At 32.5% G+C, this 128,436-nt stretch overlaps 4 protein-coding genes across 7 annotated transcripts in view; 3 read left to right on the top strand and 1 right to left on the bottom strand.

Annotated features, from left to right (window-relative positions):
• The first annotated feature begins 8,344 nt into the window (after positions 1-8,344).
• LOC148602037 (globin-1-like) lies at positions 8,345-18,629 on the top strand. 2 transcript variants are annotated; one of them, XM_088554922.1, is made up of 4 exons: positions 8,345-8,471; positions 11,175-11,312; positions 12,944-13,169; positions 15,102-18,629. In XM_088554922.1, the coding sequence occupies exons 1-4, from the start codon at positions 8,353-8,355 to the stop codon at positions 15,252-15,254; spliced, it is 636 nt and encodes a 211-aa protein (XP_088411048.1). In that variant the 5' UTR covers positions 8,345-8,352; the 3' UTR covers positions 15,255-18,629. The 2 variants fall into 2 exon arrangements, with proteins under 2 accessions (XP_088411048.1, XP_088411049.1); XM_088554923.1 differs by lacking the exon at positions 8,345-8,471 and having other exon boundaries at positions 8,502-11,312.
• A 13,897-nt stretch (positions 18,630-32,526) lies between these two features.
• On the top strand, positions 32,527-107,954 carry LOC148602036 (uncharacterized). 3 transcript variants are annotated; one of them, XM_088554470.1, is made up of 38 exons: positions 32,527-32,914; positions 35,680-35,780; positions 59,163-60,811; positions 62,013-62,145; positions 62,776-62,912; positions 63,922-64,147; positions 64,635-64,720; positions 68,563-68,595; positions 70,351-70,464; positions 71,829-71,915; positions 75,832-75,921; positions 76,446-76,637; positions 77,660-77,890; positions 79,600-79,620; positions 81,706-81,840; positions 82,878-82,975; positions 83,708-83,894; positions 84,646-84,750; positions 85,372-85,588; positions 86,014-86,189; positions 86,751-86,899; positions 88,003-88,102; positions 90,883-91,009; positions 91,412-91,618; positions 93,082-93,225; positions 94,001-94,203; positions 95,121-95,211; positions 96,917-97,034; positions 97,451-97,595; positions 98,322-98,412; positions 99,411-99,581; positions 100,420-100,633; positions 101,928-102,072; positions 102,502-102,664; positions 103,015-103,229; positions 103,812-103,947; positions 104,728-104,838; positions 105,845-107,954. In XM_088554470.1, exons 3-38 carry the CDS (start codon positions 59,253-59,255, stop codon positions 106,022-106,024), a joined length of 6,537 nt encoding a protein of 2,178 aa, XP_088410596.1. In that variant the 5' UTR covers positions 32,527-32,914; positions 35,680-35,780; positions 59,163-59,252; the 3' UTR covers positions 106,025-107,954. The 3 variants fall into 3 exon arrangements, with proteins under 3 accessions (XP_088410596.1, XP_088410598.1, XP_088410597.1); XM_088554472.1 differs by lacking the exons at positions 32,527-32,914; positions 35,680-35,780; positions 68,563-68,595 and adding an exon at positions 53,235-53,661; XM_088554471.1 differs by lacking the exons at positions 32,527-32,914; positions 35,680-35,780; positions 79,600-79,620 and adding an exon at positions 53,235-53,661.
• A 3,672-nt stretch (positions 107,955-111,626) lies between these two features.
• On the bottom strand, positions 111,627-121,774 carry LOC148602035 (uncharacterized). Its single transcript, XM_088556045.1, has 3 exons — positions 121,702-121,774; positions 118,687-118,802; positions 111,627-116,132 (listed from the first exon to the last, which is right to left on the bottom strand). The coding sequence occupies exons 2-3, from the start codon at positions 118,795-118,797 to the stop codon at positions 114,006-114,008; spliced, it is 2,238 nt and encodes a 745-aa protein (XP_088412171.1). The 5' UTR covers positions 118,798-118,802; positions 121,702-121,774; the 3' UTR covers positions 111,627-114,005.
• A 2,197-nt stretch (positions 121,775-123,971) lies between these two features.
• The window catches only part of LOC148602034 (uncharacterized), a 10,935-nt gene continuing 6,470 nt past the window's right edge, over positions 123,972-128,436 (top strand). The window contains exons 1-2 of the mRNA XM_088555279.1: positions 123,972-124,317; positions 126,066-126,253. Of these exons, the coding sequence (XP_088411405.1) occupies positions 124,155-124,317; positions 126,066-126,253 (351 nt within the window). The 5' untranslated portion in view covers positions 123,972-124,154. The remainder of the gene's footprint in view (positions 124,318-126,065; positions 126,254-128,436) is intronic.

Genomic DNA, 128,436 nt, shown 5'->3' with positions numbered 1-128,436 from the left:
GTTACCTTGATTAACAGAATTCAGTTCTGTTTAGACAGGCTTCACTATATCATAAAAGATACATTTAAAGTACCAGTCTTTATAAGAATCCTGCAAGATCTGCAATGTGTGCCAAACCCCCAAAAAGGTTATGCGGTTTCATTTTTTATTGTTTTTTTATTGATATGTATAATGCAGTTGTTTAATCATTCATTCCAATTTGTCTGTTGTTAGGAAATGATTCACTTAAAAAATCATAGTTTTATTTCAGTCTCATTTGCATATATATCCCTCCAAATATTGAATTTTAAAGTACATTCTTTATAATTGATATCTCCTTAGAACGAGGGATATATATACGAGAATCTTTTAATTTCGGTTTGCTTTAACCTTATAAACAAAATATCAAATATATATATATATATATAGGCAAATTCATAATATATCAACTTTAATATTTCCATTATACTGATTATCGAACAGTTAAAATGACTTGATATAACATCACTATCTTTCTTGTTTTAATACTTATGTACATTAAACATTTTGTTTAGTTCTTCTAAAGTTAGCACGAAGCAAGGCCTTTCAAATGCGATGAAAGGGAAATCAAAGGAACCAGGATTCGAACAAAAATCAACAGTAACTGAATAATTTAATAAAAGGATAACAAAAAAGACAAAGAAACTAAGATTAAACTGAGATTAAAGGATCTAGCCAAACGATATTCTTTCTTTCGGATCAGATCAGCTATAAAGTCAGCCTCACGAGAGTGAAGTAATAGGTCAGCAAGTAAAGGAGCGCAGTTTGTTCCCATTGGAATGCCGACCGTTTGTTGAAAAACACGTCCATCACACTGGACAAATATGTTGTCGATTAAAAATTCCAGCATTTTGCAAACATCTTCTGTATATTTGGAAGATGATTTGGAATTATTTCTTACACAGTATGAGGAATCTCTACCAAGAACTATATATTTGTATCTAGGTGTACCATCCTTTTTCGAAAAACAACGATGTATAATGTTTTTAAATCGGGATTTTAACTGAGTATGGGGAATAAAAGTATACAGTGTTGAAAAATCATAGGTTTTAATGCTATTATATTCAGATAATAGTCTTGAACTGATTGTCTCCAAAAGATCTTTCGAATCTTTTAGGATCCACATTGAATTATTACCACTACGGGATCAACAAGTGTTGTGGTAGGACTGCAGACGCTCTTTGATAGTTGTGAGTATAGAAGTTAAAAGTTTTGAAAGAGGTTTGGTGATACATTTTGCAGATCTAGCTATGAAACTTTGTTTGTATGGATTCTTGTGGAGTTTAGGAATCCAGTACATAGACGGTAAATCATAATCATCGTTCTTGGTAAAGAGACCAAAAGAGGATAGTACAGATTTATGGTTTTCCACAATCTCTTTTTGGAGAGTGTGGTAGCAGTATAGGTCTTATCACTGCTATTGTTTTTTACGTCTACCTCTGATAATAAACACTGGATTTAAAACGTTTTGCAGACAAAAACAGACAAAAAATGTTGTTTTGGGCTTTGTCTGCTGGTACGACAACATACTTGTCATGTATAGTAGACAATGTTTTTGCTACATCGGGGTCTTTGAAAATCGATGTAGCCTTGGCACTCATCGAACTACTTAAAACTTTCATTCGTTTCAAAATTAAAGACCTCATGGCCTTTAACCACTCTGACAGAGAATCAATGTCTTCTTGTTCTCGTTTTATCCATTTTCTTTCATAGTCCTTGACGGCATCTATAAGAACTTTAAAGTTATAATTCCAATTTATGGAGTGTGGTTCACGGTACTTGGGACCTTTAGAAAGGATATTACGCAGAGATTAGCTTTCGATGATGGTTAAATCTCCCGTAACGACGTGACCAGAAGGACCATATTTGAATGGAGAGTTTTTGCAAGAACAGTCAGGTGGTTTAGCCTTGAAGTCCTCAATCTCGAGGTTCTGTAATAACCTTTATAATTGAAAATTTTGGATGCAATGGGTGAAGTATAGAAATATGAAATAATTGGTATGGATTTGTCTTTGAAATATGGAGAAATTTTGTTGGTAACGTTTTTGTGATGGAGGATGCAAATTATTTGCATCTATACCTTTGTTGACAAACAGTAGTGGAAGAAATGATCGTTTTACTTCATCTTGACTTTTCGCACAAACTGGTTTAAAGAGTCTGTGGAAACCAACATCCAAAATGATGGCAACAAGTGTGTAATGATGAGGTGGGTCAGAAACAGGAGTGTCAAGACTTGTTTTGTAAAGGGAGTGTAGTAGAGTGAGAGGTATAGAATAAAGTTTGGTTCTAATGTGATGAAGTCCAAGAGGTTTTTGTATAAAAAGGAAGGAGACCATCTATAGAGACATCATGTAACTTAAGTGACTTATAGTGGCGATGGCCATGACTCCTTTCCCGATTTTTGTCAAATAAATTCATCACATGTTATATTGGCTTGAGCGTGGGCTCTCAGACTTAAAGTTAATAAAAAAAAATAATAAGTTATTAACATTTGTAACAAAATACTATCCAACATTACACACAATCTCGAAAGCACTGGTCTTATATACTTAACGACCCTGAATGCTCTCAACTATTAGAACCACCACTAAAGCAGACTCTGGTCAAACCTTTATAATGCACGATTTCCATGAACAATTAAACCATAAATATTACTCCATAATACTTTTTATCTGTTGAAGATAAAATCATCACATGTATATATCGTTATTTATATATGCATCTTTTACATAATACATTTAATTACGAAACTAATTAATATTTTCACTATAAGATCTGAAGCCAATGCAACATTCCTGAAATATACTTGTGATATGTGTATAGGTATTACAAAATACATCCGATTTCACTTAACTATAATTTTTCATCCGCCGATGAAACTTTTCTCCCTTAAGACTGCCTCAATGATTGCAAGCTGGAGCGCGGAGACATGATACGAAACCGGAAAAGCTACACAGGCTGCAATAGAAATGGGGCTCTACAACCTTGATATTTTAGGACGACGTTAGATGGACATCATTTGGAGCGGATTTTTGCTTCCATAACGAGATGGTCATAGGAGGTACGACATTCCAACTCCCTGACAAGGATATACACTAAACAACCCGGGTGTTGCCAGAGATAAAAACTAGAAATCAGATAGACCACATTACAGTCGTCAGGAGATGGAGAAAGAATACGACAGCCGTTAGAGCTAAATTGAAGATGAAGATAGCCGTGGCAACCAGACAAGATAAGATTAGAAGGCCAAAGAATAAAATAAGGAAGAGGCGCAGTAGACAAATAAGTGGAAAGAGTAAAATCCACATATAACACCACATGCCAAGAAGAACTTGGATTCTCAAAGGAACACAAGCCATGGTTATCTGAAGATACATCGAGCCAACTGAGAAGAGTTTGTTAAGATAAAACTTGACCAGGTCGAAACAAGATTGCTGAAAGAATGGTTGACGAGCGAACATATAAGCATTAGGAAAGGAGTAAAGATAAAGGAAAAGATAGGATAAAAGAACCTCATCAACGAGCTCGCTTCAAAAGCAAAGAATGCAATGGGCAGAAATGACACAAAAATTGAGTACAACATCACACGCCAACTGACAGGTAGAACTACCAACACATCTAAACCAGTGAAAGACATAGATGGCAATGTCATAAAAAACCTAGATCGACCACTTTTAAATGGAGAAGATACATCAGATGCTCCTGATCTGCCTTTTGGAGAAGACCTTGACGTTGATACTGGCCCAATTTCGAAGGATAAAATCATAAAAGTCCTTCGAATAAGGACTGGAAAAGCCCCAAGACCGAACCAAATTTCCACCTGATGTCTTGAAGATCAACCCGGAAAAAAGCTACATCTCGATTGATTGATTGATCGATCGATTGATTGATTGATTGATTGATTGATTGATTGATTGATTGATGGGGTTTAACGCCCGAACAGCAATATTTTACCTATTCTGTTGACACTCGGACCTGCATGGGGCCCTACATTACCTTGCATGACTTGTTTGAAAACATCTGGGAAACAGTCGAAATCTCTGAAGAGTGGAGTTTAAGCTACATCATTATGCTTCAAAAGAAGGGCGACCTGAACAACTGCCAAAAACTGGAGAGAAATGCAGCTACTCTCCAGAATCCGAAGCAGTCCATCACGTATTGATCAAACTGCCACCTTACTTGTCATCATCAAGGCGTAAATAGAATAGCAATCAGCCCTCTACTTAATTTTCGTGGACTTCAAGAAGGTCTTAGCATAGTTAACAGAAATGCACTTTGGAAGGTACTAAATAGTAAGGATTATCCAAGGACTCTACAAAAACACCAAATGCCAAGTCATCCACAATTCAACACTCTCACCATCCTTCATCCTGGATTACATTCTTTTGATTACCGTTATAACCTTGGTTCCCTTGATTACTCTATCAATGAAAATACAAGAAATACTTCAAGGTTGTCTCCAGTCACCCCTTATTTTTTATATAAGTGTGCAAGAATTTTAATTAGATATGATATACAATCATGAGTTTACTCGTAGATTGTTTCTTGCCTAATTGATATAATTTTATTTAACAAGAATAAAATTATCTGAGTATTTACTTTCATATGTCCTCCCTTGACATTTATATACGATTTTCTATTTATTGCTTATGGTAAATTTGACTGGTAAAAAATCTACCATATTTCTGGAAAAAAAATTCAATTGCTCTTGAAAAAAAAAAAATTATTTTAAGAAGAGCCGGAAAAAAAATTATTTGGCAACATTGAAAATCCCAGCCCCCCCCCCTCTCGTTGTAAAAATGGTCGAAGTCTAACAAGAAAAAAATTACAAAAGCTATGTTTAATGTTAATCAATAACAATCACTTAATACGAACACTATAAATACTCCACTTATGTACGGGAAATATTGTGAAGACTGGTATCCTTCAACATAATGGCCATGGTCTAGGTGATTTCATTGACTGTCTAAGTAAACCGTTAATCAATGTCATTTCAAGGATCTATTTCAAGGCGATGCAGCGGAACACATTAAAAAGAAACAGGAAAGGTTTCTATGAGTTAAGGAGGTTTTGAAAGGTACTCAAATAACGCTTCATATGACGCAAATCAATTTATGATGTCTGACGTTACCAAAACCCGGTAACAATTTTGGAAAGTAATAGATTGAATTTATTGAATATTTATTGAAATTGCTTTATCCTAAACCAGTAATAAATTTCATCGATTTTTGTCTTTCTCGGGATATTGAAAGAATAATGCAGGTATGTCAAACAAGGCGAAACAACAACAGAAGTCGGACAAGTCAAATACATGAAAAGTGAAAATAGAAACTAGCAAGACGTATCCACATATAACAAATGTGCTCCAAAAAATAATTGTATTTAAAAATAGTACATGTATTAACCGTGCTTTGTAAGGCACAAATATAAGAGGACTTAACTAATCATCCAAATGCAAATAAACCGCTCTTATCAATAAGATTAATCCCTATCAGTGCAGTACTCTCCATTCTATGTTTTAAGGATGAAATAGGAAAGGAGAAGATCTGGATGGTATATGGGGGAATGGGGAACGTTGATGGGGACAATGGGGAAGGTGGATGGGGACAATAGGGAATGGGGATGGCGGCAGTGGGGGATGGGGATACGGATAATAGGGAATGAGAATGGAGACAATAGGGAATGGGGATAGGGACAGTTGGGAATGGGGATGGGATATTTGGGAATGTGGATGGGGAAAATGGGGAATGGGGACGGAGAAAATGGGGAATGGGGTGGGGACAGTGGGGGTGGGGATGGGGATAATTGGGAATGAGGATATAGACAATGGGAAATGGGGATGGGGATAGGGACAATAGGGAATGGGGATGATGATGGGGACGTTGGGAAATAGGGATGGAGAAAATAGGGAATAGGGATGGGGACAATGGGGAATGGGGGGTGATATATGTTGTAACAAAAATTTACTGAAGACTAACCTCCTACACCCCGAAATAAGACGTTAAAATATAAACATCGTGTTCAGAGTATTTTTTTTTAATTTTCATTTTTGTTACTCGTTAAATTTTTAATTCCAACTAAAAAGATGAAGTTAGATACATTACAAGAAAATTTGTTGTAAGGAAGACAACCCGTCAAAACCTATGACAGCAAATTTCCTCTTTAAACCTAACAATATTGAACATTTTTCTGTATGTCTGCAAACTTTTCTTTGTGTTCTGTTTTGTGTGTGTGTGTGTTTTTTTTTTTTTTTTTTTTTTTTGGATTTTTTTTTGCTATTTCAAGTCCGTATATGTTTGTCTTTTAAGTTATCGTTTAATTAACTTGCTTCGGTGGGCATTAAGTATGATTAAATCAATCATTTAGCCTCGGAGTTTTCATCTCTTAGCGTTCTTCGACGCTCGTGATTATATGTCTATCATTAATTTTCACTAGCAGTGCCTTCCTTTTAACCAAATCTCAAAAGCAAATGAGATTCCCTACTATTGTTAAACTTATCATACTCTTTTCAGTACAAATTCACTGATTCATTTTAGCTTACATACCCTTTCATTGTAACTTCGAAGTAGTTAACGAAAATAACTAAGATACACTTCCGCAAGGATAATTTGCATGCTTTTCCAAAGCCCCGACTAGCAAAAGTACATGTTATGCATGCCCATCTACTTCGCCGCAGTAATCTCAAAAAGGGTTTATTGAATATAAGGTATGTAAACGTTATCGTTACATTTGAATTTAAATAGTAACGATAATTTTTATTGCAAGGTATTCCGTAGAAGGAGGACTTTTTAAGACTTGGAATATAATTAGAATAAAAATATGATTCAGCCAATTCTAAATAGAAATGGATACATTTTCATTTGCATGCACTTTCAAACTATAATATATTCATAGTTAATAGTGATATAACAAAGACCCCCTGTAGTCGCAGCAGGGGAAAACAGTTACAAGTTCATCAACCGACAAATAGTTGATAGATATACAAAGATGTGTATCGTCACGTTTGTTGAAAACAAAAAAATATGCATACAAAGCATTACATCATATATATATAGGTAAAAATCCGTTTTAGAATCAGGCAGTGCAACTGAAACAGGAAAATATTGGCAAATTGTTTGGAAGACTCCAATGCACATAATTATTTTTGTTATGTTTCGAGCGCTGATTGACACGAAAAAAACTTAAATCAATACACCAACATTTAAGAATAATTTTACAATATGTAAATATATAGTAGTCATAATAACAATTGCGAAAAGTAAGTTACCCGCGAAAAAATATCAATACGGTGTTTATGAACTATTTTGTTTTGTATTACGTTTGTTTGTTTGTTTGTTGGTATGTTTGTTTGTTTGTTTGTTTGTTTGTAGGTTGGTTTGTTTGTTTTTCTTTTATTATGATTTTTTTTCGTTTCGTTTCAATTTCTTTTAATATGATTGAAACGCACTGAAAACTGTTCTCACAGTTTTTTTTTCTGTTGGCAGCACACTGTAATGTATTGTTTATCTACAAACGGTTGTTTCATTGTCTTTTTTATTCAAGTTTTAATTACCGCGACAAATTGCTATGTATTGACGTTCATGATGTAAATTGCCGTTATAGAATGAATGATAATTTTGGAAATTTGATATAGCAATAGAAAAATGAAGAATATAAATGATAGAAATGATAGATCTATTCCATTGTCTTTTTCTGACTAAGAGAAAGATGATAGAAATGATATCTATTCCATTGTCTTTTTCTGACTAAGAAAAAGATGGTTATATTATGCTATTCTTAAATTTCAATAGTAAAAAACCTTTTTTTACATCATCGGTAAAACAATACACGAGTTTTCTGCCAAAAAATACCATCTGTATATATGTTGACAGTTATTTAGTTCCTTTGTACCTGATTAGCTAGGCATACTTAATATTTCTGTTGTAACCTGACACTAGTCCTTTTTGAAATTATATTGTGGAAATATTTCTAACCCTTACAAAAATGGTATTCTATTCCTTTTGATATGCTGGTGATTTGATAAAGATTATCATTGAAAAGTCATTTTGTTTCGTATAATTCGATTTGATCACTATCTGGAATTTTGTTTGCTTGCCAAATAAAAAGAAAATATGTTCCATGTAATATAAACTGTTATGTATTTAATTAAATGCATAAACAGTTTTAACTGTTATGTAACTTATGGAAAAATGTTTCACCTCAACTTTTATATCTTTTGCTAGAAAGCATGCATGTCACATTTTACATTTAAATGCTCTCTTAAACGTGTCTAAACTTCAATGCCACTCTAAAGGGAGAACAAAGTTTAGGAAAATATACGGTCTTGTATTTTGAATGAGTAACATTGTGCATAATTTTCTCTTTAAGATCTGTTTAATCAATTCAACGCTGTCAAAAGTAGCCATTTTCAAAACAGGAGTTGACTTGACGGATACATTTTATAATATCCATAAGTATGTATTTAAAATACTATATTAGTTTCTGAAACCTATTATACTGACCTCACAGTTCGAGAATAGAAACAGAGTGTTTGCAAGTACTGCAAACCTGGATTTTTTTTGCAGATATCATCTATTGCTATTTTCGTCTTTACACCTGTATCACGAAATTCATTGTCTCTTACATATTTTCAAAGAATATAATTTGATAAACTAGTGCAACTTTTTAACTGCGAAAGAATAACGAATGGATGTAGAAATTAGACAAAAGGATATATTTCATGTATTTAATATATGGCAAGATCTGTAAGATGTATTACCAAGCAGCTTTCGAAACAATTGCAAACTTGCAAAAAATGGTCTAGATCTTCAGTCTTACGAATACACTTGTTACTCCTGTAGTGAGATTCAACGTGGAACTTGAAAAATTCGAATGATTTGCTTGAAACCCTCAATTGTAGATTATTATTGCAATATAACAGTATCAAGACCTAGATGGGTCAACCCTTGATATTAATATATTTCCCATACTCAGTACAAATCCCGATCCAAAACCAATATGCATCGTTGTTAGTCCAAAGAAGATGAAATACCTTAATACAAATACCTAGCACTTTGTCGAGATTTTTATTACTTCCAGACAGTTTTATAAAATATACCGAAGGCGATGTTTATAAAATATGCCGAAAACGATGTTGACAAAATGCTGGAATTTTCTTGCGACAACGTATTTGCCCAGTGTTGTGGACGTGTTTCAACAGACTATTGGTATCCAATAGGAACAAAGTGTGCTCCGCTACTCGCTGATCTATTCATTCACTCCTAAAGGACAGTATAGAGGCTATCAACTTAGCCTAATTATTCTTCCACTCTAAACGACCGATGGAGAAGGATAAATTTTTACCAAATCATACAAGGAACGCGATGTCTTCTTATTCCGTATTATCAACATTCCTTTCATATGTGTTAACATCCCTTAAGCGTCTGCGTATATTTTTATTTTCATACAAAACTCATGTTTTTAGCAAGAGCTTGACGATACTTAGCGGACTTTTTGTACCGTGCTAAACTTTTTACAATTAGGCATCTAGGACAGATGTATGTTGCCTCAAAGAGTAAACAAGGGAACCAAGATTCTAGTGGAAATTAAAAGAATGTAATCAATGGACACAGACTAGACATGGAAAACAGACAAACGCAACAAAAATATAAATTAACTAAAATAATACATACAAATTAACGACAGTAAACGACAGAGCAACTCGGACTCAACTAAAAACTTGGAACATGAACCGGGTGCACCGGTAGGGTAAATGTACTCTGCTTTTCCAGAAAAAAAACCCGCCGAGTTGCTCATTAAATTCAAGTCCGGGGTAGACAAAAGAGGAAAGGTAAACTATGACACGTTGAACAAATCAATTTTCATGGTGTTAGAGTAATCATTCTAAATTGTATATGGTCGTTTTTCGTTATCCATCTGGAGCATGACCGACTTGGTCATTGTATCAGTGTTTTTACCCACTTGTTTACCCCGGGCGTGATATTTTATGACATTTACCCTACCGATGAACCTGGTCCATGCTCCAGATTTTTAGTTGTTTCCAGTTTGCTCATTTACGTCGGTTTCTTTGTATGTGTCATTTTTTATTCTTTTGCTTTGTTTTGTTTTCATATGGCTATTTTCCTTGTCTCCTCGATTTTTTTGCTACATTCTATTGATTACCACTTGATCCTTGGTTCTCTTGAATACTCTTGTACAAGGGCAGAAGATAGATCTGTATAACATGTGCTTAGCTAGCTATGTACTCGTTGGTGCCAATTTGTTCTTCTATAAAATTCATGCAAGGGATTAATGTATCAGCATGAAAATGTAATCTATGAAACTAAGATTATATGGAAAACCAAAAGAAAGTTATCCAGGGACAAAGACCAGATATGGAATACAGGCACACACGTGCAAATCAACAAAAGTAAAAGGAGCAACTCGGACTCCACTAAATTCTGGGAGCATGGCCATGGTGCTCCGCTAAGCTTTCTCCTCTTTTCTAGAAACATCCGCCGCGTTGCTGAAGTCGAAAAAGGAACGGAAAACTATGACACGTTGAACAAATCGGTTTTCATGGTGCAGATGGATACGAACCACGACTTCATGATGACGACCATAAAACTTCTGTAGTGATGACTTCAAATCTTAAAACAACATATACCTATTCCAGAAGCCTAATTGTAAAAAGTCTTCCGCGATACAAAAAGTCTGACATAACATATGAGTTGTGATATGGAAACTCCGTACACACGTGTTTAAAAGATGTTGCCACAAATTAAACGACTGTTGACAATATGAAATGAAGAGTCATCGCTTTTGTCGTATAGTTACGTCAGTCTTTAGAGTAAATGTTGTAAACTGTTACAAAACAATGCCAGAACCTCCATTTTGTTCTGCTTTCAATAATTAAGGATGCGATGCCTTGTATATATTAGCATGAAATGGTTGCATATGTACAGTTGATTTTAAAAAAAAGAAGGAATCTTATATTTTTAAAATTGGTTGATTTTATTTAATTTACGTACTTCTTGTCCCTTTTTTTTTTTTTGTTTTGTTTTGTTTCGTTGTTTTCTGTTCTTTTTTTAAATTTTAGCTACTCTTTGAAACGATTAAATTTGCAGATCGTGAAAATTGACATGTTAATTTTACATTTGTATGTAATGTTTGAGAAGTATTTCGGATATGGCAGAAAACGGATCGTGTGTAGGAAGTAGCTCGCCCCTTTCGGAACAAGATGTCGACGTCATTAGGACCACATGGAAATACATATGGCTTGATAAAAAAAATAGTGGCAGAGAATTCTTTATAAAGTATGTTTAACTTTAAGAAGGTAGACCTAGTGTAAGGGACACAACTCTTACAAATCATTAAAACGTTTGTTTTCAGTATTTTACATCAATCTCATGTAAGTATCAAGTAACTTGGATTGATTTCATTCTGTTTCAGATGAAAGTTTGAAAGGCTTTGGTGAAATTGAATATGATTCAAACACTGACTTCAATAGTTATGTCCCTTACCCTAGGTCTATCTCCTTAATGGATTGTAGAGTAAAGCAATGTGTTTTCCAATGACTCGCTTTTAGTATGCTACAACATAAATATGTTTTTCAAAGTGTAATCATTGGAATCAAGATTCTAGCAGAAATCAAAAGAATATAATCTCTAACGACAAAGACCAGACACGGAAAAAGACACACATAACAAAAATCATAAGATACAAAGTAACAAAATCAAATGAGAAACTCGGACTACTCCTATAAAAACTGGGAGCATAGACCAGATGCACTGATAGGGTAAGCGTCCTCTGTTTTTCTTGAAACTTACGGCTTATAAAAGAATATTCAAGGGAACCAAGGTTATAGCGGTAATCAAAAGAATGTAATCAAGTGACAAACACCAGACATGGAAAACAGACATACACAACAAAGAACATAAAGTAACTAAAATCATACATACAAAATAACAAAAGTAAATGAGCAACTCGGACTCCACTAAAAACTGGGAGCATGGACCAGGTGCACCGGTAGGGTAAGCGTCCTCTGCTTTTTTAGAAACACCCGCCGAGTTGCTCATAAAAAGTCAAAAATCAAATCCTGGGTAGAAGAAAGAGGAAATGAAAACTATGCCAAATTGAACATAGGTTAGCAGATGTTCAGATGAACAATAAAGAATGTACACAGATGAACAATAAAGAATGTACACCAAATATGTTCATTGATTGATAATTTTTCGTCCTTAGTAGGATGTGTAAAGACAACAAGGTTGAATCGGTCTAACTCAACCTGTTTTGTATAATGTGAACAGACCGAATTGATTTGTTTATGTGCTAACACAAAATAACAACTAATAGGAATGTCACACCTAAATAAGACATATTACTCTGACTCCCATCCAACCACTCGTCACTTTATCATGTTTATGCTGCGCACTTTGTGAAGACGAAATAAAAAAAATACTGTTATTATAGTCTGAGTCGGCCGGGGAAAAACCAAGACCTCCTACATGTAGCCGAGCATGATATCACAAGACCAAATAATTAATTTGTTTGAAGGTAAAAATACTGTTTCTTGTCCATATTAATGTTCAAGTGCGATGAAAATTCAAATCAGACACAAAAAATGACAATGAATAGGTTTTTAATCCGATGGATACAAACATATCAATTATATTGGTATTGCTAAGTTCAATATACGTGTTTCGAGGGCATACCACTAATCGCCAGCATTAGATCAAAATACAAAATTCTCAATAAAACTGTGTACAAGAAAAAAAATTCTATTATGTGCAATAAAGAAATGAAGCCATAAATACTTTTTTTTAATTTTGTGAAACTGCAAATTTATGTTAATTGTGTATAAAGACAAGTATCAAAAACAGGTCTAATATATATAGAAATTGACAAGTTTATTTGAACACCAATTCAAATTGATCATTCTTTAAAGGTTCTTCCAACACAATCCAACGTCAATAGAAACATTTAGGGATTTTAAAGGAATGACCATTGGAGAAGTTGCTGTACAGAAGAAACTCACAGCCCATGGTATTTCTGTCTTGTATGCAATCAAATCCCTTGTTGATAATTTAGAAGATTTGGACACTCTCACACACCTTATTAGGAAAAATGCCAGAAATCATGCGGAAAGAGGCATCTCTGGAGCTGATTACAAGGTTTGTAATTTGAAGGATAATAACAAAATTATTGCAATGACAAATGGAATTGTCCGTAAAATAAATGCAAAAATCAACGCAATGGTCCTGAATTGTAACAGGAATTGTGATGGAAATGTGGGTTATCCAGGTTTAAGAGCGCGCTAAATAACTCGCTTTCATTTCAGTTAAACTTAAACGTTCTAAAAACGTCCTAAATTTCAATGTCAGTACTTGTAATAATTACTTGCTGCTGTAGGTATCAGTCTCTGTAAGAATAAGGTAAAAGATGAAACATGGTTTTAAATAACTTTCCACTTCGACACTGTAATTTGACAATATGTTCAATACAATCATAATCATGGAACACAACATTTTCCATATTACTTGGGTACTTTATATGCACTAAAAAGGAAAATTCAAGGGCTGAAAACTATCTGATTTTCTACCATGTCAACATTCCAAACCTATCCGTTCACACAAGGCAATGCTCCCTTTATATTGATAAGTAATACATTGATACTACTTCTATTAGCTTTTACACGCATTTGTCTTTAGATGACGTGTTATCTTTAAACAATCCTAATTTCGGGGATTTGATACATCGCATCTACCCAAAAGAACTTAAGATAAAGGATACTACAGACACTGTGAAGTCAGCCTCATATCTTGACCTGCACTTAGAAATCGATGGTAAAGGAAAACTATTGACCAAACTTTACGACAAACGTGATGACTTTTCATTCAGAATTGTCAACTTTCCTTTCATCTGTGGCAACATCCCTTCGGCTCCTGCGTATGGAGTGTTCATATCATAACTCATACGTTATGCCAGAGCTTGTCGAAACTACGCAGACTTTTTGTATCGCGCTAGAACTCTAACAAATAGGCTTCTGGAACAGGGTTATGTTGCTACAAGTCATCATTTGTTGATTGAAGTCATCACTACAGAAGTTTTAAGGTCGTCATCATGAACTCGTGGATCGTTATGGTGTATCCATCAGCACCATGAAAACTGGTTTATTCAACGGGTCATAGTTTTCCTTTCCTCGTTTGTCTACCTAGGACTTGACTTTTTATGAGCAACTCGGCGGGTGTTTCTAGAAAAGCAGAAGACGCTTACCCTACCGGTGCACCTGGTCCATGCTCCCAGTTTTTAGTGGAGTCCGAGTTGCTCATTTACTTTTGTTACTTTGTATGTATGATTTTGGTTACTTTATGTTCTTTGTTGTGTATGTCTGTTTTCCATGTCTGGTCTTTGTCCCTGGATTACATTCTTTTGATTACCGCTATAACCTTGGTTCCCTTGATTACTCTTTCTTTTGTTTTTCTCCAATTTTCTTGGTCCTAACAAATATTTGTATTTAACGTTTTAAGATACATTTTAGATTCTGTGATTGTAGATCTACTGTCCTGTGGCAGTTAATTCATGCATTTCAGGACAAGGACAGTCGATCCTTCGAACAGATCTGATTTGTGTTTTTTACGTGCTTCCTCACAAAAGCGAGTAGGACTGTCACTCTTGACACATTACAACTCCTACCCAATAAATCACTTGTTCTCTTATTTGTCGCGTGCTTGAAGAGACGTAGTGACCCAATTTTATTTATGTAGTATGACTCAGTCGGGGATCAAACACACGACTTCCCGCAGTCGAGTCGATCACGGTACTCCGAAAACATCATGATGGTAATACTAAAAAAGGCAAATACATTCTATATGTATAATTGATTATGTGTTGTTTTGATTTTCTCATAATGCGCACATTTCACAAAATTGATGCCGTCTCTTTAATCCTTTTTAAAGAATTAGTAGTGTTCCAATGCTTATAGGATCCAAACAAACGTATAAAAGTGATAGAAACGAACGAATTTTTTTCAGCATAAAAATCTTCTTCATTCAATTGAAGACAGGATACTTGATTAATAATTTTGTTTCGTCATTATGTTGCAGTGGTTAATGCCAGCATTTTCTGACCTTCTGGCCGATAAAATGCATGGGAATGTTACAAGTGAGCAGAAAAATGCCTGGACAAAGGTGTTTGATGTAATGACTGCAATACAGGAAGAAGAATGTTCAAAAATACAAGGGAACATTGTAGACTAATTCAAAATAATTAGAACAAATATTTTTGAATACACCTACTATATATACGTTATAAACCTCAGGCGGATTGAATAGTATATGTATCCTCGTATAAAGGTATCTAAGTTAAATAGTTATTTAGTGGAATATACAGCCAAATGTGCAACATATGATTACCAAATGGTGTTCGTTTCTTATGACAGTATGGTAATCACATGACAATCATATGATAATGTGATGATTATCATTAGATACACGTATGTTAATTTTGGCTCGGAATCATATGATCGTCATATCATTCTCGGTTCGTACAGTAATCATATATTGCAAACCGTATGATCCCAATGTGTGATATATTTGTTTGTGTACACGTATAAGATTTTTTTTTTTACATTTTTGGCCTGCTTGCTAAGCAAATAATATTCGGTTACTCATCTTGAAAGATATAGGACAATTGGGAGATTAATAGCACATATATATGTATTTTTAGTTTCTATTGGTCGAGTGATTTCTGTGTCAGTTTCTTGTTTATGTAATTAATTTCTTACATCTTGCGCTTTTGTATTTATACGTTGATATTTAAGGTTTTAATTTTAATTTAACTATTGCTGACAGTTGGAAACCCATCAGTTTAATAGATGAAATATCGAAAGTTATAGATATTTTTATTGTTCTGTATGGTGAATTAATCTAAACGCAATCACGACTAAAATATTGGCAATAATGTACAGGTATAATTGTTAACACCAATTTTAAATAAAATCCGTTTTCATTTACATATCTACTCACCTTTTTTTTACCTTTACTTTGAGTGGGAAGTGGGTTGAACAGTATTTCAAGTTTCGAATGTTCGTGTTTATTAGTTTCCGGTTCTGATTCATTGTATTTGCATGGGTCGATAATTGGAAACTTTTCCTTTTTCGTAAGGGACGTAGTTATGATATTGTTGTCAAATCGCTAAAAATAGCATTTTGTGGTATTAACATTGATTAACTCATAGGTTTATTACATAAAAAATAAAACACTATATTTAAAAGCAGTTCTTGGCATGACATGGGTTGTGTCCTTATTGTATAAATTATGGTGAATGTACCGCGATTTACAACCTCGCATGGGAAGAATAGGGATTGATTTTACATCAATGGGGACATACCTTTTTGTAGGTTTAAACTAGTCTGGAGCTAGCGTGTCAGTTAACTGCTAGTAGTCTTCGGTTCATACATTTGAGTAATTTATATTCAGTTTCTTTATTTTCGTTTTAACAAGGAGTCAGACATTTTTAACTGACTTTTAGAAGTGCCTAATTGTGTAATATTTTTCCATAGCGGCCAGATTTTAAAGGCGGATAATTGTGATGACGCCAAAATACTTTAACCCCGCTGAATTGTGTGTGCCTGTCCCAAGCTAGGCATTTCTGGTTTTTGTATGTCGCGTTTTGTTTCACCTTTAGTTTATGTTTTATGTTACTTGAGTATATAGGGGAACTCTTTTGCTGTATTATGATGTTTTGGGGCAGCTGCAGCCTATCCTGTGGTATGAGAGGATTTCTTCTACGTTCAATGAAGGCCTTGGGCTGACATTTTCATCCCAGTGGGTAGTCTCTTTGACATATACACCATACCTATTCTCTTTATAATATTTACTATGCGGGCCTTTGCAATCCGTTATTTGGTTAAGGGGAACTTTTTTGCTGTGAATTTTCTTATTTGTATTAGACTACTTAGTTCGTAGATCCTACGGATATGTTTTTCACATGTGTATACTAGTACTTGACAATCATGTGCAACCGCTCAAATACGAATATGGATCAAAAAACATATTTTTTAAGTCTCACATTTTGATTTTTTTTTAAATAGGCTAGGCTTGAAATACCTATCATTATCATGACAAATAGGTATTCAGTACATCTACTAGTTTACTACAACACAAAAATGTGACGAGTAACATTGAATAAAAATTGCAGGTATTTGTATACATGTCAAAAGTTTATCTTATTGTGAGTGCATACTTAGCATTTTATCTGCATAAAAATAAATACTGTATATTTAACTTTAAAGATTACTACTCTTTATCTTGTGTTTATGAACCTAAGAAGAAGTATGCTAATAAACAGAAAGTTTTATTTGCTTAATATCTTTTGTTTTTATTTGAGAAATATGTTTCGTTTTGTTTTGTTTTTATGCTGTTGTTATTATTATTTACTATATATGTCGATAAATGAACGAAGGATAATTAAAGATCTAGGCAACAGTCATATGAATTAGACAAGGGAAAATACAGACATTTCTGATGGAAAAACTCTGTTTAAACAGGTTTTATAGCGCGTTTAAATGTGCTCTTTACAGTTATATGAAGGTGAACTGTTTTGTACACCAAGTTGACCCGGTGCAATTTTGTAATACTTGAAATTAAAAGCTGACATTTTGAGGATATATTGTTTACCTGTATTAAGTATTTATACATAGACAGATGTAATATACGTCTTTTTGGATGGATTTTTGATAAATAAATGTTTGGTTTAGAAAAGATACACGGAATGTATAAGGGCAAATTGATACGTTTAAAAGCACCCCAAGCAATGAAACCTTAATGATTAAAATCTTCAAAATAGGAAAACTCCAAATGTAATCCGTTAATTAATATCAAGGCTCCATCTAACGCACACAATATTAGAAACTTTTCAAAACGCAATGAATAAGAATAATAATTAAACATTTAATCTAAAATATCAACGATGAATGTTATGTAGTTTTATTGCCAAAGAAAGTCCTATAAAATTTATAAAAATCAGTATTTCATTGAATACATACACAAATTGATAGCCACTTTCAAAAAATTATAATCAGCAACAGGAACCATGTATGAACCCTACGGATTTTGTTTAATTGTATTTATACGGGTGAACGTCCTGTTAAAAATAGAGACCTCCTGTGAAAGTTTAGTAGAGACATTCCGGAAAGTTCATCGGCATTTCATTTGAATTATAACGCATACAACGATGATGTTCAGGTGACAGAGTTAATATTTCCTTTGTTAAATATCAATCACTGGGTAGTTAACTACACAAGTGACAGAGTTATACATTCTATCAGACACATATTCAATAATTTGTCTTTTTGAATATCAGGGAAGAGATATTCGTTAGTGCTAAAATCCACAAAATTTTCTCTTTCAGACCACATAACCAGTCTTAGTCTATCAATCGGTTGTTGCACTTCTGAGATGAACAAATTCAGCTAGTAAATTTATTTAACACCTTTGAAGATTTGTTATTCTTGATTTGGTTGATATCAGAGAAAATACAGTAGTCATGTATAAATATTGCAGTAATATAGATAACATGATGTGAATCAGATTGATAAATTAACTCATTTGGAGAATTAAAACTAAAAATAAATGGGAAATGTATTTAATGAAATAAATCAATATTATTCAGAAAACATTGACTTTACGTTTTTTTTTTCATTTAACATACAGCTATTATTATTGAAAGAGTAAGAAAGGGACCCAAGATTCTAGTGGGAATCAACAGAATGTAATCCGGGGACAAAGACCAGACATGGAAAACAGACAAACACAGCAAAGAACATAAAGATATTAAAATAACACATAAAAAGTAACAAAAGTATATTAGCAACTAGGACTCGACTTTCATTTAAAGCATGAATTTTTAAAAAGCTAAACTCAACACGGAAAAGCGTGAAAAATGACATAAACAAAATACAGTAAAACGACAGTATTCCCAATATTTCCGGATGTTCAAGGTTATTAATGCAGTTATTTAGAATCAAGACAACAATGTTGTTATAAAGAGTAATCAAGGGAACCAAGGTTATAGCGGTAATCAAAAGAATGTAATCCAGGGACAACGACCAGACATGGAAAACAGACATACACAAGAAAGAACATAAGAATCATTTATTTTGATTTTGGTTTTCTGTTTTTGTTTTTGTTTGTTTTTGTTTTTGTTTTTGTTTTAGTTTTGTTTGTTTGTTTATTTTTTTTTCCATTCATAGTAAAAATGCATGCATTCGAATTGAAATGCACTTTAAACGTATTAGTTTATGCGTTGTTCTATCTGAATACTTGTTTTTTTTTCACATTTGAGCGATGGAGATAAATGCAAAAAAATCTAATAGATTTTTAACACTTTTAACCTGTTTTTTAAATAGTAAAAAATTGATGTTTACTCCACAGCTTTTGCGAAAACAATATGTCATTTGCTTGCAGTACAAATAGTAGTAAGCAGATGGTAAGAAGGACAACTCTATGTAATTTGGCACTGAAAAATGTTTCAGAAGCTTTTATCATGAATGTATGATATTTTAAAATGGGTTGACATGATTACTTTAATATCGCCAGACACATCCCCGAGCGGTGGAAGGTAGGATGTGCTTCCGGTTTCTGCGATTGCGGTTTTTAACCGCTTGAAACTCTGTCCTGTCTAGGTCTATTGACTTTATTTCTTGATCTGAGCTTATTTTCATCATAAAACATATTGGACAGAACACTTACATCACTTTGCTAACTTGCCTTTTCTCAGTTTAGAAAATACTATTGTTCGTGGGCTGCCAATTTTCATGGTTTTTGTGGTTGAGGAAACCACGAAATTTGGTTCCCAACGAAACGGATATTCTAAATCAAGTGTTTACTGAAAACCTCAAAATCAAGAATTGAAGAATCCACGAACTTGTGTATCTTCCCTAATCCACGAAAATTAGAATCCACGCTATCACTAAACACCCGCAATCAACATAAATGACCATTCTATTTGAGATAAAGAAACTACTTTTCAATATTTATTTCAAAAATACTAAATACAACACGATTAGCGTGACTACATTTGAAAAATTATAAAATCAAAACACTAAAAAAACCCAGAATGTAAAACGACAGTATTTCCAATTTTTCAACGTATATTTTTTGGAATGTTTCAAGGTTATTAATATAGTAATTTCAAATTTAGAACACAATGCAGCAAAATTAATCGAATAGGAATGCATTCATTCAAATAGGGATGCACTGTAAACTTATTAGTTTTTGCACTATACATTTTTTTCTCGACATTTTAAAGATTGAGAAATAAACGCGAAAAATAGTAACGGCGAAATAGTTTTATATACTTTTAACACCTTGTTTAAATTGTAAAAAATGATGTTTACCTCACATTATTTGGCAGTGACTGGTAATTTATATTTAGTACATGCAAATTGTATTAAACGTAAAGCAAGAAAGACACTTTTATGTCAAATGGAAACAGAAATGTCGTGAAAGAAATAAGCTCTCATATTTATATCGTGTAACTTTTAAAACGTCAACACGAAGACTCTGGGTGGCGGTTCAGGGGTGCTTCCGTTTTTTTTTTGTTTTTTTTTTTAGGTCAATTGGTTTTACTTTATAAATACCTGACACAATCATTTCATTTTAGACGATACGCTGTAGTTTTCCTAAATATTCGTGATTCACTTGAATAACCGTGCTATTTGTTTAAATTCTCAAAATAAAGAAAAAACTTATTTTATCATAAAACAAAGATTTATTTGTAAAAATAGCTGTATTGTAAAACAAAAGATAATTCTTGCCTCTTGAATACACATAACTAACGAATGCTATATCAACATAATTTGTTTTTTAATTTTTCATAATATTATTACATGATATTGACCAGGAAGACTTATTTTCACATAAAACGAACATATATAAAAAAGTAAGTAGTTGTTAACCTAATAAAAGTCGGATTTAAAATACTTTGAAATTAAAGCAATGTATTGATTGTGTATTTTTATGGATTTTTCGAATTCTCCAAATGAAATTTCAAACAAAATCTTACTAACTATATCCACACACAGTAAAACTTATCGGTTTGAGAATAAGCAATGCATAAAAAGATTACAAATTTCGTTACGTTGTACACGTGTTTCAAAAAGGGATTTTGCCAAAGATGAAAGGTAAGTTGACAATATGAAATGAGAGGTCATCGCATTTGTCGTATCGCTAAATCACAAGTTTTCCCTTTCCATTTCCATCGATTGCCAAGTGCGGGTGAAGAAATGAGGCCAACTTTATAGTGCATGTAATGTCATTAATTTCTTTAGAGTAGATGCGATGGATAAAATCTTAAAATCTTAAAAGGTTCTTAAAAGACAATACGTCTTTTAAAAATAACAACGATGTATAATGCTTTTGACTCAACTGATTATTGGACAAAGTAGTTGAAAAATGTTAGGTCTTGGAACTATTATTCAACAATAAAAATCTAGCAAGTAATATTTACATTGAATTCTTTTTTTGTTTTCGTTTTGCATTTTCTATATATAGACAAATGTTGATGTGGCTTAAAATTCAACATGGGTTATAGAAACTCAATCAACAGCGTAACAAAAAGCACTTGCTTTAACTTCAACATGGGTTATAACAATTCGATCAGGGGTGCTTCCGTTTTTTTTGTTTTTTTTTAGGTCAATTGGTTTTACTTTATAAATACCTGACACAATCATTTCATTTTAGACGATACGCTGTAGTTTTCCTAAATATTCGTGATTCACTTGAATAACCGTGCTATTTGTTTAAATTCTCAAAATAAAGAAAAAACTTATTTTATCATAAAACAAAGATTTATTTGTAAAAATAGCTGTATTGTAAAACAAAAGATAATTCTTGCCTCTTGAATACACATAACTAACGAATGCTACATCAACATAATTTGTTTTTTTAATTTTTCATAATATTATTACATGATATTGACCAGGAAGACTTATTTTCACATAAAACGAACATATATAAAAAAGTAAGTAGTTGTTAACCTAATAAAAGTCGGATTTAAAATACTTTGAAATTAAAGCAAAGTATTGATTGTGTATTTTTATGGATTTTTCGAATTCTCCAAATGAAATTTCAAACAAAATCTTACTAACTATATCCACACACAGTAAAACTTATCGGTTTGAGAATAAGCAATGCATAAAAAGATTACAAATTTCGTTACGTTGTACACGTGTTTCAAAAAGGGATTTTGCCAAAGATGAAAGGTAAGTTGACAATATGAAATGAGAGGTCATCGCATTTGTCGTATCGCTTAATCATAAGTTTTCCCTTTCCATTTCCATCGATTGCCAAGTGCGGGTGAAGAAATGAGGCTAACCTTATAGTGCATGTAATGTCATTAATTTCTTTAGAGGAGATGCGATGGATAAAATCTTAAAATCTTAAAAGGTTCTTAAAAGACAATACGTCTTTTAAAAATAACAACGATGTATAATGCTTTTGACTCAACTGATTATTGGACAAAGTAGTTGAAAAATGTTAGGTCTTGGAACTATTATTCAACAATAAAAATCTAGCAAGTAATATTTACATTGAATTCTTTTTTTTTTTTTTGTTTTCGTTTTGCATTTTCTATATATAGACAAATTTTGATGTGGCTTAAAATTCAACATGGGTTATAGCAACTCAATCAACAGCGTAACAAAAAGCACTTGCTTTAACTTCAACATGGGTTATAACAATTCGATCAATAAACAGCGTAAAAACACTGGTTTCAAAGTCAATATGGGTTATAACAACTCGATCAACACCGTCAAAAAAGTTCAAGGTATTTAAGTACTGCAATATCAAGACTGTTTTCAGCGGTGATTGTGTTCGTTTTAAAACATAAATAATGAATTTCCGCAGCTTGCAGTATCAAAATACCTTTTAATTTTCTGTTACACTTGGTATGATGCCATGATATTAAAAGACCGGTTTCTATTATAAATACACATATGATAAAACACTTTATTACTGAAAAAGATACTATCATTTATATTAGATTTTTGTGAATAAAAATGATCCAGTTAATTTATTTTCACTTTTCTAATTTTATTTTTTATTAAGTTAGTACTACACGCTTTGTTTGATCGTGCGATTCCAGGATTTGTAACTTTATTCAATGATGTATTTGTTTTGTTTTGAGGGGGGTGGGTGGGGGCTGGCAGATGAAAATCCACTCTTTTTAAATCAATATTAATATATTGTCAAACTAGATAATCCATATCAGATACTTATATCAAATCTCTGTTCCCTTTTATGCAGATTTGCAAACTGCATTGAATTTTTTCAAAGTGTTTTTATGGACTCCTTCATTCAAAAAATACCCTTTCAATAAACAATAGTTGATCAGGTAAATTATTTCTGAAAATTATATGAAGCAATTTCTCATATAATATAACTTTAATTATGATCAACTAACAAATAGTAATACAATTTCATTTTATGTTTTAAAAATTCGAACAAAATGTCTGGAAATTATGTTAACACAAGTTTTTTGCCTTCAATCCACATTCTAAATAATCATTTCGAGGTACAAAGTCGTATATTTTGTTCTCAATATTATATTGCTGAAATGCGGTAAAATCGTATAATCGTATGTGCAGTACAGTTCTTCATATAATTAGAAGGTAATGAATGCTACATATTGTTTATATTGGTTTTTTTCAGAATGGCGGAAACAATATTAGTCAGAAAAGATGAAATTATTGATGAATATTTTCTATCACAATTATATTGCAATTGAAAAAAAAATTGTAGAATAAAGTTTGGATTTTCTCGTTAAAGGTAGCAGTCCGAGTTGCTTTTGTAACTGTGTATGTATTATTGTAGTTACTTCATGTTCTTTGTTGTGTATGTCTGTTTTCCATGTTTGGTCTTTGTCCCTGGATTACTTTCTTTTGATTACCGCTATAACCTTGGTTCCCTTGATTACTCTTTCAAATGTCTGATAATATAATTAACACTTCAACTTTTCGTATAGCTTGTTGTTTTTTGTTTTTGTTTTTGTTTTTTGTTTGTTTTTTTTCTTCCTAAAAATGCATAACGAAACATAACAACAAAAATCTGACCCAAGGATACCAGAATGATAGTTTCATAACTAACGATAAATAATGAACCGTGGTCGACAATAGCGCATGCTCGGTCTTTGATTACTCGAACTAACATAACTTTCAAATTATAGAGACAGTGATATCAGGGAAATTTTATAAATAAACTGTTAAAGAAAGTTAGCGTCATTTTTTTTCTGCATTACAATTGTGTTAGCTGTCATGCATCTAGACATTGAAACTAGTCATGTGTCGTGTCAATTTGTCACTTAAACGTCTACATGTATTGTATCGTCAAGAAGCGTTTTTGTTTGTTTTTGTTTTTTCTGAAGAGGTTTGTAAGCAAAAATATTTAAAAGACGCGGTGCCATATAACGGGTCAAAGGGAAGCCTACTGTCATGTGTAAAGCACAAAACACGTTGTTGTATTCAGATTGTTTAGTCATAAATTCCTCGAAGTCAAAAAAATTATATTTGCAGACGGAAATCGGTTCCCCCCAAATTGTGTTAATAACTTGTCTCTTTTCATACTGAATATTTATTTATATTGCTTCCTTTTTTTTTCTTCAGAACGTAAAAAGAGAAATGTCGATACGTTTCATCATTGACCTCACTTCATTGAACTAGTTAAGGCTTCACAATGTTTAGATTTGCATTTCTTATTGTTACAGAAAATTCATTCTGGGTGAAAAAAAAAGGGTGGACTACCTTCTCCAAATAAAGTTAAAACAGAAAACGCGACACTACTTGTGACCTATACACCATTTAAAAGAGATAAAACAATAACATTGCTTTAAAAGAGAATATCAAATCATTGCTAAAGGGGGCAGATGTTTTTTTTAACAACTACAGTAACCATTAAACCATATGTTGAACTTATTGCTTTGAGTTATGATTTCAATATCAAGATCATAACCCTACTACACATTTTTAAAACAATTTAATACTGTTTATAAATCTACAAAAATGAACGGACATTTTAATTGAGTATCTTATGATAATAAGTTAGTTCGATAACATTGTCAATTTTTTTTTAAAGTGACTTGTCAAGTAAGACAAAATATTGAAAAAAAAGATACAAAACATTGAGACGCGTGATAAAACATAGCGCTTGGTACTGATATGAGAAAAAAAAGTTATTAAATTCGTCAGGTGAAAAATAAATTGACTGATGAATTTATATTCCAAGTAATAATATAAATGATCTTTTACAGTAATAAGATGTTCCATCATATGTGTATATATAATAGAAACCAATCTTTTTTTAAAATAGCATTTATACTAGAATTTTTATTTTATCTGTGTAGCATTAATGTACATTTTTTATCATATGGTATCTTTTGAATCTTTTAAGGCACTTTACTTACTTTTTATCTGTAAAAACGTTTAATTTAAGCAAAAATATGATACATATATAGCACAGACTTTCAAAAAGATTTTCAGTGCGCCAAGAGCTTTTAATGCATGAATGCATTAAATATATTACTGACTAAATTGCATTTAAAGTCTATCGAGAATCATATACCGTCGAAGAAAGCATGTTGTTGTGTATTTAGCTTGTTATTTAAGGCATTTTAGGTTCATTAGCTCTGTACCACAATAGAGTTAAATAATACGTCTGTTCACCAAGACTACATTTACTAAAACTTACAAAGTGACATTGCATACTGAAGTAAGTAGGGTAGATAATTAATCTTCATTGCTTGTCTAGAGATATCTTATGAACTTTTATTACTTTACAATCTAAAACTAACGGTCAGTTTTCATGATAGGTTAACGCCATCTTGCAGATAAACTAATTAATCAAGTTAATGTCTTTCTTTGAACTTTCCAAACGACTTAAATGATTTATTTATAGTGCCAATACACTATACATGTACTACCAGATTTTTATAAGGGACGAACAAGAAAATTTTGGCCCTCTCTCTGATCTCAGAAGAGGACATCAACAACGTAGCACTGTCCCGATTTTGCCGAGAAATAGAGGATGATACTTCACTTTCGCAGATTGAGAAAAATGTAGAGGATTGTGCTTTTTTACCAGGTAAGAACAAGAAATGAACCCTGAATGTTTTGGGTATTTTGAAATTTGTATTACTGACTTTGTAAAAAAAACATTTGCGTTCCGTATTACAATATTCCTGAAAAATTGTTTACATGTATGATCCTTTGTGCAGCCCTGCCCCACTCATGAATGAGTAAATAAAAAGAGTCATTTAGTTCTTGTGTATGCCGCCTGTGTGAAAGAAAGTTGGTGCTTGATAGAACTACTATCATGTATTGCAATATTTTTTTAAATATAACTAGCGAGTTATGTTCAATGATTTTACAAAAATATAGCGCACTTAATAAAATGAACAAGACGCTGTTCATAGATATGGTAAAAGATACACAAAAACATCAGTATCGGGCCTTACTCACGAGATTTTATTGGAAAAAAAATTAAGAAAAAGAAATACAAGCAGCTGGTAGTTTCACCTTTTTTAAACATATAAAACTTAATGAAATACCCTTTATGTGAATAAAACATTTCCAGCAGACCTTGTATTTCTTAATCAAAATGTTGATACTAATTGTTATCTTCTTTGGAGCATTAACATAACCGTTTATAAATTTAAACGTATCACAGACCGACGCTGAACATATTAACAGTGGCTTATTAATGTGGTTCTTTTTGAAGTGAAGTTTCAAAAGGTAAGAGTTGCCTAAAAGAAAATCTCGTTCAATTTTCGTGTACTATTTGTGGATGTCAATAATCTATTTCATAAAATAAAATTAAAAATATACTCAACTATAATTAGTACATTTACGGTGACATTTAACAATGATTTATAATATACCAGAAAAAAATCATAATACATGTATTACATGTATGTTTATCCATCGTAAAAAGGTATTTTTACGCGATTTGTATACATTCTCCGTACTTATATATGAACAATTTAGACAATGTCGTATAAGAACCGAACAAAGATGAATGTCAAATTTCACGTAATCACCACTAATAAAAGTCTATGGAGATAGGGAATGTAAATAAATAAGCACATTTGTGTTGTTTCAATTTGTGTTGCTTCAGTCGTTATACATTTGTGCTCTTAGCGCAAGAAAAAAGTAGAGAAATTAATAAAACATGTTAGAAAGTAGGACTTTAGTCGTCATAATACCACATTTTCTATTGATGGCGGCGGGTGAAAATTGTCTTAAAAAATAACTTCGAGAAAACGAGAGTGAACACAAATACTATTTTGTTTCAGAATGGCAACATCATACTTAGAAGAAAAATGAAAAAAATATTTTTTGAATATTTTGACATTAACAAGGACAATTTGATTTCTAAAGAAGACGTTCGCTGTTTTGCGTAAGTAGAGTATAAAATGTTTTCAATTTTGAACAATATATTCAAGTTAAATTTCGAATTACTTACAGATGCAAATTATAATATCAAATCGTATAATCAATAATGGAAACATTTCTGTATCAATGAAAATCATTTCATGAACTTCTAGTCATTAAGCAGTGATTGTAGAAACTAGAGGTAAATGATTTACTTTCCATATTATTGATTGTTTCAATCTTAATAGGGTGCCATATTTGTCCTTGACTTGTTTAACTTTTTGACACGTATTTCTTGTAATAGGTTTAACGCCGTAAAGATTCTTTAAACTTTAAAACTGAGTTTAAGAAGGTAGACCTAGGGTAAGGGGGATAACTTTTAAAGTCAGTGATATCTTTGCGTTGTAATTTATTTCATAAAAGCCTATTAAACATTCAATTGATACAGAATAAAATAAAGTCAAGTTTTTCAGATGTTATATTAAATGGTTTATACAAACGTACAATTGATTTGTTCCTATGCTTACTTCTACCTCCTTAAACTCAGTTTAAAGTCGGTATCATTATTTGCTTAGTGCCTGAATACCAATGTATTTATCAATGTAAAATTCATCGACTATTGCTACATATATTTCATTATATGTAATGTACTTGCATTGAACAATGAACGTTAGACAGGTTTGTATCAGAGAGATACTACAGTCGTTAATTTTTGTCCATTGATATTTTGCTTACCCGCTTGATAATGACGGTCGTATAATGAACATAGATCTGTTTGGTGGTTTATATGAGTATTATTGCAACGGAGACAAGAACAATGTTGATCCATTAAAAAAAGGCAAGCCATTTTAGCAAAGGGACATAACCCACAAACACATGACAACCTGGTTGGTGGTCTCATTTGGGACTGAAAGAACAATTAGCATTTTCCTATGAAATTTAAACTATTTTCACTTCAGTAAGTACATGTAGCTTAACGATTTGAAATAAGTAAATTTAAAGTATCTAATTACTAACCACAGCTCCAATAAGTCGAAATATCCCATTTTGAAGTATACTGCTGTCCTTTGCTCCGGATAGTAAACCAGTCTGTCCGGTTGGGAAGTTACATCCCTTTGCTCAAAATTAAAAAGAAGTCAAAGTTATGATTTGCCTTTAAAATTTGGTCCAGCAAAAATAATATATTTAGGAACATATGATTTTTTATTGGGGGAGGGTGGGGGTTACCTAAGACCATTTAAAGTAAAAAAATATGTATCTCACATCTAAAACTGATACCCCCTCTAGTCCTTCTACAAAATTAATTTTGTTGTAAATATTCTTTACATGAAATATACCTGTCTTGTTTAAATACCATTTATTTACTGCAATATTCTTACATAACACATTTCCAAGTTCCTGCTTTCCTCCCTAAATGAGTTGTCACATAAGGCCTTAAAAAATCTTTGTTTCCAGTAACTGATCAACCCTATTTTTTTCCAGTCAACCCAAATTTTTTATGGTGTCAAAATAACAAAATGGTTCAGTATTCAGCAGTGTCATAATAGATGCAGCAAAACCTGTAGGTTTCGAAGTCCGGTAAATCTTTCCCAAAAATATATATATATATATATATATATATATATATATATATATATATATATATATATATATATGAAACCCTACCTTTTGAAGGAGATGTTAGCAGGAACACAGAATTTTTTTTTTCAGGACTGAGTTTCTTCGTCTTCATCATCATCATCATCATCATCATCATGATGGTCATATGCAAAGTTTTTGTTTTAGTGATACGTTTTAACAAGATCTGAAGTAATTTATATCATTTTACTAAAAATTTAAGTAAACAGGGAAATTTTTCACACATTTGGCTGTATCTCCAGTTTTGACATGAGCACATAAGTGCAAATCTATTTCATTTTTCAAGAAATATGGGGAGGCTCACCCAAAAATGGGAAACTTAACGCTTATGAATCAATTTCTTCTCATCTTTTTTATAATGTCTCTGATTTTCCTCATCATTTTCATCTATGATTTCTGTTTTTCCATCATGTTTTGTACTAAAAATCCTACACCAAGTATACCTGCCCTTCAGCTAAATCTTCTAACTACATACCAAAAAAAAAAAGCCCCTTCTTATTGTAATTTGTTTTCATATAAAAACTGATTCACCTTTTTTTCATTTTCTACAGTCAAAATTGACCCCCACCCCTTAAGTACATTTTGTAGCTACATGAAAAAAAAAAAACCCTCCGTCAGTAATGAGGAGTCATCCTAATCCCTTTTGGGAGTTGGTTCCATAGATATTTTTTTGACAGTCAAAACAAATAAATATCTCTAGCACTGAACACCGAAAGAAGATTTGAGTCCCCCTGCCAGTCCCTTGGCTTATGTCATGTACACATTTTTTAGATGGTGGACATTGAGTTCGGCAAGTTTTTTTTAAACTTTCGGAAAGACGGAACTACATGTGAGTCAAGGCCAGAAAATTGTCAGAAATGACAATAGTTGTTTTTCATATTTATGGAATGCAAGCCATTTTAGCAAGTTTTTCAAAGGGAGGTAACCCACCAACACCCCACAACCTGGTTGGCAATCACATTGGGAAAAGGAAGAAAGTAAACATTTTTCTTTGAAAGTTATACTATTTATATGTACACTTCGGTAAGTGGCTAAATCATGTAAATGATTAATTAATTAATTAATGAAAAGTAACCAAGTACTTACCACAGCTATAACAAATCATATATTTCAATTTAAAGTCTACTGCTGTCCATTACTCCAATCGGACAGTAAACCAGTTTGTCGGGTTGGAAGGTTACTTCCCTTTGCTCAAAATTTTAAAAGACGAAGTACAGGTGGATAATATGAAAAAGGTCTACTAAACGGGAAAAGCATCACTTTCAAAGAATCAGAAAAGACTTCAGTGGAAAATGTTCTGCAGTTCTGACTGTAACTGTGTAAATGTTTATACACCTGTACACATATATAGTATATCTATGTTTTGTTGTTTATTTTATATTTCTGTCACTTTTCTGAATGTCGTCATTTTGCAGTGAAATTGCTACATATACCATCAAGAAATCTTGTGTAAACATGTAAGTTTCACTTTAATTTTGTTTTCTGCGCTAAACTTCAAAAACATACCTCAAGCTATGAAGATGGGTGAAAGGGAGTTAACTCAATTTCCCGCAAATATTAAAACGTAGTACTAATACGGACAAATTTAACGTGAAATAATTAATAATTATTGGATAAGGAAATATCGAGCTAAAAAGAGAAAAAAGACCTTCTTGCAAATGGTCTGGGATAATATAAACAGTCACTCATGATGAATGCAGAATCCACATTTGTTTGTACATTGATGTTGTATTGTGATTGCTGAATAATAAAAGTACCAGTCGTACGTCTGCTTATTGATCACGGCCTTGGAAGGTAACAGGAACAGATTATTACCCTGTTATTTTTTTTTGAAACCAAATAATAATGGCAGTGCATCTGGGTATACTTTATACAGCTGCAAAACAAGTAAACAGTTTTTGTCCAAGGAAACATTTTTCAGGCTACAAATGTATGTCACTATTTAGAATTAGATAAAATTTAGCCTTGAAGTCTTTTATATACCGGTATTGTGTTTTTGTTTCATAAGAATTTCGAATGTTTTTCCTGGAGTGCATGACTGTAAGTGGGAATTTTTTTCATTATGCAGTTTTATTCTCCTTTGCTAGAGAACTGTTTAACTAGGACTAATGTAAAAACAAAGAGATTATAAATGTAAATTTATTAGCAAATCATACACTACGAATTTGGTCTTAATGTTGAAAAATGTTGCTGACAGCAGCGTCCGTGTCGTCGTCGTCGATATTTCGTGTGATGTCTTTATGGTTATGGTTGATCAATTGTTCTGAAATTTTGATATGATTTTACTAACTACTAATAAATGATTGCAACTATTTATTTTTTTAGTTTATGACCCCTACCATTTTAAAATTATTAACATAACGTAGCAGTTTCAACAAATCCATGCAAGTACACCTTCAATAAAGAATATGTATGTGACATGTCTTATGGTTGTGGCAAGTCATTTGGGGAATTTGTTCCCATTTATTGATATCAATAGATATTTAGTAACATATGTTAATATATATTTATGAACACGTGCATAATTCAATTATTGATTTCAGCAAATGGAGGAGTTTTCTGGACAATGCAAACACGTTCACCCTACCGGAGCACCTGGGCCATGCTTCCAATTTTAAGTGGAGTCCGAGTTTCTCATTTACTTTTGTTACATTATATATATTATTTTAGTTAATATATGTTCATTGTTGTGTTTGTCTGTTTTCCATGTCTGGTCTTTGTCCCTGGATTACATTCCTTTGATTTCCACTAGAATCTTTGTTCATAAAATATCACGTCCAGGGTAGACGAAAGAGGAAAACTATTACACAAATAAATCGCTCCTCTGACATGGTGCAGCGGAAACATTATATAGGTATCAGTCTTGTATTAGCTGTATAGTGTGAATTTTAAAGGTCGTATTTTTCGGGTGGAGCATCCCAATGCGCATGCGCATGCGCATGAGAAAACATCCGGTGGTCATGGACCGGAAGTGTAACATTGGGTGTGACCGGACGTGACCACTAACCATTCTAGCCAATGACCATTCTGATCATTCTGACCCCTTTTGACCCCTGACCCTTACCACCCGCACGCTATAATGTATCAGTCCGACGCGGGTGATTTCAAGATGGGACCCGCCTCCTCATTAGCGTAAAGAAGATATCGGCAATAATCATTTTCAGCTCGGGGAAGTTGAGCTCGGGTTCGGCCGGGATATCCGAAATATCGACTCCCGATTTGCAGAACTTCTTTTTGGATTCTGCATTCATCATGAGTGACTGTTTATATTAACCCAGACCATTTGCAAGGATGTCTTTTTTCTCTTTTTAGCTCGATATTTCCTTATCCAATAATTATTAATTATTTCACGTTAAATTTGTCCGCATTAGTTCTACGTTTTAATATTTGCGGGAAATTGAGTTTACTCCCTTTCATCCATCTTCATAGCTTGAGGTATGTTTTTGAAGTTTGGCGCAGAAAACAAAATGAAAGTGAAACTTGCATGTTTACACAAGTTTTCTTGATGGTATATGTAGCAATTTCACTGCAAAATGACGACATTCAGAAAAGTGACAGAAATATAAAATAAACAACAAAACATAGATATACTATATATGTGTACAGGTGTATAAACATTTACACAGTTACATTTACAGTCAGAACTGCAGAATATTAACATTTTCCACTGAAGTCTTTCCTGATTCTTTGAAAGTGATGCTTTTCCCGTTTAGTTGACCTTTTTCATATTATCGTCTTTTAAAATTTTGAGCAAAGGGAAGTAACCTTCCAACCCGACAAACTGGTTTACTGTCCGATTGAAGCAATGGACAGCTGTAGACTTTAAATTGAAATATATGATTTGTTATAGCTGTGGTAAGTACTTGTTTACTTTTAATTAATTAAATAATTAATCATTTACATGATTTAGCCACTTACCGAAGTGTACATATAAATAGTGTAACTTTCAAAGAAAAATGTTTACTTTCTTCCTTTCCCCAATGTGACTGCCAACCACGTTGTTGGGTCTCACTAACCACTTCTAACGTTTCCATTACTTTACATGTTAAAAAAGTAATTTTCAAAGTCTCACTGTGAATTCCCAGGACAAATGACATCTTAAAAATGCATACCGTTGTGAAGCTTGGAAAATAAGGCTTCCAAAATCATTATGTTAATGGTCTGATGATTGTAGAAATTCTTCACAAAATTTACTTGAATAAATAATACTGAAAATCCACATTTTTACCTGTTCTGCTAACTGACAGCATGGAGGCAAATTACTCGCACATGTAAACAATATTCATACACTTTTGTAGTCAATTACATATATGATTTTAAAGTACACATTCTCAGCTTTATTTTGACTACTTTTAATCATAATACACACAAATAATGCACTTACAATGCATATGTCTAGGTTCAGTGTGTTTTTGGTACTACATGGGGGGGGGTGGCCATTTGACCCAGAAGTGGTTAGTGAGACCTTAAAAACATTTTATGAGTTTTTATGTTTTTCTGTTTTTACATTTTTTGAAAGCTTGTGGTATTGTGAGTCTAATAAGACCAAAACTATCAAAATCAGACATAGGACTACAAAGAAATTGTCATTTTTATATCATGCATCTCAGTGATATTTTACCTAAATTACTAAAAAATTACAATTTTAACTAACATGTCACACCAAATTGATACCTATAGTAATTCAAGAAGTTGTAATAGTAAATATCATTTATTATTATGAAAAAAGAACAGATTTCAGCAATTTATATCATTCCTGTTTTATTACTGTGTGATTCTAAGTCTGTGCTGTGTGACTATTTGAGTACTTTGAATATCCCAAGCAGTGACGTTATGTATTTCATGGATGACGTCAAGTTATGAGTAACTGTTACTGATAAAAATCTTGTTGCTATGTTGTTTTTTAAAATACCTTGCACAATGCACCTCTTAAAATATAGCCAGATTACCAGTATCACTATACTGATTTTATGGGAAAATGGAAATAATGACCAGGAAAGGCAATTTTCCTCAAATTATGCATTTCTCTGAAAATGCCATACCCGGTAATTTAATTTATGGTCTCACTAACCACTTCTAACGTTTCCATTACTTTACATGTTAAAAAAGTAATTTTCAAAGTCTCACTGTGAATTCCCAGGACAAATGACATCTTAAAAATGCATACCGTTGTGAAGCTTGGAAAATAAGGCTTCCAAAATCATTATGTTAATGGTCTGATGATTGTAGAAATTCTTCACAAAATTTACTTGAATAAATAATACTGAAAATCCACATTTTTACCTGTTCTGCTAACTGACAGCATGGAGGCAAATTACTCACACGTGTAAACAATATTCATACACTTTTGTAGTTAATTACATATATGATTTTAAAGTACACATTCTCAGCTTTATTTTGACTACTTTTAATCATAATACACACAAATAATGCACTTACAATGCATATGTCTAGGTTCAGTGTGTTTTTGGTACTACATAGGGGGGTGGCCATTTGACCCAGAAGTGGTTAGTGAGACCTTGGGTGTTGGTGGGTTACTTCCCTTTGAAAAACTTGCTAAAATGGCTTGCATTCCATAAATATGAAAAAACAACTATTGTCATTTCTGACAATTTTCTGGCCTTGACTTACATGTAGTTCCGTCTTCCCGAAAGTTTAAAAAAACTTGCCGAACTAAAAAAATGTGTACATGACCTAAGCCAAGGGACTTATAATTTTTTACTGGCAGGGGGACTCAAATCTTCTTTCGGTGTTCAGTGCTAGAGATATTTATTTGTTTTGACTGTCAAAAAAATATCTCTGGCACCAACTCCCAAAAGGGATTAGGATGACTCCTCATTACTGATGGAGGGTCATTTTTTTCATGTAGCTACAAAATGTATTTAAAGGGGGTGGGGGTCATTTTTGACTGTAGAAAATGAAAAAAGGTGAATCAGTTTTTATATGAAAAAATTACAAAGAAGGGGCTTTTTTTTGGTATGAAGTTACAGTTAGAAGGTTTAGCTGAAGGGCAAGTATACTTGGTGTAGGATTTTTAGTACAAAACATGATGGAAAAAGATTTACAGGACTTCGAAACCTACTGGTTTTGCTGCCTCTATTATGACTGCTGAATACTGAACTTGTAGCCATGGCCAGGTTGTTTTATTCTTTATGAAACAAGGTGTTTTGAGTAAAAAATCAATGATGGAAATTCTGAAAACCAGTATTTTTTTTTTATTTTTTTTTTTTGACACCATAAAAAATTAGGGTCGGTTGGGAAAAAATAGGGTTGATCAGTTACTGGAAACAAACAATTTTTTTAAGGCCTTATGTGACAAATGATTTAGGGAGGAAAGCAGGAACTTGGAAATGTGTTATTTAAGAATATTGCAGTAAATAAATGGTATTTAAACAAGACAGGTATATTTCATGTAAAGAATATTTACAACAAAATTAATTTTGTAGAAGGACTAGAGGGGGTATCAGTTTTAGATGTGAGATACATATTTTTTTACTTTAAATGGTCGTAGGTAACCCCCACCCTCCCCCAATAAAAAGTCATATGTTCCTAAATATATTATTTTTGCTGGACCAAATTTTAAAGGCAAATCATAACTTTGACTTCTTTTTAATTTTGAGCAAAGGGATGTAACTTCCCAACCGGACAGACTGGTTTACTATCCGGAGCAAAGGACAGCAGTATACTTCAAAATGGGATATTTCGACTTATTGGAGCTGTGGTTAGTAATTAGATACTTTAAATTTACTTATTTCAAATCGTTAAGCTACATGTACTTACTGAAGTGAAAATAGTTTAAATTTCATAGGAAAATGCTAATTGTTCTTTCTTTCCCAAATGAGACCATCAACCAGGTTGTCATGTGTTTGTGGGTTATGTCCCTTTGCTAAAATGGCTTGCATTCTGTTGATTTAAAAAAGGACTATTATCAAATTATCATTATGCAAATGTTTTAAGTCGATGCAAGAAGTTGAATTTAGTTTTTTATATGATGTAAAAGTTTATTATAAATGTGTCAAATAGAAAAATGTACATTGTTTTGCTGAACCAATGAACAAGAAAGACTTTTATAAGTTACAGATTAATCATTCTAGGGCACAGAGGGGGTGGGGGTTTACATTGTATGTCAAGTTCTTTTTTTAACATCAGTCTGAGTTAATTTTTTTGTTTTTTTGAAATGTACATTGTTTGGATATTGGGCAGTTCAGATAATAATGGCGTTCACAGAGGCATTTTTAAGCTGAAACTTATGCCACACTAATGAAGGGAGACGACTTGATAAAATAAGAATTAGGCTCCCAAGTCAGCATAATTATTTGGACAAGAAAATGGATGAAATATTGAATCGAATATTTTTTCATGGACATAGCCATAGGTGTTGATGTTTTTTGCAAAAATTTGAAAATTTGGGATTTTTATTATTTTTTTTTATCCCAGCCCCCTGTTGATTAAATGGTTAGTGCTTATCATTAATAAAATTTATTTCTATTTATGTCTTCTTTCTTGGTTTTGAATTTCATTGAGAAACAAGATTCCTTCATGCTACTGAACAATTAGGGCAAAATGGTTGTTCTGGCATTGTTCACTTTGCCCACAGTTGACACCAAAAGGAACTATGTGTACAAGTCACCCTGTCATTTTCAGACATCATCCAAGATAGGGACTGTACTCTGTCTTTTTTCAGTATTTTTACCAAAGTTACCATTCCTCCAATATCACAAAAAATGGTGCCCTTTTGAAAAAAAATGTCAAAATTTTCTAAATCTGTGTCGACTAATCAGTTACAAATTTTAAGGATTTACATGTAAATCAGCTTTTTGTAACAAACCTTTGAAACAGAATTAGGAAATAAACAAATCTTCAATCCAGCTTGCACTAGTGATTACACATACATGTAGAAAGGAAAACATGTCAGTAGTACATGTATGAAATTGATAAAGAAAATTGTTCCCAAAAATACACTGCCAGTAACTTTTAGAAGGTAATTTCTCTGCAATCAAATATATCTGATTATTTTGGTTAATGCTAGATAAGGCACCCTCAAAATGACCACAGCTCTGAGTTGACACAAATTAATTCACCAGTGACAGTCGTTTGGGTCAGATGTAAATACAAAACTACTGGTCACATGTAAATTTGAACGGACGTGTCCGGCATATTTCGGGAAGACTGGTAGTTTTGAAGGCTTCATGGAAATTACCCTGTCCATCTGTCTGTCCTTTTTATCCATGAACTATACTGGTATGTATTACTACTTTAATCCTAATATTGGATTATTTAAGAAATAAATCACGGAAACTCCATTTGGTGCTAATATGGGTTTATTTAAGAAGCAAATCACAGAAATTCCATTTGGTGCTAATGTGTTTTTTTTTAAGAAATAAATCACGGAAACTCCATTTGGTTCTAATAGGAGTTTATTTCAGAAATAAATCATGGAAACTCTATTTTATCATTGTTTTACCACGGGCTGGTCATTTATGTTGCATTTGTTATACTCTGAGTGATAGCGAGGGGTTAAATAATGACACAAAAGGCCAGCCCATGGTTCATGGTAAAACAATGATAAAATGGAGTTTCTGTGACTTATTTTGATACTAATAGTTTTTCATATTTTTTGAAAATATGCAGACTATGTGTTGCACCAAGTGTTGGTCATTTGTTTATCACTTTTTTACCATGACTGTGGTCTAAAGAGCTTTGAGGTACGTCATATTAGAACAAGGCTTTTCCTATGAGGGACAGAGCTATTAGTTCTCAAATGAATTTGACCTTGTTGATAATGCACTGCTTTGTTGATATATTGGCAACAGATTGACATTTTTATTAAACAAGAGCCCTTATAAAATACTAAGATTGACTTCCTCTTTCATCTCAAATTGTTTGAGCATCTGAAATAATATATTACCAATGAAAATGTTAACTGTATCATCATAACCATGTTTCAAATAAGCATTTTCATGCATGTTCTTATGATGTTCTGTATGATGGGTCTTGACCATTTAATGTGGACGATTTTGTGTCAATAAAATATTTTAAAAATATTGAATATTGGATTGGTAATACATTTGTACCTCGACCAAGGGAAATATGTGAAACTTCCTGTAACACATAGTTCAGTAGCAAGTACAACTGTTCTTAAGGAGGTAGACCTAGGGTAAGGGACACACAACTCTTGAAATCAGTGATATTTTGTATTATATTCAATTTCACCTAAGTCTATCAAGCTTTCCTTTGAATCAGATTGAAATCAGTTCAAGTTTCTTTGATGCTTAAATAAGATTGATGTAAAATGCTGAATATAAACATTTTAATGACTTGTAAGAGTTGTGTCCTTTGCCCTAGGTTTACCTCCTTAAATCTTTGAATTAATTTTAAGTGAATATTAATAGAAGAACTTGCATAAAACAGTAGGTACATGTAGATGTAAAGTATGCTTGGCATAGAAAAATGTTTAAATCATATGAAATAAAAGCAGATCTATATTGTAACATTTGTATAAAACATATATGTTTATTAACTGCACCAACCAAACTTTAATTATTTAGAATTACCAGTGTCATACTGTATTTTGATTCCTTAAAAATTTCAACACTGTGGTAACATTTCATATGATATTTAAATTTTTAACCCTGGTATGATGTTACAAATCTGAAATCTAGAAAGTGCTTAATGCCATTTTTACTGTTTGATCTGAATTGATAAAAATAGATTATTAAGAGAGTAATTTGAGGAATTTTCTGCTGAAAAAAAATCACTATCCTCTGTAGAAAAGAGATTTACAAATCTCATATCTGTAAGGTATACGAGGGTATGACGTTAACATTTACATGTACGAACTTTGTCCTATTTGGCAAATTGATGAAAATTCTACTTGTCCAAATTGAAATTTAAGTAAATGCATGTTAAGAAATGAAGACAATTTGGTTGACCTCCTGGTAAGTATAATTTTACCTTAAATAGTTTCACTTGTCCCAGGCAATAGGACAACCTTTAATGTCATACCCTGTTATAATGAAGAACACAATATAACTTAAATAACGTGTAGAAACAAAGGCAAATGAACAATCTGAACTCCACTGGAAGCATTGACCAGGTGCACTAGTAGGAAAAGCATCATCTGCTTTTCTAAAAACACCCATTGAATTGTTCAGAAAATGTCATGTCTTGGGTAGAGGAAAGGAAAACTATGACATGGTGCTGATGGATATATCACAACAATTCATGACATAAAACTTTGTAGTGATGATTTTAATCTTGTAGTAACATAAGCTTGTTTAAAGGGTTGAGAATGGTTGAAAAAGTCTACATAGTTTTGTCAAGCTCTGGCATAATGTATGAACTGTGAGATAAAAATTTCCAGGCTACATGTTCATTTGTGCACGTATATCAACTCTGTTTCACAATCTCTATCTACAAACACAGATTTGTAACGAGGTTTGTATCACCATGCATGCCCTCATATTAACACTTAACTTGTTGCTAACAAAGTATGCTCAATATAATATTCATGTACATAGTTTTAACTAAAATTTGGCTATTTTTGTTTTTTGTTTTCCATCAGAATTCATTTAACTCCATTGTGACTTTAAAATGTTGTGGCAGGTTGCTTTATAATATTAGCAAATAGGATTGTGAGAAAAGGTAGCTGTAATATAGAAAAAAAACTCTTGCTTTTAATCTGAAGATGATGTCATACACTTTAAGCAAAATATTAATTATGAGTTAATTATTTTTCTGCATGTTTTATGTTGTGATTAAAATCATAATAACCAGGTCATTAAAGAATTAGGTCAAATTGAGAACAATGCATATTTTGTAATTAATCCTTAGATTGGTAGTTACATCATCAATTTTCAGATTAAATTTGATAACTGCAGGTAAAAATCTTCTTAAGGTTTTTAATCTTTTATTAAAAGAGGTCATGTCTACAATATTTCTGTTGGTATATTGGGGTAATGAATTCTATAATTTGAATTGAATTGTGCAATATAAGCAGTCTTTGTCATCTAAATTTCAGACAACAAGCCCCTACCTTAAGTCCAAAGAGAATTTTATATAGGATACACTGGCTTGGAAGCAAAATTTATGCAAGCCCACTACAACTTTTACCATCATTTGATGGTGGGCTGGTTCCATAGATTGTGTTAGAAGTTTGTATTAATGAACCAAGAGTTCATTTACATCACATGAAGTCTAGATTTACCTACCGGTCACCCTACCCGTGCACCTGGTTCATGCTGCTAGTTTTAAGTGGAGTCTGAGTTGCTCATTTGATATTGTTTAGCCGCAGTAGGTATTGATTTCGCTTTGACACTACATTACACTCATGATGCTTAACCATGGCACTGTAACCAATGGAGCTTGCAACCTTGCATTTCATTGGACTGAAGTTATAGCAACTGTGAAATTCAAGGCTCCATTAGGGTATTGGTGTCTGGTATATATTCAATCACAATTATATATTGAATTATGAATAATCTTTTATATATTTCAAATAATTGAAATACAAAACTTAGCACAATGATCATACAGAATGTTCACCGAAAAAAATCTTATTTTGGTTTTGGAATGAACAATGTGAGAAAATGTATCAGCTAGACTATTTATGAAAGATGGTACTGGATAACTTGTTTTAGTAGCCAAATTAATTAACGTTCGTAAAGTTTACCCGTACTTTATTGACAGCAAATAGATAAAGAGAATGAGGAAGAATGGTGGCTAAAATTTTAGTTATCTCCCCTGAGGATTAATTTCTTTGTGAAAGTTTAAGGCACATTATTAGGCCAAGAAAAAAAATACCTGTGGTTCTGTTAACATCGATGCTCTAAAAAAATAGGATTGGTAGATAGACAAAACTTTTCTTTTTTTCAAAGTTTTGAATGGTTTGTATTGTAGACGCATTCAGAATGTAAAAGTGCTTGTCAAAAAAAATGGCAAAAAAAACTTAAGATTCTGCACAAACAATTCCTGGTGGCATGGTTAGCAGAAATACGGATAATGTTTTTAAGCCTTATGGACTGACTTTATTCATCTATAAGCTTCAGATGATTTATTTTGTAGGTCCTTAACTTCGGGCTTATTGTGTTAAAATGTTACTCTTTTGCACTTGATCACCCATACAACACACATGTATTGAAAAAACCAATAGTGTTAACGAAATTACTGGAATCTTATAGGGGACTCTACTGCAGTGATTAGTGTCAGAGTGGTTTACAGTGCACCTTTGATATATGGCCACATTTGGGACCAGGCCAGAGTTTGGTGATTTGTGAGAGTGGTGATATCGAGGAAATATTTATATGGAAACTATATAATTTTCGGAAAAGGGGACTTTGGAAAGCTGTGGCAATAAGTGAGGACCACCATTAAAGAGGGGCAGTATAAAGAGGATGCACTGTATATTATTTCTCCACTCAAGATGGTAAAATTTCGATTTTCAACGTGCTAGCCTAAGCAAGCTTGTCATGTCAAAATTTTACAATAGAGAACGAGAATGGCGATATAGTTTAAATTAAAAACAGGGTGAAGCTAGGTAAAATGGTTTCTCTCATGAAAAATGTAGAAAATTTGAAAGTAAAATGATGGGAAATATCTTTAAAAATCTAATAAAAAAGTCAGATCATCTTTTAATCACTGGCTTTGAATGCGAGAAAATATGTTCGGCTCTTTTGAAGTTAGGTTATCTAGATTTATATTGACATTGGTTGTATCATAGTCAATATATAATTTTCTAGTTCTTGGCAACAAACTTCTTTTATACATATTGTGTGCCATATATTTAAGAACTTCCTATGGAAACAGTATTACATTTCAAAATCGAAAACTAATCTATGTAATATTAATTTAGACTATGTATTAAGTGTGAGTAGTTCTCTGTGCTGAAGGATATATAGTGCCCTCTTCTGAATATACCCTACCGCTAACATATAATTGCTTCCCTATATTTGACCATATGGTTTCATTGGGGGGGGTTTGAGAACATGGGAATATTCTTAAATTAACTTATTATCATCTAGTCTTATCATCAAGACGGCTACTTGCTCATCTTTTTTAGGCTACTCTTTCATAAATGGATGAACTCTTTCATCAGTTTACCTGCTACTTTTTTTTTTTTTTCTTAAAATAAAACAGACATCCCTGCCTGTCACATGCAGATTGTTCCCCAAGAATTTGCTTTTCCATGTTTGACAATGGTACACTTAGCTACTGATACATTCTGTATTTATAAGCCAACAATTGATTATCGAAACCCCACCTTCGGGTTGTATATCAAGTAAGGTTATCAGTCATGTCAGTATAATGTACAAGGAAGATTTAAAATTAAATCCTTTTAAATGTCATCAGTAGCATAACAATTCAAATTTATATGGGGTATGCAGTTTCAAATTCCTTTTCCACCCACAAGATGTACCTTTGTAAATGTGGTGTTAAAAAGCAGGGATCTCTAAATGTATATTGATGAATCATACATTTTTAGCTCCTTTGGATTTATTCAGATGTCCATGTGAGCTGTTGATGTCACATTTGGTATTTAACTTTGTCATACATGTAAAAACTCCTCTGAAATGACTCTGTGGATTGTTACCAACTTTGGTCACAAGCATCAGCATCCTTTGGATGACTACTGTAAAAATTGTGTTGACTTTGCTTGTTAAAACATGGCATTACTGCCAGTGGAGAAGAAAACATGGCACCAGTGCCACTGGAGAAGAAAACATGGCACCACTGCCACTAGAGAAGAAAACATGGCACAGCTGCCACTGCAGAAAAAAACATGGCACCACTGCCACTAGAAAAGAAAACATGGCACCACTGCCACTTGAGAAGAAAACATGGCACCACTGACATTGGAGAAGAAAACATGGCACCACTGCCACTGGAGTAGAAAACATGGCACTGCTGCCACTAGTGAAGAAAACATGGCACCACTGCCAGTGGAGAAGAAAGCATGGCACCACTGCCACTGCAGAAGAAAATATGGTGCCACTGCCACTGGAGAAGAAAACATGGCACCATTGCCACTGGAGAAGAAAACATGGCACCACTTCCACTGGAGAAGAAAACATGGCACCACTGTTGCTGGGTATTTTTGGAAATAAGGATGAGTTGCCAGATTTTGCATATATTTTTCAAACTTATAGAGGTAGTGAAACAAATGTGTGACGTTCCTGTGTTTTTGCTTAAAGAACTCTCTTTACCACTCTCCATTGTATGGAAGTTGTGTTACAACTCCTTATTAGAGTTATTGCCTTTGAAATGCCAAAAATGTTAGTTTCTATGCATTTGGTTTTATTTTGAAAACCCTGATAGATGATAAAAACTTCATAAATTGATTCTTAAATTTAAAATGAGTCTTACGACATTTTCCTTTGACCTGATCATAGTTCTGTGAAGACTTCTAAATGGTTGTCTTAGTGGCCATTAATTAGCTTAATCCCAACTTACAAATAATAACAGATATCAAGAAAACTTTTAATTAATAAAGAACTTTGCAGGAATGAGGTTAGAATAACCTAAATAAATGATCTAGATTTAGTTCTGGGTGATCAAATAATATGGCCACCAAATTTTCAATTTCTCTGGTCAGATCCTGTGATTGTAGATGTCATTCAGATTATTTTAATGAGATGATAACCAGAAATAAAGACATCTTGGTGTCCATTTTCACAATTGCCCTAACACCTTATGTCAACAAGGAAACACTTCATTTTTTTTCTAAATTTCAACATATTTTTAACAAAGTTGTTGACAGTTTTAGATGAATTTTGAATGCTGTTTTTTCTCAATTAAGTTGTTGAACTTTTAAGTTGAATTTTGAATACTGTTTTTTCCCAATTTAAAGTTTAGTAGTTAAGAACCTTTCTGTAAATATCTTGGCTGTAGTATTATGACATTGAGAGATTCTTTGTTTTTAGATACATTTTATTTTTTGTACCCCTCATTCAATGAGTGGATGGTTACGTATATAATATTTATATTGGAATCTCTTTCTCTGTCCATCTGTTATTCGGTCCTTACAAATTTATGTCACAATTATCTATGCTCTAAATTTATAGGTCGCTTTGAAATTTTGTGTGTGGGTTTATATGGATGGGGTATATGTGGTAGACAATTTTTGTTGTTTTCTTGTAAATATCAACTTCCTGTTTTGAATGACCGCAATTTTTCTGTAAATGGAATGTCAGCAAAAATGTTCTTTAAAAAAATCTCAGCTGCCACTTCTGATTGAAGTGGTACATGGCTTTTTATAGATAGGACATATGATGTAAGCCATTTTGATTGTTCTATGATATCAACTTCTTGTACGAGTGGGGGTATTTAACAGTAGCCTAGCACAACACATTACACTTCATGGTTTGCTTTAGAATAGAATACCACTGACATTGCACATCTAATATTTATTACACTCCTGACTGCTTAAATGCTTCAGATATCGATTACACAAATTCAAAATTGAAAACTTAATGGTTTTATTGGGAAACGATCCATTTCACACTCTTTATCTGTCAGCTATGGAAGGAAAAATTGAAAATATGAATGTTTTTATAGTTAAAATGATGATTATAATCACTTGATTTGTTCTGGTCCATTTCAAACTCAGATCGGCTTCTTTTGTAGCTAACAATCATTTAAAAGTTCAGTAAGTTTTTTAAGCAGTTCTGAATTCTTAAGAGAATACAGAACAATTATAAGTGAAGATATTTTCAATTTTAATTAAAATTTGATATTTAAGGTAGATTGTATTGAAACTAATTATTGTATTTGTTTAATATGTATGAATAAGTGTACAAGCCTGAAGTCGAACATTATGTCATATTATCACATGATTCAGTAGTTTTTAGCTGAGTGCTAAAACTACTATTGGTATGGCAGTTTTTTCAAGAAACGTTAAAAGTTTTCAATTGGTTCACAGGTTAAAAACAGGATAATTTTTTGTCTGTGTTTGTCTATTAATGAGAGAAAGAGCTTGAACTTTAACCTTAACAATTACAGTGACTGATCCAAGGAAGGGTTTTGCTGGTTGAAACCCCCTTTTGTGGGAAGAATTTAATATTGTGCAAATTAGAAATAAATGAACCCATCTTTCTAATTTTCTGAATCAAAACTCTTCTTCCTTTTTATATATATTTCTGGATCTGCCTCTGTATTAAAGGATATCTGCCTGGTATAGATTTGACAGAAACCCCCTAGACAAACAATAATGGAAGATCCAAATTTCCTATTTTAAACCAACCCTGTTTCATTTCAATATAAAGGGTCAAATTATAGGACCAGTTGTTTAAATGTTCTTTTGCCTTCCCAATCTTTTAACTTTACATTTTGTATTTTGTTCAGTATGTACTACTTTTATATCATCTGTACCTTTGTACAATCTGTACAGTCTATCACATTGTTTAAAATGTATAGCATCTGTACTTTTGTACAATCTGTACAGTTTATCACATATTTTTAATCATTTGTACTTTTGTACAATCTGTAGTCTGTCAATCTCTTTAGTCATCTGTACTTTTGTACGATCTGTACTGACTTTGCCATCTATTACAGCCACTTTAAGTTCATATTGCACCTGACCTACAATCCAGTACTTTTTATGAGGTTTATTTATTAAATTAAATTTGAAATTTGTGAATAAATTACCAGTATGGGTCTGTATTTCATAATATACAGCCCCATAAAATATAGGGAGTAATATCCATAATGTGAAATGGTATATTGATTCTGTATTGGACCATTTAATCTTCAATAGACTGTCGATTGATATATATTAAGTGGGGGTTATATACATAAATTTCCTACCACTTTGATAGGGATAACATTTACTACCTGTAGATTGTAAAGAGAAGCGGTACTTCAGAACATGCTCTGTAGTTACAGTAACAGTGATCAAAATTCAAGGTTATAATAAGGAAAAAACATGATTTTTGATACAGTGAAACCTGTCTAAACCAAACACTTGCCATTTGAAAAGTGAAATTGTACTTTAGAATATGCTTTGTATCGGCATGTAGTCCCCACAATAGAAATTTGATTTGAAGGCCATGGGAAAAAAAAATAAATTATGGATCATTAGATTTCTGATACAGTAAAATCTGTCAAAAGCAAACACTTGCCATTTGAAAAGTGAAACTGTACTTTAGAATATGCTTTGTATCGGCATGTAGTCTCCACAATACAAATTTGATTTGAAGGATATGGGGAAAAAATAAATTATGGATCATTAGATTTCTGATACAGTAAAATCTGTCTGAAGCAAACACTTGCCCTTTGAAAAGTGAAATTGTACTTTAAATAGAATATGCTTTGTATCAGCATGCAGTCTCCACAATAGAAATGATTAAAGGTCGTGAGGGAAAACAAAATAAATTGTGGATCATTAGATTTCTGATACAATAAAATCTGTCTAAAGCAAACACTTGCCATTTGAGAAGTGAAACTGTACTTTAGAATATGCTTTGTATCGGCATGTAGTCTTCACAGTAGAAATTTGATTGGAAGGCTGTGGGGGAAAAAAAATAAATTGTGGATCATTAGATTTCTGATACAGTAAAATCTGCCATTTGAAACTGTCTTCTAGAAAATATGATATGTAGAAACTGTAACAGAGACAGAATTTCATGAACCAATAAAATAAAATTTGGATACTTAGGTTTTTTATCCAATGAAACTTGTTTAAACCAAGCACCATTCAAATTGGAAACCTTTTGGTCTCTAAACTAGGGATCTTCTGAAGTCTAGTTATGGCAGTTTCAATGAATATTGAGACTGTGTAAATGGAACATCTTCTGATTGCTAAAACAATAACCCTTTAGTCTGAAAGGGTTGTAGTTAAGACAGGTTTTATTTAATATGTTGTCGTTTCTGGTTTAATTTGCATGTGTTTAAACACTGCTAATTAGGAAGTATATTGTTGTGGACGTGTACCTTGTACATGTATTTACAGGCCATTATAATGAATTTTTTTTATATTGTATGATATTGGTACACAGTGATATTACATGTATGAATTGTATAAAAGGGGTTTTTCTATTCATAGTCATCATTCAGTCATGCCGTTAAATATTAAGTACCAGTCGTTATTAAATTCAGTCAATGCCTAGGGTACAGGTGATTCATGGTGTAGAAAACCCTATGGAGCAAACAGTGTTTTGTTTTTTATCTTTTTATCTTGCTATATTTTTAGGGAACACACGTCTGTTTGTTATCATATGTGTACTTTTGAAAAAAATCGTACATTTATCTCCCACTAAAACCAACCGAATCAACAAAGATTACAAAGTGCTAATTTTTATGTATAATCTGTATGAATTTTGTCTCAAAAGCACAACACCCATATAAAAAAATCAAGACTGGTTATGTGGTCTGTATCTTATTCTGAATAAAAATAAAAGTAAATTTGGTGGGTTTTTGACTTGCATAAATCACCTCCTTCCTGATTTTTGTAAAGACTATTACTTAAATAATCACCTGTGTTTGTCTGTGTTTATGTCAAGTTGAAGGTTTGTCAGGACAAATACATGTACATGCATTCTGCAATTTAACAATTGCAAAAACTTTAAGAAATAGATAAAGTAATGTGAATTAGTCACTGCTAATTAGTTCTAACATTAGTTCATCTTTACTTTTTCCCGTCAGGAAAAATTGACTGGTGACAAGCCTTGCTTTAATGTCTTTACTAATGTGACAAATATTCTACATGTTAGTAGGGATAAAAATTAGCAGTCACCCAGTAGTCCATGGCTACTAGATTTTGAGCTGGGCTACCAAAATTTTCGTTAAAATTCAGTTGAACTATAGAAAATATTAAACAAAAATATGGTCTGGTCTACCAGCTTGTATTTTCTAATTTTTACCCCTGTGTTAGATTTTGTAATGTCCTTTACTACCCTTTGGTCTGGCACAAACTTCCTTAGATTTGCAACTGGGTTTAAAACTCTAATTTATATTCTCAATTAATGTAAATTTTATATTTATATACATGTTTGTAAGTATCAATCTTCATACATTATTCTGTGTAAGCACTGATTATTTTCGTATCTATAGACATTTATTTTAGGGCATCATTGTTCTAAATCTGGCCCAAGTTCTCGTTGATGATACATCCTTGAGAAATTGTATATTAATGAATCGATGATTCTAGTAACTTACATCTAAAGCGCTCCTTGTCAAGCTTTGAATAACATGTAAATAGTCTGCTTTGTTTATTACTGTCATCTTTTTTGTCCTTTTCAATAGGCACCTGCTAGGAAACTTCAAACCTTTCTAGCCTGATGCATTCTTAAATATTTTAGGCATTTAAATTATTTCTGTTTACTCATTTTATGAAATAAAATTCACTGTTGTAAAAAAAGATTTGCATTGAATTTTAGCTATGAATATATTTATATTAGGGTAATATACATGGAAATGGTGTTCTTGAATTGATGAGAATTACAGAATTTGATACATAATGAAATCAAGGATTTTATAGCAGTCTGCTATAAAAATCCTTGATGAAATTTGAGTTTTCATTGAAGAGTTTATGTTATCATTTATTGGTTAAAACCATGAATTTTTAATCTTACGGAACAAAAAATGATGTCCTTCAATCTAGAAATTTGTACTGTTGAATAATAATTTGCATTCATTTTAGAGGATATAGATATCAGACTTTTCTGAAAGCGGGAAATTTGGATTCATTTTGACCATAAAAAATACATTTGTTTACTTTGGTTGGAGATAGTGTATTTAAAGCTGTTGAATATAATTTGTTAAATTGATTTTGGCAATTGACTTGTTATAAGTCCGTCTTTTGATAGACACATTAAGGTATCCATTTGTTTTTCATTCCAAGCGACTTTTTTACTCCTTGGTGATGATTAAATTTCTTTAAGATTTTTCTCACCATTTCACATTTTCAAAGGTTTCTACAGAATGATTCTCCTTAAGCTTCATATTCCTAATTTGAATTATTTCTCCACTTATATTTTGTACTTTGGTAAAATTAAGATTTGTACATATTTGCTAAAATTTTAATTTTACCACCTGGTGTGGAGAAGTAACTTAAACCACTCAGTATCATTGGAGAATCCATATGTCTCTGTCTTTCCACATGGGCTTCTTTAACTCTGTCTAAGAAAGCCTTTCTGAAGGATTCTCATAACTTTTTATGCAATGTTCCAGGGTTAGAAGTAGTAGTCTGTCCGCCCGTCCGAGATTTTTTGGCAGGGCTGGCTAAATTTGGCAAAAATCTATATAGCCATATAGCCAGCACTCCACAGTATTGTAGAACTGCCTGATTTTGGTCTTGTAATCTGATGCTTTGTAACATTTATCACTTTAAAAAATTGTCAAGCATCTGTAAATCTATATATCTAGAAATAGCTCAAGCCAAGGCCTTCAGGATGCAGTAAAAATTTTCTGGAAAAAAATTACCCACAGCATATAGGGTTACCATAGAAACCATGCAAAAATATGCGAAAATTTGCAAAAAAGTTAATAAAATCAGGTTTAAAAATATCAAATTTCCCGCAAAATATCTGAAATTTTTATTTCAATCCCTGAAACTGTTCAAACTTTTCCCTTCAAAAACCCCTTCCTCATATGGGCATCGCCGGTTAGATTTTGAGCTATTTCACTTTGTAATCCACTTATTAAATTTAGCATGGTAAAAAATTGACTTACTTTCACTTTCACAATGAAGTCAAATTGTCATTGAAAAAAGCCCCTTCAACATTGAATATATATAAAACATTGCAAAATACTTTTAAAAGTCCCCTTTTTTCAGAAAATGTTTTATCAACAATAGATTCTTCATTTTTAATCACTATAGCAACTACCGGTTTCCATTCATGTCATTTTTCATCCCTAGCCAAAAGTGCGAAACTAAACTAAACTATGGAGTGCTGGCTATAGTAAATGTGTTGAAAAATTGTATTCAGGACTGGCTAGAACTTGATTGAGTTTCCTACCCTGAATGTTCAAAGTTTTATGCAATGTTCAAAGTTGTAAGGCTTCCTTTTATTTTTCATTATTGTCCAGATTTGTTTTTCTCAGGATAATTGGACTTCAGACCTCAGTAAAAAAGTGATATCATGCTTCAACACAGCTTTTTTTAATCAATTTTTACTGGATCATAAAAATCCTAACAATCCCTGTCATTATATGGCTAATGATGCTTTGTAAGTTTAAATTTCTAATTCAAAGTCTTGTTCTCCAGTTCTATAATATAAATTAAATCTCTTTTCTTCACTGGAGTTAAAATTTTCATAATAATAGAGAAATAAATCTCTATCTTTTATAACAGATACAATCTTGTGAAAATTTACGAGTTAATCCACTTAGGTATCTGATTGTGGTTCTCACAGTGTGTGGAGTAATAAGCTTAATTTAGATAAATCCTTCCTATCTTTGCCATATTCTGTCAAACTTGGGGTTTAAATGGCCTAATTTCTACAAGATTTAAGAACTAAATTAAAAGAAGAGCTGGCTATCATGTTAAGAGCTTATAAACAAAATTTTCAATTTGTTCTTGGTATTATAATGTGATTAGGGAAATCTCCTTACATGGATCTATTGACAATATGAAATATGTTAGCTGAAGAAAAGAATGCCTCTTTCTTAAGCAAAGCTGCAGTCAGCAGTTTTTTTTTATATGTTCGTCATTAGATGGAAGTATTTTGGTATACCAATGTCTGACTGTCTGTTCTTATATATAGATGATTCAAAAACATTTTGAGGGGTTTCAATAATAACTATTTTGTGTGAAGTCTTGTTTTTCCCTTATCTGCAGTTTCATTTTAGCTAAGGTTGGTTACATTGTGTGTATAGAACATCTCAATTTCTTGTGATCACATTTAAGCTATGTCCTTATTGATTTTGATGCATCTGAATTAACCTTTTTTCACATTTCCAAGTATTTTCTTTTTTTTTTGGAGGCAGCAATGAATGCTTGCTCCCTCAAATCAGTATTATACCAATAAATTTGAAGTACAGTAGAGCTCATATGGTTCAGATAACACAGTGTCCAAAAATGAAGTACTGCAAAGCATAGTGGTACTTTGCTGTGGAAAACACTGCTTCACCAAAGCATAGTGGTACTTGGCTGTGGAAAACACTGCTTCACCAAAGCATTGTGCTACTTGGCTGTGGAAAACACTGCTCCACCAAAGCATAGTGCTACTTGGCTGTGGAAAACACTGCTTCACCAAAGCATAGTGCTACTTGGCTGTGGATTACACTGCTTCACCAAAGCATAGTGGTACTTGGCTGTGGATTACACTGCTTCACCAGAGCATTGTGCTACTTGGCTGTGGATTACACTGCTTCACTAAAGCATAGTGCTACATACTTGGCTGTGGAAAACACATCACCATTTTCTCTGTATCCCAATTTGTGTCTTGGATATGACTTATAATGTTTTAACAAGGCATTGGGTCAGAATGAGTCATTTGTTGATTATCAGTCTGTCAAATTATATCATACATGTCATGTTAAACAGGTTGAGTGGTATTGTCTTTCACAGGAGTGGCTAGCAATTTTCTCCTAAGTTGGAATTTCCACTGTCCTGTCATTTTAAATACATTATCCCCAATTTATCCCTGATGGTCAGTCTTATGACAACTTGTACTATTGTTTCATATGTTGCCTAGCTGTTTAAGTTTCTGTGTGGAATTTTGACAAAATAAAATGTGTCATAAAAACCTTTGATGGAGGTTGGAAAGGTTTGACTAAGATCAAATTATTCTAAAAATAAGGAGTTCAGATTGATGGTGACTCTTAATTTTAATTTTTTGTAAGAATCCGGCAAAGTGGGAAACAAACATGCATCAAACAAAACCCCACTGATCAGAAAATATAGTTTCACTCTAGGGTGATTTTTTTATTTAAAAAGTCCATTTATTTGATCTCTGCATCACTAGACTTGGTCAGAATTTTTTCAATGGAATGTCAGAAAAATGAGTTTTTTTGACAGAGTTATCTGCCCTTGAAATGTTTATTTTCAGTACATTTTAATGAAATTATAACTCAGTTTACCAAAATGATATGGAAAATCTTATCTCTTCTCCTTGATTTAGATTGTGCAATTAGTCAAATCAAAATGGTGGATTATTTTCATACCATGTTTCACCCACTGCCTGATTCTTACAGAGACTGACACTTAATTTCTAATCTAGGACCTATGTAATTTCATTTATCTTGGTATCGAAATTTCAACACTTCTCATTGACATCTTATTGAGGACTTTTGGTTTTTGTCCAGTGTACCATTAATTTCAAACTTTGAAAAGTGCAGGACATTCCACTCTTCTACTCAAGTGAATTTAAACACCACAAAAAGCTTTGGTACTTTTTGAATTGATGGACATTTAAGATCTTCAGAAGGATGAATTAAGAAGGGACCACCACCTAAAATGATTCACACATTTACAAGAAGACTATAATATTATGTCATATGCATAAAAATAACTAACATTTAAGGACTTAGGTCAAATACAATTCCAGCAGTCATATTTGATCACTATTTTTAACAAAATATGTAACCATTCACTTCATATCTAGCATGCTTATACAAACTTTGAAGATTGTTGATACATCTCACAAATTAGTCTTAATTCTGCTAATGATGAAATAGAATAGGTAGCACGTGTACTGAATTTGTTTGAACGTTGGTCCAAAACTTATAATACATCTCACAAATTTGTCTTAATTCTGCTAATGATGAAATAGAATAGGTAGCACGTGTACTGAATTTGGTTGAACGTTGGTCCAAAACTAATAAGATATCTCACAAATTAGTCTTAATTCTGCTAATGACAAATCAAAAAAGGTAGGCATGTGTCCATCAGACCTTTGGGCTAATTACAAAACCCAATGCACCATGTCTGATTTATTTGATATTAATTTATTCATTCAGATTTTTAAACCATGGTTGTTTTAAATTTCAATTAGAATAGTATTAAAATACCAATGTTAATCTCCTAAGCAAATAACTCGTAGACGCTGACATTGTGTTGACGTTCGGCATATTATCTTCGAGATGGGTGACAAAATTATCGCGCCTGTTGAAAACTAGTATTTAAATTTCATGAGGCATGAGTTTGATATGATATTCTACCATACTGTTAAATATTTCACAGGTCTATTCTTGTTAAAGGTATAGCGAGTTATTAGTAAAGGTATTGATATTTAAACAGATGAACAGATTACTTAAAATATCTCTATTGAAATGAAATTGGCTAGGCATGATTTGGACTTTTTTGACTGTTCGATAATCTGGTGGATTTCTACTGTGCTATAGGTCAGTTTTAGTAATTATGGAGGAATTAATGAATTTCCAATACACAAAATATCAATGAATGATTGTGTATTGAAAAATATTTTGTTAAGGAATTAGAATAGAGTGAGAGTAAATAGTTAAATGTCGGATTTAGATTTGAATCCTGTCGACGAAGGACTTTTCTGTTTTTTGATTGTGTGTGAAATCTTTCAATACATTAAATATATGGATTTATTCATTAAAGGTGCATGATATGAAATTTTTAAAGCCTTGGAATTTTAACTTGACGGATATGTATGTGGGTTGGACTCAATAATTTTATATCTACAAATATTTACGAACAGGTAAGTAAACTTTCAATAGCACTTTTGTGCGTTATTTAAAAATTTTAAATTGACAATAATAGCACTGTGAAACTCTCTGACTTTGTTCGGTAATATGCGATAACATTTCAAAAGAAAATTCACCTTTAAGAAAAACATGGTTTTGTTCAAAATTTGAAAAGGGACAAAAGCCATCATTGAAAGTGAATAAGGAGTTTGTTTAACAAGTTTTACGCAAGATTAACTGGGGTTAAATGTTGTAATTGTTTTAAAGAGGACGCGTCAGATTGATTACAAAGCTTCTGTATTCAACATGATTGGAGCCATTTTACCTGAAATTGACTATATATATTTGTAACAGGAACATTTCTGATTGTCGTCGGTTTCATCGACTAGTATGTTCATGTAATTGACAAGGGGTGTCCATTTCATTAACTTTGATGTCAATGGAAGCACCCATTAAGTTTTAACTACTTGAGTATCACCAGTATGTAACTGTAAATTTCTGAATGATTCTATCGACTGATATCCAATTATTGATTGGTATTTATTGTTGGTCCCATTTGAGAATCAATTTTCAGGTTTGCTTTCATGTTAACTTTTATTGACAGTGAAAAATATAAACTAGATATTTCATTGTATGAAGGATTAGCTGTATCTTTGTTGTGATGGACAGTTTATTTTCTCACGATCGGTATGTAGAAATATGACTTAATTTTGTTGAAGTTTTTCCAGTGCAAATAGGGTCTTTGATGTGAAAAATATCTTGACTTAAAACCTCAAAATAAATGTTAATGGGTAAAATATTGTATGAGTATTCGTGACAATTTTTCTGTCTGGATTTAGTCTTCTTTCTAATTCAAAATATGCTAATAGAATTTCAGTTGAAAAGCTAAAATTTCAATTAAATAAGAAGGCTGTTCATACTCAGGTATACAAATATACCCACTTTACAGCCTTAGATCGACTGCCCTAAGTCCTTACAACATTATTTAAAAGTTCTTTAAATTACCAGAAACTAGCATTAAGTTTCAAAAATTAGATTATAGATCATAGTTTTCTTAATAACTCCATAGGACAACAAAATCACATCTTCAAAAGACTTGACCATATTACTTGCATTGGAGTTCTAGGATTCAGTCAAGCTTGTGTTGGGTGAACCTCCAAAGGAGACTAAATTATGGTCTCAAAAGATAAGTGTACCTTACATACAAATTAAATTAGAATGCATGACACAAGGATATTTTAATCCTTCTCTTCTAATGAAGTTACTACTGAAAACAGGCAGTCGTTACTGTAACTTATAAACCACCAGCATACAGGATTAAGCTGGTACATGTATTTTGGAATTTTTTGTCTTGTAACCATTATATAATACACTTCCATTCACACTTGAAGATATTAAGGGTTGTTACTTATTTCAGTGCAATTAAGCTCTGCGTGTACCAAAATGTGTTAAAGAATTTTTAGAATTAAAGTCCATACATTAAATGTTGTCTCATGGAGATTAGACTTCTAGATGTGAATTAAAAAATCAATAGGTTTAATAGATCAAATTATGTTTGTATATTTAGCATACAGTCATGCTTGTTTACCTCCCACTTAGGGGTGGGGCGGGGGGGGGGGGTGGGCTGTCACAAAAACAAAATCCATGAACAATTAAGAATATCCTACATAAAAATGTAAGATTTATTTGAGGTTTTTGGTTAAAATCACTATTTTCCGTGGAAAAAAAACAAAATAATTGAAATTTTACATCAAAAATTTGCTTTTACATAAAATCTTCAATATGAGACAGTGTCAATAGGGGAGAATCTCCCACAGGAAATATTCCAAAGGTTAACAGCTGTGTATAGTTAACTTCAAATAAATATTTGTGAATGTGTTCATTGAATTGAGTAAATAAGACACTAAAATAGAATGTGTTGTGGATTTATTAAAAAGTATAGTATATCAGAGTTAGAAATAGTAGCCTTCCCGCCAGCTAATTTTAGCATTTCAACATATAAGTAAGTGCAAGTAAATTTCTATCTGGGCCTGTTCAGTTTCAGTAAAACTTGCTGGCTTGATCAGGTGGTTATATTTTCTTATTTCTACCCTTGAATTACACTGAATAGGACTAGCAACAAACAGCATATGAGACTTAAGACTTATAGCCCCTTATAAAGTAAAAGCTAAGCTTAGACTGTTCTTATTTACCAGTTCTACTATGGTCCTGTGCAGGTCCCGGTGTCAAAAGAATAGGCCTGCAGCAGCGCTTAGCTTGTCGTAAAAGGCGACTAAATAGTGCTCAGAAACCTAGCCGGGGGCTAGGCGCTCTGCCCACAGAGCAACTGGGTTGTGTGCCTCAGATGGTGGAATGGGGTACTCCTGGCGTGTTACATGCTGGGGTTGTCAGGCTATCATACGGAAAACTAGTTCGCAAACCATAGTGATGCACCGTGTTGGGAAAAGATGCCACGTTCCTCGCACGTTAAAGAACCCTTCTGTGGTATTCTCCCGGAGTAGGAACCAGAGGGCTCCGCAACAGGAGGCTAAAATGCCCGACCCTACCCACCTCTCCCTATTTCCAGTGGCAATCAAAATTTCTCCACCCCATTATCCTTGTGTCCCATCCCATTTTTCATTTCATCATCATTTCATGTTCATTTTATCGTCCACTTCATGTTCATCACCTGAATATAGCTGAAATACTCCTGCTCGGGCGTTAAACCCCAACAAACAAACAAACAAACCAGTTCTACAATGTACTGAAAAGCAAGTATTAAATTTAAAGAAGTTCTAATTCGTGCATATTTAGCAATCTGTCTAAAAACTCCAAAATAAAAGTCTGAAATATATTTCCTCTAGGTTAAATACTAAGTGAACCACTGAGCATCGGTCAAAAGTTTTTTTTACACCTTTCTGCCTCACAATCACGTGCCAAAATAACTCGCCATACAGAAAACAAGGTAGGCTTCATCTGACAAATGCTCATAATCTTCAGTCACAGTTCTCACACCAATACTACTTCAACGGCTCTGGGTTGAAAAAATACAAAATGTTTTGGGGTTTATATAGACATGTAGCATCATTTTTGGTGTCACTATGGTATGTTTTTTTTTACATTCAAAAGGAGGGGCACAAATACATGAACATTTGGACTCTCCAAAGTGAAAGGTCTGCTGTAATCTTGGCAATGGATTTAAAATTTATCTTAGTCCAGAAAAAATATAGCTAGAAGCTCTTGCCAAACATGCCAAAGTTCTTGGTTAAGGCCAAATGAAGTGAAGCTGACACAGTAAAATTAAAAAATAAAATTTTCATATGCTTTGATAAACACCTGTAAACATATATTTGTCTGATATGCCCCACCCCCCACCCCACCCCTTAAAATTAAAAAAAAAACAATAAACTATATTCTCTTTTGATAAAGCTAACTTACCAATAAGACTTACACGTACATGTATGTATGAGGAGATAAGAATTTTAATTTAATACTTGTGATTCAAGGCATGAATGATATAAAACAAAATCTATAAGACCCAAAAAACCAAATTTGTAATGGCTTGGCCTAATCAAAGATTATAAACATTAAGTATTTAATTCTAATCACCATATTTCATATGTAACGTTTTATCCGTTGGTTAGGAACCATACCCACTCCGGATTGACAGTATTTGGTTATGATAAGGACAATAGGTGCATTGGCTTTAGTTTTGAAATGGTAAGCCAAATATGAGACTTTGGAATAAAAAAAATATGGCCTTTTGACATTATTGTTTTAAATTGCTTTCACTTGACAAATTTCAAGGGGATTTCTAATGGTTCTTAAGGACGTTCAAGGCTGTCCAACTTCATAAAACAGTTTGACAAGTTTGGAGAAATCAACAGATATTTTTATTCTTTTTCGCAAAGAAGTTTTTATTAGTTTTAAAGTGCAAACTCAGATACACAGTTTGGATAATTATATTTGATGTGCTAGCATGAAGGAAAACTTAATTTCCAGTAATTTTCTTACCTAGTCTTGTTTTGAATGGAGCATAAAATATGTGCAAGGTAAGATTCGCTCCTATTAGGTTTTTAAGACTTTATTAATCATATAGGTTTATAGCCCTTATTACAAGTTTTTGACAGGTAAATGTCTATTTTCTTTTCTTACAATGGTAAGAAACCTATTAGGTTTTTAAGACTTTATTAATCATATAGGTTTATAGCCCTTATTACAAGTTTTTGACAGGTAAATGTCTATTTTCTTTTCTTACAATGGAATTGGATTACAAAGTTGTTAAAATAAACACCATTCACTGTCATGATTTGATAATTCTTCTGTAATTTATTGTGAAACTGGGAGGACATTACTTGAATGTGTCTCCTCAAGTGGTTAAGCTCAAAGGAGGGCTTTTAAGATAATAAGCTCACTCATATACATGTACTTTGGAAAGGTGCAGAAGGTCTTTATAAAATTGTGAATGTACTTTAATTGCATTGTGTCAAAAACATGCATGGTCAAAGTTCTAGGATTTCACTTTTCCATCAACTGGGTCAAGTGCAAATTTGGTGTGTAAAAGTTGATTATGATGCCCCATTTTCCCTTAGGCAAGTAGAAAGCTTGATTTTTTTTTTTAAAGAATTTGTTAAGTTTAGAAAGCAAACTTTAAGTGTGGGAGAGTTAATCTTCATTTAGAGTTTTTCCCTGGAGACCTAAAATTTTGAAAAATCCTAGAACACTTAAGGGCAACTCAGCTAGTGTAGAAAAATCTAAGAGGGGGCTTTCCCTACCTGTTCATACCTGGCCTATTCTACCAGATTTTGTAGAAACAGGGTTGATCACTTACTATTATACTTTTTTTCTGTTTATTGAATATATTTTGTATTGTAAAGAAGGAATAACACTGCTTAATATGACTTCAGTTTGATGTCGGAAAGCAATGTTATAAATTGAATGTGCAATTTACTGTGGTTGGTGATTGTACAACATTGTAATTGAGAAAATGCCACAGCTCAATTTTGATTCATGGAAAGCAATGATATTATTAATATTTTAACTGACTATTCTATTGGAATATTAAAACCACAAAAAATGGTACCCCACAAAAAAATAGTACGTTCACAGTAATGAAATTACACTGTTTTCTTTTGATTTCATTGTGGTGCTTGATATTCTCTTTCAGTTTTCTTACTTTTGACTTTAACTTTACCAGTGCTAACCTGTTTCATGGTACCAGATTTTGGTGGTGTCAGGGTTGCTCATTAACTTTGAGAACTTTTTCTGTGTATTTTGAATCATTTCCAGTATGTTGGTAGCTGATTTTCTTTCTGTTTTCTGATATTCAGATTTCTTAATTTCCTTACCCTACCAGTGCACCTGGTCCATGCTTCCCTTTAACCATTGCTGCCTTTGATTTGAAGGACTGTCCGTTGATAATAATTACTCAGTGAACTTTCATTGCCTTTTAGTATTACAAATTAGGTACTTGGTAAGCATTTATATTTATATTATACTTGTTTTACGATAGAATACTACATTTTTTTATTTTCAGCCAACATGACGGTCAATGAAGCATTTGTCACTATACTTCCTAGAAATATGAAACCAATTCAAGGGAGATAACATTTTGACAAATAATGCAATGCAGAAAAATAGAATGTTCAAGGAGGACATGATGTATCCATTTCCGGATCTAAAGAACCGATTAGATAATGGACGTACATACATTTCACACAGAAAAGAAAGGGATCCAATCAGTAAATTGAGTCATGGGATTCGGAGATTGGAAAATAGGGTGTTCCGCTATGATGTGGAACAAAGACAGCTAGCATCAGAGTTTGATGATGAGGGTAATATCAGAAAAAAATTACATTTCACAGATGATGAAGAGGATGGGTTGGATTTTACTGATAAAATTGCTGCATTTAGGTCTATTTTAAAAAGGCCAATACGAAATGATATTGAGGATCAAAATGGAAATGCTGAGTTCATAAGCCCAAGGCCAATAGGTGTTGATGCTAAAAATGATGCAAAAAGGAAGAAAAAAATTCAAGATTTAAGGAATGAAGAGAAAATAAAGGAAAAACTTGTGGATGAAGAATTGGCAAGAATGTCATACCAGAATTATGAGGCCATGCAACATTTAGAAAAATACTCAGGTTTATTAACAAAAGTTGGAGATAAAGTGAATTCTGTGAGTGATAAAATGAAAGTAAAGACTGATTCTTCATTCAAACCAAAGTTAGTTCAGGATAATATGGATTTTGTTTTAGGTGGAAAGGACAATCAAAAAACTAGTGCTAATTCTAAATTTCAGGATTTAGATAAAGTTCCAGAACGAGACAAGGCTACTACTTGTATTTATATCCATAATTATGAGGCAGTGCCAAAGTGCCAAAATTGCCAAAGTAGCTTGTCTTGTAGAAGTTGCCCAGATCATATACATTGCCAAAATTGTGTTAGAGATTCTTCTTTATCTAGTAGGCAAGGTAATTTAACTTGCCCAAAGTGTAATGCTCCACTTCTGGAAAATGGCATTGGTTTTGGCTCAAGTCAGAAAGGTTCAAAGTTCATTCAAAGTAATGTTCCACATTTTGACCCTATACTGGAAAGTTCAAGTAGAGAACATAATGGTAAACTTTCTGATGAGAGAAGAAAAAATGGCAGGAAAAGTGACAAAAATTCTAGTCATGTGATTCAGAGTAATCTGAAGCAAAGGACATCTAGGAAACAAGATGTTAAATCACATAAATCAAAACGCTCATCTGAACTTGACGCTGGTGCATTAACACTGGATGATCTTAAAGATCCTCCAAAAAATGAGAAACAGAGGTACAATCGAAGGGAAAAATCTAAGTCAAGGTACTCCTCAGAGGATAGGAAAAAATCCAAAGTACGGAAAAAATTAGAGGATGATTTTGACTTTTCCGATTCTTCTTTGAAGGAAAACATTCCAAATGGAAAGAAAATCAGAAACAATATTTCTAGTCAAAAGTCAAAAATGACTGATTCAGAAGAAAAACGACTTAAATCAAAAGTTGCTGAACTCTTCGGAATTCCAAATGGCATTATAGATCTGAAAATTCCAGAACACTTACAGAATAGTGGGCAAGGAGTGATGGAGGAAATCCAGAGAAATAAAGCATTATTACAGACACAAATACCCAATGGTCATCATCCATCTTCTGATGGGGAGGCTAGGTATGTTTTTATGTCATATTTACATGTAAAGACTACAATTCTCCATTTTTACGTCATGGTTTACTTCATCAGGTTGATAGCATTAGCAATTAAGTTCTGAAATTATGGTTAGACCTCATTTTGGGTAATATCCTTCACATTTAAAATATTGTTTTAACTTTTTTCCTAAAATGAAAATTGTGTTTTGCATTAATTTCTCTGACAAATAGGCTATTGTCACAGTATGTGATTAATAGGACTCCACTATATTACAGATAAGATAGGTTTTTGACTGAAAGATTGCTTTTTTTCGATTTATCATTAGTAAGATGTGCATTTAGTAAACAAGATCCTGGGATCAGTTGATTAATTTTTAAAATTGCTGTTCTCTATAAGAATCAGGCAGTGGGTAAAAGACACAAGTCTTTCCATGAAATCTTATTGAAAATGTAATCTGAAATGCAGAAATAGTATTCATTTCTTATTTTGTTTTTGTTTTAGAATTATATGAAATGCTGCTTTATGCATTTCAATTTTATCATCAAAGGGAGATAACTCACATTCCCCCCCCCCCCCCATCATCATGATAAACTATGTGCCCAAATTGTCAAATTTGTATGCTTTTTTTTTTAGCATGATTCTTTTTTTTTTTCACTTTTGCCTGATTCTTACATATTCTAGCATTTTTTAAAATTACTTATCGATATAAACAACAAGAATATTTCAGAAAGCAACACTCTGCTAATTTTGGTATGGATAGCAAGGTGCTTAGAAGTTTTTTTATAGATTAGCCTGACTAGTTTCAATCCTTGATTAGATCTTTCTTAGAATCAGCCAATGTTGGTGTGTGTTGGTGTACTACACAGTCAAATGTGCCACATATGATAATCATATAGTAATCATATGACAATCATATGATATTTAACACGAGATCTTTAATCCTGATTCTCATATGATAATATGGGCTTGAAAACATATGATAATCATATGTTTGTGAAAAACATGTGATTTTCATTTGTTAACTGAAACATGATTATCAGATAGTACTCAATTCATATGATAATCACATGATGCAAACTATCTGATTCTCTTGTGTGGCACATTTGCCTGTGTAATCATGCTACTTGGTATTTATACTCAGTTATCAAGCCAAGTAATCCAATTATTTGGTTATCCTGAGATGATTTTGTTATTCAATATTACGATTATTTTTTATTTGCAGGTCATCAGATGGTATAAGTGTAGCTGGTTCAAACAAGTCTACTGGTTCCCAGTCTAGTACAATTCTTGCGGTAGAACTATTACGGAAACTATACAATGTGGATCAGAAAACCAGAGAGGAACTTATATTAAAGGTATAAGGTTGATAGACATGATAAAGATTGGCCATTGTTTAAAACACTGAAATATGGGTAGAAGATTGGAGCAAGACAGAATAAATACAAATACAAGGAAATATACCATAGCTACAGGGATGATTTTCTTCCATTTTTTATCGGATTTCCGCTATTTCAAATCGAGATATTATTGTTACGATTTTTTTTTTAATGTATATTTACTCCTGATTTTACCAATTTCTGCTTTGTTTGTTGACCTCGTAATATCATCCCTGTAACTAGACCCAGAATAAACCAAAAACTTGTTTTAACTAGTTTGCCTTAGGTTTCATGAACTGGTCTTCATTGTTTACCAATTAAGTAAAGTTGTAGCTACATTGCTATTGGAGTTTTTCATATTGAAATCCAAAGATTATCTGCATGATATTTTCTGTACAATTTTATGTATCCAGTAATATTGTAGAATACATGTTTTGTTTTTTTTTTTCATCCCTGTTAGATCACCAAAGACAAAAAAAGAATCTTTGGCAATATGTACAGACTGTTTTACATATTTGCCCTGCTTTTATGTAGTGCACTTAGACGCCATAAGAGTAAGAAATGATGTAAACATAACTGTCTGTTTTCATTTAATTTTTTATTGTTCAGGCCAAATGCTTCAGAAGATGGCTAGAAAATATAAGGGGATCTGGACTGAAAGGGAAAGGTGTCAGTTTAGAAAATGTGAATGCTATTGAGCATGCTCAACTCATTGAAACTGCCAACTATGGTGTGTGTCTTCAGAGGTAAGGTCGTGAAAATCACTCTCAGCTGTCAATGTTATTGAGCGGTCCTAGTCTGTCTTATATTCTCACCCTGAACGCACAGGGTTTTAAGTACTTCTCTTTCTAAGAATCGGGCAAAATGTATATAAGGTATTGCACATGAAGAAAAGTTGCGCTATCCAAGTATTTATGCCTGATAGCCTCCAGAAATAACATCAAAATGTTTGTAAACTTTGCCTTTTTTAAGATATTGATTGGTCAAATTTAGTTGAAATGCATGATGGAAATATGGCTAGAAAATTTTCCTGCACTTTCCCTCTATAACCAGCAAAAAATAATCTGTCACAGATGTTTTGGGATAAATTTGAAAAGCATTTTGGTTTTTAACTAGATGTATTGAATATATATGAGGCAAAAAAGACCAATTTGAGAACAATGATGTGCCACCCATTGCCTGATTCTTGCACAGAATGGTACTTAATTGCTTTGAAAGTAATAAATTCTGAATTTGAGATGAGTGAAATGTTACCATGAACAAGAAGTAAAAAATGAAACATTTTAAAATATTCATTTTCAACTTTAGCTGAATGCAAACCTGATTTTTCTTCAGCATTTTTAAAATCCTGATTCTCTTTGTCACAAATGACCAATAGATTATATTTTATAAAAGAATGAATGCTGGTTCGTTATTTGCTGCAATGGTGAGAGTGTATATATATATATATATATATATATATATATATATATACTTTAAAACAAAGGGAAAGAACTCTTTGATCTGTACATGATTAAGTTAATTTGTTACTACATGTTATACTTTGAACATAAATGATTTCATTGACTTTTAATGTGGAAACATCGTTGTTCTGTTTGGCATTATAATGAGATAAAGAAAAATTGGAACCAAAAATAAATTGGTGGAATAAAATTTACCTTGTGCCAAATTATCATAGGATCTGCCTGATTTCTGCATGGTCAGTCTCTGAATTAAACAATTAATGATAGAATAAATGATCTTTTCTTATTGTAGGGCAGAAATATTCAACAGAGAGCATCTGTTGCGTATCATGTTAAAAAGATGGAGACGCCGCTGGGTTCAGCATGCCGGAGGGAGAGCTGCCGACACATTACATCGCCAACATACCCTTAAGAAAGGAATGAATGCATTTAAATGGGCAATTAGTAGGTCAAGGATACAAATTGAAATCCTCCAATCAAGGGCTAGAGCAGTATTAGTCCAGGCGACTTTTATAAAGGTAAAACTATTTTGCTTGATCAACTTCCTTTGCGATTATACCATAAAAATCCAAAACAAAAACTGTCATGTGACTTTTGCAGAATCTTAAATTGATATACCGGAACTGTGATTCTTCTGCATTGTTGACTTTGATACCGCCTTCTTTCACGCTCACCCTACCAGTGCTCCTGGTCGATGCTGTCAGTTTTTAGTGGAGTACAAGTTGCTTATTTACTTTTGTTTCTTTGTACATATTATTTGGGTTATTTTATGTTCTTTGTTGTGTGTGTCTGATTTCCATGTCTGGTCTTTGTCCCTGGATTACATTCTTTTGATTTCTGCTGGAATCTGGTTCTCTTGATAACTTTTTCAATGCAGGGATATAAATAAATAAATATAATGATTTCAATCTTTTCAATAAATTTTTGAGAAAATTTTGCCCTTATATCAGCTGTTTTCTTTTCTCTGATAAACCTAATTTTTGAATGTTATTTTTTTTTTTGCAGTGGAGGAAGAAGGCAGAAGCCAACAGGAGAATGAGACTAGAAATGTCTTTTGCTAGGTGGAGGATTTTTACGTCAGAATCACAAAAGTAAGCTATCATACTAAGATTTAAATTCCTAGGACAACATTATGGCTGTTACTTTTTTACTGAAGAAATACGCATTAATCAATTTAATTCCCCATTGTCATATTATTGGTGAATTAGAAGAATGTTCCTAAAACTCAGGTTGTTCATTAACATTTTAAATGCCAATCTTTTTATAATGGGCATATTATGGTACATCACTGTCTGTCTGTCCAAATGTCTTGTGATTACTAATATGATGACAGTATTCTCCCTAACCATTGGTAGATTTCCTATTAAATGCAGAAGACTTTTGGCCTAAATGCAGCAGCTTTGGAAGAAATAGATACATTTATTACACGTGTTAATATTAAAACTCTGAAATTTCTTCCATCCATTGGGAAAAAACATTATTTTGCTTGCTCCACTTGTGGAAAAGATGTAATATCTCAGCACCTCATGTAAGAAATCCAAGATATTCAATAAAGCTCATGAAGGATCTAATTATTCTTTCTGAAATAACCCTACCCCATTAATGGCGTGTGTAATACTTATTTTGTTTCAGATCTTTTACTTGATTTAACACAATTTGAAATTTGACCTTGTAACAGGGCAAAACTTGGAGTAAAATGGCACCTTGTTTAATCTTATTATCTTGATTTAAATAATTTAAATGGAGATTTTTATATCAGGCATAAAAACTAGAGAATTACTAATTTTATACTGCTACTTGAATCTGACATGAATTCTTATTTAGGTAGAATACAGTTTGTTTTTGGGTGGAATGTATTAGCCCCTTTCCACTTTTTAATTGCCTTAGATATCAAGATTTATGCACATGTTCATTTTCTATTCTATTATAATGTACTTCAAAGTTCTTCAAAGACAACCGCTATGGTAAAATTTATATGAACTTACCATGTTTTACCATGGGCTGGCCATTTATGTCAATATTCAATCCATTGCTGTTGTCAAGGTAAAACAATGCAACTTAAATGGTTGGGATGTAGTAAAACAATGATAAAAAAGAGTTTTCATGCTTTATTTTGTCATAAACTTCTAAAAAATTCATCTTAATTTATTCAGAGTTTATATTTTCTTTATATTTTTCCATGTGTTATTTAAAGTCTGTTATTGTTTGATGAGTTATAATATTTTGTTACAGCTCTTCACTGAGTTTCATGCAGTGGAACTGATAAAAATATTTACTTTTTCAAAGCCCAATCCTGATTCTTGTTAAACTTACTCAATAATCCTGAACAAAATTTAAATGATGTGCATTTTTAAGGAGGTAGACTTAGGGTTAGGGACACAACTCTTAAAAATCATTGGAACGTTTGTATTCAGCATTTTACATCAATCTTATGTAAGCATCCGGATTCATTTTATTCTGCTTCAAACGAAAGCTTGAGAGGATTTGGTGAAATTGAATATGATGCAAACATATGACTGATTTCATGACTTTTTGTATTGCGCTAGAACTCTAACAAATAGGCTTCTGGAACAGGGTTATGTTGCTACAAGATTGAAGTCATCACTACAGAAGTTTTATGGTCGTCATCATGAACTCGTCGATCGTTATGGTGTATCCATCAGCACCATGAAAACTGATTTATTCAACGCGTCATAGTTTTCCTTTCCTCGTTTGTCTACCCGGACTTGACTTTCTATGAGCAACTCGGCGGGTGTTTCTAGAAAAGCAGAGGACGCTTACCCTACCGGTGCACCTGGTCCATGCTCCCAGTTTTTAGTGGAGTCCGAGTTGCTCATTTACTTTTGTTACTTTGTATATATGATTTTAGTTACTTTATGTTCTTTGTTGTGTATGTCTGTCTCCATGTCTGGTCTTTGTCCCTGGGTTACATTCTTTTGATTACCGCTATAACCTTGGTTCCCTTGATTACTCTTTATGTCCCTTACCCTAGATCTATCTCCTTAAAATGTCCAGGGTACATATTATGTATAGAAGATTTACTGGTTGATTATGTTGGTTTTACATATCAGTTACTATCTTAAAGACATGCACTCTGAATGCCAGCTAAAAGTTTCTTTGTTCTCAAGCTTTCACTCACCTCTTTTAATTTGGGAGGAGGGGATATGAACAACATATGATAATAAGCACTCTAGTTAAAGGACATAACTCTTGAGATCAGTGATATGATTGTGTCATATTCAATTTCATCGAAGCCTTTCAAGCCTTCCTTTGAAACAGAATGTAATCAATCCAAGTTACTTTGATGCTTACATGAGATTGTTGTAAAATGGTGAATACAAACGTTCCAATGATTTGTAAGATTTGTGTCCCTTACCCTTGGTCTGCCTCCTTAAATACACAAAGTAATTCCTTATTCCTGTTTTCATGACAAATGGACTGTCACTCAGAATCAAGAAATGAATCTTGAATGGTTTAACAAAAACTTTTCATTACTTTGTGCCAATACACTGTCAAAGATTAAAATTGAAAGTACATCTCAAAGATATTTGAAAGTTTAAAGTAAATATTTATAGAGAATGCACAGTTCTTGTAAAGTCTTGTACCAAAGGCACTGGAGAAATTTAAATCCAGTGCAAAATTATATATATGTACATGTAGTCTGAAGTACTTAATCAGTAGAAATACATTTTAAAGGGCTTATTGAGTCTGTTTGTTCTGTTCTTAAAGTAAATAATAATCCATGACTATTTTAATGGTAGAAGTACACTATGTTTTAATTATAGTATTGATTCAAACTCCATATTGAATATTTAACAGTTTTGTTTACATGTATTGATTTTAAATGGCTAAAACTGTCATGAAATGACAAGAATTTATATATACAGTGTTTTCATGAAAATATAAAAACATTGTCTCATTCACTGAAATTACTTAACTTGTCTGAAATGACACATGTGATGTTAGTACCTGGAAATATGATTTTGATTGAAATTAATTTTTGATTGAAATTGATTTTTGATTGACCTATTGACCTATTGAAATAGGTCCAGAAATCTGCTAACATTTGTATTTCTCGTGTTTAGTTACTTTATGTTCTTTGTTGTGTATGTCTGTTTTCCATGTCAGGTCTTTGTCCCTGGATTACATTCTTTTGATTACCGCTATAACCTTGGTTCCCTTGATTACTCTTTTAAACTTTAATGTCAAAACTGGCACAATATTCTTGTTGAATTGAAATATCCTAAACACAGAATTTATTGCTTTGATTGATTATTGCAATTTTGTTATTTTTGGACAAAACTGCAATTCAATTTTTTTGGTGGTTTTGAGAAAAGTTTTTCTTGCAATAATGAGAGTTCAAATTATGACAAAAATAAGACTATGTTTTTCACTAAAATATTTACACATTCTTCTTTTAATTTGCAGGCTTCTGTTTCTCAATACCTCGATTAGCTGTCCTTAAAAAATTTACTTGCATAATTTCTTGTACATTTCCCATACTGAGTATTGTGTATATTTTTCGCTGCGTGCTTATTTTGGCATAGTTTAGCTGTCTGTTTAAAAATGCTGAAATCAATTCCAAAAAATAATTACTCTGGTCTTACGTACTTAGTGCACCACTTATCATCCGCCTAAATAAGAAGCGCCAAAATTCTTCAAACATAAAGTTTTACTTCAAAATTATCAACTATACAGTATTTGCTTGTTGCATGATCTTAACACAAAATCAGTTGAATGTAACTTTATCCTGGAAGTAACTTTTTAAACTGGACTTGGTTCTTAGTAAAGGACTTTTTTTCTTATTGCCTACATGAATAAAGACAACACAATATTGGAACGTCAATACATCATCTTTATCTTATACCTAACTAATCAAATTCCCGTAAAATCTCCAAAATTCATTATTGTATTTCTCATTTATTTTGTTCAGAAAAATATCCAGATACATTGTAGAAATAGCCATGTAAGTAGTGACAGTATACTGGTGTATTGTTACCATTACGCCTTTGTACATCAAGGTGGCTGGTTTAAAAAGAATCACAGTATTCATTGCACACGTACCATGTAGTAAATGAGAATTTCTGCACCAGTGTATCATTATAATTACTAGGTCTAATGGTATTTAATTTTTTTTATTTTTGCCCTTCAAAGTCCATTTTAAGTACATGATAAATCCTGCAATAGATGCTGAGGGCAAGCACTGAGGTCAGTGTAATGATTGCAATGTTCCCTGAGTGATAATTTTAGGATGGTATAATGTAATTCAAATTGTAGTATTATCACAAAACTGAAATAATGAAACATCGCAATAAAGATTGTTTTTTTTTTTTTTGTTTTTTTTTTTTTGCTGTATGGGTAGACACAAAAGGTTGAGGCACTTCCAGTATGGTGTGTATATGTATTTTATATGCTAGGGGCAACTCTTTTGCTGCACCAGTGCATAATGTTATTTTGGGGCCAGCTGCAGCCAGCCCTTTGGTGTGATATTTTCCGTGTCGTTCATTAAAGACCAATGGGTGGCACTTGGCTGACATTTTCATCCAGGTGGGGTTGTTGTCTCTTTGTCATACCCCACGATACATGTACCATTATATATAAGATAAAAGCTGGTACCATTTTAGTTAAAGGGTATCCTGGAACAGTGGGTTTGGCAATATAGTGAGTGTCATGTGAGTTTATTTGTGAGTCTGCCCATTACACTAAGATTTCAATATGACATTTAATGAACCATTAAATCATTGCAATATCAATACTTGTACATTATTGTCAACCATTACAAAATGGAAAATGTACACTGCATTTGCTATTCAGAAACTGGAGCCCTTATTGATGAGAAATATTTTGGATAAGGGGATACCTGTTGACGAGATCAATTTTGAAGTTAAGTCGTAACTACTCATTGGATATTCAACATCTATATATCAAACAATTGTCACTAAAAATCTTAGATAAATTTTACTGTTGTTTAATCCAACTGCACTCCTCAGGGGGAATTATTCCATCAAGTCAAAGTTCTGAATAAAAAGACCATGGAGAATGTGTGTACAGGACAGCTGTATACATAGCCTACTACATACCAGCAATATTTCATTTTGAAATAACCCATTAATTTTAAACTATGTGACATAGCTTTTAGAAGTACAAATTTAAAAGTAATTTGATGGATAAAAGATTTTAAATCTAAACCTGCGTGTGTTATTTCTTTCTGGTATGCTTACTTAAATAAGTTAATTTCACATCTGATTTTCGTTAATTTCTATATAATGACCCTTTTGGAAGTATTTACAGACAACTATTGATTTGTCTGGTTATATTTTTCTTGCCCTGGAGAGATTTACTATTGTATATAATTGGATAAGGGCTTTGACAAGGTTGGGTGTTGATGGGCATCCATTCATAAAAAAAATGAATTTTAACGTTTATGTCCAGTGAGTATACTGTATCATACACCAGCTTAACAAAATTCTGTGTAACATCTTGGAATCACCTTGTCTGTCTGTACGAATTTCATCTCATTTATCATGAGTCCTGATGGATTGATTGATTTCAAATTTGATAGTTGGACATTTGTTGTAAGTAATTTTGGTTGCAGGTCAATATCAACTTTCTGTACAAATGGGGGAATACATAGCACGATAGCAACTTCTTATTTGTTTATCCTTGTGAAATGAAATTTCCTGCTCTACCACTGGCTACATAAGTGTATATGTATTTTTAGAGTTAAAAGATTAAGGAAAGCTTTGAACAGAAAGTTACTGACACAGTCCCTACAGCAGTGGAGTTGTCGTTTCCAGATGAGACTAAAAGAAAATGCCGCAGACCATTACCATAGGTTTGTTATAGATGTAATATCAAATAATCTCACAATAAAGAGGCTGCATTTTGCCAGTCTGAAACTCAAACAACAACGAAAGTCAAGTTTAAAGCCAATCTCCTGTGCAGACTTTCTACATATCACCCAGGGTGGGATTTAACACAGAGTGTGGTAGAGGTGTAAAGCCTTGAAAAAGCAGATATACCCTCAGGGCAGGAGGTTAATTGGTTTTAAGCTGAATTTTACAGCGGCAAATAACAAAGCAACAAAAATATGTATTTTGCAAGAAGTGCCACACATGAGAATCACATGAATCGTATGTAATGTAACATTTGATTATCATATGTTTTCATTAACTTATGATTTATACTATATGTTAGCAAGCCTATATTTACATGTAAATAAGAGAATTAAGGAGATAGACTTAGGGTAAGGGAGATAACACTTAAAATCAGTGATATGTTTGTATCTTATTCAATTTCACCAAAGCTATCAAGCTTTCATTTGAAAGAGACTGAAAACAGTCCAAGTTACTTTGATGCTTACATGAGATTGATATAAAATGCTGAATACAAACATTCCAATGATTTGTAAGAGTTGTGTCCCTTACTCTAGATTTACCTCCTTAAATGAGAATCATATGACTATCATACATTAATAATCATATGAATCAAGCAACATAGGCACTGTAGAACTGAAGGAAAATTTAGAATAAAAATCAGTGAGTATGATAAGACTATTCGAAAACATTGGAGCATGGATTAGGTGCATCGGTTGAGTAAACTTCTTGTGCTTTTATAGAATGGAAGTCTGAAATTTATTTATAAAAGTTATTTCACTAAAGATTACAGTGAGAACATGAGTAAAATTACCTCAAAAGACATAAAAATAGTTTGGTTTGTCTGCATGTAGAAAACTACAAGGTTCTTTAAAAAAATACAGTGAAACCTGTTTTATCATACCCAGACTGAAGGATTTGTTGGGTTAGGTCAGGTGATTCTGGTTTCACTGTACTGCACAACTTGGTTACATCTGATACTGGGTTAGGCCATAATTAAAATTAATTTTTTTTTTCCCTAACCCTACATACCCTTTGAAATTGGTCCTATCAAAGTAATTTTATTGCCATTCTCTGATAAGATTTTTTTTTTTATTTTCAATGGAACATTTTTCACTTCTTTGATCATGGTTTTTACAGGATTATATGAACTAAGTGAAAAAATGTATTTTCCCTACCCATCTAACCAAAGCCAGGAGTCAGATCAGGGGAAACAAACATTACTTTAAGTGTGGCCTTACATCAGAAATAAGTTGACTTTTGATTATTGTTCACTGGTTCAGCATTGCAACTCTGAACATAATTGATGCGGTCTGTATTCTAGATCCTGTCTGCTGCATTATGCTGTAGAAGGATGGAAGCTGTTTACTTCAATGTCAAAAGAGAAGAAGTATAAATTAGAAATAGCTGCGTAAGTTGGTTTTGTTAACTGCTATTCATTTGACAGTTTAGCAATTATTTTAGCATATTGAATGGGGTGCCTAGTAGCTGTATTGCTGATTTGATCAATTTTAATAATCAAGTTTTATTATATGATCTGCTTGTCAAATTTCATTTTATCATATGGAAAAGATTATTTCATCTTTCATCTTATTATTTATGGCTTAGTCTATTACATGATTAAAAAAAATTCAGTTTTTCAAATATTTTTATATCATGATAAAAAAAAATTGGTAGAAGCCTGCTTAAAAGTTAAAAATTTTCCAGACTTTTGACAGTCTCAAATCTTATGTTGACCTTCTATCTGTTAAAACATTGGCTCTCCCTTTTCAAACAGTAAACCAAAATTGTTTCAAAACCATTAATTCCGTAAACTGTTTACTATGTTTTAGTAAATACCAGATGTGTTTTGTTACCAATTTTAATCATTTTCCTTTCAGGGAATATTTTGTGTAAGTCTACAGGCATGTTGCCATGTCAACTGATCAATAACTAAGATACATGTATAAACACTTTGTAACTGCTATCCATAATATTCAGAAGTTAGAACTCAAAACTGTTCTTTTACAAGTTTTCCTCTTTCATTTTAGTAAGTAATTGCCCTGATCTTTTCTTCCAAAGTTCATCAGTTATATGAACTTTTACCCTTTCCAGAAATTTACACCTGTTGTAAGTGGGTCAAATTTCTGACAAGATTTAGAGCTAATTTATAAATAAACCCTTTCTTCTATGCCTACTGTACAAGTGACCCTCTTGTCCATTCGACTCATTTAGGTATAGGTTTTCAAATATTGAAAAACAACTTGTCCATATCTTTTCAAATTTTTACCATAAAATCCAAGTCTAGTTTAATAATCTCCCATTACCATTCAGAGGTGATGCCCCTTTTTTAATGGAAATTTATTACTCTTTAATTCTTTTTCTAATTTTAGAAAGTGCACCAGCTCACATTTTTTCTGTTAATCTTATTCATAAAAATAAAGTTAATGGGATATTTATATCACATGGCCTGGAAGTTGGATATTTTTACACATCAGAGTAAAATGAGGTCTCTGTCTTCAGATGCAGATCTGAAGATTTTTAATGGGGTTTCCGAAATGTCATTTGTCATTTTATGCACCAAAAAATACAAGAAATCAGCAAAATTTGTATCCCCTTTCCCATGGTAGAATAACATTTGTGTAGCTACATTAGGAAATTTGTCTTTGACAAAGCTTTTTGGTTTTTTTTTTGTAGGAGGGGGGGGCAACTAGATCAGAAGTTTTGGGATGTCTTAAAAATTAAGGATAGTAGTAGATTTGATGAATGAAAATTGTATAGTCAGTTAAGTGTTTGAATACATAATGCATGGTATATTAATTATCATTATTTTGTAGTTTTTCATGGATTTTGGTTATAATTGCCGATAAGAGAGGGTATGGGTTGCACCAAGGGTGTTTCATGTTCGTGTTTTGAATTTTGATTGAGGGTTTTAGGCAGTCTTATTCAAATTAGATCTATCAATTGTTCCATTCAGTCACTGCATGTAGGATCTAACAACATCCTATCCTACTTTCTGTTTTGATGACCTTTACAGAATCCTTGGATTTTTCGTTTGATTATCATATCATGAAAGATGAAATCTGATTGGCTGATCAGAAAGTTCATCAGGCCTGGGTTTCAAAAAAAAAAATCTCAAGTTGAGAATTTCATTGAATCCTGTATTTTTCCTCAAATCATCAATTTTAAGTGATCATATTGGTTGAAATTTGAGATGAAGAAAATATAAATTTGAGATTTTTTTATGAAACCAGGCACTAAACAGAAAGTAGAATGAAGTGTTGGTAGATTCAACACACATTGACGTAATGGAACAATTGATAGATTTAATTTCAATTAAATTGGGTTTTAAGGTGTTTTTTTTTTTTTTTAAGTCTGTGAATGCAGTTTGATATTAGTGAAATAATGTATATTTTGAAGTGTGTGAATTTTAAACTTTGTTAATTTTAACTTACATGTAAAAATAAATTATATCCTGATGTTTTTTATTTACTTATTATTGTAGCAGAAAGTCAAAAAAAGCAATACTTGACTTTGGATTTATACCAAAAAAACATTATGAATGTTATTTTCGTCCTCTTCACCTAAAGTAGAATCTGATGTCTCTCGAAATGTTAAAATCAAATTGATACACAGCTAAATGTGTCACACATGAGAATGTAGTGGTTAGCATCATATGATTATCATGTGAATCGAGCATGATTTGATTATCATATGCTTCGGTTTACAATTGTGATTATTGCATGATTGTCATGTTTTCAAGTCAAAATTAACATATGAGAATCTTTGTTAATCATATGACTATCATATGTAAATCAAGCACCGTATGATTATCATATGCGGCACATTTTGCTGTGTATATGCGTGCTATAGATTTCTGTGAAACAGTTCTGATTTGAACAATTTTCAAACTTTTAGCTTGTTTTCTTTTTATTTAAATTTTCATTGCAGTACATTGTGTGTAAAGTGCAGATAAATAACACCATGCTTTAAAAAATTTAATTGTATAATACATTGTATTTTATTACAATTAATTTATAAAAATATTAATTGTAGAGTGTATGTTAAAATGCAGATTTTGTTATAATATTGATGTATGAGTTGCTGTATTTATTTATTCAAACCAGCTGATTTTGCAAAATTTAGATGTCCCATCTTTGGTTGCAATTAAATTTTCAGAAAATGATATTTTGATATCATAAGTGTTAGTTTCTTGCTTTCGTCATGAATCTCCCTATATTTCATTAAAATCTCTACAATTTCTCTTTTCATGTCTGTGTCAAAGTGGGAGATTTGGGTCATTTGTGGAAATTTCTCCTATCATATTTAAATTTTCAGCTTCAAATTGTAATACATGTGTAAATTACTTCAGTTCTTGTCAAAGCATGTGGTGACAAAAAAAAAATCTGCAAAAACTTCTGCTTTAGAATTTTTTAAGATTAACACCTATATTAATTCTTACGAATGATCTGGAAACTTTGCTTAAAACTTACTAAAACTGTCAGTGAACTGTTTTATTTATAACCTTAATTAGAAGAGAATGATATTCTATAACTGAATCATGACAGCATGAAAAACGTGTCTAAACCAGACATTGACCTGTGTAATCCAAACTGAATAAAACCTTTGGTCTGAAAGTAGTATGGTTCAGACATTTTTTACTGCGTTTTCACAGATTCAAAAGATTTTGCAAAACAGCTGGTTTCATTTTAAAAAGGATAATCAGTATGTTCTATCTATATTTCTAAAGAGCTTTAATGTTTGTTAGTGTTTTAAAGGAAGTTATGTAAACTTATAGAAAAGGTTATTAGCTGCTAAATGCTGGATATTATACTAATAACATATTCTAATTATTTAAAGACTCACTCAGAAGCATGTTTTAAAATGTTCTGCATGTGAAAAATTCATATAAAAGCCATGTTTTACCATGTTTATACAATTCTTTGAAACAAAGTGAGATAGGAGATTTCTTATTGAATATGATTCATGTGACTCAGAGTTTTGTCAATTTGGATGTTAGTATATAGTCATGTTTGTCTTAGTTGATCAAAAATACACAATAGCTTTCACATTTTGAGCTTTTAATTTAATCATAGTCAAAGAAAACTTTGATGACTAAGGTAATAAAAATTCCATAAAAAAATATTTCCTGTTATTTATGGTTTTAGCTAAAAGAATTTATACATTAACATGATTAAGGAATCTATAAGGGGTGTATTACATAATATAAACAAAAACTTCTCCGACAATTTTTTTTTTAAATTGAAAGCATACTCCTTCAATTATGTTAATTACTGTTATTATTAAATGACGTACTAGTTTAAATATCAGATCATTTGTCTTTACAGGAGACAGAACAATAAGAAGTTGATAAAGACAACCTTACGGACAATGACTGTTGTTTACCAGAAACACAGACTAGCCAGGGAACATCACAGGTTAAACACTTATTGGATCATGTTAACCAACTCATACTGGCCCTGACACAAAAAGGGGGATGCTCTATAGTGATCTGTCTGTCAGTTTATCTGTCTGCTCCTTTGTTACAAATCATGTCTAGGATGTAACTTGTTTTTACTTACAAGATACTGTGAAAGTACTTTTTTGTGGGTATCAACTTTCATGGGGAAAAAATATCAGTTCATAGAATCCTGAATTTGTGGGTTTGACAACTGTCTATCATACAAACATTTTAGAAAATTACCTTTTAGTTGTGGTTTACCAAACCCATGAATAACTTTTTTGGTAACAAATTTGCATGAAATTTGTATTCTGCTCTCTTCAGTAAAAATTTCTTCTAGTAGGGGACTTTGTACTGCCATGCAATAATTTCAGAATGCTTGTTTTTCCATATGGTATAACAAAATGAAAGGTATTATGAATTTATGTTTCTTCAGGAGCATTTCAAGTTTCACCTGTCTCATATTAAATTGTAAGAATCTGATTCAATTTGATCTTGTAGAACTGGTACCCTGAGGCAAGTTCTATTAGCCTGGTGCCATGCCACACATGTATTGAAACAGGAACGGGAACAAGATATGGCTGTCAGTATGGAACACTGGACACTTAGTACACTGCAGATGGCATTCACACAATGGAGGGAACAACTAATCACTCAGAGAGCTAGAAAGTCTGCTGATAAAAAACTTGTCAGGTGAGAAAAATCTGTTTACTGTTCATTATGAGAATAATGTTCATTGTAACTTGTTTTACGTTTTTTTTTTTCTATAGATGAAGTCAATTTTCGTCTTTTGTGAATAATTTCAAAATTATTTATTTAGAGGCCTTTTACAGCTTGCTTTATGGTATGGGTTTTGCCCACCATTAAAGACCATCTGATAACCTGTAGATCAAGTTAAATTGTTTGTTGCTTGACATTTGGTGGATGACTGTGTCATTGACAATCATCCCACATTTATTTTTGGCAACATGTTAGAATTTTTTTTTTAGTTCTCATAGTTGCGGATCTAATTTATTTGATTTTGGAGTGGAACGTTGCTTTTGAAATTCAGATTTTTACTATCAGTTTCATAATTCTGAATTTACTTCCGTTTTGTCTAAACCACATGGTAGTCTATACAGTGTTATGCAATATATACTTCCATGAGGAAAATCCTTTTGTTCTAGCCCAACCCCTACCTTGCAAGAGTATATGTCGCACACATTTATCAACTACCTAGCAGTAAAGACAAAAGGGTCTAGTAGCCAATTTTTGCATTTTGTGTTAACCTTGTAAAATTAGGTCGATAATTGGTTCATATGTCTCAGAATTTGTTAACTAAAAATATAAGTACATTTGTAGCATATTGAACTTTAATAAGTGCTTTTATAATTTTAGATTTTTCCAAGCTGAAGTAAAAAAACTTTTATGTAGTATTGACATGCATGTATTGAATTATAATTACTGTGAAAGTACTATTGTTCGTGTGGTACCAATTTCCGTGGTAGGCCAAACCACGAAATTTGGTTCATAACTACAAGGAAATTTCTATTCATGTGTATACTGAAAACCTCAAAACCACAAATTCAGTAATCCACGAACTTGCATTTTTTCGCTAATCCACAAAAATTGGTATCCGCAAATTAAAGTACTTTCACAGCATAAACCATGCCAACATCTTGATTTGATAACTATTTAGTAAACACTGTATTGATGTAAATTAATTGCTTCTTTAGAAATGCCTGGAAAATCTGGAAGGTCAAATGGGTGTTTAATGTCAGAGAAAGGATTGAGGTGGAGACCCAAGAAAGACGAGAAATTCTAACAGAGACATTCCAGACCTGGAAATCAAATGTTCTGGTTCTTAAAAAAAGGCGAGAAGCTGGAATTGTTTTCCTACAGAGGGCGCTTGTCAGACAAATTATCGAGGCTTGGCATGAACATACGAGTCATCGTAAAATGATCAGGTATGGCGTAATTACATGTATATGGTTTATGGATTCTTTTGTAAACTAGTTTTTTGAATAATAAATGTCAGTCGAACATTATATTTGACAGATCTGCCTTTTAAATCAAATTTGTTTTATCTTTGGTGTCATTTTTTTTTCAAACTGGTCTATTGCATCTATATTAAGAAATATTCCAGTTTTGAAACAAAAACAGATAAAACTTTGCAGTTTTGTCACTAAAATGAAGAATTTAGATCACTGTTTAAAATTAAATGTGTGAAAAACATATCACAGTTAGGCAGAAATCCTAAATGTTTTGTTGATCAGGATAACATGGATTTTGTTTTTATAATTTGTAAAGTTACATAGTTTTATGATAATTAGTGAAAATTTATGGGTTACATGGAATAAAAATCAGTACAATGTTTGAGAATAATAGGATAATTAATTGGCAAGAGTGATTAAACCAAAATATGACCAAGAGTGCTGAAGAACGCCTAGATTTAACAAGTGTGCAGAACTTGTTCCACTCACAAGTTAAGTCCTCCAGCGTTCTAGGCTCAAGTGATCATATTTTGGTTATTCATGATAATCAATTGATTATTTTATGTATTGTATAGATTTTCTTCATAATTTATTTTATTTTCAACATGAGTTTAAATTCTGTGATCGGCGAATTTATATTCCAGTTATGAATTTTAGGCAGGAGAAAGTCTGAGTGTGAAATTACCAAATTTATTGCACAGTGTGAATTATTGAAATTTATTAAATTAGGAACATTTGATAAAACACCATTTTCTATGTAATAATATAAACTTAATGTTACAAGCAATAGTGGATTTATACATTGAACTCTGTCTAAATTAAACCCCATTTTGACTTTAAGGAGATAGACCTAGGGTAAAGGACATTATTAAATTCTTAAAATCAATGATATGTTTGTATTTATTCAATTTCACCAAAGCCTATCAAGCTTTCATTTGAAACAAAATGAAATCAATCCAAGTTACTTAGATGCTTACATGATATCTAAATAAAATTGTTTATACAAACATTCCAATGATTTGTAAGAGTTGTGTCCCTGACCTCCATAAAATTGGTTTGGTTTTATTGAGTTCATAATACATTGAAATTGATTTTGAAGTGACATAAAAAGTGTCTGGTTTAGACAGGTTTCTGATTATTCAGGGGTCAGTTTGGACAAGTTTCACTGTATTTGTTTTCTTAGACTTAGCCAAAAAATGAAAAATTGGTACTCCACATATACTCACAGGAACCTTAAAAAGCTTAATTTTCAGTTCAGTTGTAATTGTTTAAACTTTGAATACAATTTATATGTTGCACTTTTGAATTTCATTGATAATAGACCACAATTTCATAGTTATGACTTAATTGTGTCAATCGAATTAAAAATAGACCTATCAATTGTTCCATTCAGTCACTGCATGTAGGTCTAACAACAATCCATTCTACAGATAATAGAATGGAGTGTTGTTAGATCCTACATGCAGTGACTGAATGGAACAATTGATAGATAGAATGGAGTGTTGTTAGATCCTACATGCAGTGACTGAATGGAACAATTGATAGATAGAATGGAGTGTTGTTAGATCCTACATGCAGTGACTGAATGGAACAAGTGATAGATCTATTTTTAATTCGATTGTGACTTGCGTAAATCAACCGAAAACTAATAGTAACATTAATGTTCATTATTACTGAATCAGAGCTAGAAAGGAGCGTAAGAGGTAATTTATTGCCAGACTTTTTAAACTTGGACCACAAGTTTGGCTCATGACAGGAAGTAGATTTTTTCACCAACAAATTTGGATTAAAAATAATTAAAGAAGCTGTCTCAAAATAAAAAATTTTAAATTGTCATTTTGCCAAACTTGTTGTTTGTTTATTCTCTTAGATAAATGATTGTCTCAACCTTTGAACCACTCCTTTTGTTCACGGTTGACTGCTAAATTTAGCACATTTACAGTTTTTTTGTTAATGTTTTATTTTGATTTTTCAGTTTCCCGATTTAACTTTCACGTCAAAATATTTGGTCACATTTGTGTAACATTCATTTGGTTTTTAAAATTCTGAATCTTTCTCTTCTATATTTTTGTCACCTACAATTGAGTTTGCATTGGTCACCTGTTTGTTTGAATGTGTGGATTTTTCCCATTATTATTTTTTACGTTATTGTGAGCCTAAGTCGGGCCTCAAAAATATGTGTTTTTCCAGAAACTCAGTTCAACCTGTTTTTTTCCAGTTTCAGCCTCACAGGTTTTTTTTTAACAAAGTCTTTAATACTGTTATTGAGAATGTTTCTACAAAGTCTTTAATACTGTTATTGAGAATGTTTCTGAAAATTAAAAAAAATTGTTAAGCCTAGCAGAACGTATTCGATTGACAAAAAAATCCACTTATGAGAATTCTGGATTTTATTCAAAAACTAAAAACTGATCAGCTATTTCAAAGTATGCTGATTAAATAAAAAAATAATAATGAATTAAAGCATTTTGCTGACTTAGAATCCAAATATAATTTAACTGGTTACCAGAAGAACACATTTTAGGTCCACCTAAAATATTCCAGGTCATGTGGATTTTGCCATTTCTAACATTTTTTTTTTAGAAGAAATACATGTGCATATATATTTTCAGATTTTTTATGCAGCACAAGAGCCCATTTACATGAACAAAATTTCTTTGACTTTTGATTTACAGTGATATTTGTGATATTCGATTTTTTTTTTTTTTTTTTTTTGACAATCTAGAGAAAATGATTTCTTAGTCCAAGGGATTGTTCAAATTCAAACAAATGAACACAATATGTGAATTCAACATTTTACATCTGAAATTTTGTTTTAATCTAGGAAATATGTCAAGATAGTCCTGATCGATCTTTAAATATGTTACTGTCAACTTCAAAACTTTGATGGAATTGGACATAATTTGAATTTAAGCTCATTTAAAACGAGAGAGAATGGCAAATTCCACTTATGCTGTAGTAATATTATCATATATACATGTACCTGCATGACCCTCCCATCCCTAGTTTATGTTGTTGTGGAGGGGCTTTGTAATTAACTTACAGTTGTTTCTATCCTTCTATTTGTATATTGATCCATCAAAATATTTGTCAGTTACTTTGTAGAATGACTTAATTGATGGATAAATAAAATTACTTTATTTATTCAGTAACTTGGTCATATTTTAAGAACACATTACAGCTCATTTAGTGGTGTTCTTCAGAAGAAAGATATGATATTCTCTTGATTAAATGACAATCACCTGATGAAATTCCTCTGAAAATTCACCTTTTGGTTAATTCTATCTAGGCTTTTGAGACTTTGTGTGATAGAAAGTTGAAATCTCCCTCTGTGTTCTTTGGTAAACTTCCTAAAGCAGTTCATCAGGTGATTGTCATTGAACAAGAAAAGATAAACATATTTATTTGGTTTCTTTGAAGGTGCTCAGAAAAAAATATGAGGGACAGAAATTGATATCAAATTGATCTCAGTTCTGGTTTTTTTTTAAAAGAAGGATATAATTTTTAATAAAAAAAATGGTCTTCTTCAATTACAGATTTAAACTTTCAGAAGGAAGTTCAGAGCTACATATCCATCCATATTATATCATGTTTAGAGTGCAGTGTCATGTTTCAATAAATATTTGTAAATTCACATCTAGATATTTATGGTTTTCACACGTAGAATATATACATATAATCATATAAGCCCTCAAATACAATGTATAAACACATATATCTTTGCACTTGGAAATAAGATTGTATACATGAAAAAAAAAATGTTATACTCTGAGTCTTATCATTCTTAGGGCATTCAAGAGAGTATTTGTCCACAGAAGAAATGAGTGTATTCTGTCTAAATACCTCACAGTGTGGAAAAAGAGCTTTGAGGAAAAGTTGGATATTCAGAGGGCAAAGAGTTTCTGGTCTAATGCCTGTGCAAGGTAATATTGCAGTTTCAGATATGCTTATAGAAACAGCAAAGGGGAAAGCTATTGCACCACTTTTAAAATATTTTGAAAATATATTATGAAAAACACTAAGACATGCACATATTACAGCATTAGGAAAAACACTTAGACATACACATATTACAGCATCATGAAAAACACTTAGACATACACATATTACAGCATCATGAAAAACACTCAGACATACACATATTACAGCATCATGAAAAACACTTAGACATACACATATTACAGCATTAGGAAAAACACTCAGACATACACATATCAATTTGCTCTTATACCTCACCAAACAAACAAAGCTGTGTTGAAATTATTAAGGGCTGTTTCATTTAAATTTACATTGAGAGGGGGGCGTAATTTGTAAAAGACCCCCCTCCCCCAACCAATATAAAAAAATGTTGACAGAACCCCATCATATTATAGATTCTTAAGATACCCCCCACCACCAGAAAAAAATTGAATATATAAAAAAAAATTATCAATCTGTTGAAAAACGCACATGTAGTACTGAATTTGGGGAAATCAGAGTATCAAAATCTCCCAACCCCCCTGGTATATTGAATTGTAGAGATAAAATTTCACCCCTACCAACATAATTCAATTTATCAAACATACCCCCACCAACATACAAAAAAATATTTTTTACCACCCACCAAGAGAGAAATCAAATATTTATCAGCATCCCCCTCTTCCCATGTAGATTTAAATGGAACAACGCTAAAGACTTAGTTGTATGCATTTTGATATTGAATACAAAGATGTGAAGAAACAAAGTATATGCCCAAATATACCTTTCACAGTCATTTATAAATAGTCTTGAACCAAGATCCTGTAAATGGATTTGGACCAAATTTTGGCCTTCCAGAAGATCTATGAATTTTTAAAATGACATTCAAGTTTCTTATCTTTAAGGTCAAAGGTCGAGTCATTTTTTGCAGGGCAAAGGCATGCTTTACTATGTTTTTTTTGCATTCCCTCTTGATAAATTATTTTGTCTATTTGTTTTCTAGAAAAGCTGCAGTAGTATGGAGAACTGTATGTCACCATAGATTACTGGACAGACTACTTGTTACTTCAGAGCCTCAAAGAGAACTCAATCTACAAAGAGGTAAAATTATTTAATTGTAGACACTTGAACTGAAAATACACAGGCAAGATTAATTCACATGATTTTCACACGAATTTCACATGATTTTCACCCAAGCTGAGCAAATAAACTTTGTGACAGAGTTCATGTGAATTGTTTGCATGAATTTCTATGTTAAGTGAATTTCATGTGAAAATGATGATAATTTCATGTAAAGTTCACATGATTTCATGTGAGCTCATTAAACATGAATTTCACATGAAAAATATCTGCCTGTGATATGTATCTAAAGCTGCAATGTAAAACTGGGGCAGTGTATGAATGAGATTAAAAGTACCATATAACTAAAGAAATGACAACCATAGACAGATAGTTATATTAAAAGTATTTGTTTATGTTTACCCCTGCTCAAAAGGAAATGGAATACCATGCTGTAATTCTTGTGCCTGTCATCAGCTTTTATGTAATCTTTTATACATTGATACTTAGCTTTGATATTAAGTTTGAAATTGAACTCTTGCCGTCATCATAGTCTATAGTTGTGCTGTTTCGATATAAAGCAGTTTGAAGATCTTCGGTGATCTCTGAAAGTATTTACTATTTTGAAATAAGGTTATATACTGGTGCATTTGTTAAGTTTCACCCCACCTGTTCCTTTTTCTATTTTATATTGAATTCATGTTTTCATAAAACATGGTAACTGTAGATATATATGAGCTTGATGTTAAGGGTTCTGTAAATATTTTTTCCCAGTCATGTTTGAGAAGTGGAGAGATGCCAAGAGGAAGATTGACCTTGAGAAACAAGAGGCTGATAGAACAAGGGTCATTCTAGAAAGTTCTTTGTTACAACATCATTTCTATAAATGGAAGTCTGCAACGGAACAGAGAATGAAGATCAGGCCAATGATAATGAGACAACAGAGTACTGTCATTGCTGAGTATGTTTTAAGAAACTTTCTTAAACCAAACAAGCACTAATTATAATTCTTAAGTTTTGTTACCTGCATATTAAAGTATGTTTAAATTCCATGCATTGTAATGTTTGAAAACTGGACAGTAGCCCCAACAAAACAAATCTATTGCCCAAAATATTGTACCACCACTCAATGAGTGGTTGGTATATTCAAATCGCATTGTCCATTCGTTATTCTGTCCTAATTTTTGTCATAATTATCTCAACTCTCGAAGGATGAATTGATTTAAAACTTCTTTGTGTGGTTTCATTTAGATGGGCATATAATGTAATCAATTCTGGTTGCTCTCTGATTTTAACTTCCTGTATGAGTGGGGTATGCATAGTGCAACAATGCATGCAACTTCGTGTTCATTTCGGAGGACCACTGGTTTGTTATCAGATAAATGTAACCACTAAATCAGCCTTTATTCGTTGATTTACTCATACTCAACTCAGTTTACATACAAAAAGATCAGGATCTCACACCGTTTTGTGTCACACTGCAATTCTACACTTGCAGTAGTTAAAATTTTCAATTATAGAATTCTCCACAAACCTGTGCTTTTAAATTGAAAATTCAACTACAGCAGTTTAAGACAGGATGATGCATAAATTGTATTTATACATGCACTTATATTTTGTCAGGGTGAAGCTATATTTCATCCTTTTCTGTCCATCCATTTGTTTTTTTTTATGATTGCATGTACATAGATTGCCACCAATTATCTTTACAGAGTATTTATCTCCTGGCGTTACTTAGTCCAACACAAGTCCGAGTGTAGGAGGAATAAAGATCTGTTTGAAAAGAAGAAACTGAAGGCTGCATTTGGTGATTGGAAGTATGTTTATTTTTATTTATTTTTTTTTGGAGAGTTGAGAGGGGGGCATTTATTTATGCCAATGACAATAATGTAAACAGTAAATTTATTTTTAAGTTTGTTTTTAACTTCTTTTGGCTGGTCAATCATACCTCAGGTTTAGATTCTTGTATGAAGTTTCAGTCAAATTATCATGGGTTTTTAAGGTTTGAACATTTTCAATTTTGCATTACATTAATATACACAAAGAACTACTACATGTATAATCAAGGAAACACTAACGGACATAGATTGGGTAAGATGTCAATGACACAGTTTTAAATCTAACAGTCAGAGAGATGCAGATACATTTGTAGGTTAATTTGTAAAAAGTCTTAAAAATTATTATACAACAAGAATGGAAATTGTGCCCCATTTGTCAAAAAGACAACAACCCTACCAAAATAAAAATTGTCAGTGATTGATAAGGAAACCTTCACACCACAGGGTGAGCTGCAGCTGGTCCCAACCTGTATTATTGGAAATAAAAAATGAAAAAATACTGTGCCTGCAACACTTACATTGAATTTCATTCTTATGATATATCTTTTTATCAAAAAAGATTCTGATACCTAACATTTCTATCAATTATCACTTTCTCAGACAACAGTATCGAATTCACCAGCTAGAGGTTGAGATCAAGAAAAAGAGAAGCATCAATCAAATGAGGCGTTGTATAAAGGGTTGGTCTGCCGTCATCAAGCGTAAACACACAGCAGTACAGTTCCACAATAAACAGATGGTGAAACAGTTGTTCTACTGCTGGAGAGGGAGAGCCTATGATCAGATCAAAGACAAACAGGAAACCAGAGAAATCAAGGTGAGGGTTGTCTACCTTGATAAGATGAAGTGAGGCTTTCTTATCAAAGCTCTTTGTAAATATGATTGTCACCCAGGGCAGGTATAATTTTGGTGTGGGCAAGTTATATATTATGTTCCACTTTCCTTTGGCAAGTTGAAAACTTGAATATCTGAAAGGATTAGTTAAGTATGGAAAGATTTTAAATGTGGGCAAGTTAATATTTTTTTTTTAAGTTTTCCCGTGGAAACCTAAATTTTTTTTAAATCCTAGAACATTATCAGGGACAATGTGTGTTGTTGTATTAAAAGAAAATCTGTTTGTTATTCTCTGATTTCCAATTTATCTTCTATCAGTTGCGGGACTTTTAAAAACTGTAAAAAGAGTAGGCATAGCTGTAAAATGTATTTGACCACAGCTTCATTTTACACACCTTACAATTTCAGGAGTTGAACATGTACTTAATGACCGAGTACTTTAGTTTGTGGCATAATAATGTCCAGCTACAAATCACACAGAGGGAGGAGGCATTACAGTTAATGGAACAGCAGAGGTCAAACTTCAAGGTCAAATCATCCTTCCAGACCTGGAGAAGACTCTTTAGAGCTACAATTGTTGCTAGGTATATACAAGTACTGAGGATAAATCTTTTAAGGGTTGCCGATTTTCATAGTTTTGGTATTTTAGTCAATTTATGAATTCAAATTTTCAACCAAAATCAAAATTCCATTCATAACTTACATGCGGATGCTCAAAATGAATCAAGGAATTCAAAACTTATGAACAAACAAAATTTTTTTAAAAAATTATTCACAGGAATACATGTAGAAGTACACTCATCAGATACATGTTTGTGAAAAAGCCTTTTTTAGGCATTTTATTCATTCTAAGTATGCTTTCTCATCCCACTGTATTTCACGTAAAAAAAATTTAAAGACATAAATTAATTTAAACAGCACTGTATGGATTGATGATTTCATATTTGGTATTAGGGTTTTAGTAGACTGGTCAAATCTTGTAAGTGATTGTGGTTGCTCTTTGATATCAACTTCTTGAACTAATCGTATCCCAAGACTTCTTTTTTTTTTTCACTTCGTATTATGCGCTAAATTCCTAGAGTATGACTCAAAATAGAAAAAATTGAAACAAGTCATATTCACAATTTTTTCTCTTCTACTAACAGAGAGAACCAGAAGTTGTTAGTGAGAAGACAACTACAGAAGATTATAACAGAATGGCATCGTGTGACTGTTATCGGTGTTAAAGATGCCGTACAGAAATTCTCTGTACAGCTAGGGCTACAGTCTTCTGACAACTCCAATGATAACTCAGGTAAAATCGGTGTAAGAAAACTTTAAAAACTGTCCTCAATTTAACAAATATCAGTTTGGATACATTATATTTGAAGTGCTAGCATGAAGGAAAATTTAATTTCAAGTAATTTTCTTACCTAGTCTTGTTTTGAATGGAGCATAAAATATGTGCAAGGTGAGATTCGCTCCTATTAGGTTTTTAAGACTTCATTAATCATATAGGTTTATAGCCCTTATTACAAGTTTTTGACATGTAAATGTCTATTTTCATTTCTTACAATGGAATTGGATTACAAAGTCGTTAAAATAAACACCATTCACTGTCATGATTTGGTAATTCTTCTATAATTTATTGTGAAACTGGAAGGATATTACTTGAATGTGTCTCCTCAAGTGGTTAAGCTCAAAGGTTTTTAAGATAATAAGCTTGCTCATATACATATACTTTGGAAAAGTGCAGAAGATCTTTATAACACTGTGATTGTACTTTAATTGCGTTTTGTCAAAAACATGCATGGGCAATGTTCTATTATTCCACTTTTCTGAAGAAATTAAGAGGGGGTCCGCACAAAAACCAGGCAGCGGGTGGTACATGACAAATTTTTTTTCTTAAAAAAATGTTCATCTTTTGCATCCTTTCTCAAAGTTGAATGTTGGTTTTTGATAAACTGCAATAGTTAAAGGGAAAAAAATAGACAGAAAGCACTAAAATTTTCGTTGAAAAAGCATGATAACTCATATTGTGCAAAATTTCAAAGTAAGAATAAGTTATAAAGAAGGTGCTTTTGAGTGGTGGGTGTATAGTGATAAGGACGTCCATCCTACTCTCCCTACTTCATTCCTTCCATCTTTCTGTTATGCAGAGGGATACCCATCTCTAATCAATTACTTCTACACCATTGAATGGCATTTAATTGAACTTTTACCAAATGTTTATCACCATTTCTTACTGTGCACATGTATGTTTTATATTTTGATCCAAATCAATTGGGAGGTAATTTATGCATTTTATTAAATGGGGGGAGTGAGGGTTATCAAGTTACTTAGCATTGCTCATAGTTTTTTCTAGTTTTTAGTTGTGTTGGGTACAAAAAGTTTTTAAAGTAACTATATTTTTTTCAGCCTCTGTTGTTGAGAAGTTGAACCTAACAGATCTAGATCCAAGTGAATATCACTGGAGTCCGTTCACATCTCCAGCTCTGGGAACTCCTAGGAATAGAAGGTAGGCTAAATCTACTTGGATAGATTCTAGGCTTATGATAGTGTTATAGGATTCCACTTTCCCATCACTGGGGGCAAGTGCAGTTTTAGTGAGGGATAGTTGTTTTTATGCCCCACTTTCCATTTGACTTGTAGAAAACATGAATTTTTGAAAGGATTGGTAAAGTTTTGAAAGCAAAATTTAAGGTGGTAGAGCTTGGGTGAGGGACATATCTCTTAAAATCATTGCTATGTTTGTATTATATTCAATTTCACCAAAGCCTATCAAGTTTTCATTTGAAACAGAATGAAATCAGTCCCAAGTTACTTTGATACTTTCATGAGATTGATGAAAAATGCTGAAAACAAACATTCCAATGATTTGTAAGAGTTGTGTCCCTTACCCTGGGTCTACCTCTTTAACTTAAATCTTCATTTAGGGATTTCTCATGGAAACCTAGAATTTTGAACACTGGATGACTATCTTTCAATGATTTTGCCACTTTAATTGATTAAATTGTTTTCCCATTTGTCTATTATTTATAATGCTTTACATGTTATACTTTTCAATCTTGTTTTTGTTAAATTTTTTGGCACGTTTATTTTTTTTCACTTTGTATTATGATCATTTGATTTTTAAAAGGGCCATAATTTCTAGCCAAGCAATATTTAATACATATTTTCTAAGGTCAGTATTGAATTGTACTTGAAATTGGTTAATCTGAATTTCAGAATTTTTTAGACTTTTTTCTCTGTAATGCAAATATGGGTTAATGTACAAAATTTTTTTTTTTTTTTTTTTTCTTTATAGCAATCATAACCCAACATATTTTTATTTAGATAAAAAAAAAAAAAACAAACTTAACTACTGTAAACGTATTAATTTTTGCGGATTCTGTCAAGTGAACATATTTGTTGGTGTCAAAAAAAAAGTTTATACTAAATTATGTCTAGAACAAATTTCACGAATATTATTTTCCGCAATTTTCTGTTTACCGCAAAAATAGCAAGTACTTTTACATTTTCAGTAACAACTTTGTACAGTAGATGTATGTTATTTGATCTATGTATGGTTCATATGTAGATATCAACTCAGTTTTTTTTTCATGTAATTTAAACCAATATATTTATAAGTTTTAATTTCCACAGTTTGTATATAAGAGGGTGAGTTTCATGGTCCTGCAGTGTTTAATCTATATTCACTGTGTCATTCCGACCAGAATCATGTATTTGTGGTCCTTTTTTTTTTGGTGTTTTCTTTGAGTACAAATGGTTATATAAGATTGATCCCTATGTACCCTTTTGTTCATGTACATGTAAATTTGTTTGTTTGCCATTGTACCGGTACATGTAAATTATCCTTTCTATGTTTTAATTGCCCAATGACCATGTATATAGGCTGTGGTATTTAAAGGATTTCTCAACAAAACATCCATTCAGTGTTTTCTACTTTTAACTGATAATGGTTTTTACCCATTTATAAAATTCCTGTTGATGGTATTATTTTAAAAAAGATTATGAATTAACATGACTGACATATCCTTTATAGTTGCTTCTTTGTCTTCTCCACCCCCCCCCCCAAAAACACACACACACACACCCTGAGGATTTGAAATCTTACATTTATTGTAGAAAAATAATTATTAATAAATAAAACAATATACAAAATTCCTATGGTACTAAAAGTTAACAGCTGAATACTTACATATTCCATAGTTAGAAAAATAAAAATTCCTCCCAATCGACCCCCCCCCTCCCCCACACACACACACACACACAAAATTTAAAATAAAAAAATATTAAAAAGAGGGATTTCAATTACTGGTCCCTGTATACCCTTTCTTTTTTTGCCCAACTTCATAGTCATTATAACAAACTTTAGTTTTTGGTGACAACACAAATTGTCTAACATTGTATTAATTTGAGTGCCAAGGTACAGTCCTTGAACCGATCCGCGCAACAATTTGACGGATCGATGACCGTTGACAGATTGATGACCGGTGACCAATCTGATCACAGTTTTGTTCTGTAAAATGATGTAAGATATGTTTGAAATAAAATAAATGTAAAATAAAAGTATAAATTGATGTTTAAATCTATTATATTATATAAATATGTGTAAAATTGACCAAGAAAACAATGGTCATGTGATGTGATCACCGGTTTAATGGATCGGTTTGACAGATCGATGACTGACCGGAAACTGATCATTGATCGATGACGGATCGCAAATTTTTGTTGCACGGATCAGTTCAGGTACTGTATCTAACAGAACAAGTGTATCATACCATTAAACATTTGATTTCATTTGCCACTAATTACTTCCAAATGACTTTTCACATGCATTTGTTTTTAGGCAAACTAAATTCCATCTTTTTGTAACAATGCTTAATATGGAAACCTCACTGGACATTGAACTTGGAGTTTCGTCTACATGTTGGAAAGATGAAAACATAAGAAAAGGGGCCTTCATACTACATTGTAATTCACAGCCATGGTCAAAGAAATAAATTATAAATGCCCATGACTTGTTGTTGCCTATGTGCCTTCATATTTTTGTCAACTTTTAACTGTTAAATCCCTCAGGTTATGATGGGAATGATTCAAAGTTTAGTGAGCTGCCTCAATGTGTCAGGTTGTTTCCGGCATGTGACCTTTGACAAAGTTACACATTTACTTCCTTTTTATGGGGGAAAAGTCATACTTTTAAATAATGGTCTTAAGTATCTTTTTCCTATGTTTCCATTTCTCTTCTTTTTTTTTTTCGTCTTCACTATTGAAACAATCTTTTTGTCTTTACAGAATGTCTCCCAGTATGAGTCGTATCGCTGTGGACTACGACCCAGATTACAAACCTTCGTTGTCAGATACTTCATTCTTGGATAATAGATTTGCTATAGAGCATGCTGTCAGGACACAGAGAATGAAGGTATGTTGGTCTACTACCTAAACCAAAGACCATAATGTAGTAATTAGACCCCTCCAGAAAGAAAATTGGGTTATACCCCTCCAAAAAAAAATTGGGTTATATATATTCAATGTGGAAACCAGTGTTAGTCTATTAATGCATTTCATCTGTCCTTGTACATTGTAAGCTGAACTCTTTGTGTGTAACTGCTAAATGGATTTCAATGAAACTTTATGTATGGAGTAAATACATTTTTTGTCTGATGCATGCAAAGGGAGATGATGATACATGTAAATGAAGTGTTGACATGTTTAAAGAGCTTGATTGCATGCTTTGGGCATCCCTTATGCGAGCTTACCAACATTTAAATAAAATATTTTTTCCGTTGCTCAAGTGATATTTGATGCAATTTCTGCTTAACAGGACATAGTGACCACATTCATCAAGAGATTAAGGTTCTGGCCATTAAGTAATGTATTTGACCAATGGAAAGAGTTCACAGCTCGACAAAGAGAACTTAAAGCAGCAACGAACCAGATGAAGGAGAGATCAGAACAGTTGACACAACAGATGGTGTTCAGGGTCTGGAGAGAGGCTCATGATGGTAGTTCTAAAGCCAGAGTACAAAGTGTAAGGAATTTTTGTTAATATAGGTCTTTTTTAAAATCATGCAATTTACCAATTTGATAAAGTTATGTGTATAAATATATCAGTATTTAATAGACCCTTGAAGGAGGTAGACCTAGGGTAAGTGACATAATTCTTACAAATCATTGGAACGTTTGTATTCACCATTTTACATCAATCTCATGTAAGCATCAAAGTAACTTGGACTGATTTCGTTCTGTTTCAAGGCTTAGGTGAAATTGAATATGATCCAAACATATCACTGATTCCAGGAGTTATGTTCCTTGCCCTAGTTCTGCTTCCTTAAATCACTGTGATTGTTTCTGTTTGTAATTAAGAATACTGGTAAATCACCATTGAAATGTGCAATTAAAAATAATGTTAAGATACAGATACATATAGCATATGCATAGTAATATGAATTTAGCATGTGTTTCACTTGATATGAATTCCAAAAATAAAATTAGGGAAATTAAGAAGTTTTAGTCTTTCTAGTACTTTTTTATATATGTAATATCTGAATGTGCTTATTAACACATGTGTCAAAGAGTAAATTACTACATCATTGGTTCTCTATTTCCATTTGATATATTAAACTTGATACAAATATCCAAAAACAATTAAACACTTTGGAATTTGGTAGTACTTTTGATGTAGAATGGAGTGCAGAAATGCAGTGTGTACTTATGCCAAAATCGTGTCACAAAATCGTTTTTCCCTTTATGTCAGCTATTCATTTTCCTAAAGCATGGACCTCTGGTCCACAACAATTTTGCAGACATTTTTGGTAGGCTGTTGCACAGAATAATACCACTAAATTACTGTTACTTTTCAGACTCGAAATACTAATAAACAAGCATGAAAGGCCTTTTTTTTTACTTTTTTCAATTTAATTTCTAAGCTGTAGGTCTACCTCCTTATCTAAGCTGTTGGTCTACCTCCCTAACTAAGCTGTAGGTCTACCTCCTTATCTAAGCTGTAGGTCTACCTCCCTGTCTAAGCTGTAGGTCTACCTCCTTATCTAAGCTGTAGGTCTGCCTCCTTATCTAAGCTGTAGGTCTACCTCCCTGTCTAAGCTGTAGGTCTACCTCCCTATCTAAGCTGTAGGTCTACCTCCTTATCTAAGCTGTAGGTCTGCCTCCTTATCTAAGCTGTAGGTCTACCTCCCTAACTGTATATTATTAGATTGTCTATTTATGGTTCAGCATTATAAAACAAACTGACCACCAAATCAAATCTTCAAGTTTGATTTTCAAATTTTTTTTTTTCTTTCACTCCCAGCCTCCCTACAGAGGAGACTGTTTCTAATTTTTGTTTTTCAATCTCCATATCAAGGAGAGTGATTTATTTATTTGTCTCTATCCATTAAAGATCCATCTCCCTCGAGAGTATTTTCTCTCTTCCAATTTCAGACTGTCTCCCTTCAGAGAAGAGTTATTTTTACCAATTTCTCCTCTCAATTTCAGACTGTCTCCCTTCAGAGGAGAGTATTTGATGCCTGGTATGACTATAAGTGTTACAGTAGATACAAGAAGCAGTTGTCTGCTGCTGCTCATCATTACTATTCAATGAAAATATACAGACAGATATTCCCTGTCTGGTTTGAAAAGGTTTGTAGTTTCTTTTTATCCTGCTCAGTGAGTGGGTGTCATATTGTAATTTCCTTGTCAGTCCATCATTCCATCTGTACTTACTTTGTCTAAATTATCTGGACTCCAAAACGATTGTGGTACTTCACAATTTTTCAATTTTTAGAAAGATTAATGAAGATTTTGTAACATAAATCTTGGCTTCAATCAGATGGCTTTATTTCTAATTTGGTATGTGGCTGTAAATATAAAGGCATAGGCTATAAGTGATTTTGGTTGCTATCCAATATCAGCTTTCTGTTTTGATGGATTGCCATACAACTTGGGTATATACCAAGCATAATAACATATGTAACTTCATGGTTTTAGTACCCAGTCTGGTTTAAAAAATTAAATTTGAGTCAATTAATATTAATGAACTGATTTGAGTTTTGTTAATTTGAAGGTACTTATGCATTTCAAGGGAATCAATTTGTTTGTTTTGTCAAAATATTGTTGGTTTTTGGAGTTTTGAATAAACAATAGCCTCTGTGTTTTCAATAGAAATTTTACATATATTGATTTTTTAAATTAATGGTTATTCATCGTGCAAACACTAATGAAAATTGGTACTACACAAATAGTTCTTTCTAAGTATATATTTTCATACTAGGTTCTTTCCACCTTAAAAAAACTTAGATATGGCATTTGATGCAAATATGATCTGTTGATGGGTTTAATTTGTAACTTTTTTACACATGCAGCCAATTATTGTACCATGTTAATGCATGCTAAATAAACTCATCTAATTGACTAGGCCAAAGACAAGCAGCACACAGAGAAGATAGTCCACTTGTGGAGTACAGTTACCCCTGAAGAACAGAACCTCCTTCCTCTAGAGAGCTCTATCCAAGGGAGAATACAAACTAAAACTATGAAGAAGTGTTTTGCAATATGGAATCTCAAGTACCAGAGAATTGCCTCATTGAAAGCTGCATATCACAAGATCATACTACAAAGGTAAGATATGGGTTATCTAAATACTGGTCCCATAATTCTATACTCCCATTGGAGATAAGTGAGGCATAAAAATATTGATCTTCTATCTCTTCCTCTGTCTATTTTTAGACATGTGTGTTACACTCTGAGATAGGTATGATATATTGGCTTATTATAGCAGTGATTTACCCAATATTCCCAGGTGTAAAAATTTTTGATTCACACTTTGAAATAAATTCGGTGATTTTACTTTTGGACTTTCTCCCACCATAACGTTACAAAATGTAACAACACGAATTCAATCCACTGTCCACAAAATTTAAAATTTGTGTTGAAAATAAGCAATGAATAATGGAGAAAATTTATATATCAAATTGGATAGTCAATTGGTTATCATGAATAACCAAATATGATTACTTGTACCAAGAAAGCATAAAGATGGAACTCATGCACAAAACAAGTTCCGCACACCTTAAAAATCTAGGTGTTCTTCAGCACCTGTGATAATATTTTGGTTATTGACTCTTTCAAATTAATTATCCTATTAACTTAGGCCATAAAAAATAATATCCTAGGTTCTCAGGCCACTTTTTTGATAAATGGATGAAGGAGGTAGATGGTTTTTTTTTTTAATTTGATTAAGAGATTTCTTGCATAGTAGATGTAAATTGACTTTCTATCAAACGCTGGTATGATTATAATTAGGAGTGAGTAATAGAAGAACGGATACAAAAGAATTCTGGATTTTGAACACTAAAAATTCATCAACACCACAGGATTTTAAAGGATGTAGTGGTGCCTGGTAACGTAGGATATTTTTTTTTATGGCCTTACATTGATGTGATTGTTTTTTGGGGTTACTACCTGTATGTATGGTATTTAACATTCAAAATACTATGTAAAAAAAGACATAATCTATGAGATGTTCTTTTTCTAAGGTATTTCCATGTATGGCATGAATGGTCTACTCTTAGAAAAGAACAGAGAAAGAAGTGTAACCAGTTCAATGCTATAAGGTTACAGAAACAGGTACTGTTATATATTCCTTATCTCTCCCTACACAGCCAAAAGTGTCACTTATCATTATAGCCGTTAAGGTTCATACTTTTGGTGGGAATCTCCTAAAATTTCATAAAAAAATTCAACAATCTCCCTCTTACATATCCATCTCAAAGCGGGAGATTTAGCTTTATTGGTGATAATGTCTCCAATCTTATTTGTATCTTCAGCTTAAAATGGAAATAACATTACTTCAATTATTGTCAAAACATGCTGCAAAAACAAAGACTCAGCAAATCTCCTGCTTTGAGAAAACTTTGAGAGGGAGATAAAGGTTTGACACTAACTTCATTTGTTTGGTGGTCAACAGGACTACTTCAGAGATAAACCAAGTAGTTCGGAGATAGTAACGATCGTTCTGTTCTTAGATCTGATGAAAAATATGACAAAATTTAGATAGCCCGTAGGACTACCATGAACATTTTTCAAGTAGTCCTCACTAAAATTAGGATTGCACAGGACTACTAGACTACTGTTAGTGTCAATCCCTGGAGATCTCCCACTTTTAGAATTGTGTAGTTTAACATCTATGCATATAATAATCATATAGTCCTCTGATGTGAATATTGATTTGTTCCCATCTACAAGAAAATAAAAATCATATGGAAACTTATGGATATATGTATGCTTTTTGTGATATAAAGATATTAAAACGTGTGTTTCAAAATTATACAAAAACTTTTTGCATGTAAAGTTCTATAGAAATCATTTTTACCATAAGATATTTATTTTTCATGGGGCTTTAAAACATATGAAGAACTTATTTTTTTAGATATTTGCCAAAGATATTTTATATGCTGGAACTTTCCTTAAGTATGATTATCATAAATAAATGTATGAAAAGCATATGATTATTAAAAAAATAATTATGCAATTATTATATGTAAACTGTAACACATGTTAATCATATCACACTAAATCCTTATGATAATTTTTGCACATCATATGATTCTCATGTGGAGCAAATTTTGGCTTTGTACGATTTGGAAAATATGTAGGCAATTAAGGTCCTCTGTCCACTATACCTCTTAAATGGTTCAACAGATATTTACTGAACTTTATGTAAAGGTTGTGCATCATATGTAAACGTACCTGAAGCATATGGCATGCCATATTTATATTTATTCCAATTTGTAGGTATATTATATTATTTAGAAGATATCGTATGTAGTTTATAAGATATCTACAAATTGGAATAAATATGAATATAACATGCCATAGAAGCCAGATAACTGCATATATCATATATTTAGATTAAAATATACCTTTTTTGTGTATGCATAATAAGTGTTTAAGCCCTATATCATTCTCCCTCTATGGCATACCCTATATCACACCCCCTTAACTGACCATACTCAAAGTATAGTTGAAATATATGATACAAGGAACATGACATGGCACTCTGGATATTATAGGAGTATCGGGTTGATACCGCATGTGATACAAACTTTGACATGAATTTTCAGTTTGGATTAATAAATGCTTTGAAAGGGAAATAGTCCAATTTTAGGATTTTACATGTTCTAAGGCATACAATGCCTAATACTCCTAAAACATTAAATATAATTGGATTGAACCAGAAAAACAATGACAATGTAATTATTGATAACTTGAGATATTTTTAATTTTCTATTTTCTCAATCATCTTTTATTAAATATTTGAAATATGTTTCAGATGTTCAGTACTTGGTGCATGAGGAAGACCCAGATGGCAGCAGTGAGCCAGATGTACAAGGAATCCTGGGAAGGTTATCAGTCAGAGATACTACATATGTGGCATCAGTGGACAAAAGGTTTGTTACTGTTTACAATTAACAGTATAAATTATTTTCTGGTATATTTTCATGGAATTAATCATGCATGTATGAAAAAGGTATGTACCCTATCAAAATCTATCGATTTAAAAGAATTCAAATAAAAAAACACTTTCATAGTGTTTTTGCTTTAATGCTTTTCAAGCTTTTCTCAGATTTGGATACATTGTATTTAAAAATTACATATTTGCTTAAGTTTTATTTATTGAATGATTTCTATGTGTATATATAGTTAGACTTAAAATTGGTTCTAATTAGACAGGTTTTCTGTTTACTAAGGTCCAAAATACACATAAATAATGAATGGACTTCATAATATGTATGCCTTAGACAGGTTTTCATATTATTCAGGGTTTGGTTTAGACAGATTTTACTGTTTTTTTTTATTATTACAGCCAATAGAAGACGTCGAGTGATGGCCCAGATGGTGAGCCATACCAGACAGAGGAATACACTGGGTAGGAACTTCTGTGTGTGGAGAGAAAATACTCAGAAACTACAGCTAGCTACTAAACTCTGCAATATCAAGTTGGTGCATAAGTAAGTAATTAAGTACCATTCTTTGTAAGAATCAGGCAATGGGTGGCACATCATTATTCACAGTTTGGTTTTGTTTTGCCACAAAAATATTTAATATATCTAGAAAACCTCTGAAACATTATTTAAATTCATCTTGAAGTATCTGTCACATAGATGATTTTAGATTGCTTAAATAGGGAAAAAAAGGGGGAATTTTCCCACCATTTTTCATATTGCCATTTCAGCTAAGTTTGACATTTAAAAATATCTTTAAAAGGCAAACATTTTGATGGTTATTTCTGGAGATTACTAGGTAAAGATATTTGGATAATGCAATAAAATCTCTGCATTTTTTTCCTTCATTTACCACGCCTTACACCTTTTGCATGATTCTTAAAAAGAAAAGTACTTAAAAACCCAAAGCTGTTGATTTGAACTGATCTTGAAAAAAAAATAACATGTAAAAAAATTGTTTGAATAGACTGCAAGATCATAGAAATATGAGATGGAGGGAAATAATCATACCAGATCTTAGGATAAAGTACATGTACATGTATGTCTGAAACCATGTGGACCCTATTAGAGATAAAATCATATGCAAGTTTCTTACAAAGTTAATTCATACCAATTTTACATGTTAAAACTTTGATTCAAAACTTCTGTCTGGGATTAGCTGGGATTTTACATTACTCCTTGTCATGTACTGCTTAAAAGTAGCATTTTATCTTCTATCAATTCATTTTGCAGAATTGTATATAGCTGGCATGATATTGCTGCTGCAAAGAAACAAAGGAAGCAGAAAGTGCTTAATTTCCAAGTTAAATCCTATACCAAACTGGTGAGTTCTTAATTTCCAAGTTTAATTTTATACCAGTTCTATACCAAACTGGTGAGTTCTTAATTTCCAAGTTAAATTTTATACCAGTTCTGTGCCAAACTTGTGAGTTCTTAATAGCATGATCGAATCCTATACCAAATTGGTAAGTACCAAATTTAGTGGTCAAATTTTACATTCAGCTGTTGAGAAATCAACATTCAAATCATATATACCAAATTTATAAGTTCTGTTGTATTTCATAAGTAAGCCATTTAAAGTTAAATGCTACATGAAAGTGGAAAGAATTCATCTTTCAAGTCTTGTCTCATCCTTTTGGCTCAGTAACAAACAGTTTCTAATTAATGTTAATTATTTTTATACCCCCATTCAATGAGTGAACCTTGTCAGACATCCCTAATTCCACCTACTGTCCAAATTTTGTTGCAATTACCTCAGATCCCAATGTATGGATTATGATGAACCGTATGATGTAACTTGATTTTGGTTGCTGTCGAATATTAACTTCCTGTTTTGATGAAAAAAAATTTTCGTCACAAAAATCTTGGCTGCCAATGGCTGGATTGATTTCCTCTTTGGTGTGTGGCTTTATATAAATTGGGCATACAGTGTAAGCAATTTTGAGTGATGTTCAATATCAATTTTCTGTATAATTTGGGGTATACCTAGCACAACAACATTTCCAACTTCAAGTTAATACCTGTTCTAGTAGTTAGCTTTCAGTATTGCACTGGTACCGTATGCAAGACACTGCTTAGGATACAGTTAACAGTGAAATTTTCAAGGCAGTTTTATGTTGGGTATTTTCACTATAAGGCCAGTAACGACAATATTAAATTGTTATGATTTTCTTTTTCAAAGAACATTATAATACCGTTTGAGGAACAATCGCAAATTTAAAACAGCGCAAAAGCAAATTGATCACAGAAATCTGGAAAATTTCCTGGTTTACAATGTAGTGCATTTGTGTAAGAATTATTTATTAATTTTCTTGTATTCAGGTTATAAGGATGTTTAAGACTTGGCATGAAGCATACTTAATGAGATTACAGGAGTATGAAGAACATGAGCAGTATATTCAGAGGGTTGCATTACAGATGGGTAGAAAGTGGAGGTTTAAGGCACTGAAAGCTAGAGGTCAAAGGTTACTAAAATACAGACAGAAATTAGAGGTAAATTGTTTAAACTGCTGGAAAAATTTGCAGATAGAAAATATGTCTTAGATATAACTCAACAAAAATACATATACATCAATATGGTTTTGTTGCATGGCAAAATGAAAATTTCAATTTTTTAATTATTTTGTTTTGCATAAGTTCACCTCATATATACCGTATAGCGGATAATTTTTGGGGGTGCTTATATTGGGGTATTTTAGCAGTTTGTCTAAAGGCGCCAAAATAAATTCTGCAAAACCTGTACTCTGGGCGTAAGTACATAGTGAACCATTTATCATCTGCTTTAAATAAGAACTGCATAACATTTCCGTTTACTTTTTTGGCTTCACAGTTGCCAAATTTTACATCCCCCAAAATAACCCACAATAGGATAAAATAAAATTTAAATGCTAGATGAATGCAGGGACACTCACATAATTAAAAAGAAACACTTTACCTTAAGTATTACTTCCTAACCTGTTCTTAGGTGAACAAGCCCTTTCAAAACAATTTATTTTGAATGATTTTCATAGATTGTTTCTTATCATTTATGATATGAAATCTGAACAGCCAGCCGTCAATTTCACAAAATGTCGTAAGTGTGAAATTGATGGTAAATTATGATGTCACAATGCTATTTTCTGTTGAGATGTCATTACTTACAATCAACTTTACACTTACAACTTTTTGTGAAATTTGACGCCAGGGACATCTGTGTACAGAAATTGCAATACAAAACTTAAGTGCTGAGATCATATTAATTTTCTGATTTGTACCTAGTGCTCAGATCATATTAATTTTCTTAATTTATACCTGGTGCTCAGGTCATACTAATTTTCTGATTTGTACCCAGATGAAGAAGTTCTTTGAGAAATGGCGATACAATTACATGAGAAACTGTGAAAGAGAGAACCAACTGAAGAAACTTGTGGATCGTAAAAACTGGCAACTAATGGGATCATACATGGACAGCTGGAAGACATCACTCTTAGCCAAACAGGCTATCAGGATTTACAACATGAAATTAACTGGAACTGTACTGGAATACTGGCATACCTTTACTCAGAGTAGGTGTCAAATTTATTTGAGAAGGAAACTAATGCATGTTTTCCCAGAATATTTCTAAAATAATTATCTCCCACCGCAGTGCACGGGGACATAGAAATACCAGTGTCTGTCCATCTGTCCAGTCACACTTGTGGATACAACTCCTCGGAAAGCACTGAATGAAATTTGTTCCAATTTTTCAGGATTGTTAGTCACCATTTGTAGTTGATCATATTGCACTGCCATTTTGATTTGATAAATCTTAGAGGAGTAATGGGACTTCTGCTCTTCATTTTTTTTTCGCAGCAGCAAGGGACACTTGGCTATGAGTTGTTTGTTACTGATTAGAATTGATTTCAGTATTAGTTATACAATCTTCTCCTATTCAGGATTTGGTTTTTATTTTATTATAGTTTGTATGAAAAATGTAAAATCCTAATTTCAACTAGGAACTTTTTCAAAACACTTGAATTTATGTAAATCCAAAACTTGTTGTGATTGTGCTATTTGAGTGCTTGGTGTTTTTCATCAGGAAAAATATATTTGTCCTTAAACTTTGACTTTAATTATTTTGTTTTAAAAATACTAAAAGTGTTATAATGATATCAAGATTCTAACACCTGTGCAAGTGCAAGTTTTGGAAATCTCAGACACCCAAGGGACTAGATTAAGTCTTTCTTGGACAAGGCTCTTTTTCTCACTAAAAGTTAGTGTTTCGCAAATATTTTGAATTGAAATAATCTGCAATTAATAATTAATCTAGATATACCGTTGTGGCTAGTGATACAACATGATCAGATGTAAAAAAAAAATGTAGGTGGCTTCAATCTGAAAGAAGTAATCAATCACAAGTTTTGCTCCGTAAAATAAATATTATTTTCAAAAAAATATTGGTACGCTTTGATTGTTCATTAGAAATAATCTATGTTGTGAAGTGGCTCAAATTAAACGTAAATAAGAATAATGAATTAGTGAACAACAACCACGTTTAAAAGTTAAAAAGTAACTAAATACAAATAAAATATAAATAAAATGTAAAAACAAAAAGAAATTTGGGCTCACATTTAACAATTTATTTTTACATTTTATTCATATTTCATTTTTATTTATTTCCTTTTTTACCTTTTGAACATGACTATTGATCACAAATTCATTAGTCTTATTGTTCTTTAACTCTTCATTCAATATGCTATTTTTTTACAGGAATGTGCATATGTTTGGTCTCAACCTTTCAGTGAGATAAGAAAATCTTGTTAAGCTGAAAATAGAAATTTTCTTGTCTGTTGAGTGAAATATTTTTCCATAATTTTACAGAATCCAAACAGAGATTGGCTGTATGTGCAGCTCACAAAGAGACCCTGTCTCAAAGACACCTAAAGTGCTATTTCATGATCTGGGTCAGCATGTTCAGGGCTCAGAAATCTGTTGAGGGTCACTACAACCTCAAGCTAGAGATTCAGTGAGTCAAATATTTTTACTGTTAACATGATTTAAGGTAATGATTTTCATGGATTTGGTCTGAGGAGGAACTTTATGACAATATATGATAAAGACTATACAGGTTTCCTATACAATACATTTTAACTCCAAACTGCTAAATATTTAGAGAAGTCACGTCACAGTGGTTTGCTGTAAATTCCAGGTAACATTGCATTATATTATTGAAACTTGTACGACAGAACTTATTCTCGGGAATTGATCTTCACAACTTTGATAAACATTTGTTTTTCATTGAGGAAAAAATTAAATTCTGTGGGTACTTTTTACGCAAAAAATTGTACATTTAGAACTTTGTGGCATATATATATATAAACCTTCGCTTGGTTTTTGTTTCATTTCATTAAAAGTTTGTTTATTTTTGTTTATTCTAGTGTTTCGTACTTTTCAGAGTGTTGAGATCGTGGCATCAATACACCAAAAGGAAGCGACATCTACAGAAACTTGGTACTATTATGTCTGCTAAGGTCAATAAACGGGTCATTGGAAATGTATGGACAACAATGAAGTGTCAGTTTGATTACTACCAGTCACTGACTGAAATGGCTGAAAAGGTGAGTAAAATAGGCTAATATAGCCTATAGATTTAGGCTTAGGTCCAAGATAACATTATTTTGCTAAAGTTTAATTAATAAACTAGTGCTTGTGTTTTTATAAAGCAGTTATCCTTAAAACAGATTGCAAAAGTAAACCTTCATCAACCATGATGCAAAATAATTATGATATATCATAATGTAAAGAAAGAAATGGAATCTGTAAAAATTAAGGCGAGATAATTCTTTATTTTCTTTCATCTTATTCTACCAACAGCATCTCTTATTGGGAATTTGCCTGGGTTTTACACAAAGAAAATATATATATACATGGATTTGTTAAAACAGTTGAAACTTTTTTCTGCTTTCAGATTAATGAACAAAAGGAGAGAAGCTACATGTACAGTGGACTTTATGTATGGCGAGAGAGGCTTACACGAGTTGTTGCTAGGAGATGTTACCATTTGTTGCTGGCTAGAAGAGGTGTCAGAAAATGGCGAGCTTTTGTTGCAAAGATTAAATATGAGCGGAAAGTGGAACAGGAGAAAATGGAGAAGGCCATTTGTCATTATAACATGAAAATATGGTAGGGCTATTTTGATAATTTTCTAATTTTTGTGAAATTCCAAAAATAGTACAGTGTTATCAAGCACCATTGTCCATTTCTTATAACCTTACATGGTATTTAGCCATGCCCCCTAACTTTGGAACTACTTCATTGGAATATCTCAATACACTAAAAACATGTGCTTAAATTACAAACTGTGTTATAGATTGACAGTATACAGTATTGATCCACTTTAAATAAATGTCGATTTTTATTAAAAAAAAAACAAAAAACAAAAAACAAACAATGTATTTTAATTTTACTTTTGTTTCCTGTTTTTTTTTTAATAAAAATATAAGAATTCTTTTCAATTGATGGTTAGATTATGGGATATATTTCCCTTTGGGTCATTTTATGCTGTAACATAAAACGCTTTGCCAGAAAAAATGATGGGGAGTCATGTTTAGCTTACACGCTAAAATCAGCATATATCAGTGGTTTTACAGGTCAACTGTAAAATTAAGCATTCTTTTTTTTTTCATAGAACATGGCAACCACCTGTATGTGAAACAACAAATTTATTTTTCATTCCTTTAAGGTTTTCACTTTTTTCAATTGCAGTTCATTAGCAATGGAAGCATTTAAAGATGAAATGAAAGTAGTCCATCACATACAGTACAGAAAGAACAAACTACTGAAGAAATATGGGTTGCTATGGAAACACAGAGTTGATCTAGTCTTTACAGCCAGATGTGTGGTAAGTTACTATGGAAACCTTGCACATCTGTCTGATCTTTAAGCTTTCTTAAATAGGTCTTAAGTCTAAAAAAATGTGGCATGTCTGATTAAACTTTTTTGGATCTGTAATGTAATAAAATGTATTACTTTACCATAATTGATTTATTTCTCAATTTTTGAGGTGATAAATATTTTCTTTGTTGTCTGATGTGTGATACAGGTAATTCTTAGTAACAATACTTTCAATTGAAATGGGTAACAATAAATATGTTACAGTTACAAACACTTTGAGCCATTGTCACTCATGCTTCTTAATTACTGTAAACGTATAAATTTTTGCAGATTCTGTTAAGTGGACATATTCACAGGGTTCAGTTTTTGCGGTTTCAAAGAATCATTAGCATTCCATAGTTTAAAAAGTCAATTTTGTGGGTACTATTTTTGGCGCATTTATATTTACAGCAGAAATTAATACACCACAAAAATTAATACTTTTATATTATATTGATCAATAAGGAATGCTTCTGCCGAATTTTATTCATACTCAGAGAGTGAGAGTTATATTTGAATCACCTTGTCTGTCCATTTTTTCCGTCATTCCATCTGTCCAAATTTCATCCCAGTTATCTCCCAATTGATTGAGAAAAAGATTTTAAATGTGGTATGTGGTTTTATCTTTCTGTACCAATGGAGGTATACTTAGAATGGCAACACTTGCAGCTTTATACTTCTCTCTTTGTTTTAATGAAAAAGCAAAAAGAGACATAGATTTTAATTTCATTTTCTATTATTCCTTCAGAATTATGAGAACTTGCTGAAGGTGGCATGGAAGAAATGGAGAGTAGAGTATGCTAGAACTTTACCATTGACCAAAGTCGACAACTTTGAAACAAAACATTTAGTTTCTCAGGTTAGTAAAAGGATGTTCTGTAGATTAAGAATTGGCCTTTTCTAGATTAAATGAAAATCATCTAATTACTGTCTTAAGTAGTGAACTGCATAATTGAGAAAGTGATATAAACATTTAAGAGCGACTCTATCCCCTGAATGTCATCATAGCATAGGATGTAATAGCATAAGAACATTTAGAAGGCATCCCCATTATTTGACACACAAGAACAAATCTTTCTCAACAAATTATTTATTTCAATGAATGGCAGCAATTATTATTATGCAAATAATGGTTATCTATGCAGTGTTTCTCATAGGCTAAAAAATTTGATGTTTATTTATATTCCAAGAAGTGTTGTACATTTTGTATTTTGTTTTTTAAAATACAGTGATGGAAGTTAAGCTTTTTTTTCTAGATTGATCATGTCAGACAGAAATTGATATTTTCAATATTCCTGATGCCAGTACCAATATTTAGTGGTCCTCATTATTGTGATGAAACTTTGCTATTTTTTTATCAATGATTCATTACATTATATGAAGGGATCTATAGAATAACAATTATTCCAGAAATATCAATGTAAGATAATCGATGGCAGATCAATAGTTGTGAACTGATATTACACAGCATTTACCTCGTTAATATTATGCAACAAAAACAAAATGTCATAGACAATGTTTACAAATGGAGGTCACAGGCAACATGACATCATAATGAGTATTGGGAAATGATGTTTCTCTGAGTACTAGTGTCTAGTATAGGAAATTACCTGTATTTTTACACAATTGATTGATGTCCTTGTTTTCAAATCCCAGACTTGCAATAGGGAATTGTGCAAGAATTTATACTTCATGGGAAACACGTGAAAAGACAAAAGTACAAAAATAATGCTGAGGCACATGGAAGAGGGCTGAGGTGGTGATGGATGTTGGACGTCCTCATGAGTCCATAAGGGCCCAGAGAGGCTATGTATGTGTATAAAAATAATAACTTTACCTAAACATTTAATTTGATTTATTTGCAGGTGTTCTATGCTTGGAAAGATTGGTATCTGAGTAAAAAGAAGACCAGAATGCTGTTGAGAAGGAGTTCCTCACTAAACCACATGTCAAGGAGTTCATCCAATGAATCATTTTCTGCTAGACCGTCTCAGATTCCTATGCCTGTATTCAGAGAGACACAGTCACCAAAACTGACCAAATGAGGACAAAGCTGAAACAAACTTTTCTTAAATCTCCATGCTTATTATGGCTTTAACATCTTGCTTAAATGCCTAAGAGCTCCTGATCCTGAAGTATTTTGTAGCATTTTGTTACAACTCTTCAAATTGTTTTTTAATTTATTAAATCCAGAAAAAATCTGAGGGTCCTGAGCAGATCCCAATTATTAAAAGAAAGTGGAATGTAGAGAACTGAAATGTTTCATCATACCTTGTGTAGAACTTTGCTTACAACAAAATGAGACCTTTTCATTGGTCCTGAAGAATATTGCTTTAGAAAATAGTGTTGGAAGTTTTACAATACTGATTTAACAACTGAGTATTTTAATTGGTTGTAAGTTCTTGAAAATCTGTGATAAAAAACCGTTCAACTGCTGGTTCTTTCGGCCTTGAAAAAGTATGGTGGATCATTTAGTTTGTTGTGCCATATCTTTTTTATAAAGAATTTATTTTTTAACTAAAAATAAAATATTTGCTTCCAGAGGCCACTTTAATCTTTGATGACAAAGTGTTTGATTTTAGAATTGTTCTGTGATTATTGTAACTTCTGTAACATTGGAAGTGTGTTTACAGTTCAGTAAGCCATTTAAAGATTTTTTTTTTGGGGTTTTAGATTTCAGGCCATATTTCATTGAAAACCGAATAAAATGGCATGTTGACTATCAAAAGGATTCTAATTTTGTGTAAATGCAAGGTATAAACTTAAAGTTGTTTAGCTCTTACAAAGTGGGTTACAACAAACTGCCACCCCTTGGATATAAAGTGAGTTTTAAAAAGAGAGCATCAAACTGATTCATCATTAGAAAATTTTATCATAATAACCTCCTTCCAAACCATCCCTGAAAAAATCTGGCTATTTACCTTCAGATTGTACTATCTGTTAAAATGTCTACCAGTGGTAACCAATAATATATTGCATTGAGACTTGTATCAATTGTATTATTTTTAACATGTGTAGTGCCAAAAAATTTTTGGGACAGAGTTGTCTCCCATTTAACTGTGATATATGATACATATTTGCTCATGACAGCTTTATAAGTTGGAGCTTTTGTGTTTTTAATTATTAGATGTGTTAGGCACTAAGTGTACTCTTGTTTTGTTTGTACATTTTGATTATTTATTTATTTTTGTTGTTAGATATTTTGATATTATTTATTCAGTGTGTGTGACTTACTATGCCAGAATATTTTTGTGTCCATCAGGGTTTTTTTTTTTTTTTTTTTAAATTTTTGATGTTCGTTTCTGATGTGATTTCGTCTATTTTTACTTTGAATTAGTGCTAGTATTCTTATATTTCCTATTTGTTTATTTTAGTTGAAGTTATCCCTTCTGATATTGTCTCTTTACCATTTAATTCAAAAAGTATAATTTTTTTAAATATGACAAACATATTTTCTTTAAATTTGGGTAAAGAAACTGCATTTGCCAGTAAAACTATTACAATGTAGTCTTCTCACAAGTTGTGGAAGTCTATTTTTTTAGTTTTTGAAAAATATATTTGTTACCTGTGTGTTTCATGAAGTTGTCTTTGTTGATGATGAAAATTTGTCTTTTCACACGAGAATTTGAAACCTCAAACATTTTGTACCCTATAGTTTTTTTTTTTTTATTCAGTTAATTTTCAGCTGAGAAATATAGCTTTAAACAAAACAATGTTCATACTTGAAAAGTAAATACATGTATCAGAAGTAAGAATTCTTTATGCTCTTAGTTTGTCCTAAATCCTGAACTTTATTTAATGAGTATAAGCTAAGAATTGTTTTGATCACGTGTGTGCATTATTTTCCATTGCACATTTATATCATGATCTGATATTGTGTTGATCTGTGATACAAACTTGCTGCTGAAATGAAGAATTAGTTCTTATCATGCAAGTTGGTGCTTTAGATATAAAATAAAAATCGAAGAATTACTGTATCTGTGTAATTTTGTTCCACTTATGACATTTTGTTTTAGTAGTTGCACCCCACACTTACAAGGAAGTTTATATTTGACAGCAACCAAAAACTGTTAGCCGTCAATCTAATTAAAATATGACCTATCAGTTGCTCTTTTCAGTCCATAATTTTGAAAGCATTTTTCAAAGAGAAAAAACCAAGAATTCAAAAAAAATCATCTGAACAGAAAGAATGGAGCATTGTTTGATCTTACATGAAGTGACTCTGTGCAACAATTGATAGGTCTAATTTTGATTAGATTGTGCATGCTCTATCAATATAAAGCCACACACCAAATTTGAAATAGATTCCATCTATTAGGAGTCTAAATAATTGAGACAACATGTGATTCCAGGATACAACAATGAGTGGGTGTATAAAACTTGCACAAGAAAAATTTTCCAAAGAAGAAGCAACTTTAAAATTGTTCTCAGTCCAGGTTGTCCAGAGACCCTAAAATTCCTAAATTTTTTTCTGTTTGGCTAAAATTCCTTAAAAAAACTTGAAATTCAAAAGGAATTCCTAAAAAAGCCATTAAGTTTAATGTGAATTCCTAAATTTTTGTGTTACTTTACTGCTGTCTTAGGAGTTTGGAACATTATCCTTGCAGTTTTTGTTTCAATGACTGCTTGCTTTTTAATTAAGACAACGCATCTTTAATGTAGATAGATGTTTTCATCATTGCACGTAATCAGGTTATTTTTTGTCAGGAATCCAAAACAAAACAAAAAATGAAAGAAAGAGCAAAGATTTTCTCAATGTTATGCCATAAAATTTCAAAGTATGGCCCTAACCTAAATTAGCTGTAGAATTTCTTATTTTCACCCCTTAAACTAGCCCTTATTCTTCGCCAAAAGGAGCTGCATAACTTATTTTTAAGCATAAGAGGGAAACATTAAGTACTTCTGTCTAAGAATCGGGATAAATTTAAATAACTTTTCAGTTGTTTTTTCTTAGATGTAATGAATATATTTGCGGCAAAAAGACCAAATTGAAAACAATGCCACCCAATACGTTGTTCTTACACAGAATGGTACATAACTTCTCTGTCAATAACAACAACTGTTTCAGATATAAATATGAACTTTAATTTGATTACTGAAAATAAACACTTTCCAGATTAACAAAACATACAACCACTCTTAGTTCATTTTGATCACTAACTTAACAATTAACAAAAAGAATTTTCAAAATTAACATGACATGCAATTTAAAACAAGAGGCTCCCAGGAGCCTGAATCGCTCACCTGATTAAATTTTTGCCTTTCAGGGGAAACAACTCTAACAAGCAGTTGTCCTACAATTTTGACTCCATGAAGACTTTGACAGGACTAATCATGAGGATCATTTCATCAATGGAAAGTTTCATTCTATCTATTGTAGTTTTCAAGATATTAATTGAAAACTGCAAAAAACGTAATTCAAGGGCAATAACTCTTATATGGAGTCATCTGACAACTTTGATCCCTTGAGACTTTTGTAGGCCTTATAATAAGAATCATTTCAGCAATAGAAAGTTTCATTCTATCTATCATAATTTTCAAGATATATGCTAAAAAAACTGTAAAAGAAAAAGTCATTTTTCACCTCTCAAGGGCAATAACCCTAACATGGAGTTGTCCGACAACTTTGTAGGAGACTTTTGTAGGCCTTATAATAAGGATATTTCAGCAATTGAAAGATATTGGCCAAACCTAATGGTTTTGGAGATATATGCAAAAAAACTACTGTACGACCCCTATGTTCCATTTTTAGTAAAGGCGGCAATGTTTTTTTAACTGATCAAAAATCCAAACGTTCATTTTGTTAAAGATACCCTAAAGAACAAAATTACCAACTTTCATTGAATTCTGTAGAGAAGTTTTTGAGAAGAAGATTTTTGAAAGTAATATAAAAACGGCAAAAAACGACCAAAAAAGGGCAATAACTCGTGGGTCAACAGATTTTCATCAAAATTTGACCAAAGACAGATCTCATCAAGCTGAATACTTTTACCCAATGTCAGAATTTGGCTAAATCTAATGGTTTTAGAGATATATGCAAAAATCTGGTTTTATCAAGGATACACTAAAAAAATTCAGTATAGTAGTTTTTGAGAAGAAGATTTTTGAAAGTAATATCATCAAAAACAGCAAAAAATGTCCAAAAAGGGCAATAACTTCAACATAGGTCAACAGATTTTCACCAAAATTTGACCACAGATAGATCTAATCATGCTGAATACTTTTATCTTGTCAGAATTTGGCTAAACCTAACAATTTCGGAGATATATGCAAAAATCTGCTGTCTGGCCCCTATGTTTTATTTTTAGTAACGACGGCCATGTTTTTCAAATGATCAAAAATTCAAATAGTCATTTTGTGCATGATACTCTAAGGAATAGTCATAAGTTTCATGCAAATTTATTCAGTAGTTTCGGAGGGGAAAATGTTTGAAGAAATTGTTAACAACAACGACGACGAGTGACGCCAAGTGATGGCAATAGCAATGATGGCAAGATATTAATGTAAAACCCTCAATTCATCAGACACTGTCAATCGTATCATGCATTCCCAACCTACTGCGTTCTGTACAAGCACCAAAATAAACAAATGCAACTATAACCTACATATAATAATCCAAGCATGCCTGTTTTATTTTAGAAAATTCTGTTGAAAATATTATTCCACATCTGTTAACCTTTGGAACAGTTCATGTGGGAGATTTTTACATAATTAGACAATTTATTATGTAGAATTTCTACTCTTTAATATTTATCACAGAAAATATAGAAATTTTAACACATTTATGTTCAATTTTATTCCTTGATTTTGTGGAAGGGTTAACTGGTATTCATGAAGATTAACTATTGTAGCAGATATGAGAAATATTGGCACAATTTGAAGTAAATATCCAGTCAATAAAAAAAGTTCAGTAAAAATCCACTTTTAAGAATAAAACTTAAAGCTAAAACAAAAGTGAGATGGTAAAAAATGCACTTTGCACATCAAAAAGAAGCATTTGGATTAAAAATTCTGCATGCATATACATTTATATATTTTACAAATCATTATACTCCTATCTTCAATGAAAAAAAAAAACAAAAACAAATTTTGTTTATTTTTCTTAGGGTTTTATTAACAAGAAGTTTCTTGGTTGATTCACTTTAACTTTTACAACATAGAAAATATTTAAGTGGAGATGTCATTTTCAATATTTATTTAATTCAATACGCTAACTTCTGCGATTGTAAAAATTAATAAAAATCTCGACTGTTGTAAAAATCAATATTTAAGTACTTTTCTGCCTACTGAGAATCAGGCAAAAAATAAGGTGTGGCACATGAAGGAAAAAAATGCTGAGGTTTATTTGTAATAACCAATTAATTATACCTGATAACCACCAGAAATAACCGTCAAAGTGTTTGTAAAATTTGCCTCGTTAAGATAATGATAGGTCAAATTTAGTTGTAAAGCACTATGGAATAAAGAGCTGCACTTTAAGCGCATGATACGCCCGTTGCCCTTGTCCTCATGCTTTTAATGAATTTACATGATCAACTAGAAATACTGTGAGCCCTGTCAAATACCCTGCCCCCCCCCACCCCCCCCCCAAAAAAAAAAAAAAACAAAACAAAACAAAAATTGGCATTATCAAGGTTACCAAAGTTAGTTTGTTGTCTTGATTTTTCACCCATACCTTTCTATCTTGTTTAAAACACACTTTTCTGACAAGGTTACCAAGTACCTTTTATATTTATTAGTCGATAATCATAACAAATGGTCTGTTTTAAACAATTTTTCAACAAATAAAATTTCCTTGGCCGTTTCATAAAAGTAGGTGAAAGTGTTTTTGAGTAATTGTCCGAAAACTTGAAAATCACCCTTTTTTTTAGTAAAAAAATCCATAATACGGAAACGAAAAATCTGAAATTTATAAAAATCAAAAGAGAGCTTATGTCAATAGATATGAAGAACTCACCAAAGTTTCATTAAAGTTGGTGAAAGCGTTTTTGAATTATTGTCCGAAGTGTGGACGACGGACGGACAGCCAGACAGACAACGGTATACAATAATACGTCCCGTCTAAGACGGGCATATAAAAATGGCGGGGAAATTTTCCTGTATTCTTTCCCTATATAAGCAGTCAAAAAATATCTTCATCACAGATGCTTCAGGATAAACTTAAATAGCCTTTTGGTTCTTTTCTAGATGTACTGAATATATTTTATGCAAAAATGACTGAATTGGGGAAAATGATGCACCTCCCATTGCCTGATTCTTACACAGAATGGTACTTAGGTGTCATAAAAATGTGTCAGTCTCTACAAGAATCAGGCAGTGTTGAACAACCCACCATTTTGCACCATCAGAATCAAGAACTGAAGACAAAATTCCCCAGATCATTTTTGTAAAATGAGTTGTAATTTCATTAAAATGCAAGTTGCAAATATAATTCGAAGGGTAGATAACTCCATCAAAATCCATATGTTTCAGATTTTTCATGTTCTGCCTCATCCTTGCAAAGCCTTGTACATACAGAATAATAGTTATGGTGAACTTCATAACACTCCTGTGAATAATTGTTATTACTTAATTAGGTTGTTTCAAGCATTTTGTGCACATATGTTAATGGGAATATAAACAAATATAATTTATAAACAAATTAAGAAAAAACAACAAAATCCTTTACATCATGCATTAACACATCTCTAACATTTTTCTTTAAAAGCATTTCAGCTTCAAATGTAATATCCATTTTGTACACAGCATTTTCTCATGAAAAAATGAGTTATCCCCCTTAGAAGGAAACTTCTGTCAGGAAAAAAATGCATGTTTTTCATTTAAATTTACAAAAATTCTTATGAATTTGGAAAGTAAAGAATACATTGAGTACTTAATTTCAAATTTCAAACTGCCTACTAATGGGATGTAATATACAATATTTCATTAATTCTTTCAAGTTTAGCCGTCTGTAAAAATTAGACAAGAGGTCTGAGTTGATTCATGCATGCATGTCAAAAACCCAACAATTTCATGTTTATATCTAATATTCAGCAACAATTACTGACCACATAACCAGACATTCACTTCTGAGATTAAAAAAAAAACTACAGATTGAGTTTGAGTTTTCATTCTTGATTTATGTGTAGTGGATTTAAGTGGTGGTTGACAGCATGGTTTTCTCCAAAAGGAATATATAGTTACCTAAAAATGTGTCATACCCAGGCTGAAAAATCATCATTTCTTTGGTGGGTTTTTCTGCACAATGAATCACCTCTACTAGTGTCTAAATCTTATATGGACTAGTGATTAAACAATAACCAAGTATACAATAACAATAATACTTAAGCTCATTCTGTGTTCATTTTTTGGTTCTCAAGCCATTTTGATGAAAATCTATCAGAGAAGGAAGCATTCTTTTTCATCTCTTTGCCCCCGAAAGAAGAACAGAGGGTACTAATCATGTTGTGCATAACCAGAAAAAAATTATGAGAATTATACCTTTTTTATTTGATTTTATTGATATCTCAAATGTTGCATCAGAAAGGGAAGAGGGTGCTTGAAAATCAATATTAATTACATGTAATGGAAGTTGACCAAAACATCAGAAAAAACTTGAAAAAATATCAACTTTGCTTTTTATGAGACAATGAAAATAAATCTTTCTTACATTCTCACACGGTGATCATTGATATATACATGTAGTTTTAATGTCAAAGAAACACAGAAAGAAAAATTGTCAGAAGTGAACTTCAAAAAAAATTTGCAGAGTTTATAATCTCTAAAGTCTAACCGTTAAACCGAACAAAGCTTGTGTTTCTCTAAAGAAATTATAACTCATATAATCTTATTAAGTAAAACATCACTGCTTTCAGTTTCAAAAGAGTCCAAAAACATAATTCCATTTTTAAAATTTAGTGTTTAAAATAATTGATGATATTCCTAACTATACATAAAAAGAGGTAAAATAAAAAAAAGGGTAATCTCTCAGCCACTAGATTTTAACACTTTAAACAAAGTTGATTAAGAATTCAGGTATTTTAAAACTCATGCTGCACTTTGTGGTTGACAAGTTTCCATAGATTTTCTATCACTTTCTCTTTGAAAAAAGTAGAAAGCTTCCCCTAAGAGAACAGGAACAGCGCGATTATCAAGGTAGTAAGACTGAAATCTACGTGCCCCATCTCCACTTGACCGATACTGATCTAGCTGATGATTCAAAGCTCGCCAATCAACCTGAATAGCAGGATAAAAGTCTTTAAGGAACTGCATGTACTTAGGAGTAGGGAAAGGTATTTTGATTCTAATCACATCCATCAAGTAAGGATCATCCATGACACAGTTATCCATAGGTAATGAGACAGCTTTAGAAATCTCAGTAATATATTCATTCTCCATTACTAGGTAGTCTATATACTTCTTTATAAGGCCTCTGTGGCTGATTGATTTGACTTTGGTTGGATCAATATCACTCCCTCTTGGTCCTCTGTACTTCGATAAAAATCTTGGCTGCACCAAAACTGTCTTTTGAGGTGGTGCATGGACAAATAAATTTTTCACAATTTCTTCATAATCAGCCACTAACTCAGGAGGATCAGATGTTTTTGTTTTACGAGACCTTTTTGCAGGTGATCCATCATCAACATTCACTGGTTTGGGATCTATGATTACAAATTTTCGTACCTGTTTTCTTTGCACTGTTTCACCATTCAAATCGTCTTCCTGAGATTCAACATCCCGACAATCTTTAGAAGCAGAGTAATCTAAAGGCATTCCCATTGGATAAGGATGAATATTTCTATAATCAGGTGGCATTTGAGCATCATCGTCATATACCATGGGTAATCCATTAGGCCCAGTGTTACCAACTACTCTCATGGGCACAGCCATTCCAGGGTATTGACCTTGAGTTCCAACATGATATCCTTCACGGTTAATGACATTGTTGTTACCATCAAATCCAGCCATATTCCCTTCCCAATGACTATACTGCTCCGGTTGTTGAAAATCTGTAGGCTGCCAAGCAGTTTGTCCAAACATGGCTTGGGAAGCAAAATTAACAGGATACTGTGAATTTTTGTGGGCAAATTGAGCATCACCAGAACTGCAGTAACCATATCCAGAATCAGTAACCTGAGTCTCAGCAATATTTGAATGAGGTACAGAAGTTGTAGATCTACTCCCAGCCATGTCGGTCATTAGTTTAGCAGCAGCTACAGCAGCTTCATCTGGTGGTTGTAGAAGTGACACCTGTCTAGGATGGTGCATTGATTTTCCAGCCTGTGGATTAGCAACGATGGTTACCATGTTTTTGTAGACTGGTTCTCTGTTTGGCCCAAGTATTACAGTTGGTGGCAAACTATAGTTGCTTGGCCCATCTCCATGGCAATGACTGTCACCAGAAAGGTCAATAACACTAACATTTCTGACTTTTTGTGAAGCTTTTTCAACTATAATATTATCTCTATTATTTTTCTCAGGAATTATTTGATCTGAGTCAAGAAGGGATTCAATAATGGCACTTTTGCCTTTTTTCTGAATTGTTTTTTGATTTGATTTGTTTTCTCCATCATCTGAATTTTCATTTTCAATGCATCTGGTTATAGCATTCTCAAAAATGTCAATAACATTTTCAGATAATTTCCTTTTTCTTGTGTTATTAGGAGCATCATTTAAAGCTGTATGAGAACCATCTGGACTTTCAGCAACATTTGTGTCTTCTTCTACTTTGTCTTTGGAACAATCAACTGAGCTTCCATTTTCTCCAGACAAATTTGAGCTAGTAGTTTCATACAAAGGAGGTAAAACATCACTATCTACAGGTTGATCATAAGAATCTGAGTTTGTCTGAGCATCCAAGCCCTCATTCCTCTGTTGTGAATCTTGAGAGATTGCTGAGTTTGTCTGAGCATCCAAGCCCTCATTCCTCTGTTGTGAATCTTGAGAGATTGCTGAGTTTGTCTGAGCATCCAAGCCCTCACTCCTTTGTTGTGAATCTTGACAGATTGCTGCTGATTTAAGATCATGAGACATTGAGATGATTTGAGGTTCTGAACCTTCACTTCCTTGTGATAAATCCATACAGATAACTTCTGATTTGGGATCCTCATATAGTGGAGGCAATTTTTCATCATCTTTATCATTATTCTTAGAATCTCTAGAACCTTGGTTACTCTAAAATTAAGAGAAAAAAATCACAATTAGATGCGCAATGAATTTATAAATCATGAAAAGTCAAAAACACAAATCTTTCAAATTTTCAATGATCAGTCTTTTATAATGGTCAATATGAGAACACATGTACTAACTTTAGGCCAACAAGCATTCTGACAGTATTGCTGATGCAATACAGTGTCCCCTTTGGGCCTTTGAACTCATTGCCTTTATGAGATTTTGTTTATATATGTGAGCTAACAATGGATGGTGTTATTTTTTAACAATCAAGAGAAAATAAGTGGAGCAAAAGCAAATTCCATCAAAATCAAACCTGAGCTTCATTTTACAGTAAATAATAAAATTTTTGCATTACAGAAATTTGCATAAAGACATTCTCTTTCTTTCACCTGGAAAGTTGAAAAAACTTTGTTATTACGAATTAAAGGGCAAATAACTCTAGAATGACAGCAGTAATTTGCATCAAAATGATGAAACATAAAATTTTATGTAATTTTCTATGTCAAAGGGCCGTAAGTTCCATATAAACCATTTTGCAGCAATAATATTTAAATTTAATTTGTCACTTTGTCATGATAAGACTAGCTAACAAATATGAAATCAATTGGATGAGGCATTACGAAGAAAAGTCTGGAATAAAATTTTATGAAATTTTCTATGTCCAAGGGACACAACTTCTGTAAAAATCATTCAACTGTAACATCATTCGAACTTAAGTTGTAACTTGTCATGATAAGACTATATTTCTAATATGAAATCAATTGGATGAAGCATTACAAAAAAAAGTCAGAAAAACATAAAATTTCATGAAATTTTCTATGTCCAAGGGCCATAACTTCTGTAAAAATCGTTCAACCATTATGTCATTCGAACTTAACTTGTAACTTGTCATGATATGACTATATACAAAATATGAAATCAACTGGATGAGGCATTACAAAAAAAAAGTCCGGAAAACCAAGTGTGACTGACAGTGTGACTGACAGACTGACTGAAAGACTGACGGACTGACAGACAGACGGACGGAAGGCATGCAAAACTAAGTACCCTTCCGCATTTGCCGAAAGGGGACAATAAAAAAGTCTGTTTAAGGATACATCAAATAAAGAAATATGAGAGGTAGATACATAAAATCACTTTATTTTTTCAAATTATTTCATGTAGACACATATGGATGGATTTCTTGATTTTAATTGTGCTCAATGAAAAATGATAATTTAGTGGCATTTCATAAAAAAAAATAAAAAAACCAATATAATGTGACATAGGGTAGGCAGAAAAAATAGGGTTGGTAGAGACAAGTTTTACAAGAATTTCTGCCATTAAAATTACAAGCATTAATTGTAAAAAGCCTCTTTCAATTGGATGAAATTGACAGGAAAATGTTCTATATAAATGAAATGGGATTATTAGATTTTTTAATATTACAAGAAGAGTCTGGTGACCATCAATTATTTTCTTGAAATTTGAAAGAAGTGTTCATAAAAATTTTAAAGAAACTTTATGTACCAGTTCTTTAATAGTTTGCGAACTAGTGAAAATTCCCCACAGAGTCTGGATAAAATTTGGTAAAAAAGGCCTATTTTTATCCTCAATTATCTCAAAAATAAGTAAGGTGACCTATATATTTTAAATCAAAATTGTAATGCATGTTCATTGAAGGTCATCTTAGAGAAAAATGAGGAAAATCTATTTCCTTAAAATAGGTTTGATCTACCTTAAATGTTTATACTTGAAACCATTTTCTTAGCAAATATTAAATGATCTGCTCGAGAAACAAGAGGCTGAATCGCCCACCTCGGAAATTTTTCACCATTCAAGGGCAATAACTCTTACAAGGAGTCATCCAACAACTTTTATTCCTGGAGACTTTTTTAGGCCTTACAATAAGGATAATTTCAGCAACTGAAAGAATTTGGCTAAACCTTCAGGTTTTGGAGATAGAATATGCGAAAAACTACTGTCTGACCCCCTACGTTCTATTTTTAGTAACAGCAGCCATGTTTTTTGACAGATCAATAATCCGCACATCAGTTCTATGCAGGATACCACAAGGAACATTCATACCAAGTTTGGTTTCAATTGGTCAAATAGTGTCAAAGGAGTAGATTTTTGAACAAAGTAACATTAAAAATGGCAAAAAATCATTGAAAAAGGGTAATAACTCCAACATGGCTTAACAGATTAAAACCAAAATTTGACAAGAGATAGATCTCATCATGCTTAACACTTTTACTATGTGTCAGAATTTAACTAAACCTAACGGTTTAGGAGATATATGTGAAAAATTACTGTCTGACCCCTATGTTCTATTTTTAGTAATGGTGGCCATGTTTTTCGACAAATCAAAAATTTCCATATAAATTCTATGCAGGATACCCCAAGAAACATTCATACCAAGTTTGGTTTCAATTGGTCAAGTAGTTTAAAAGGAAAAGAGTTTTGTATAATTGTTAATGACGAGGGATGACGACAATGGATGCCAAGTGATGGCAATAGCTCACATGGCCTTTGGCCAGGTGAGCTAAAAAGGAGGAATTTCATATTTCAATACCAGAGTTTCATGGTCTTCTCCAATTTCACTTTCACAAGAACTTGATTGATCTTCTGAAGGTTGTAGTATTGAAGCACCACACCTACGGCGTTTCCTTCTCTGTTTAACCATTTTGCCTAAAACAAAAAAACTTATTAGTAGTTATCCTGGCTGTCAAAACCTTGTAAACCTGTTAACTTTCATAATTATGAAGTCATAGATCATGATGAACTATACAAAATTCACAACAAGACCAGTCCTTTCAACTGACCTATAAAAGAGTATTCCTTGTTGGTCATGTTGTAGATATTGTCAAGTACATTGTTCTCTTGCTACTGTTGATACATTGACACTATTTCTAAATTTTAAAAAGTCAATTATATTTTTGTGAAATGCTGCCAAAGTACTGCATGCAAGTATCTATCATTTTACTTCCTACAATTCTTTTTGCAATAAAAGTGATTGCCCATTAACAAAAATGGAGCTAACAATTGTCAAATTCTGGTTGTTAAATAATGATAAATTCTCTATATTTTGATATTACAGTTACTGATTTTGAACTTAACACTCCTAATTTCGGGGATTTGATACATCGCATCTACCCAAAAGAACTTGAGATACTACAGACACTGTGAGGTCAGCCTCATATCTTGACCTACACTTAGAAATCGATGGTAAAGGAAAACTATTGACCAAAACTTTACGACAAACCTGATGACTTTTCATTCAGAATTTTCAACTTTCCTTTCATCTGTGGCAACATTCCTTCGCCTCCTGCGTATGGAGTGTTCATATCACAACTCATAAGTTATGCCAGAGCTTGCCGAAACTACACAGACTTTTTGTATCACGCTAGAACTCTAACAAATAGGCTTCTGGAACAGGGTTATATTGCTACAAGATTGAAGTCATCACTACAGAAGTTTTATGGTCGTCATCATGAACTCATGGATCGTTATGGTGTATCCATCAGCACCATGAAAACTGATTTATTCAATGGGTCATAGTTTTCCTTTCCTCGTTTGTCTACCCCGGACTTGACTTTTTATGAGCAACTCGGTGGGTGTTTTTAGAAAAGCAGAGGACACTTACCCTACCGGTGCATCTGGTCCATTCTCCCAGTTTTTAGTGTAGTTCGAGTTGCTCATTTACTTTTGTTACTTTGTATGTATGATTTTAGTGACTTTATGTTCTTTGTTGTGTATGTCTGTTTTCCATGTCTGGTCTTTGTCCCTGGATTACATTCTTTTGATTACCGCCATACCATTGGTTCCCTTGATTACTCTTTCAATGTGGGGTAGTCGATGAGCATGCATGACATATGTACTTTCTTCAGGTAGTACTTGGGGTAGAAATAGAATTTCCCTCATGGGAGTGTGTACTAAGCATGCACATCAATCCCACAATTAACATAAAAGGATCTATCGGGGAATTTTATAGTAGTAACAAGCGTGCATCTTATGTATTTCTTTTGGTAAAAGAAAATCCTCCAATTAAAGTATTCATACTCATGTGAAATTCTTTTCATTATTTTTCATATACTTATTTTATGAAATCAATTTTCAATGTACTAATTTGTGGTATGTGCCCAAAAAATTATGCAAAAATGTTAGAAGTTTAAAAGGCTTTGTTCATTGTTCATAACTTACATGCTGATTTTTTATACATGCTAATTGTTTTAAAAAAAAAATAAAATAAATTATGCCATCAATCTATATATACACAATATGGAGTAAGCATTGCCTGTATCAACCAGCACAGTGAGCGTTAACTTGTACCTTCTGTGCAAGGCTTGTAAGAATAGTCAAGGACATTAAAATCCCTTAGGCACAAAGGGGGTGGGAATAGATGTCAAAAGATAATTTTAGATCGCAATCGCAATATTTTTATTTATATTTCAGCAGCAAGCAAAGTCAATATTTTTTATTCGAAAATTAGTTAAAAATGGGGAAAAATAAATCAGGATTTAAAAGTTATCATGATCCATTGGAAAGTTGTTGAAGTGCATCCCTACAAATTACCATTGCAAAGTTTTGATAAAAATGATTTTTCTTTACAATACTGTGATACAATATATGAACATTTTTAAAGGCACAGAAATTTACTTTACTTTTTGAACACAATTACTGAGTGTTAAAGATGTTGCATCAGAAAAATAGGTTTATTGCAATGGAAGGTTAGATTTTGTACTAACTGCAGACAAAAATCCACTTTCCAAAGGCCTGTTTTTCCTCAGTCTAGAAAACAGTTAACTAACCATGATACAGTAAATTAAGATAGTACATGTAATAACCACAGAGCTCACACTGCCTTCCTATGGTTATCACATGTACTATATTTAGAATCAATAAACTCAAAACATCTAAAAGCTGAAAGTCAAACAAATATGAGACCTAAATTTAATTTACTCAATTACTGTCAGGGGCCTGTCCAGGTGAGGGTGTAATGGGCATATGCCCCTTCTTTTCCAAGAAAAAAAAACCTATTGTAATCTGCTAAATATTGTACTGAATATGGCAACTTATCATATTCATTCATTCATTAAACATGCCATTATCTGGTTTCTTTTTAAAATGATTCTCGTAACCCAGAAAAATTTGTTTACCACGATAACCCCAACTAAAACATGGATATGAACAAAGTGAAATTAAGTCCCCTCTTCTGAAAATCCTGGATCCACCCCTGAGTCCTGACTCTTCTTTGTTTTCTTTTTTCACAGTTTTAATACAAAAGATAAACCAGAACAAAATGTCTCTCTTGGTTCCATTTGATAAAGAATTGCAAGGGTATAGGTTAAATAAACGTAATTTTGATACATTGAAATAAAAAATCGCTTGTATGGTACGCAGTCATAGATACGTCTTTAATACTGAGAAATAGAAATTGGAATGCCAATGCCTATGCCGGCAATGGAAAATCTTCTTTTACTATTTATAATGTTTGCTGCAGCATTATACATACATGCTCGTCGTGTTATTCAGCAAATAACGACCTAAAACCACTGTTAGACAACGTATCTAATATAATTGCTTATACCTTCCTGCACAAGTTGGTTTTCAAAACTTGTCTTCTTGTCTCAGTGCACAGTGCAGGGCGTCTGCAACCAACTACCGCAATGAATGATGGGATATGTTATCTCCCTTTACAATTTTCGGACCTCTCAAAAGTTATCACCAACTTGAAAGGTAAGCACAAAGAGGGGCTTGTTCATGCTAAATTTCGATGGGTCTCCCTTTTCATGAGTATCTTATCTTTTATCATGCCGCTTCAAATCAACGTTGCTTAGGCGGTTAACGGAAGCGATGCGACAAGCGACGTGCAGTGTTAGCAGTTTACAACTACAATATGCTTATAAATGTCGCATATTAATAACATATAACTGCGATATGCTTATAAATGTCGCACATTAATAACATATAACTACGATATGCTTATAAATGTCGCAACCTCGAGGTCGCAGTCCGGTAAATGTGTGTGGCTCACGGAGTCACGCATATTTTAAAGCTGATTTTGGCGGAATTTTCTTTTAATTCCTTCTTTCAAACTTTTTCCCCAAGTCTCGGGTATTTGCGTCTTGAAAGCTTGGCAGTTCTGATGTTGCAACTGTCGGCCGTTGCTACTCGTTCAGACTGGCTGCTATAATTAAGTGAATTACTTGAAAGAATTAAGTAAATGCAGTTTATGCACAGGAAATTTGTCTATTACTTAATTTATTTCTTAATTTAATTTGATACTTGGCATGAGTTGCTGTTGTGTATAGTTCTGTTATTGCCGTATACTTAATTATTCTCTGAAAAGTCGACCAATGAATGTTTTATAATTTAAGTACAACACTGGAGCACCATGCAGGGACCCACTTATTTCATTTAAAACATCTGCTACTAAGAATATGTCTCGGAATGTTGTTCAACACACTAAAGGGACACCAGAGACTGAGACAAAATACACTAGAAAAAGTTTTGGTTCATCAGAAAGGGTAGAAACTATTTGGATCATGCATGTGTGAAGAACTGACTTAATCTCCGCGATACTCTACATATTTCATGACTGCATAGTTTGCTAAAGTATGCCCTTATGCATAAATTTGGTGAATCAAGTTGGTTTTTATAGCTTAATGGATTCGCGGTTTGTTTCGACAAAAAACAATCATCTCAAATGCCGAGGTTTCACTGACTCTTGATATTCAACATGCACACCAAACTGTCTATAATAGTATTTTGAAGTGCATCATATTATTTGATGGACACAACTTACTGCGATTACTAATTTCCTCAAATTTTAATTCAGTAGCGGATCTAGGTAATCTGGGGTTGAAAAAGCCCACCTCTTTTGGTTGAAATTTTGTTAATTTTGCGCACAATTTGGGCAAACAATAGTCTCTTCCTTTTTCTGGACCTTATGAAAAAAAATTAACAGTAAATACAATAAATGGACCGAGATAACCCCTGTGCACCCCACCCCCATTCGTCAACTCCATTATGATTTTCAGGTACCCTAATACCTACAATTTACGAATTAATTTGTCGCCAAAAATAACAAACCGATTTACAGAAGCATTACTCTATATATATTTAAACTTTTTAAACCTCATTAAGGCAAAAAATCCAATTTTTTTTTTATTGATATCATTTTTTTAAATATTTTTTTCCTGCTAAACCCACCTTTTCCTTTCCTGCCTTACGATGAAAAAAATCTGAATTTATTCGAATTTTCCTATCTACTCCTACTTGACAATATGTTTTAAATATATATATCGGGAGCTAAATCTTTGGTTTGCGATTATTACCAGTACTCGTAATAAAAAAGCGAGAAACTATTTCCCACTGCGACTTACAGAAAAGTAGCCCTATTATTTTTTTATTGATGACATTTATCTGCTAGACAATTGTAGAATTGAATAAATAATACCAACTTATGAAGATGGCCTACTCTGGTGTGAGCCTTTAATCCCTAATTAATTCAAAAATAACAAACGCAAATCAATGTCAGGATTGCTAACCTGAGAGAATTAGAATTTGTTATTTAACAAATGACAATTTTAGTGTATCGTCTATAAAAATATTGTGCCATATCATTATAATTCCATAGATTTAAAGATTGAACTGAAATCCGATTTATTCGCGGATCCCTCTTAATCTGGTCTCGTTCTGATGCTCAGCAGGGAACCGCGGTTCGAACTAAATACCGCTCATTAGCGGAATATAAAGATTACAATGGTTCGCTCGTTTCTAACAATCAAAATTCAGCGGATAATGTTAACTTGTAACATGTCCGTTCGTTAAAATATAATTAGGATCTAGTAAACATCTTAGATTAGTCCGATTGTAAACGCGGTCCATGCGAACCTTCTTTAATTTTGAAAAAAAAACAGAAAATTGTGCGCCAAAAATGTGTGATGATATTTTGTGTTTTAATTTTATTTGATTAGTAGCCTGTTGACTTAATTTGACACTGTCTGGTTATTTATTTGTAATAAACAAAAGGTTATAATGTGCGAAAACGAAATATCTGTTTTGAAGGAGGATTCGTGTATCAGACCACAAAGACCGAGTACATTGAATCTTCCCGCTGCATGTCCTGGGCAAAATTGTTCTGATGATGAAGAGATTGACGTCGTCGATGAAGGATCGGATTCTGACGACGACCCCTCAGGTATTCAATTGGTTTATATCAGTAACTTCATTCTTTCAGTGTTTGTTTTATTTTTCTGTATTTGTTTGTTTTATTTATTTTTGTTGTTGTATTATGTTGTTTAACTTGTTTTGTTTTGTTTCCTGTTTTCTGTTTTCGTTGTATGGAATGTTTTTCAATTTAAAAAACGCAATTGTTTGTATTCATTTATTTATTTTCCATAACTTGGTACTTATTCAAATTATCTTTTGTCTGTACCCTTTTTATTAAATTTAATTATTCCTACCAAATAATGCTGGAGCCAAATTAATCATATGACATGAAGTTCGTACAGGCTCAATTGTTTATATATTATATAAACTTTGACATGTACATGTATTATTATTATTATTATTATTATCATCATTATTATTATTATTATTATTATTATTATTATTATTATTATCAAATAATAAATAATTAAAAAGCTACCGCTAACGCTTACCGCTCCCAGTCATGAAACAAAACAAAAATAACCCGAATCAAAGACCTTATTGGCAAGTTTATTCGTTCATTTGCCTAATTTATGACCGCAAAATATTTGAAGACTTAATCATAAAATGTTTATTATGAGTCAGGAATAAACTCCGAAATGAAAGGTAGGCTAAATTTACTTTTGATATGACGGATTTTTATATCCATTGATATTATTCTAATTATTCCTGTGATTATTTTGCTTTAAAAATGTAAAGAAAGCGTTAGAAGAATTTCAGTATTGATGTAATATATAAAAAGCGCTGAAACACTGCCCAAGGCTTCATTCCCTGTATTGCATTTATTAGAACTTCTCGGTGCTTCATTTGACATCCTATATCGAGACTTTTGGGTTTGCGTACTTCTTGTATACAATGTAATTTTGGGATTATAAGATCGTCACCATTGTATGCATATATTTGATTCTAATGCTGCAGGTGATAGGTTGCTTACTGAAACACGTGTTTTGCAATATCTATGATTGATATATTTGTATACATCAGTCTTGCGTATTGTTAATTCCATTATATATACTCTCCGGCTTTATACAAAAATATCATTTTTTTAATGTCCTTTTCAGACTGAGTATTTTGTCATGTTTTGTATATTATTTTGGCTTTTTACTACCACTTCATCATAGCAAAGTGCATGACTACGTAAATAAAATATACAGGAATATTTGTTTTTGTGCAATGTATTATTATTATTATTATTATTATTATTATTATTATTGGGCGCTAATCAAGTTTATGGGTCAAATCAGTGGCAGATCTACGGGTAGAGGGTTCCAGGATTAGAATCCCTTCCCCATTTGTTGGGAAATATTGCTAATGTTGTTCATTTGTAGCAGAAAGAATTTTCCAATAATAGTCTGGAACACACCTCTTCTGAAAAAAATGCCTTTGGCTGAAATATGCATATATAAATACCGAAAATATGAAAAATATAATTGTGCTAACATTGTTGTAAAAAATCTTTAAAATTAACTGTATTCGGCCGAAACTTTTCCTCAATACATCTGATTCTGAAATACAAAACACTACACGTCTTGAAATATCTTACAAGTATTCTCACTCAGTGGCAGATCCAGGATTTTGGATCCCTTCCCCACTTTGATGGAAAAGTTTTAACATTTCATAAAAATATGGACAAAAATGAGCAAATGCTAGACTGGAGTCCATTTTTTCTAAAACCCATTTTTCAAAAATCCACCCGTGCATATAATGCAGTATAGTTATGCTATCATATCTCTTTAGGGTCACCAAGCTTTGACTATGGAACTGACGGTGTGTCATCGCCCAAAAAGCAGAGAAGAAACAGAACAACTTTTACTGCAGAACAGCTGAGAGAACTAGAGGCCATCTTCCAACATACACATTACCCAGACTGCACGTTAAGAGAACAAATAGCTGACAAGGTGGATCTTACAGAGGCAAGAGTGCAGGTAATAACTGTGATTTTTTACGTGTCATATACAGAAAAATATTGTTCACATGAACTTCATGTTAATCAAGTTTCACGTGAACTTGATATGAAATTAACATGTTTTTCACATGAAATAGTTTCACATTTATTTATTTTGGAGCCTTTTACAGCTTAGTTAATAGTATATGTTTTGCCCGTCTTTGAAGACCGTGTGGTGACCTACAGATGTTTAAATATTCGTTGCTTGGCTATCTCATTGGCAATCATACCACATCTCTTATTTTATATCATCACAACGTCAGGTCTCCTGTGTCCACTTGTTTCCATGGGTCCCTCATGGATATGCATGCAGACTGTATTTTCATGAACTTCAGGTGAAATCTGTCACAGATTTTATTGATTTATTTTTGTAACATCGTGTGAAATTTTGACGTACATTGCAAACACGTAGACAATGAATTTCAAGCTTCCTCGTACTTTCGTTTCATTTCTTTATTCAAAACTTCCTTATTCTATAGCTCTGTCCATATCGCGGTTTTGATGTTGAACTTTGCCTCTTCAAAGGTACAATGCTATTCAGTCACCAAGTCATGTGATATTGATACAAAACAGTGTTTGTTTGTTCGTTTGTTTGTTGGGGTTTAACGCCCGAGCAGCAATATTTCAGCTATATTCAGGCGATGAACATGAAGTGGATGATAAAATGAACATGAAATGATGATGAAATGAAAAATGGGATGGGACACAAGGATAATGGGGCCGAGAAATTTTGATTGCCACTGGAAATAGGGAAAAGTGGGTAGGGTCGGGAATTTAGCCTCCTGTGGCGGAGCCCTATGATTCCTTCTCCGGGAGAATACCACAGTAGGGTTTTTTAACGTGCAAGGAACGTGGCATCTTTCCCAACACGGTGCACCACTATGGTTTGCGGTCAGGTTTTCCGTATTATAGCCTGACAACCCCAGTATGTAACACGCCAGGGGTACCCCATTCCACCACCTGGGGCACACAACCCAGTTGCTCTGTGGGCAGAGCGCCCTAGCCCCCGGCTAAGGTTCTGAGCACTATTTACTCGCCTTTTACGACAAGCTTAGCGCTGCTTCAGGCCTATTATTTTGACACCCGGACCTGCACGGGTCTACAAAACAGTGTAGACTCAAGTCTATTACGACAATGTTTTAGAGATAAGATTTGTAATGTCACTAGAGTTTTGTAAAGATTCCACATGAAAATTGGATCTCCTATTTTCGGATCTATTGATAAATAAATATGAAGTCTCTGGCATAATTTATAAACTAATAGTAACAGACCAAGGGGGTTAACCCGGTGGAGTTCGGAGGTTAGAATCCCAGTTATCTGTAACACAAAATACGCAGACAAAATCAGGCGATCTCCTTTCGCGCTAAAGGCTAAAAACCACTAAATCCACTCTCCATAGGCTTCTATGCTAATTTCACAATATTCAATGGCTTCTCTGGACTTTACCTTAACTTTAACCTGCAGAGGACTATATATCAGCATGATTCTACATATGTCAGCTCACAATCCTCAGAATGGCATGTGGGGTTAGCAGACTTGCAGTGCAGTACTGGTCACCGGAAGTGAAGGGTCTATAAATAGCATGGGAAATCCCAGTGTTTTCACAAGATAGGGGTATATTTAAAAATCATTATGGAGGTTAGGCTTTACATCACAAGAAGCAAAATGCACCTATAAAATGTACAGAAATGTTTTTCCTTTCAGAAACTGTTTAATTTTTTTAAATAAGATGAGAACTTTTTTTCACAGCACTATGAGGAACGGGTAATTTCTGCGTAGGACTATTTTTGCGTACGTTCCAAATGCTCATTGGTTGAATTGGTGGTCTGTAACCTAAACAGGGACTATTTTGTGCCACAATTCATTTGCGTCAGTATCTTTTTTCAAATTTCGTAGTTGATTTGCGCCAAGAAAATAGGAATTCTTTTGTGCCAAAATGCTGGCGAATTTGCAATTATCGTAATAATATAACTGTAAATATCGAAATTATTGACATTTTGAATCATATGAACATTGACCCTTCTCTTTTTATCCGGGCTTGGAACCGGCAAATTTACCTGCATGGTTGAGGTAAATAAATGTTCGTTTAAAGGTTATTTTCCTTTATTTTACTGGATTTTCTTAATGTTGACATCCATTTTTTCTGATCAATTGACCGCTATA

The sequence above is a fragment of the Perna viridis genome, chromosome 12 (genome assembly GCF_037379345.1).
Source record: "Perna viridis isolate PV_CMFRI_1.1 ecotype Kerala chromosome 12, ASM3737934v1, whole genome shotgun sequence".
Taxonomy (NCBI): Eukaryota; Metazoa; Mollusca; class Bivalvia; order Mytilida; family Mytilidae; genus Perna; species Perna viridis.
The sequence above is the reverse complement of the archived record's forward strand: the minus strand, read 5'-3'. Positions and strand labels throughout refer to the sequence as shown.

Bases quoted from the DNA above. Each gene is read 5' to 3' on its own strand.
- LOC148602037 (XM_088554922.1), top strand. From the start codon at position 8,353: ATGAGTAACATTGTGCATAATTTTCTCTTTAAGATCTGTTTAATCAAT. The intron at 8,472-11,174 runs GTATGTATTTAA...ATGTTTGAGAAG, and splicing joins ACATTTTATAATATCCATAA to TATTTCGGATATGGCAGAAA. The intron at 13,170-15,101 runs GTTTGTAATTTG...ATTATGTTGCAG, and splicing joins TCTCTGGAGCTGATTACAAG to TGGTTAATGCCAGCATTTTC.
- LOC148602036 (XM_088554470.1), top strand. From the start codon at position 59,253: ATGCAGAAAAATAGAATGTTCAAGGAGGACATGATGTATCCATTTCCG. The intron at 86,190-86,750 runs GTATATACAAGT...TTCTACTAACAG, and splicing joins AGAGCTACAATTGTTGCTAG to AGAGAACCAGAAGTTGTTAG. The intron at 100,634-101,927 runs GTAGGTGTCAAA...ATAATTTTACAG, and splicing joins CTGGCATACCTTTACTCAGA to AATCCAAACAGAGATTGGCT.
- LOC148602035 (XM_088556045.1), bottom strand. From the start codon at position 118,797: ATGGTTAAACAGAGAAGGAAACGCCGTAGGTGTGGTGCTTCAATACTA. The intron at 116,133-118,686 runs GTATTGAAATAT...TCTTAATTTTAG, and splicing joins GAGAAGACCATGAAACTCTG to AGTAACCAAGGTTCTAGAGA.